Source organism: Gopherus evgoodei, chromosome 9 (genome assembly GCF_007399415.2).
Source record: "Gopherus evgoodei ecotype Sinaloan lineage chromosome 9, rGopEvg1_v1.p, whole genome shotgun sequence".
NCBI classification, from domain to species: domain Eukaryota; kingdom Metazoa; phylum Chordata; order Testudines; family Testudinidae; genus Gopherus; species Gopherus evgoodei.
In genome coordinates, this window is record NC_044330.1 from 35,453,688 (window position 1) to 35,558,323 (window position 104,636).

Genomic DNA, 104,636 nt, shown 5'->3' on the forward strand with positions numbered 1-104,636 from the left:
GCTTTCAAGTATGTAAAAGGTTGTTACAAAGAGAACGATGAAAAATTGTTCTTGTTAATCTGAGGATAGAACAAGAAGTAATATGCTTACATTGCAGCAAGAGAGATTTACATTGGACATTAGGAAAAACTTCCTGTCCAGGTGGTTAAAAAGGGGAACAAAATTGCCTAGGGAGGCTGTGGAATCTGTCTAATAAAACTGAATACAGATAAACTCTCACCCTCACAGATGTTTCACTAAGTGTCTTCCACAGGCCGAATGCCTTCCTAGTCTGGGCACAATCCTTTCCCTGGTACAGCCCTTGTTTCAGCTCAGGTGGTAGCTAGGGGATCTCTCATGATGGCTCCTCCTTTGTTCTGTTCCATCCACTTATATATCTTTTGCACAAGGTGGGAATCCTTTGTCCTCCTTTGGGTTCCCACCCCCTCCTTCTCAATGGAAAAGCACTAGGTTAAAAATGGATTCCAGTTCAGGTGACATGATCACATCACTGTAAGAATTCATTACCCACTTGCCAGCACACACGTATAAAGGAAGACTGACGAGTAAAAACAGAGCCATTTGCAGTCAAATTGTCCTGGTTGATGGGAGCCATCAAGGTTCCAAACCACCATTAATGGCTCACGCTTCACATAATTACAATAGGCCCTCAGAGTTATATTTCAGATTTCTAGTTTCAGATATAAGAGTGATACATTTATACAAATAGGATGACCACACTCAGTAGATTATAAGCTTTGTAATGATATCTTACACGAGACCTTTTGCACGAAGCATATTCCAGTTACATAATATTCAAACTCATTAGCATATTTTCATAAAATCATATAGAGTGCACTATCACATAGGTATTCCACCTCTCCAAGAGGTGGTAGCAAGGCTGACGGGAGAATTCTCTCATCGACTTAGTGCTGTCTATACCAAGGATTAACTGAGTCACTCAGGGAGTGTGGATTTTTCACACCCCTGAGTGATGTTGTTTTATTAACCTAATTTCCTAGTGTAGACCAGGCCTGAGACTCCTCAAGTCAGAGCTGAGACACTTGCAGGGCAGTGAGTGTCAACATAAACTTCACAGTCTGTGCTGTACCTCTTCTGCAGATGAATGAAGAACAACATTCTCAAGGGCTGTCAGGCCAGGACTGCTCAGAAACACTTACTTCACACACATACTAAAGTCAGGTCCCTTTCAATTCATGAATTAATCATTAACAAATGTAAAAATCTGAAAGCTTTAAATTGAGTGAAATTCAACTTGTGGACTGTGATAAATGAAGTGGGGGGCAGGGCGGTAGCTCCCTTTGATGGGCACCCAGTTCACTGTAATATCCCTCTTGGCAGCTGTTCTCTGCTCACTTTAAATGCAAAGGGTTAAAAGTCCCTCAGGTAAAGAAAAGATGTAGGCACCTGACCAAAAGCCAATGGGAAGGTAGAACTTTTTAAAATTGGGAAAGAAACTTTCCCTTTGTCTGTTGTTCTCTCTGGGCTGAAGAGATGGGCAGCAGGAATGCTGTGTAAAGTTTGAACCAGATAAGAAGACCATCAGATCATATCTAAAATAGAAATAGAAATATGTGGAGATATACCTATCTCATAGAACTAGAAGGGACCCTGAAAGGTCATTGAGTCCAGCCCCCTGCCTTCATTAGCAGGACCAAGTTCTGATTTTGCCCCAGGTCCTTAAGCGGCCCCCTCAAGGATTGAACTCACAATGCTGGGTTTAGCAGGCCAATACTCAAATCACTGAACTATCCATCCCCCCGCTACTTTTAACAATCCAAATATGTAAGTAAATTAGGAATGTTTAGGAAAATGCAATTAGGTTTATTTCTGTTTATTTTTTAAGGCTTGTGGACTCCTCTGCGCTAACTCCAGATGCTTTTGTTTGCTTGTAACCTTTAAGCTGAACCCCCAATAAAGCTATTTTGGGTGCTTAATTTTTTGAAATGCTTTTAAAATCTAGCAAAAGCCTAAGTTCAGATGTATTTTCTTCCTTTTTGTTTTTAATAAAATTTACCTTTTTAATAACAGGATTGGATTTTTGGTATCCTAAGATGTTTGTACATGTTGTTTGATTGGCTGGTAGCCACAGCTAATTTCTTTTGTTTCCTTTTTCAGTTCTTCCACGGGGGAGAGGGGAGTGAAAGGGCTTGAGGGTACCCCACAGGGAGGAATTCCCAAGTGCTCCTTCCTGGGTCCAAAGGGAGTTTTTTGAATTTGGGTGGTAGCAGTGTCCGTCAACCCAAGGTCAGAGAGAAGTTATAACCTTGGGAGTTTAATACAAGCCCGGAGTGGCCAGTATTAATTTTTAAAATCCTTGCAGGCCCCCATCTTCTGCACTCAAAGTGACAGAGTGGGGATTCAGCCTTGACATGGGCACACTGTTGTGGAAAAAAAAGGCTCTACCTGTTGTCAATTCATCCAAGGTTCACTAAGATTCCATGGACAACTTTAAAACAACTTTTTGTTATTGTTTAATATAACCCTTGGTAAAAATTCAAAAGGTTAGGAGTCTAAGGGCCTGTCTACATGGGAAAAAAAGCCCAGATTAGCCAGAGCACACAAAGGCTTTCAATGCAGAGTGTGTCCACATGGGGAGCTAGTGCAGAGTGGCTAGCGCACTTTAAATTCACAACCTGGCTTACTCCACACTAATGCCTCCTCGTAAACAAGCCCTAAATCCCATTTTCAACAGTTAAGCTACACTACGGGTGCTACAGTGGCACAGCTGTAGCTATCCTGCTTTAGTGTAAACATATCCTACAGCAAAGGAAGGGATTTTTTCCATCAATGTACTTAAGCCACCTCTGTGAGAGGTGGTAGCTTAGTCAATGAAAGAATTCTTCCATCAACCCAGCTGCGTCCAACACTGGGGGCAGGTCAACCTAACGACATTTCTTGGGGTATGAATTTTTTCACCACTCTGAGCAACATAGCGAGGTTGATCTAATTTGTAAGTGTAGACGAGGCCTTAGACCAGGGGTGGGCAAACTTTTTTGGGAATAGAAATTGTATGGCAGGCCATGAATGCTCACAAAATTTGGGTTGGGATGCAGGAGAGGGTGCAGGCTCTGGCTGGGTGTGTGGGCTTTGGGGTGGGGCTGGGGATGTGGAGTTTGGGGTGCAAGAGAGTACTCTGGGCTGGGATTGAGGAGTTCATAGGTTGAGAGAGGGATCGGGGATAGGGCAGCGGGTTGGGGGAAGGGGGATGTGGCTGGGGATGAGAGGTTTGGGGTGCAGGAGGGTGCTTGGGGTTTGGAGGGTGGGAAGGGGATCAGGGCTGGACCAGGGGGTTGAGATGAAGGGAGAGGCTCAGGAGTGCAGGCTCCAGGCAGCATTTACCTCAAGCAGCTCCCAGAAGCAGCGGCATATCCTTTCCCTGGCTCCTATGCAGAGGCATAACCAGGTGGCTCTGCATGCTGCCCCGTCTGCAGGCACCACCCCTGTTCCCATTGGCTGCAGTTCCCAGGCAATGGGAGCTGTAGGGTCAGCGCTTGGGGCAGTGTGCAGAGTGGAGACCCCTGGCTACCCCTATGCATAGGAGCCAGAGGGGTGCCATGCCGCTACTTCTGGGAGCCGCGTGGAGCAACCCCCAACCCTGCTCCCCATCTGGAGGTCAGAGCAGGGCAAGCCCCAGCCCCCACTCCACAGCAGGAGCTCAAGGGCTGGATTAAAACAGCTGGTGAGCCGGATTCATCACGTGGGCCATAGTTTGCCCATCTCTGACTTAGACCCTGGAGCATATATGAGCCTATAGCCCACCTTCATAATTGCGTAGGCGCTTTTTTGGAAATTTTACCCCATGATTTGAACCTGTCACCTTTTCACATAACATGGTGGGAAGCACTTTTTTTTTTTAATTTTATTTAGAATTCAAATACCTTGTGTCATCAAGAAACTATCCATCATGAACATTGTTTTTTGTGATTCCCCTCACTAATCAGACTACTCCCAGAGCTGCTCTAGCAACAGTGGTTGTGGTGCATAAACAAAGAACAGAAAGGGAGAATTTCCTGCACAGTTGTAATTAAGGAGATAGAAAGCAGTGTTCACAAATAAGATTATTTTCTCTGTCAATTTTGTCCATTGGTACGCAGCAAGTTTCAATGAAAAAATAGAATGCAAAATTAAAAACAAACAAAACTAAAAATAGAGGGTGAAATCCTCAGTACAACATAGACAAAACAGGGCGATACATGATTGGAGAATGAATGTTTCATGGATCAAGTTAATTCTTGTTTTTAGCCTGAATTATTGAGGAAAAACATGCAAAGGAGTATCAGGATTTATCCTCAGGATACACTGGTGTGGATTTTTCACTATGTTGAGACTAACATGATTTACTTACCCTTTACGTAACAGAACCAAATAAATATCTGGTCATTTTCATGAAAAATTTCACTTGTTTCCATTTTGTAAGGTTTGAAACAGACAACGTTTGTTAAGTTTGTTTGAGACTTTTTAAAATAAAAAAACCTACGAAAGTATCTGTGGAAAGCGTTATCGAAACTACCACTGAAATGGTTGTCGATATTTTTGATTCTCAAAAATCTGAAAAACTAATAAAAATAAAATCAGATTTTCATTACGTATTTATCATTTTAAAGGTAATTTTTCAATGAAAAAACCTGTTTGACAAATTTTCACCAGCTCTGCTACTGAAGGAGCATATTTATAATTTCCAAAATGCAGAAAAGCAAGTTATATAGTGCCGATTGTTTAGAATAGGAGTCTTACATTTACTTCAATCTGTTCAACCTTGCATTTAGCTATGATGCTCTGAGTACATTCCATAGACCTGAAGAAGCACTCTGTGTAAGCTTGAAAGCTTGCTTGTCTCACCAACAGAAGTTGGTCCAATAAAATATATTGCCTCACCCACCTTGTCTCTCAGGTACACATGTTGTCATTTTCAGGTATCTTTTACGGGTAGATTCAGGCCTGATAGTTCTCTCTGAAGAACATATAGCTAAAAGAATCAGAAATGTTCTTAGATGTAACAAACAAAAGAAGGAAAAAGAACAGGAAGGAGAGAATGTTAATTTCTCATGGCCTTAGGAAGGCCACAGTATACCTGGTACTTTGAACCATGAGAGAGATTCAAAAGCCAGCAATGCAGTTTAACCGAATAGAACTCTTACAGAAAACATAATTTTTGTAACCAACTTGATTGTCACAAATGGGCAAATGACGGTTAAGGGAAGAAGTTAAGGGTGACCTGCAAATAAATTTTTTTCCAATTGAGTTTGAACCAAATTTTGCTTTCTTGTGATGGACAAAGGTGGCTTGAACGGATGTTTCCTCATTTTAAGAACTTGTTTAAAAATCATTTTGCCCTCTTAAGACTGTCCAAGTCTGTTCTTCTCTCATTTACCTGGAGGGCCCAGAGTGGAGGGAGAGAGGGATCCTCAGGCATGATCCCTGTGAGCTTTCACACTCTACTGAATGGTTGATAATAAATATATATTTCTAAAGTGTCTGCTAGGCCATGGAATCAATAGTTGTTAAAGCAAATAAAAACAGAGCTTTAAACTGTTTGACTAAATATCACACCCCTCCCCATCCTTCAGCTTTCAGTCTCTTGCCTCATCATGTCCATATTTCACTCTTTCAGCAGTTACTAGTCTCTCCCAGGATCAACAAGACTTAATTTCTAATGCAAAAGCAAATCACAATTAAAATCTATAAAATAAAAATCTTCACAGGCCTTCTGTCTACATTACAAGAGGAGTTCTGGGAGCATGGGGGGGAATTAAAAAAAAGCCCCAATTTTTTCCTTTGCCGGTCACTTTCAAAGAAAGGAACCAGAAGTCAGGGCTCCTAGATTTTACTTCAGCAGGGGCAAAGACTGATTTCCTCAGTGTCACTGAGTCAGTCTCTGTGGTTCCATTTACCTATCCTTCAAACCGTACCAGTACTTTAACACTCTGGGAGTGACTCAAGAGCATGAGTACCAAGCTCAGAGCAGACTGTTAGGAACCACAGCACAAACCCCAAATTGGCTGAAAGTTCTATACTTAGATTTCATCAAGCAATCAAGTATAAACTCCTCCGAAACTATGAACAGACAGCCTGAACATACAAAAGCAGCAAAGAATCCTGTGGCACCTTATAGGCTAACAGAAGTTTTGGAGCATGAGCTTTCGTGGGTAAATACCCACTTCGTCAGATGCATGCCTGAACATAGAATCACAGACACTTCCCCCTGGGTTCTCCAATTTATCTCGCCACCCAGGTGAGAATACCTTTGCACTAGATGGTCCCTTACCCTAAGAATCACAGCAATATTCAGGTTATTTCCAGTCCCAAAGGACCAGTTCCTTATACAAGGTCAAATCGCATCTTAGAGCTGACACCAAAGACAACACTTGTAGCCAACCCTATAATAAACTACATAAAGATTTATTAAAATAGGAAAAGGAAACCAGAGAGTTATTTACGAGGCTAAAGCAGGTAAATATAGATACACAAATGAGTTACAATCTTAAGTTTCAAAAGGTAATAAAAGCTTCTATAATAAGCAAGCTCTATGGATATGTCTACACAACGAAGAGAAACCTGTGACTGGCCCATGCCAGCCAGCTTGGCATTGTGTGGCTCAGGCTGTGGGGTTTTTCATTGCTGTGCAGACTTCCAGGCTTGGCCTGGAGCCAGGGGTGGCTCCAGGCACCAGCGCTCCAAGCACATGCCTGGGGCGGCAAGCCGTGGGGGGGCAGCCTGCCGGTCCCTGTGAGGGTGGCAGTCAGGCTGCCTTCGGCAGCATGCCTGCGGGAGATCTGCCCATCTCAGTGTTTCAGCAGCGGGTACATTGAAGGCGTGAGACTGGCGGACCTCCCACAGGTGTGCTGCCAAAAGCTGCCTGACTGCCGTGCCTAGGGCGGCAAAATACATAGAGCCACCCCTGCCTGGACTCTAGGACTCTGCAGAGTGGGAGGGATCTCATAAATGAGACCATCAGAGCATTCTCAATCTCTACCTATCAGGACCAGATAAAAACCTGACCATCAATTAGGTATGTGGTTTAACTTCAGTTATCTAGAAAAATAAATCAAGTGCACTTCAAGATTTGTAACAAAAAAATTAGGAGACAGAAAAATAAATAATTTTCAGGTATTTGTTATATAGAGAAACATTCCTAAGATTTCTCCGGAAAAGAACACTTTTTCGGGAGGAAGGGAGTGTGGAGGGGAACAGGCAGGGTGAGAAATGATGCAATGAAATTGTACAGCATGTAAAAAAGTGTCAAAGTAGCAAAACAGGGATCCAGTCTTGCTCCTATTTCGCCAATGGAAAGTTTTGTCATCATTTCAATAGAAACTACAAGAATGGGGATCCTTATTTGTGACCCCCTCAGAAAGGTGTGCAAGTCGCTCTATATGATCTTCACTAACTGTCCTCTCCTATAGTACCAGATCAGCACCATATAGACTGAAAGGACTGCTCTAAATTTAAAAAATAATTTGGGAGGCAAAACTCAGATTAAAACTTATTTTCACCTAAATGCAAACACAAATTCCCAGCTGCAGTTCTCAAATGCAATGAACTTGATGATATTGCTAAAGTCTTTGAAACCACTTTGATCTGTGTACAGGGAAAACACAATGGCAACAAGTGCTGTGGAATCAGGTCACTAATTCCTATCTCAAGAATGTCAAAAGAAATCCAGACAGGGTAAGACTAGGGATGATTACACTTACGTTTACCATGAGATGAATTACACTCGTACATCTTCATTCTAAAAATGGTCTGAAAAGAGAGCAAAGCTAGACTGGCTCTTCTGCTAGTTAACAGAAGTTATTTGCTGTGTGAGGTGATTTTTCTCCTTACAGATAAGCCAGTAAAGGGCCAAGGCCAAATTCACTGAAAATTCCAGGCAAAGCCAATGTAAATTTGCCCAGCACAGCCCCTCCATTGGACACTGATTCTGTTTTGGAGTCTGGTGGGGATAAGGGGGAAAATGTCTCCTTTGCTGCAGATTCAAAGCTTTGTAAATATTCATATTCAATAGACGGACTAAGTTTAAAAAGTATGAGGCTGATACTGCTTTCACTTACACCAGTTTATATGGGTGTACATCTACCGAACTTAAGTGCAGTTACTCAAGCACGTACGTGAAAGCAGAATCAGCCCCTATAACTCTGCCCTGCATATTCAGAGCAATTTATTTCACACTTCTAGCCAAAGATGCTCAGTGACAAGTGCAGGTTTATTGCATATGGAAAAAACACTTGGTTGCTTATGCAAATTGTATGTAAATACCCTAGTTGTCAGGCCTTGAATTTGATCTTCATTTAAAATCAGAAGAAAAAAATCCAGCTGAAATCCAAGAACTCTGAGTTCATAGTGGAGGATGTTTTCAGGCCTCATCTTCACCTGACTCAGACCACAATCCTACAAACCTTAGTATCACTGAATACTTACAAATCCTACTGATGTCAGAGCTGAATGTGTTTAACAACTTTGAAAAAGACAAGTTTCGGAGTGGTAGCCGTGTTAGTCTGTATCTGCAATAAGAACGAGGAGTACTTGTGGCACCTTAGAGATTAACAAATTTATTTGAGTATAAGCTTTCATAGGCTAAAACCTGATGAAGTGGGTTTTAGCCCACGAAAGGTTATGCTCAAATAAATTTGTTAGTCTCTAATGTGCCACAAGTACTCCTTGCTCTTTTTTTTTAAAAAAAAAAGAAGAGGCCACATTGAATTTGAGGAGCCTAATTTTACATACCAGCTGTGAAAACTTTGGGATAAAGTCTCTACATTTCATTTGCCCCATTCACCTCTTTTTGGAAATCTCTGAATAAAGTACACCACCTGGTTCCAATGAAATATGAATACTTAAGGCTATTTTCCAGCAGAACCATGGTATAAGGAAGTCAAGTTATTTGCCCAAAGAGAGAGAGAGAGAGAGAGAGAGAGTCTGCCAGCAGCTCAACCTATAACTCAAATTAGAGCAGCTATAGAATGGGGAAAACTATTTGAATCAACTATTGAATTATTAGAGTTCATCAAGCATTTACGAGCCAGCAGCACCAGCATTGCCACTCTTAGGGTTAGATTTCTGAGGTCAGTGTTGCAGGCACAGAAGGTGCCCGAGGCAAGCAACAGTGGTTCGTGCCTAGAGTGCTTAGCGCCAATGAACACACACCAGGGTGGAGAAGCAAACAAAGTTTATTTGAGATCTCAAAGCAGTGCTGGGAGACTTGACATGCCTCAGATCCAGCACCCCAACACAAGCGGCTTTTCCCTTTTTATAAGTTTTTTTTCTCTTTCTTCTTTCTCCCCACCCCTCCTTCTTCCTCCCCCTGTAGCAATTACGTAAGCGCAGGTGCATTAAGTAATCTTGGCCACGGCAGCTCGTTAGTAAGTTGTCCTTCTGCAAGTTATCTTGTCCTTCTACTAAAGGTGCACAGGCCTCATTATTTCTGCTTTAGACCAGTTAGAACGGTTGCAACTTATAACGGCTGTTACACCTGGCCTTTTAGGTCGATTAAAGTTCAAACATGGAGGGACTCTTGTCTGCTGAGGCCTAAAACCAGGAAGGCTCCATACCCTTGTGGCCTTCCACCTTCCCGAGTTACTTAGGGTTATGCTTAGTGACACCAACATCAGGGTGTATATAACTGCCTGCCTACAGTTGCACAGGCCTCACTTGTGTGTGTTAAAACCTCACATTACATGTACATCTAACACATAGCATACAGCTAGTTAGGCATACCTTAGATCGCAACCTCAACAGAACAATTACCTTGGAGAATTTTGTCCTGAGCCTTTAGACAATACAACAATCTCAAACCATAATTTGAGGACCCTAGCTTAAAACTATTGCCCTCAAACCCAGTTTGTAGATCAGATTCAAGGAAGACTCTATTCAGAACACTTAGGCATGGACACTTAGGCCTGATTAGGGGGCTGAAGCACATGACTTATGAGGAGAGGCTGAAGGAACTGGGATTGTTTAATCTGCAGAAACAGGGCTACCCAAAGGGGGGGGCAAGTGGGGCAATTTGCCCCGGGCCCCGCAGGGGTCCCCATGAGAGTTTTTCAGGGCCCCTGGAGTGGGGTCCTTCACTCGCTCCGGGGGCCCCAGAAAACTCTTGCAGGGCCCGGGCCCCCGGAGCTGCTTCTGCTCCGGGTCTTCAGCGGCGGGGAGTCCCCCCGTTGCCAAATTGAGTGGTTCAAATAAAAGACAACATACATATTATTTCAATGCAGAGTGGGAAGAACCCTATTTTTATTATTTATTTTCAAGAAAATAATAAGGAGATATACCTATCTCCTAGAACTGGAAAGGACCTTGAAAGGTCATTGAGTCCAGCCCCCTGCCTTCAGTAGCAGGACCAAGTTCTGATTTTTGCCCCAGATCCTTAAGTAGCCCCCTCAAGGATTGAACTCACAACGTTGAGATTAGCAGGCCAATGCTCAAAGCACTGAGCTATCTCTCCCCCCGTTAATCTGCTTATTGTGTAGTGGTACTGTTGCAGTGCCAAAAAAACAATGTTGAATGCCATTTCCAAACTAATCACGTCTCTTTTGACATTTAAGTGGATGGCTAAACTGAGTTGAGAAAAAAGAAAATTAATCAACTCAAATCAAACCTATCTGCCCAGCAATCTGTTTTCACTAGACAAGTGGTAAAATCTAAAAGTGCTACTATTGCTTCCTTTAAGATTGTTCATCTGCTCGCAAAGAAAAAAAAAACCTTTCAAGATGGTGAATTGTTGAAGGAAGCATTTCTGACTGGTGCCGATTGCCTGTTTCAAGGATTTCCTAACAAAGGCGAGATTTTGTCGGCAATACAAGACTTGCAGTTACACTGGTCTACAATTTTTGAGAAGTCGTCTGCTTCAGAGATAAAGTGTGATATTTATTATGTATTTTGATGTGCTGAATTCAAATATGACAATTAAAACAACTGATTGGCTACTGTTTCTAAGATATTTAAGTTTTTACATTTTATGTCTATGTATATTGTGTAGATAGTAGAGTTTTAATCATAAATTATAAACCTAGGTCTTCTCATGCGTTTATGGTTGCTTTACATGATATTTCACCTGTCCTGTTTATGGAACACTTTGAAAATCAGCAAAAGGGTTATATAAATAAAATTTATTATGAAACAAAAGGCAAAAAACTATTATGTACATAGTTTAGTCCTATTCAGTGTCTACTCGGCGCTTCTTGGCTTGTCTCTTGTATTCATTAAATGGAGCATCTCTTGTCACTGTTCAGCAATAGTCTGCAAGCATTGATGGGCTCCATTTGCCCTGATAGCCTGCCAGGAGATTCCACTGCTGTAGTCTGGAGCCCAACAGCTCTGCCTTACTTTTGGGTAGTTCCAAATCCCTGAGAAGGTCATTCAGTTCACCTTGTGTTATGAGGTGTGGTTCAGAGGAGGAGGATGGGAGAAAATGTGGGTCCTGTGACATTGATGGTTCACAACCAGAAGTTTCATCCTCTTTCCAAGAGAATGATTCTGGTGCATCAGGAACTAGCAGTCCTTCTCCGTGGGGTACTGGGTGTATTGCTGATGGAATGTTTGGATAATGCACAGTCCACTTTTTCTTCTTTGACAACCTTTCCCAACTGGAGGCACCATGCAGAAGTAACAATTGCTGGTATGATCCGTTGGCTCTCTCCAAATCATTGGCACTGCAAAAGGCATAGATTTCCTTTTCTTGTTCAACCACTGGCGAAGATTTGTTGCACAAGTGTTGCAGCATATGTGTGGGGCCCACCTCTTATCCTGATCTCCAATTTTGCAGCCAAAATAAAGGTGATAGGCTTTCTTAACCATAAGGGTTATACTGCGCTTTTGTGATGCAAAAGTCACTTCACCACAAACATAGCAGAAGTTATCTGCACTGTTCACACAAGTACGAGGCATCCCTGCTCACTTTGGCTAAACAGAAATGTGTCCCTTTGCAAAATCAAACACTGACAAATAAGAGAGCGCCACACTGTATGATTTCTAGAGCTGATATAGGGCAATTTGTTCAGCAGAGTGATGTAAGCTTCATTATGATTGCATCATCCATGACTTCTAGGAATAACATGATGCAATTCATATCATGTAGGACGCAATACCAGCTTCCGATTGCATCATTCATTGTTTTGCCTAAAAAGCAAGTACTGTCCAAACCCAGTCATAGATTTATTCATAGATCCAGTCAAAGATGTATTTTAGTCATTTCTGGTTTAAATTGAGATCCCTTCCCTTTATAACTCACTTATCCTCCGCCATTCCCAAGTCAAGGGTCGTATATAATGACCCAATAGCATATCTTGAAAACTAGAGCCAATCAACAATTTTAAGCATCATTTTCGTTCTCAGTGACCCAGAATTAGTAAAGTTGGACTACATTTATTTCAGAAGCATTTTGGCTGTAGAGCAGTGTTATCAGACAACAGTTACGAGGAGGATACATGCAATTTCAAGCAACATGCAAACTCAGCTAAAGGATGACTTGGAAATATGTGACTGGTTTTCACTGCAGTTCGATGAGTCGACAGATATAGTGCAGTTGGTAGTTATGGTGAGAATGGTATTTAGTGACTTCGCCGTAAAAGAGTTACTAAAAGTATTGCCCATGAAAAGGTGAACAGAGGGTGAGGACTTCTATAATTTATTCAAATCATAAACATCAATTAGTATGCCACTACACAAGCTGTCTGCGATCTGATGGGGCACCAGCAATGATGGACAATGCCAATGGATTCATAGCACTCCGCAAGAATGAATCCTTTCCAAACTCTCTCTCTCTCATTGCATTATCCACCAAGAAGCTTTGTGCGTCAAAGTTCTCTCTTTTCAACACGTCATGAATGTCGTTATTAAAATAATTAACTCTATTCGAGCAAAACCTTTGCAACACTGACTTAAGGCCCTGTTGGAAGATGTTGATGATAATCTGATCTGATCTCGCACACAGAAGTATGATGGTTGAGCAAAGGTAAAGTTCTTGTACGTTTTTTAAGCCTAATTGAAGAGATCAAAGAATTTCTGAAGTCCACAAATGAGAACTTGGAGCAACTAGAAGACTCCAGCAGGTTAATGGACTTGCCTTTTCTTGCCGAAATCACTGACAAATTGAACATTTTAAATCTTGAGCTCCAGGGAAAGATACATGTGGCTCAAATGTTAGGTTCTGTAAAATCATTCAAAGCAAAACTGATCTTGTGGATGTCACATATGAAGACCAAGTCTCTCGTACATTTCCCAAATATGAAGAAAATGGTATGTGACAGTGATTTTAACCCATCACCATTTGTTATCCACATTCAAACACTTCTGGAACAATTTGAAAGAGATTTCAACAGTTCACCATCATTGAGCCTGTAGTTGCCTTTCTTGTGAATCTTTTTACTTGCCAAATAAAGATAACAGAAATGTCTACATCAATTGCAAGTCTCGTTCAAGTAAGAACAGAAGACGTGGAACTGGAGATTTTGGACCTTCAAAATGATATTGTTCTAAAATCCTGCGCAACAGATGAAAACTTTTGGAATCTGGTTGACCGAAAAAAGTTTCCTGCCTTAAAAAAATGTAGCATACAAAATAAAATCTTATTTTGGTTTCACTCATCTATGCGAAGTTCTGTTTTCAACAATGAACATCATAAAATCAAAATACAGATCTCAGCTTACAGATGCCCATCTTGACGATTGCTTACGAATGGGAATATCATCCTACTCTCCCAACTACGAAAAATTGGCAGTGCCAAAAGAAGAAATGCAGTGCCAAAAATCACACTGACTTTATTAGAAAAACCATGTGAATTAATTATATCTATTTTCCATTAAGTGCTGATGAGCACGTATGATTAACTTGTGTTTAACTTTTTAACTCTAAATTAGTAGGCCAGCTGAAATGGATGTTAACTTGAAAAACAGGCTCATTTCAGATAAGACTACATGCCCCCTGTTGTCCTCTCATCAGTTTGTGTGCATTCACTCTCTTTTCTCTCTCTTTTTTTTTTTGGGTGGGGGGGAGAGGAGGAGGAGTGAAATAAAAGTTTCTCTCTCCTTTTGCCGTGTAAAAGACAACCCTTCTCCCTCCTTGCATCCCAAAAAGGAAACTTAACTGGCCAACGTTAAAACAGGCTATCCACAGAGTGCTACCAAATGCAGAAAATAAAGGCATGAAAGCAAGCTATAAAGACAACTGAGATTTATCGCTAGCATTAGAAGATAAATCCTGGAGTGTTTCATATAAGAAATATTTTTTCAAAAATTCAGCATAAAGCGATCTCACATTTGTGAAGCAGTTCTTATCCCAGAGTGGTTTACAAACAAATCAATTGAGATAAGGCAGAATAGCAATGCTTCATCCTTTCAGCAAAATGAAGCAACTATGCAACAAGGTAGAACAAGTAGTACAGAAACCTTCAGGAACCTTAACAAGCAGTCAGCTTAGTTTTAGGTTTCATCAACAAGATAATCTTTACAAAAGAACCACACAGTTGTTTGTATTTTATAAAGGATGTTCATGAGGGCAAAAAATGGCACCTCTCGAACCTACATACCTAGTTAGACCAATGTTTTCAAGATGCCAGCTACAGTTCACACACTGACAAACAATGGAAAAGATCTAAATGAACAAGGGTTCTCCATATGAGTGCCTACATTCATGAGGTGTTTCTATAACAGAGGACTCTCCACGGAGAATTTTCTTAATATAGAGTAAAAAACATCGTCTCTCATTTTCAACCTTTACAATGTTTGCAGAAGAATATAAAGGGTACTCTCAGTTACATCTCAGAGCAATTCACAAAGCCATCCTGAAAGGGGGGGGCAACAAAAATCTCACTTTTGCTGGCCGAGCAAGCTCTAAGAATCTCAGTTCTGACAAGACGATAAAGACAGTCTCTTACTTTTAACATTTACTTGTGTGTGCTTGCTCCAGAATTTTTGAATGTGTGCACAGGAGATGCTCACAATTTGAGAAGCTGAAAAACAAAAAGTTATTTTGGGTTCCTCTGGCTACACAAAAGTTTCTTTTCATTAGGGGTCTAGACCAAAGAGCTGTGCGTCCAGGGAATGTGATGACCAAAGGGGTGAGGATGAGATAGGGCAAGAAAGGCTCCTGGATGAAGGGATTCCGTTGGGGAGAAGGATCTGGAAAGACTTGGTATTTACCTACCTCCCATGTTGTCTTATGAGACACCAGGCCGAGCCCTGCTCCCTTTGAGAGTCTTTTTTGAGGAGTTTAGAGAGGACTTGTGAACTACCATGCTGGTCCCAGAGATACTGAAAGGGCAGCTGAAAGTTGCCAGGTTCAAAGCCACTTCCACCCCTGCTCAAACCTGGCTATGGCAGCTCCACCATGCAAGGCCACATACTGTGCATGCACTGGTGGGGCAGGGGAGTAGCCTTGACAATTTTCCAGCCCTGCCTAGGAAAACCCTCACTGATTGGCTAGCTTTCCCATCTTCTGTGGAAGTGCAGACAAGCAGGGCTATTACAGGAGGCAGGCAAAGCTCTCCATTCCCCACCCCTCCGGAGCAGAGAGATGTTTGATAGGAGACAAGGGGCTTACAGTCAACACCATTCTCACAGAAAGCAGGAGGGGGGCTGGGGGGAGGGATGGAAAGAACCCGGAAGCTCTGATGCCTCCTTCTATTGTGAAAAATGGAGGAGAATGCTCTTTGCTCCTTCCCAGGGAGAGAAGAATCCCTGGAACTCCATGCTCTCCCTCCCCTCACTCCCCAAAGGCCTAGGAGAAAGGGGTGTACAGTTTTACTACTTTTTTCCAGTTTACAGCAGTTATTTTGCATTCAGAGCTGGTATTTTCCTAACAAGAAACATTTATATGATTATCTCCACCAAATGCAGAAAGGAAAGACGGAGCCTCTCGAAGTGCTCCTGAGCATTAAGGAACAATGATCACAAGAACAAACAGGTTACAACCAGCAATGCAACATTCCTGTAGCTTAAATACCTTGATACTGCTTTTTAGAGGCACTTCACTGAATTAGGTCAATACTGCAATGTGTGACTAGTTATTCATGCTCTGGGGTTTTACCATGAGATTTTCATAATGCATACAGATATAAGCCTGATTTTCAAATAGGTCTAACCCCTCACTCACCCTCTTCAATTGCAGCTCTGAGAAACAAACATGCAAGGGCATAATCCTGCCCCCAATACTTATTCTTAGTTCTCACTGGAGTTCTGCATACAGCCCAGCACAGGACTTACAATTCACCACAGTCTAAGCATGTGTTTTAGTCTCACTGCAGTCAATGGGACTTACTGTATTCATAATTTTATACTGCCATCACTTGAGTGCTTCCAGAAGTCCAGTAAGCAACACTACTAGCATTTGCCCTGTGTGGTTCTTCTCTCTTTTCCTCCTGGGGAAAGTGAGGGAGTGTGGGCTTAAAAAGCATGTGTACTTGTGTCTTGCCAAATTAGGGCCAATAGCAAGAACAGCAGAATCTTAGTTACGAACACCTCAGGAATGGAGGCTGTTTGTAACACTGAAATGTTTGCAACTCAGAACAAAAAAAGTTATAAACTTTTGAAAGAAAAAACATAAGTGAACAGTGACTTAGGAATGATTCAAAGCTGTATTATGCAGAAGAAAAATGCTGCTTTGAACTATTTTAATTTAAATGAAACAAGCACAGAAACAGTTTCCTTACCTTGTTTCAAATTTTTCTAAAAAACTTTCCCTTTATTTTTTTAAATAGTTTAACACAGTACTATTCTTGCATTGTGGGGGTGAGGGGGCAGGGGGGAGAAGGGAGATGGTGTTTCTTTGCTGCTGCCTGATTGCATACCTCTGGTTCCAAATAAGGTGCGTGGTTGACCAGTCAGTTCGGAACTCACTCAGGATGCGGAAGCCCTGGTTTTCAAAATCTCTCCTCCACCTGATTTGGTAGGCCTATCTCCAAGAGAGGGTTCAGGGCTGAGAGCCCCAAGTGGAGACAGGCACCTAAGATGCAGATCAATGTAAGTTAGCCACTTAAGTCCCTTTGTGGATCTGGACCCAAAGCTCTGCTTCTTTCTTCTGCATTTAACTTAGGCAGCTCCCCACTCAGGTTGGGGGCTTCTGAGAATCCCTGTCTTAGGTACCTGACTCTCCCCATGCATTGTATAGGGAACTGGGTACCTAACCCAGGGCTGCCTAGGAGTTCCTACATCCTCTTTGTGAATCTGTGCCTATGTGCCAAAATAATGGTTCTAAAAACATTTATTTTTAAAAAGTTACTCCATGTTTCCACTATCCACCTTCACAATTCAGTACATTGGAGCCTTCCACATTTGAAGAAATTTTAGTATTGGTTAGTGATGCATAATTAGAAATACAAAGAGGGTGGCAGTCTAACACCTAGTGAACACCTGTACATAACGGCTTTACATAAGTTTGATCTGAATGGTATTGGAAGGAGATAAATGAGGGGTGGGCAAACTTTTTGGCCTAAGACCCACATCTGGATGGGGAAATTGTATGCAGGGCCATGAATGTAGGGCTGGGGCAGGGGGCTCGGGGTGCAGGAGGGATTGAGGGTGCAGGCTCCAGCCTGACACCACTTACCTCAAGCAGCTCCAGGATGGCAGCAGCGTGCAGCAGGACTAAGGCAGGTTCCCTGCCTGCCCTGGCTGGATGTGGCCAGCACGTCCAGCAGTGGCTGCTGGAGGTGGGGTGAGGCAGGCAGCTCTGCTACACGCTGCCCTTGCCTGCGGGTACCACCTCTGAAGCTTCCCTTAGCTGTGCTTCTCCGCCAATGGGAGCTGCTGGTGGGGGGCGGTGCCTGCAGGCGAGGGCAGCACATGGAGTCCTCTGCCCTCCCTCCTCCTGGGGCCACAGGGATATGGTGCCGGCTGCTTCTGGGAGCAGTGCGGGGCAGGGCAGGGAGGGAGCCTGCCTTAGCCCCACTGTGCCACAGGGCTGGCAATCCCGCAGGCCAGACTAAAAACCCTGACGAGCCGGATTCGGCCCACCGGCCATTGTTTGCCCTCCCCTGAAATAAATGAACTAACATCAGTGTCACAGGTCAGAATTAAGTTGACTTTATGAATCATGTGAAAGTTGTGTCCTCAAATTTACCTGTAAAACCTGCAGACTCACTTTGTTTACCTTGTTTTATTTAAGTGTTCATGAATAGACTAATATGCAAGTACATACACTGCTTACATTTCAACCCATTATTTGTCACTGCACAGCAGCAAGAATACACGCAGTCTGTTTTTTTCCCCCCTAATATTTATTTTTTTTCACCTGCAAACTGTAGCAAAACATGATCAGCTTTATTAGGCAGACAGGTATCCCTCTACATTATAGAGAATGTAGGCATGTATAAATAGGAGAGCTCTTCTGGAATGGAAAACATTTTGGAGAATGAACAAAACCTCCAATTTGACTTCATGACTTCCAATAGCAATGGTTAAAATGATGGTAGGTAATTAATTCCAAGAGATACAACAGCACCTCAAAGTGGCTGATCTATTTCCCCAGTAACATTTTTCACATAACAATGTGTTAAAGTTACAAATACCGATATGCACAAATAGCTATTTTCTAAGAAAAAATATGTACAGTACTGCAGCATAACGAATGTGGTATCTGCAATTACTTATTAGCCAATTTTAATATACATGATACCGCTACTTTTCGCCTGCCAATTCACAGGTTAAGGATGTTACCACAGCCCTCCGTTTTGCACATATTATCTGGTGGTTTTAATACACAACACAGGTTTGTTTGTTTGTTTTTTTATTAAAGACTTCTCGTGTTTAAAGCTAAGATCAGTGAAACAAGACAACAGTGCAAGAGGCGCAGAGATGTTATGTGACCAAATAAGAGTTCTTTTGGGTAAAGTGTCTATAAGGCTATAAGAAAGGATTGGTTGATGAGCTTCCTGTTGGAAACTGTCCTGTTGGTGCAGCACCCTGAAAAACAGAGAAAGGCAATAAATAAATCAAACGTACGAACTGTTTTTGCACATGGCAAACTCTAAAACAAGTACTGTATCTGGACTGGATAAAAAACAAAAGCCTGTTACCACCTTGGTAAGGAAGATTTCCTTTTTATGTTATAGCTTAATACTAGGGATGTCAAGAGATTAAAAAAATTAATTGTGATTAATCACACTGTTAAACAATAGAATACCGTTATTTAAAATTTGTGGATGTTCTCTACATTTTCAAATATATTGATTACAGTTTGTATTCTCTGTAGTAATTGAACAGTGCTCACTTTATTACAAATATTTGCACCGTAAAAAATAGTATTTTTCAGTTCACCTAATACAAGTACTGTAGTGCAATCTCTTTATAATGAAAGTTGAACTTACAAATGTAGAATTATGTACAAAGATAACTGCACTCAAAAACAATACAATATAAAACTTTAGAACCTACAAGTCCACTCAGTCCTACTTCAGCCAATTGCTCAGACAAACAAGTTTGGTTACAATTTGCAGGAAGTAATGTTGCCCACGCCTTGTTTACAATGTTACCTGAAAATGAGAACAGGTATTCACATGGCACTGTTGTAGCTGGCATCGCAAGATATTCACGTGTCAGATGTACTGAAGAGTCATATGTCCCTTCATGCTTCAACCACCATTCCAGAATACATGCTTCTATATTGATGAGGAGTTCTGCTCATTAACTATCCAAAGCAGAGCAGACCAACACATGTTCATTTTCATCATCTGAGTCAGATGCCACCAGCAGAAGGCTGATTTTCTTCTTTGCTGGTTTGGGTTCTGTAGTTTCCGCATTGGACTGTTGCTCTTTTAAGGACTTCTGAAAACATTCTCCACATCTCGTCAATCTCAGATTTTGGAAGGGACTTCAGATTCTTAAACCTCAGGTTGAGTGCTGTAGCTATTTTTAGAAATCTCACACTGGTTTCTTCTTTGTGTTTAGTCAAACCTGCTGTGAAAGCGTTCTTAAAACGAACATGTGCTGGTCATCATCTGAGACTACTATAACATGAAATATATGGCAAAATGTGGGTAAAACAGAACAGGAGACATACAATTCTCCCCCAAGGAGTTCAGTCACAAATTTAATTAACAAGCTTCAGCAGCATGTCCTCTGGAATGGTGGCCAAAGCATGAAGGGGCATATGAATGTTTAGCGTATCTGGCACGTAAATACCTTCCAATGCTGGCTAGAAAACTGCCATGTGAATGTCTGTTCTCACTTTCAGGTAACACTGTAAACAAGACGCAAATCAGCTTTATCTCCTGTAAATGTCAACAAACTTGTTTGTCTTAGCAATTGGCTGAACAAGAAGTAGGACTCAGTAGACTTGCAGGCTCTAAAGTTTTAGATTGTTTTGTTTTGTTTTGGAGTGCAACTATGTAACCAAAAAAAAATTCTACATTTGTACGTTACACTTTCATGATAAAGAGATGAGGTGAATTGAAAAATACTGTTTCTTTTATCATTTTTACAGTGCAAGTATTGGTAATAAAAAATAATATGAAGTGAGCACTGTACACTTTGTATTCTGTGTTGTAATAGAAATAAATATATTTGAAAATATAGAAAAACATCCAAAAATATTTAATAAATTTCAACTGGTATTGTATTGTTTAACAGTGCAATTCATTGCGATTTATTTTTTTTAATTGTAGTTAATTTCTTTTTGAGTTACTCACATGAGTTAACTGCAATTAATCGACTGCTCTACTTAATACTTTATGTATTGTTGTGCTTTTTGGTGGTTTATTCTAAAATATAGTAACTCCTCACTTAACGTCCTCCCAGTTAACATTGTCTCATAGTTACGTTGCTGATCAATTAGAGAACATGCTCATTTAAAGTTGTGCAATGCTCCCTTTGCCATGCTTTGACTCCTCCCTCCATTCCTGCTGCCTTCGCAGAGTAGGAGGCTATATTAACAACGCGTTAACCCTTGAGGGCTCAGCTGAGTGCTAGTTCATCATTTAGCAGTAAGGCACTCCCTGAGAAATAGCCCACCCTCTTCCACCCTCTGACTCCACCACCTCAACCAAGCTTCACAGTCACTGCTGTTTCATTTAAAGTAGCATTTTTCAGGAACATAGCTACAACATTAAGCGAGGTGTTACTGTATATCCCAATAAGATCATTGTACATAAATACCTCAGTCTGATTTTGAACAGCCTTATCACTGTCATGTCATCTGAACATTGAATTGCATCTAGGAGATCACATGCTGCCTTCCCTAAGTTAAAACAAAATCAAGCTGCTTGCGTCTTTTTGGACCTGTAAGATTTACTATTACTGTGTAATAATTCTCACTTACCATAAAAGGATTACTAGATACTCCAACAGCAGCAACTTGTCCAAAGGGGGTTACTACAGGCTTTGCCTGTCCAAATGCAGCAAAACCTGCACCGTGTCAAGATAAAAGATGTTAGAAGTAGCTTCATATTGGTGTCCAAGCCTTTAAAGGCAGAAGACTATTCCCTATAAGCCTACTCCCACCACAATGATGCAGGTTAAACCTTTTAGTGCATTGGTAATTTGTTCATCAAGGCAGCAGGACTGGGAGAAATCTGGTCCATAATTTAGCCTCTCTAAATATACATTTATGCAAAACTTGAAAGAAAATTCATACATTTTTAAAATTTGTTTTGAATTCCTATGGAAACATGTTTTTAGAAGAATTCCCATGACTGTTTCTAAGCCAAAATGCTCCAATGTTGTTTTAGTCCATGACACTCTAGTAAGTTTCTAATCAATTTAATGTAATCAGAGTGAATATGGAAATAAAACAATTTATCATCATCATCGGTAAGTAAAATGCCATACACACTAACAATACAAGTTCAAATTAAATTTTTCAGCTGTAAAAATTACTTAGAGCTATTGAGATTCAAAAAATTAAAGATTTGTAAACCCTGAAAACACAAAACACAACAAAATATGCTTAAAAGAAATCATAGCTGTTTTCACAACTCGTGTTAGTCCACTTGTAACAAACCTAATTCAAAAAAGTCTTAAAATCACCGGATTTTAACTCAAATTCTCAAGCAGCAATTTTCTTATTTTGCCTATCTGTAAATTTCTAATGCTGATTGAAATCTCTGTTCAGTTCGTGTACACACAGTGAAATCAATGTTTATCAACATTTACCAATAAAACCCTAATCCTTCCAAGCCTAGCTATAAGCCAAGCCTATTAATGGTTTTCCAGGAAGAAATCAGGCCAAATCATTGTGATTTTCTACTACATATTTTGTACAAGCTAACAGTACAGTAGCACAGTAAATTACAGCATCTTTTTAAGTGTTCAGAATCCAAATTCTCTGCCTCCCTAAAGCTAATACCAACAAATATTATTGAACCAATAGTACCAGAGATACAACTTTATAATATTAGTTACAGTTACAAGTGCATTAATCAGTGTTAATATAAAATTTTAAAGAATAGGAAAAACAAAGTGGCTACTTTTGTGTTACTGAAAAAAGGAAGCAAGAGTTGGGCGGTTTTTTCTAAAGGTTCCAAAGTCATTCCTTCCTGACTATATTCCAGTGCACAGTTTTCTTTTTGGACCTTTTCCTGCATGTAAAAATTCATAAAAAAATAATGTAGGCTATTTTCTTTGATTCTCTCTACCCTGCTCCCCTTTTTAAAGGTTTGAGCAAATTGTTATAATAGGTTCCAGACACATACATGAGTGAGAAACAGTCTTCTTCCCTGCACAAAAGTTTCAGTAAAAAATCCAACTAAAAAAAGTCTCACTATCATTTTGTTTCAAAGATAGTGATCATAGTTATAGCAATAAAATTGGAGACATTTAACAAAGATTATACCATGCCATAAAAGACCATGCAGAAACCAAGTTCTTTAATCATGCCATTATAGACAGTTGCAAGATCATCCCAAAAGATCCAAGATAAGGAAAATGTACATTAGAAGTTAAGTATCATATTGGATTGCTAAAAGGTAGTTAGGAGTATTTCATAGTGAGTTTTTTGCTAGTAGCAACGTACCACAACTGACAACAAATAAGATATACTCCTGTCATGCCTGCCCCTCACATGCAAGAAATTTCCTTTACATAGTCCCACTTGGTTAACCAAGATTTTTGGTATGTATGAACTTACCATTTGGTTGCTGAGCAAAAGCAGTCTGTTGTGGGAAAGCTCCCTGGGTTGGGAAGGCAGGCTGCTGGAAATTGCCACTGAAGCTAGTAGGAAGACTGTAGGATGCAGGAGTTCCAAAACCTGCAGGCATGCTCATGGATGCTGTGCCAAATGTCGCCGCTGGCAAGGGAAGTAACATTCAATTACTTCTAATTTACAAGTATTTTCTTACACAAAATTTACTACAATGCCACTCTAAGAAGAATCTTACTAGCTTCCTAATACTCACCCAACTACCAGTGGGTAGGTTAGTCGCAGCTTCCACTAACACTAAATTAATTTGCTCACTAGTAATAAAATAAAATACATGCGAGATAAAAAAATTAAAACTAAATTGCAAGAAGAACACTGTCAAGTTCTTCTTGCAATTTCTGATTACATTAATATCTGAAAAGTCCATGGAATTCTTTTCCATGTTTTACTTCTACTCAAGTGCTTCCAAAAGTTATTTCTGGTAGAGTTAATGTGGAGGCCAGTACCTACAGGCAACACCAAAAACACAGTATGTATGTTTAACGGAAGAAAAGTTTAGGTCTGAAAAAATTTCAGTTTATAAATTTCCAAGGTGAAACTATAAACAATGAAAAACCTGTAAAATCAATCTTCAGTGTTCTTTTAAAATAACTTCCTACCATGCACAAACTTGTATACAAAATTCCTTAGTTTAAGATTGAGGTAATGCTTTAAAAAAACAACAACAACAACAACAACAACAACACCACCACCACCACCACCACCACACTGATCTTCCTCACTGTTACTGAACATTCCAGGTAGAACAAACCTGCGGTATTTATGCACCCCAGGCATGTCTTCAGAGAAATGTTGATTAACAGCAGCACAGTATGACTAGCAACAAAACCATTATTAAATCCTTTGGGGTTTACTGTGATTAATATTAAACAGCACACAAAGCTTTTTGGTATGAACATAAATGTTAGGCATTTCTGCAGCATTTTTGCTCAATTTCACCATTAAGTGTAACCATTCTTTTAAAGTGTTACAAATTTTAATTTGACTTTCTTTGGTATAAAATTTGCATAAATGTAATTCCAAATCAACACATCTGATTAACTGAAAGGTAAACTATTGTCAGGAAAGGAATGGTGAGAGTGTATATATTTAAATAAACTATTAAAACGGAATGAGAAGTTTGGGATATAAAGTAAACAGATAATCAATACAGTACATACAAAAAATGCATTGACATTATTTTCACAATGTACCATCAACAGAAGAGGCTATTTAATAATGAACAACTTGACAAAACAGCAAACCCAAACACACTGTGACAAATTGTGCAATGCTTTGGGATATCCAAAAGGTGTCAAAAACTTACTACAAGCAAGCATCAAAGAATTTACTCAAATAAGTTGTAAGCGTCCACTAATGTGACCATGGAGGTAAGCAATAATTACTTAATTGTCCGAAGCAAATAATAAATTATACTAAGACAAAAGACCATTTTTTTCCCCAGTGCCACACATCCATGCTCACTCCATTTTAAAATATGGAAAAACAGCCTATTCAAAATTTACATGCAGAGAACCAGGAAGCTGGCAATAAGCTTTCACACAAGCAAGTAAACAACTAGCCACACGGAACTCAGACATCAAATGTGGCCACCTACCAAAATGAGCCTGAGGAAATATGTGAGAGTGCATTGCTCCCGAGAGGCCTTATGGAAAGCCACAAAAAGACCAACGTCAAATGATTTATATATTTCTGAACAGTCATTTTTATACAGCTATTTTACATGACAAAAAGTGCAGTGATTAAAAGAGCTTTTTCTAAAACCTGTACAAATTTTCTAACAACTAAACTTTGGATTTATCAAGTGTACTGCAGACCAATTGGTAAATTATAGGTGTTACCTGAAATAATTTTGCTAAAGTCAAAGGCTTTTTTCCTAAAATACACTATAAAGTTTATAGCAAACCCATTTATACTGCACGTAAGATGCAAATATAGCATAAAGCTAAATTATAAGCTATCTTATTACATTTATCAAGTTTGCAGAAAGAAACTTATGAGACAAGAAATATTAATTACAATACTCTATCAAATATTTAAACTGAAATACAGTAAAACTTGTTGATGCCCAAACACTTTTTCAAAGGACAGCATGTTTTCAGAAGTAAGGGAACACAGAAGTGGTTGAATAGAATTTGTTTTAAAGGGATAATCTAAAAAACCCAACCTTCACACTTGGGGCTTGTCTACACGGCCCTGCAGTTCAGCCTAAGGGGGGAGCAAATAGTGCACAAAGCGCTGAACTGTAACTCAATGTGTGGATGTGAACTGAAAAGTTACTACTTCACATAACAATCCTCTTCAAACAGGATTATATTAAATGTAAACTAGGAGCCTTCCAGTTCACATCTGCAGCATCCATACAGGGGATGCGCAACTCACATCCACATAGTTCAAGCTGTAGGCAGTGTAGCCATATCCTAGTCACTATCTGGCTGAGATCTTCTGAAGGTAATGCCAACAGCCTCTTTAAAGCTATAATTTTTTAAGGATACAAAAGAATGGACAGAAGTTTTTAAAGATAGTCCAAAGTGGTACAGAAGGTAATACTGGGATGGCATTAACGAAAGGAGCGAATTTTGGTTGCATACCGAAGGTTTTAATCAAACAGCAGAGAGTCTATTAAATGGCAGAATAGCCACCGTTGCCACATGGGGCTAATACTAAAATTCAGCACTGCAGATAAAGAATTAAGTACTGAATAAAATATTATACCGGCAATAGAGTCTAAACCAGGAGCATTGTATTGTAAGAAAGAACACTAAGCTGATTTTTCAATTTATAAATTAAACTATTTTACATATGGAGTCATGGCCCCATAGATTCTGCAGAATTCACTTCCGGTTTCAGAATTGTGCTCCATTAATTCAAGCTATCATTTAAAAGGATTTCTCACCCTAATGGTAGGGAAGGAAAAACCTGAAAATGTGAATGGATGTGGGGTTTGTCTTTGAGGGTGCAAAGAATGACAAAAGCTAGAATTGCTCCATTTATTTAAATGGGCTATAAATTCTGACAACGACAGTGCAAATGTCACAATAAATTCTTTCAAATATTTAAATATCCAACAAGTGTTCGTATCTCAATCCCACTCTGCCTTCCACAGTGGATAGTTTAGTATAAAAACTAACATCATAGGGCCTACTGTACTGATGGCATTGTTAATTTTTAATATTTTTATTCTAAAGGAAACTGCTGCAGAATTTCCAAGTGCAACAGATTTTATATTCTGTAGCTAAGCCGGAGCTAAGGGGCCCTACAGATACCGCCTTTCATTGCTGAGTACCCGAAAGTGCTTTTCAAGCTCTATAAATTGTTACAGCGAACACTAACACAATCACACCTAGCAAGTAACAGCAACAAGTAGTACATAGCAGATTAAAAACAATACAACAGGTCAATGCTGTAGTCAATTAAAATTGGAGAGAGAATTTAGAGACAGAATATAATTACTAGAGCTGATTGGAAAAATTTCGAATGGAACACTCTTACACCCGAAAATGGCAAATCACTGAAACTGAAATGATCCATGAGACCATGACAAGAGAGATGGAAGCTAGGCATTTTTAAAAAAACCTACATAGCCTGGGGTCCTGCCAGTCACCTACCAGGCTCTTTTGCAGTCCTGGTTCCTGGCTCCTTAGCAGCCTGTCTGATGGGGAGCCAGGAGCCAAGTTCACAGCTCTTGGAAGCTCTGGTTTCAATGGCTTCCAGAGTCTGTGGCCCTGGGACAGCCCCCCAGGTATCTGCCCCACAGCTGGGACTCCCAGAACTTCCAGGCTCCTCACTAGGCAGGCTGCCTGGAGACTTGGGGAATGTTTTGAAAAGGTAAAAATGAAATGCCATCTCAACTTAAACAACTGTCACAATTTGGCTATATGTCTTATTTAAATATTGTGCTCTTTTACTTAAAAACAGAATGCAGAATTTTACATTAACTTGTGCATGACCTATTTTCAGTCACTTGCTAAAAAATAAAGTTATGGAACTACAAATACACCTCTACCTCAATATAACGCAACCCGATATAACACAAATTCAGATATAACATGGTAAAGCAGCGCTCCGGGGAGGCAGGGCTCTGCACTCCAGCGGATCAAAGCAAGTTCGATATAATGTGGTTTCACCTGCAACACAGTAAGATTTTTTTAGCTCCCAAGGACAGCGCTATATCAGGGTAGGAATGTATAATGAAGTTTTGAAACTAAAAATGTACGCTCTTGCATAGCACATAGAACTGTACAGTGCAATTTTATTTTTCTAACCTGTTACTCCTCTGCTATTGGTCTGGAACGGGTTTGTTGAAGGTGCCACTGGAGCGACAGGGGCAGCCACAAATGGATTTGTGGAAGGTGTTGCTGAAAGATTAAGAACAATTAATTTAAAAAAATATATATCTTTATGCAGTGCTGATTTACATTTGTTCTACACATCCTTCAAAGTCAAATACAGTCAAATAACTTTACATAAGAGGTTTTTCCATACATTTTCTGTGTTGGATACTACAGGAGATATATATAAAAAAATACAAACACCACTGATATTTTAGACTACTTACATCATATTGCCTGCACTGGAAACAGTGTAGGTCATCATTTCTAATGACAGTGAAGTCATTAGTACTACTATACAATGGGACACTGAACTAAAATTTAGTAAAATGTTTGCTTACAGTCTGCATAAACATTAGGACTATTTTAATATACCTCCAAATGAAGCAGGCACACTCGAAGACGCAGGCTGTGTCTGTGCAGTAGCAGCCACTGGTACTGTTCCAAAAGCATTGCTGTAAATAATTCACATTCAGTGAAGTCAGTGTTGCTCTTTTAACAATTAGCATCTATGGTTAATTTTGGCAGATAAAAGCAAAGTAGAAAAGGGATATTTATGCACAGATCTGAAAATGCTATATAATCCATTAGTGCCAGGAATTGAATTCTTGATACCAAGGTCAAAGGCTAAATACATTAGCGCTGAGCAATGGCAAATCCTGTCCGCCAGTGGCAAAGTGTAAAAGTATGGACAATGAGGAGAAAAACAAAGAAATAGGCATAGGTTGCCAAGCAAAAGCTTTAGGGAAATTTGCATTTCCAAGCAAAAAGTTATTACAGGTGCTTGTGTTTAATTACTTTAAAAAAATAAAAAAAAAGATATATACATTGCAAATGTCTCACTTTTCAAAACCAATCACGAGGCTATAGGCTTAAATATGCATGTAATCCATATGGAGGATTGTTATCCTCCAATAGAATTGTGTGTGTGTTGTCTACGAAGATGTAAAAGTGTTTCACTGATAAACACTTGCTTCAGTTTCATTTTACAACCTCTAGCGGGCAGTACAACCACAACTACTGTTAAGAAAAGATGCAGTTTTCATAAGGACACTGAAGTCAACACCCAACTAACTCCTTTCCAGAATTATTTCCCTACAAATTTTTAAATTGTGACCTAAACAAACAAAGAAGAACAGTTGAATACAAGCAGGTTTTTTTAAAACTTTATCAACACTCCCATAGGGCTATTTTTCTGCCTATAAATACAGTTGCTTTAGGGCTAATTACTTTAACTTCTAACAAGAAAAAGTACCTGCTAACATTACTGGTGGAAGTATATGCATTACTAGAGGTTGCTGTGGAGCTGAACACACTGTCTAATTCTGCTAGAGCTGCATACTTGTCTGAAGATGCACTTGGCTGACTTGGGGCTGACACAGCAGGACCTGATGGTGCTGTAACTACAGTGCCGAAGCCACTTCCTTGCTCACTACCACCTAGAAAAGAAGATACCATATTGAAATTTAAAATGACACTTCTAAAACTATGTTTTCCCTATAATCTTCTCCATACTAACAGAAATGTTAATTAACTGTTCTCCCATCATTTAAGACTAAAATTAAACAATAAGACTTAATGCTGCCCTAATACAGGACTAATAAACTATGGCTCCCAATCTCTATCTTCATAAGCACACAGTACCATGCTTCAATGAGTCTATAGCTCCAAAACCAGCTTCCTAGTTTCCACAGATCGCATTATTAAGTGAAGTATACTGCTCTCTTGCTCCAGTTAGAAAGATGGATTTGTTTTAAACCTTGTTGTGCGTGACTCATCCTTAGAGTACAGCTTTGAAATTTAGATGGAGACTGAAATTTTTGTACATTTAGAAAGCAACGAGGCATAAGAAATCTAACAATTAAGTTACAGAATGATGGACTCTTAACTATTACCTCAAAGTATAATCCTGTAGAAACTCACACTTCCAGGTTCTTGTGACTCCTCACCATATGCTGGGGAGTATTCCCAAACCTCATGTACAGTACTTCCCACTAGAGACTGAATTCATGAGTCATGCAGTGTCAGAAAATCCATATCATATCTTCCAAATGGTGGCTAATTTTCATTTATGCCCTAAGAGGGTAACTATACTCCAAATCCTGAAAAGATGCTAAATAAATAATACAGACCCAGTGTATCAAATTCAGGAGAACAAAATTATAGGTAACAGTATAGAATTGTCTTGTTTCCAAGGATACCTGCTCTCAGCAGATTTCCACTGAGAGAAAAACTCCAGAGATTATTTTACAAGCACCAGTGTATGGCATTTTGTAATAAAAAAGTCTAAACATTCCACAAAAACTGGAAGTGTGCAACAGTGTAGAGGTGCACTGAGTAACACCACCTACTTTTTGGAATATGGAAAAGTATGAACAAAAAAAAAGTTGACAAAGGAGAGTAATTTAAGGATTTTTTGTAGGTAAAATGTAAGAACAAGAGTCGTATGCCACCTCATGATACCCGTAAGTAAGTTTCACTGAGCTAACGTAGTCTGTCTAGGAAATATGCACCAAAGCATGCAGGAGCAATCAAAAAAAATTGGACAACTTGTGATTAAAATTATGGTATTTTTGAACATCTGGGTATCTTATCCCTCCATAAACATTGCCAGATCAATGGAGATACAAACACCACTGACGACTCTTGATTGTGCACCTCATAGTCCTGTTGTATATTTGTGCTGCACACACATATAACAGCAATGTTTGTTAGAATAGGTGCAAGCTTCAGCTTTAAACAAAACTTCACTGCAGACAGTTATGGAGTAGCCAGTGTCTATTCCACAATTACAATAATGGCTCATCCTCAGAGTCAGTCACCCACTGCCCTCCTCAACACCATACAACTTTAAGGAAAAGAATATTAAAGCCATATACTGTATCAGTTTTGCTTAGGAGCTGATATACACGACGTATTTACCATTGTACTATGCTGGACTGAATCCAACATGAATTTCATTGGAGTTTAAGTTACCATCCTTATTCAATATATGGTTAACTTAGTGTGCATACAAACCCAACCCGTTAAATGCTAGCAGTTTTAATCTCCTTTAAGAGAGCAAGACTAACCAAGCTTTACGTTAGATGAATATCTAAAGAAGCTATCATGGTGGCTTTTGATTGTAAAGTTAAAAATTATCTTAGACCACAACTGGTGTGGTTGAATGAATAAAGTCGCCCACTCCAGAATATACAGAAACCTGAATTACGTACTACTAGAATACCCATCACTAACAAACCATTTTGTTGCCAAAAGGAAAAAAACTTTTGAGTGATCAGCTCATACAAAAAGCATGATTTTTTGATAAGTGCTATTTTGCAAATGATTGCATAGATTAAAGCATTTGCTTTGTTACAAGCAGCAGCACAGCAACGTAGGAGTTTAAAATGTGCAAGTGTGAAGTTAATTAGAATTTTTCGAAGAGACAATTTAAAGCATGCTTAACATGGTTGGTTACCATTTTGACAGGCACAGCCATCCTCAAAGAATAAAAATGAAGGTCAAAGAAAAAAACTTAATACCTTGCCCCGTGCTGAAGATATTATCTAAATTAGCAAGAGCTGCATATTTGTCTGCTGACTGGAGATTCGGTTTATTCACTGCAACTTTACTGGCAGCAGTTGCTGTTGTGTTGCTCTGAGAAGCATTGAAGGCTCCAAAATCAGCACTGGAGGATTTGGGGAAGTTATCAAAGTGAGCAAAGTTAGCATTCATTGATCCAGCACTTCCACCTGTAACAAAGTAAGTTAAACATGGATACTTTAAAAGGTATAGGAAAGTCTCTCCAAATGCTCTTAGTGGCAATATCATCCCACCTATTGGCAGTTACACCATGCAGTGACATCTCTTTTGTTTCTTATCCCACCGGCTAGCTAAAGCCCCTCTAACACTTAAAATTAATCTTGAAACATCAGAATGAGCACATTTATATCTGTAAACTTCTACATCTGAAGAAAACTCTGAAAGTTTAATAGCTTGCACACATCGTAATTAGCTCTCGCAAAACTATGTTTCAGTGCAACATCATTAAGTCAACTCAAACACCACATATATTTAGCTAGAAAAAATTTGAGTTAAATTAGCTTTAATTTTATAAATCCAAAATACAGCTTTTCCTGCTACAAGAATTCAGCGACGTAAGTTGCAGTTGCTTTATTTTCCTCAATGGTACAATATGCTTGACTACTTCAGACATCAGTAACCAGTGCAGGCAAAAAAGATTAGCCTGAAAGTCCAGAGGTAGCACAATGGGATACCAGGCCAAGGTTCAGAGACACTCACTCAGTCCTTTACTCCCAGATGTCATGGCTGCACCCAGATAGACACCACAGACTTTGGGAGGGGAGATAAAGAAAGGGATTTGAGAGCCCTCCTTTCAAGGAAAAAAAAAATTTCTTTCTAGGATACAGACTAAGTATACTAAAGTAAATGAATCAATCTATTAGGATTTATATAAACACTGCTGATCTGAAATATAGGAAACAGTTTGAAAGCTCCAGCTTTTTAATGTGTGTAACAAATTTTATGTTTAAATCTCTAAAAAGGTATTTGAGTTTCCAGGTCGTCACTGTAGACAGAGGATTCTGTTAATATGTGCAAGTCAGATTTACATTTTAGTTGAACAGAAAAAGGGGTGTGCGAGCAAGCACGTGTACACGCATGTACACGTGGTTGAGTACTCAGCCCATATTAACTATTAATAAACCATTAGCAATTTGATAATTTTAAATGCAGCACATACATAAGCAAAGACTGGTGAAAATATATGTAAGGGTGGAACTAAAACAAAACACAATGGCATATAAAACAAAATAAACTAAGTTTTCTACTCAATGAAACTTACTGTGTACAGCCTGGAGAGGGAAAGCTGAAGTAAATTCACCAAAACTGCAGCTAGATGAAAGCGTTCTGAACGCTGGATAGCCAGAAATTGTGTGAGGGGGATTAAAGTTAACAAAAGAAGGAAGAAAAACATGTAAAAAAAGAAAGTTTAAATGACACCACATCCAAAAGGAAAAAAGGAAAAGAAGTCAGCCAAAGATTAAACAAACAGCAACTGCCAGCCCAAGCAAAAGTTTTAAAGTATGATCAAATTAACAAGAAAAGCAAAATAAGAATTTAGCAATAGACCTTACACATGAAATCTTCTGATAACTGAGTGCCTAACATGCATCTGTGTGGTAAATACATTCAATAATTGTACTACTCTGGTCTGCATTTATCCATCTTCACTGAATCGTCTCTTGGAAGATGGAAATCACAGATGTAATCTCCTTTAGATAAATGTGATCTGATATTCAGAAGTACCAATATAGTTACATTCAGTAAGCTTACAAATATTTCATGTGTAGGGCTCATTATAAACAACAATGTCAAATCAGGAGACTTCCCAAAAGTGCCAGAAAACAGTAAAACAAAACAAAAAACCCACACCAAAAAACCAAACAGAAAAAGGCATTCATTTCAGGTTTCCCCAGAGCTTCAGATTATGATTATGTTGATGCAGGAAGTAAACTGAAGTACTTTCTCACTTGTATGTCTGGACTATTTTGTATTAAAAATTAATCAGAAATGCTAGTAGTCTACCTGTATTTTGGGGCTGAAAAGGAGACTGACTTGCTGTGGGGAAACCTCCAAAATTACTCGAACCACTAGACTGTCCAAATGCATCAAAGTTTGCAAAACCTGCATTTGCAGAGTTCTGTGCTGTAAATTGTAAAGGAACAAAACATGTTAACGGACATGAAAAACAAAAACATATGTATTAACTGAAGAAAGTTATGGTTATGTTGGTCTGAGTGTGATGTCCTACCTCAAGCACGATTTTTCTTTTTTATAAATGAAGCATCACATTCTTATCTAAAGTATAATACATGTCCTACGAGTTAAATTAACCTTCAAAACTTTTAAGCCTTTCATATTTGCCTTCATAGGTCTGTATCGAATTCCCCACTCGCTTTTCCATAGTTCATTTCTGTTAAAGCATGAGTGGTATGCCATTACCCATAGTAACTGCAAGACCTCAATAAAAGGTAAATCTGCACTGTAATCAAAACTGTAATTGCAGCAAACGGTGACATACCCAGGTTAACTTTAATCTAGCTACCATGGCAACAGCACAAGCTTCAGCATGGGCTAGGAATACTCGTAAGGTTTGAGATGAAGCCAATACTATGCTGCTTCACTGCTATTTTTAAATACTCTAGAATAGCTAGATTACAGCTAGCATGGACATGCCTACTCAAATGGCAATCATGCTTTTGACTGCCTTCTAGACATACACAGTGAGAGATTCATTTTAAACCTACAGTACTAGCACAGAAAGCTCTGAAGACAGAACACCAAATCTGTAACTGGTAAAAGAGTCAAAACAAGATTTTCATCTTTCCAAACACTGTTTTCCAGTGAAATGCCAATCTGTCTGGTAGGCTATTCGACTCCTACAAGCCTGATTTGGAAATGTGAAATACGTTCTACTTCTAAGATGTATTTTTACAGCATTTCAAAATGTCAAGCGTTTATGTATGAAGTACAAGATTGTTAGAGGGAATTTCATTTGTCACTACTTAGTTTGTTTTGGATACATACTATGCAGAAGTCATTCAACCTGTCAAAGCATTCAAAGCACTATGTAATTAAAATGCAATTAAAAAAAATCACATAACAGAACACAAAGCCAAACCAGTAAATACTAACGATGCCTTCTTTTGCAGAACAGCATTTTTATTGATTTGGCCTTTTAAAAAGGTTTTTTTGCCCCTAGATCCAGATATTGAGAATGCTGGACTATTAAAAATTGCACAATCAAATCAACATTAGGAATGAAAAGAACCTGCAAAGGAAGGAAATTTAGAATAGATACTCACTCTGCCCTCAACCCTCCCTTTGTGTCATGATATTGCAGGTAACTGAGAGAAGATAGTGGCTGAGGAAGTCTGGCTCAATTACCAATGAAAGTCAATATAAACTGAGTGTCCAACTCACTGGCCCCTTTGAAAATTCTAGCCACTATTTACATGCTACACTATGCAAGCAATAATGAATAGAGGGGAATCTTTCTATCTATTTTAAAATGACCTACTTTTTTTTATTATTATTATTATTGTAAGTCGATCTAAAACCCATCAATATGATGTGATTTTCCATTGGCATAACAGAATTGGGAATGGATTCTTTGGAGGTACAGTAGTATTATCGGGCCAGTTCTTTCAATGTGCCTGGAGCAAGTTTTTACAACCAAGTTATAAACCCCAGGAAACAATAAGCTATAATAGAAATGCTGATGTCTAAAGTACAATTGTTGTGACAATTCTGGCTATGAAAAAAAGAGTTATCTTACAAAGTATAAGAATTATATAACAAACATCTACCCTGCATATTTAAAAACTGAAGAGAAATTGTATGTAAATACAAAACTGCAGTTATCAAACATTCATGACATTTTTTGCAGCATGGACTTCTTCTGTAAAGAATGTCTGTCACCCCTCATGACAAGAATCTTGTTATGCATTCCCACATCTTCCTTGAAAGAAAAATACTGTTACTAAGCTTGTTTAGTAACTCTTTTTCTTTGATATGCGTTGTTCATGTCCATTCCACTCTTGGTGTCCGTGCACGGCCGTTGGAAACTTTTTCCCTCAGCAGTATCCGTTGAGTGGCTTGAGCACCTGTTGCTGCCACACCCCACTGCATGAAGGTATAAAAGGGAAGAACCATTGCTAGCCCCACTCAGTTCCTTCTGGCTGGAACTCCAATATAGTGGGGAAGAAGGGCGGATCATGGAATGGACATGTGCAATGTATCTCTAAGAACAACAGTTACAGAAAAAGGTTAGCAACAGTTTTCTCTTCCTTGAATGACTGCACATGAGCATTCCACTCGTTTTTGCGGCCTGAGAGTCACCAAGAGGTGGAATCGGAATCTATTTAAATAAAGATTGGAGAATTCCTCATCCAGCTTTAGCCTTGTCTCTGGAGTTTTGAGCAACAGCATAAATGGGAGGCAAATATGTGGACTGAGGAGGAAGTTGCCACTCTACAAACAACTACAACCAGAAACTGTGGCAGAAACACCATTGAAGCACACTGATTTTGTCAAATAAGCTGTGACTGATCGGTGGGGTGACATTAGCCAGGTCACAGCACATGCGTATAGAAGAGTCAATCCAAGAAAAGATTCTTTGAACAGAGACTGTTATTTTATTCTGTTTCACACCACTACAAATAGTTGGTAGGACTTATGGAAATACTTGGTCCTATGCAAACAGAATACAAGAGCTTTTCTGATGTCCAAGATATGTAAACGCTCCTCTTTCCCTGTTTGAATGTGGCTTCTAGAAGAAAGCAGGAAAACAAATGGACTGGTTGATATGGAAAAACACACCACTTTTGGAATGAACTTGGGCTGGGAATGCAAATAAACCATGTCCTTAAAGATTATTTTATAGGGAGGCCCAGAGGTTAAGGCACATAGTTCTCCTATCCTTTTGGCCAAAGTGATGGCCACTGAATATAATAATAATATAATTATTGGAGCTATACCTATATCCTAGAACTGGAAGGGACATCGAAAGGTCATCAAGTCCAGCCCCCTGCCTTCACTAGCAGGACCAAGTATTGATTTTTGCCCCAGATCCCTAGAATGGCCTCCTCAAGGATTGAACTCAACCCTGGGTTTAGCAGGCCAATGCTCAAACCACTGAGCTATTCATCTTCACTGGCAGAGGCAGCAGAGAGCAAGTAGCCAAAGGTTCAAATGCCAGACCCATAAGACTGGACAAACACCAAGTTTAGCTCCCATGGGGAAATACCATCTTGTACCTGAGGACACAACTTGTTAGGCCCTTCAAAAACCTTGTACACGTCATTAGAGAAAATAGTGATTATCTTCTTTAGGGTGGAATGCTAAAATAGCTGCCAGATGTACTCTGATTGAACTAACAGCCAAACCTTGGTGTTTCCTGTGCAATAATTAGTCCAGAATACATTGAACAAAAGAACAGGACAGCGATACACCACACTGGCAAGAACAAATGGAAAAATGCCTTCACTTAAGAGAGCTAAGTAGCTCTTGTAGAAAACTTTCTACTAAGGACCTCCTGAACCTCTTTCAAGCGAGATCATTCTCTAATATCTAGCAACTTAGAATCCATGCAGTTGGAGTAGGCACCCATGACCTTGAGAGATTAGGTCTCAGTTTAGTGGACGCCAGACTGGAGGTTTCACTGACACCACTAAGAGAGTGGAGAACCAGTGTTCGTGGGCTCAAGCTGGGTATGACTCTGGCTTGGTCACATCTTATCTTTAGTAATACCCTATGAATGAGTGGGACTGTGCGAAAAGTGTAAAGGGGCCTGCCTGACCACAGCAGCAAAAATGGTGTCTGTCAGGGAACCTGGGTTGCAATCTAGTAGGGAGCTGACCTGCTGACACTTTGTTGATCCTTGTCACAAATAGGTCTACTTGGAGAAACCCCATCAATGGATCTGGATGAAGAGATCACTCAGTCTCATAAGCAAACTGATCAGGTGGTCTGCTAGATCATTTTGGACTCCCCAAAATAAGCAGCTTTAGATCTATCAAGCTAGCAATGCAAAGCTCCCAGAGCAGAGCTGCCTCTTGATGGAGTGGAAAACAGTTGGCTCCTCCCTGCTTGAGACAGAACATTACCGCTGTGTTGTCTGTAAGGACTAACAGACTCTTTCCCTTGATATGTGAGAAACATCTGGCACTACAGTCCGATAATTTTATGCATCAGTGGCAGAGCTGAAAGCTAATTCTTTTGAGGACCAGAGATCCTGAGTCTGCAGAGAACCTAGATGGATTCCCCATCCCAGGTAGACATATCCATCACTAGCATTAGCATCAGCTGAAGGCAGGCAAATGGAACACCTACACATACATTGGCTCAACCTGTCCACCAGCCGAGGGAGGCAAGAACATAAGACATTCTCATCACCAAGTCTAGCTGATGGAAGCTCAGTGAGTAGATGGATGCCAACTTACTTTGAGGAACTCTGGAGTGCAGTCTGGCATACTGAACTACATACAGGCAGGAGGCCATATGCCCCAGGAGCCTCAAAGAGTTTTGTGCTGTTGTGACTGGGTGATGTTTCTTACCTATTGATTGAATTGTCTGGAACAAAGTCCAGCATGACTCCTATAAACTATCCTCTAGACCAGGGAGAGGATAGACTTCTCTGCATTGACTAGCATTCTCACAGCATTGAACATTGACAGGATCAGGCACACACTGCACTGTACCTGAAGTTGAGACACACCCTAGACAAGCCTGTCATCCAGATTTACTCCTACTTCCAACTCCCAATCTTCTAATGAATGCAGCTACTACTGACATAACTGTTGTAAAGATCCTGAGAGCTGCTAATAGGCCAAATGGTAGTACAGTGAACCGATAATTGTGACACTGGTAAATGAGGTGCTAGCTCTTATCAAATCTGCTCAGCTGACTCCTACACTGAAAAATTCATAGCTGGAAAACAGACCGGCTCACGTGTGTTAGTATTGCTCAAGATAGGTGCTAAACTTGTAAGACCGTGTTTAGACTCTAAAATGCTGGTAAGTTGCTGCACACATTATTCTTACTTGTAATGTCTGTATCCCATGCTATCAAGTAATATGAAAGTTTTGCTTTATAATTGTAAAAATGCCTGCTCTCAAGTTGTGGACCTAGGCAGGAAAAGGACTATCAAGTCTAACTGGGCCACTGTAGGAACAAAAAACTTAGTAAACTTTCACTCATGAAGAAATTAACTACAGGATTCAGAGTAGCAGCCGTGTTAGTCTGCATCCACAAAAAGAATGGGAGTACTTGTGGCACCTTAGAGACTAACAAATTTATTTCAGCATGAGCTTTCGTGAGCTACAGTTCACTTCTTCGGATGCATAGAATGGAACACATAGACAGGAGATATTTATACATACAGAGAACATGAAAAGGTGGAAGTATGCATACCAACAGGAAGAGTCTAATCAATTGAGATGAGCTATCATCAGCAGGAGAAAAAAAAACTTTTGAAGTGATACTCATAGAAGGTATGAGGAGAACTTAACAAAGGGAAATAAATTCAATTAGTGTAATGACCCAACTACTGTTTAGGCCTGAGTTAATTGTATCTAATTTGCATATTAAGTCAAGTTCAGCAGTCTCTCTTTGGAGTCTGTTTTTGACGGCTTTTTTGTTGCAAAATTGCCACCTTCAAGTCTGTCACTGAGTGGTTAGAGAGGCTGAAGTGTTCTCCCACTGGTTTTTGAATGTTATGATTCCTGATGTCAGATTTGTGTCCATTTATTCTTTTGCATAGAGATTGTCCGGTTTGGCCAATGTACATGGCAGAGGGGCATTGCTGGCACATGATGGCATATATCACGCTGATAGATATGCAGGTGAACGAGCCCCTGATGGCGTGGCTAATGTGATTAGGTCCTATGATGGTGTCACTTGAATACATATATGGACAGAGCTGGCACTGGGCTTTGTTGTAAAGATAGGTTCCTGGGTTAGTGTTTATGTTGTATGGTGTGCGGTTGCTGGTGAGTATTTGCTTCAGGTTGGGAGGCTGTCTATTAGCGAGGAGTGGCCTGTCTCCCAAGATCTGTGAGAGTAAGGGATCATCTCTCAGGATCTTGTAGTTGTTTATCTCTGTCGGAGGGATTGGAGCAAATACGATTGTATCTTAGAGCTTGGCTGTAGACAATGGATCGTGTGGCGTATCCTAGATGGAAGCAGGAGGCATGTAGGTAAGTATAGCAGTCAGTGGGTTTCTGGTAGAGGGTGGTGTTTATGTGACCGTCGCTTGTTAACACAGTAGTGTGTAGGAAATGGACCGCTTGTGTGGATTGGTCTAGGCTGAGGTTGATGGTGGGATGGAAATTGTTAAAATCACGGTGGAATTCCTCGAGGGCTTCTTTTCCATGAGTCCAGATTATGAAGATCGTAACATTCAAAAACCAGTGGGAAAACACTTCAACTTCTCTAACCACTCAGTGACTGACTTGAAGGTGGCAATTTTGCAACAAAAAAACTTCAAAAAACAGAGTCCAAAGAGACTGCTGAACTCGAATTAATATGCAAATTAGATACAATTAACTCAGGCCTAAACAGAGACAGGGAATGGTTGGGTCATTACACTAATTGAATCTATTTCCCTATGTTAAGTTCTCCTCATACCTTCTACGGGTCATCTTAATTATCACTTCAAAAGTTTTTTTTCTTCTGCTGATGATAGCTCATCTCAATTGATTACTCTTCCTGTTGGTATGTATACTTCCACCTTTTCACGTTCTCTGTATGTATAAATATCTCCTGTCTGTGTGTTCCATTCTATGCATCCGAAGAAGTGAGCTGTAGCTCACGAAAGCTCATGCTGAAATAAATTTGTTAGTCTCTAAGGTGCCACAAGTACTCCTGTTCTTTTAACTACAGGACTGGCTACCAGAGTGCTCTCTATTGAGATCTCTGGTACTTTTTGACAGTTTGACCTGAGGCCGGCACTCATGGACATGAACCACTCCAGACAGCATGACGATAATATTTTTGGTTTACCAGAAATCAGAGATACTTCCTGGGAGCTTGATTGATGGCCACATGGAAGAAGGCATCTTGTAAGTCAAAGGCAGCATACCAATCCCTAGGATCCAGCAAAAGGTTAAACAGAAGCTATATGTTTTTTTTTGTTTTTTTTTTGTTTTTTTTTAGAATTTATTGAGTTGACACAGGTCTACAATTGATCTTAAACCTGCCCCCTTCACCTTTGGGATTGGAAAACTGTGGAACTAAAACTCCTTCTCTTTGAGAGGATGTGGAATCTCTTCTATTGCCCCCAACCGAGAGAGATTGTATCCTCCTGGAGGGGGAGCTCCTCTTGAGAGGAGTCTCTGAAGAGGCATGAGAAGGGAGGGGTAGAAACAAACCTTGAGTATATCCCACCTTCATAGTACTAGACACACCCTGGTCCAAAGCAATTCAGGACCAAGCACTGAGGAAGAGATACAAAAGATTTACAAAGGGGATGGAATTTGGGTCTGGAGAGATGGAGAAATGACTGGCACTTCCTACACCCTTTGAGATACCTGGAACTGGAGCCAAAGCAGCAGCAGGAGGAAGCCTGTACCTATAATCCCATGAATTCTTTTTTAACAGATACTATCAAAGAGCTGGAACAGAAAAATGGTGCATCTGCTGAGGCTGATCGTTCTCTCTCACTGGGACAGGTGAATACAAATCTTAGGAGCTTAAGGTGGCTTGAGTACATAAGTCCATGAAGCTTGCAATCTGTCTTGTCTGAGAACAGAGAAAGACTCTCAAATGGCAAGTCCTGAATAGTATTCACAGAAATACTTCTCTCGTTAGGGGTGAGAGAAATCAGTGCTGAAACTCCGGTAATACAGCTGGCGCACTTCTCACTGAAGCTGCAGCATTCAGCACAGTCAGACCAAGACAGCTCTGATAGTGGCCTGAGTGCCGCCTCCCTCAGCAGGAATTTCAGCCTAGCCGCTTTATCCTTCTCGAATTCCAGACAAGTCTTTAATGTGTGCTTTCCTCAGGCACTTCAGACAACTATTGTGCGGGTCACTCACTGGCAGGCCCTGAGCAAGAAGTACACGGCTTGAGGCCCGGAGACCAGAGCATGCCTCAGTGGCAGCATCAGAACACCGAAACAGGGAAAAAAACAACCATAATAAAAAATATATATTTTTAACACCATTAAAAGACATGACAATCAGCATGTAAATTTTCAGATAAAAAAAAAACCAACTAACTATAGTAACTACATTAACTACTAAACTAAGCTCAGGGAAAATAATTTCCTACTGCCAGGCCCTGGGTACATAGATACCAGGAGTGGAATGGATAAGTGCAATCACTTGAAGAAAAAACTGTAGTACTCTGAACTTTCACATTCAGTTAAATTTGTACTGAAATAGTTTTCCTTCCCCAAATCACATGTCCAATAGGTTGAACTAGTTTCCTTTTCCCCCACTCTTCTTCATAATCCCTCTGCCCAAGTTCCCATGTACTACTTGGCACATTAGGAACTCCACAAGATGGAGTATATCAGAAGCTGCCTTCTTGTGCAGTTACCAAGCATTACAACAGTACAGCAACAGGCACTCAACCCTCCCACAAAGTGTTCTCACTGTCTCCGCTTTCTACCCAACCAACACAGAAGTACTTTATTACAACAGTTTTTTCCTGATGGCTAATAAATTCACCCACTCCCTTGTGGCTGCAACAGTTTATAAGAGAGGCTGTTAATCTTACTGCCCCTCAGAAGTAGTTTCTATAGGGGGACAGACTATACATTCCAAAGAAAAAAATATTCAGTCTCTTGTAGGAGAAGTTGTAAAGGAGGCAGAATCACTACCAAATCACCAAAATAGGCATCATGGACCAGCACCAGTACACAGCCAAAGCAAGAACAACTGACCCATATACATCAAAGCCGACTATCTTTTACTGCAACAATCTTTGTAGCCAATCACCTGCCCATGTACCTTTTACTATAAGATGTCCGTGTCCATCTTAAATTTTGTGTGCAATGATTCCCAATTATATTTTATAAACCTTTTAAGAGTTTGCTGTTGCATGCATACGTGAGTTCAGCTCCTCCTTCCTTTGGACCACAAAGATGAGTCTGTAACTTCAGAACCAGCTTCACAGGGTGTTACTGCAGCCAAAGTGTAGAACCCTGGTCTATCAGAATACAAGTTCATGAGGGGGGAAAAAAAGGCACTAGAACGTCGATAGGAGTAGAACAGAAGGGCTTCAGCCATGTGACTTATGAGCTGGATCACTGAAAACAGCTTAATGCATATGAAAGGTCCTTATTAATGTACGGTGCTTGCACGATTGGTGCTCACAATTTAATGTTTCTCTAAGAGGTAAAAAGTATCAGCCATGTGACTTATGAGCTGGATCACTGAAAACAGCTTAATGCATATGAAAGGTCCTTATTAATGTATGGTAAAAAGTATCAGCCCTGATAAAGTCCGAAGTTCTAAATTCTGTGGGACTGTTTTCCTCAATTCACTATGTCAGGGGAGTGAGAGTATCTTACTGCAGAAAAGGACACCAGTGATATGTATTCAGGTACTCATCCCATTCACACCTTAGAGCAATCATTTCAATCTAAATATAGCTGGCTTCATTAAAAAATTTTAGTCTTTCTTCTTGAAAGATGTATATTCCTTTGTACCTGTTCAATCCTATATAAAGTAGTAGGACAGTCCTGAAAAGAGATAACTGACCATGGTTTATGCTATATTAGATTTATCAAACATACAAGGAAAAAATGAACAGCTTGCCTAAAAAGAGGCTTACAGTTCCTGAGGTCCATTTAAAAAAAAAAAGAATTCAAGTACAGAGTAATCTGATACAAATGTGGTTTGATTAGGCTGGATCTTTGGATACTTAAGTCTTTCATACAGACGCCTTTGGAGTGAAACTTTGTTTTATGTAATGCTGGCCAATAAGCATGTACATTTTTGGATTAAAATTTGCAATTGGTCAATCAACATCATTCCAATTTAAATACATTCAATTCCAAGAAACTGATTTACATGAAAGCCTTTGTTTTATGCATACTTTATAAAATATGCTACAACTATTCATGTTTAATTCTACTGAAATCAATTGTCACTCACATTATCTTTCAAATATAATGCCTGAAAACAGTTAAAAACATTTATAAATTTTTTTAATTTAAACTGGTGATGAATACCTTATTCAACACACCAGAACTGTGCACCCATGATTTTTCAACTTTGTAATTTAATGCCAATGGTGATGACAACACTCCAGATGAACACAGATTTTTCACAAGCAGCATCTCTCCTCAGTATTAGCAATATTATAGTAGAACCCAGAGATGCCAACCAGATAGGGGCTCCATTGCCTTAGGTACTACAAATTTTAGTAAACATTACCTAATCTGAAGAGTTCATAATCTAAAGTAGACAAGGTCAAAGGATAGGTATTTGTCAGAGCCGGCTCCAGGCACCAGACCAGCAAGCAGCTGCCTGGGGCTGCCAACGATGAGGGGCGGCACGTCTGGGTCTTTGGCGGCAATTTGGTGGCAGGTACCTCACTCCCTCTCGGAGTGAAGGACCAGTCACTGAATTGCCACCGAAGGATGAAGCTGCAGCAGCAGAACTGCAGATCATGATTGCGGCTCTCCCCACCCCCTTTTTCTTTTTGCTGCTTGGGGTGGCAAAACCCTGGAGCCAGCCCTGGTACTTGCTCACGGTCACACAGAAAGTTAGTGGAAACACACTACTCAATATCTATAAGCTGCTGACTTACAATTATTGGTGTTCTTCAGAATCACCTTAGTGACCATTATTCTTTAGGATAAAGTTATATGGATTGAGGTCTTTTTTTTCCCCTCTGTAATATTCAGGCCTGTTTACCAACAGCCATTCTAAATATTTAAAAGTCTGTCCTACCACACCCAGCCCTGATCTTTGCTCAAAAACAAACAAACAAACATTTTCCTTTTGCTCCTGCTCCCACACTACTCCCAGCCACATGGACTTCTTCCACTACAAGTTTGTTCTCTCTTCCTTCAATTCTGTCACACTCAGTGAGACAGCATTGCTTCTTCCCCTTCACTGACGCCCACACAGTTGTCTGTTTACTATTTTTCACTCCTTCTCCATAAAGGATCTTGCCAACTTTTTCAGAAGGAAGAAATGACATCCTGCATAACCTCTGCCCATCCCCACTACTTTACTCTCCTTCTCTCTTGCCACCAACACTGCCTTCTAGCCAAATATTTGCTTTATAAACAAGCAACTCAAGGAAAACAAAATTAAAGCACAGTGACAAAAAGAGACCAAATATAATTTGTGTCAGGTACAGATCAATATTTATGTGATCCATGTCGAATAGTACTATTATGCTATATTTTATAGCTATTCTCTTCTGTTTCCCATACTGTTTTTGCAAAGGAAATGCAGAGTGTAAGTTTTAAAACTTTAAAATACTTGCTTTATTAAACTTGATTTCCAACTTGTCATAAGCTAAATCTTAACAACTGATACAACAATGTTCAAAGCACAGAAATATAAATTCTCCTTTTATTAATTCAGAAGATAATTCATATTTATAAGCCATAAAGAATAGATACCTGAGGAGTTTTCTGTACATTTAATTAGGAGGCAGTGTCTATACAGAACTCTTACCTGCATGACTGTTGAAATGTGCAAAGTTAGCAAAATTTGCTGTAGCAGTTGACTGAGGAGCAGGAGCAGCAAAGATATCTGAGCCAAGGTCACTGAGGAGGTCAAATTGTTTCTTTTCCTGCTGCTGTTGTCCTTGAGACCTAACGATAACAGGGGACTAAAAACAACATTTTAATTAGCTAAACAAACAGGAAAGCCAATATTTAACCAAGCTTTACAAAAAGCTAAAGGACACAGACCGAAAAAGCTATTTATGGTACTAGTTTTGAACTCTTTTTTTGCCCCTAAGTATTGTTAGCAAGCCATATCAAGTTTCATAACTTTAGAATTCAGACCACAATTATGTAAAACAAACATGCAATGAACTTGTTAAAATTTGATAATTTAATCTAGAGCTTTTAGTTTAAGTTGTGGTACAAAGGAGAATCTTTCCTCAATCTCCTCTTCCTACCCTCCCTAAGGTGTGCAAGAGCATATTCCCCACCAAGCTCCATGGCCTTAGTGTGAGTCTTCAGGTTGCCCTGCTTAAGTGCACTATAGGAGTTAAACAGCAGACTTCCAGAGACTAAGATCGGGGCGGCTCTAGGCATTTTGCCGCCCCACGCATGGCAGACAGGCTGCCTTTGGCGGCTGGCCTGCGGAAGGTCCCTGGTCCCAGGAATTCAGTGGCAGCCTGCGGGAGGTCTGCTGAAGCCGCGGGACCAACGGACCCTCCGCAGGCATGCCACCGAAGGCAGCCTGCTTGCCACTCTCGTGGCGACCGGCAGAGCACCCCCTGCGGCTTGCCGCCCCAAGCACGCGCTTGGCGTGCTTGTGCATGGAGCCGTCCCTGACTACGATGCATGTAAAACAGGAAAATTAGAGGTATCTAAACAAATGGCTCCAGATTATGGAACCTGTATGTAGTATTTGCAATTATTTTCAAAGACCAGCAGAGCTTCAGAGCCATGTAGATTGAAGCTCCTCCTTCTCACTGAATCCCCATTTTTATTTTATTTTTTTCTGGAAGAAAAATAAAGTTACATTTCTTGCAGAATTCCTCAACAGAACATGAAGGCTGTATGATTAAAAACTCCAGAGTCAGAAAATTCTAAACATTTAAACTTAGCTTTACCCTCTTGTGTGTTAGCATTATACAGACTAATTATATCATATATTTGAAAAATAATATATATTTTTTCCCTCCAGCCTATCATATACCATTATGGATGAGCTAGACAGAGAGCCAAAAGTCATTTGACAAGAATGCAACAAAACACACTTGTAACATACAGCACAGTATTCACGACCACATAGAGAGAAACATATGTTAATTAAGATAGCTTCACTGTCCCCTGAACTGCTTCTAAGGAAGGGATGTTGAAGTTATAGTACACTGGACTGACCAAAATACTTGCTCCTACCACAGGGAAGACGATTTATATAAAAATCTAGTTTACAGTTAACTTAATTTTGTCACAATGGCCCAAATTTGGGGGTGGAGTGAAGAGATGCAGCAAATCTCAAGTTGTTGAAAAACCATGGTTTTACTTCTAAAAGCAGTAACACTGACTGGCTAAGAAAGAAGTCCTGTCCATGTCTCCCTTCAATAAAAAGATGGCAGTTGTAACAGAGGGCTTCAAAGGAGGCAGTGATGTGTTTTTTTAAATTCCAACAAGGATGCAAGAAAGGAGGATGACCCAACCCAACTACAGCAAAAGCTGTTTTATCCAGTGTATTGCGGGAATGGGGAGGGTGCCAGTAAGTAAAAAATGCCTGTTAAGGACAGGAGGGAGTTCCGGATGCAGAGCTTGGGGTGCGGGAGGAGGTGCAGTGCGCAAGCTCTGGGAGGGAGTTTGGGTGCGGGAGGAGGCTCGGGAATCGGGTGCGAGTGCCGGATCCGCAGATCACTCACCTCGGGCAGCTCCCCGCAAGCGATGATGTGTCCTGGCTGCTCTTAGGCAGAAGTAAAGCAGGAAGCGCTGGCTGGGAACAGCGGCCAACAGGAGCCGCGGGGGCAACACCTGTGGGTGGAGGTGCACCGAGCTGCCTGTGGCATCTCCGCCTATGAGCGGCCAGGACACGTCACCACTTGTGAGGAGCCAACTGAGGTGAGCGGTCTACGGATCAAGTCCTCTCCCAGGTCCCAACCCCTCGGTGGTCCTGCGCCAACTGGACTATAAACTGGAATTTCAATGAAGATCAGAAATGCTGTTTATAAAGCATTCTGGTTGGTGAAGTGCCAGATAAAGAAAGCTTTTACTGTATGTTGTGGTTACACTAGATGTTTAACCAAAAGCCTGTTACAAAACCAAACCATCTTAGTTTTATTAAATAGCACCAAAAAATACCAGTCTATTAATTATTACTACACAGGGCAGAGGCTAGCATTTTTAGTCTGAAGCATTCAAAGTCAATCCATCACAGAACTCAGTTTCTAGATTTTACCGTTAGTCCTCTATTCGCATTCCATAAAACCAGCAGAGCATGTAAGCTATTAAGTACAGTTTTATTGTAACAGCAGTAACCCACTAATGCCACAATTTTCAGTATTTTGTAAAATCTTGTTCAATTCACAAAATGCCCATTCTCCTTTTAAATACTGCAACATAATCCCATACCACTGAACTCTTAGCCATTACTCACTCACTTGGCTAGGTGTGCCTTTATTTAAGTGCAGTGCTGGTGCAGATTCTCCCAAGAGAGATTTAAGCGGTTTCACCTCAGGTGTGCTGCTTGTACTACTAGCAGAGGACCCTGATATAGATGCATGGACTGATGCCACAACCTTAGCTTGTTCTGGAGGAACATACCTAAGTTGAATAAGAGTAAAATTATTTAATATTTAACATAAGTTTTGTTCCAACATCCATTATAATGGTAGCACAGCGATCAAAAGTTTTTGCTCTGAGGTCTGAGATTTGCTATTTTAAGCTCTGAACCTATGTCAAATAGTACTACTGGTCTGATGGTCCAGTCACCATTTTAGTGTCCCATCTCTCAATGACTGGGGTTACAAAAGCTTGAGACTCCAGTTTTCCAATGTTTAATAGCAGTCATTTTCAACCTGTGGCACGCAGAGACTGTGTCTAAGGGGTCCGCAAAAGATGACTATAAAAATAAAGTTTCAGATCCTAGAAAAGGCATACCTTTGATCTATCAAAAGTAGCTGAATGCCCCCGACCTACAGGACAAAACCCAGAAGTGTTGTTACCACCACAAAAGCTCACAGGTTAGCACCCTCTCTCACGCTTTGTTAAATGCTATGCCGAACACATGGAACATTTATAGCTGAGTTCTGTTCAGTCAGTTTTCAGTCTAAGATTCCTATGGTAGGGGCCTGAGGACCACAGGTTGAATTTCCAAATGGTCTGCACCTCCATTTGAAATTTTTTAGGGGTCCACAAATGAAAAAAAAGTTTTAAAAAAAAAGCACGTTAAAAAAAAAATCACATCTACTTCAACTCAAAAGTGATGTTAACAGTCCCTAATCTCAATCAACTGTCAGGGTTTGAACCATTGTTGTATACTCTATTGAAGTCTGACATCCTAGCTTTTAAGTCACGTGAGCTGGAATGGAAGGAGGTGAAGCAAGATGTTGATAACACTTCTTTAAAACTCAGACTGAGTTATAAATCGTTATTAAATATTCGTTTTACAGAGCTTCAATATTTTTACAAAACCCAAGTAAATATTTTTACTGTCACTGTAGTTCCATCCCAGGGATTGTTTATAGTGACATCAGTAGCAGTATAGGACTTAAACTATTACAGTTTCCTTGTTCGAGATGAATTATATGATTGCCCTGTTAAGTGGAAAACATATAAAACTTTTAAAGAAAATAGTCTGATAACTTCTCCACTTAAATGAGCTGTAATAGTTCTTACACTCTATTCAGCAACCAACCATCTATGTAATAAAGCCAATATATTCAGACAAGTCTGCCACATATACAAGAGGAAAAACAAACAGCCCTCCTGACAAGCAAACGTAGTAGAGCTGTTAGCGAATGAGCAGAACACAAAAGCTTCTATACTGCCCTATCTTAAAGCCACTCTGCGGGGAACAGCAGAAGCTGCCCTTGTGAGCAGAAAATGACTTCCACACCTGCAGAGTGCAACAGTCTTGTGAAGCCTCAGCAGCTGCTGAGGCAGTTTGGATCCGAGTTCAGACCTCTAGGAAGCCGGCCACGAAAAAATAACTGACACTCTGTATCCCATGTTCACTGCTTTTATATGGTTATATATTTTGTACAAAGTACGCCTTATGAGATGTTATTTGTAAACTCAACCTGCTGATTATTGTCCTGTTGAAATGTGTGTTACACTGCATGTGAAATTATGAGATTTTGCTGTATGATTGTTACTGGAATGTGTTGCAATTCTGGATAATACCCATAAGCCAATTCCTCAGACTCAGACATACTAGCATGCCAGAAAAGTGCTAAAGAACCATTACCTGCTGGTGGGTTGTAAACAGGAAATTTACAACTCATCTGAAAAGACAGTTTGAAGCTCATGTACATCATGGAGCTGCCTGCCCACACGACCCAGCAAGGATTTTTCCAACACACAAGGGTTGGGGTATAAGACTAGCGGGGCGCAAAATGGCTCTAGCCACCTCCCTGCTCATAACATCAGTGAATACCTAAAGAACACTTAACTAATGAGAGTGGTCCCAGGTTGAAAGGAAACCTAGCCTGTGAACTAACGATTGCCTGCAGCAGCTGGTATGGTAAGAATGACGTTTGCTTCAAACCTTATTTAGCTTGGTAAAGTTTAGGAATTACCTTGCAATTTTCTCTTTTTATTTCTTTTGTAAACAATTCTAATGTCTATGCCATACTAATTATAAAAACTTAAAATCTACCTGTCTGCAGTTAATAAAACCTTCTTTTATTACTTTATCTAAGCCAGTGTGTTTGATTCAAGTGTCTGGGGAATCTCTACTGTAAAAGTTAACAGCTTACAAGCAGCCAGTAGGGGGAAGCAGAAGCCTCACGTATACAGTAACCTGAACTTTTGAACTCTTTTCTTCTGCCTCAAAGCAGAGAAAACTTGCTTCAAGCCAGTTTTTATGGAACAGAACCGCGAGGTTTGACACTTACCAATCAAGTGTTAACACGCAAGGATCTTTGTCTAAAAGTATATAAAAGGCTTGTGAAATTTGTATGGAATTGGGTTTTTGTACTAAAGTACAAGGCTCTCCTTTTTTCTGCAGAATAAAGCATCTTTTCCTTATCCCTGTCAGGCGGTTATTGGTTCTCAGCTAGGCAGACCTGATATTTCGGTAACAGTTTCTGGCAACCCCAGACGGGACTCTCCTAGCTCAGACATCGGACTCTGGATGGCTGCGGTGAACTAGGAGTGGCGCCACTGGGGTGTTTAGCCCCTCTTCCTCGCTTCACCGCAGCCCCCGGGGTTCATGCTCCGATAAGTTGAGCCCATATAGGATAAAGAAACGCTATCTGGTTCTGTTCTGTTTAACCAGTTACTGTTGTTTTTCTGCTCTGTATACATTTGGGCATTAGGTGTGTGGGCGGAACTGAACCTCTTGTTCGTAATTCCTCAGGGTGGAAGCCATTGCGTGCGATGAAGCTCTGAGGTCGAATTGAGATCCTTCTGTCCCGTTCCCTGTAGCGGTCAGTGTAATAGAAGTGGAAAATCCTGGTTTAGACCATAATTCCCTCTGCTCTCTGTGTAATTCTTTGTTTGAGTGTCAGAAGACAGATGGGTAGGTCTCTGGGTGAACCCTCTAAAGATAGCCCTTTATCTGGTGTTCAGAAAGGAATGTCAAAGAGGAACCGTTTATTCTTGTCTTCTGGACTCTGGAGCTGCTCTCTCCACTGTTGTTATCAAGCCGAAGAAGGGCAGACCTCTGTTTTTTGTCTTTCAGATAATCAGAGAAAACTGATGCCAGCTGAACAGCACTCAACATACCATGCATTTACTGGCACAATAGGAATTATGTTTTGTGTTCTATGTTCTGTCTTGTGGTGTTTGTCTCGTGGCCAGAATTGTGGTGTTCAGTGTTTTCATGGGATGGTCTGGTTTGGAATCAGGCAGAGGGGTTGGCTTGGAATGCAGATGCTTGTTTTGTTCAACTTGGAATACAAGTGTTTGGATAAAATCAGGAAAATGTGATATACTAAAGTTTACCACATTTGCTTAAGCAAGAAAAAGAAACTTCATTGGCCAAATCTTTTAATTGAAAAAAATTGTTATTAAAATTTGCATACCAATAGTCTTTGGAAGCAAGGACAAGAAAAGTTAACCCACTCCCCATATTGTACATGGGATCCTTCTGACTACCTCAGATTTCTAGCCAGAGGGCTAGGGATGGTGGGAAGCTATTGGACTAGAGGTTTATTAAGTGAACTCCTCAAAGTGGGTGTGCTTGTCCTGGCTTGTTGCTTCAAAGCTCTGTAATAAAGTTATTTTAGTGGAAGGGTATATGTGGCTTACATTAAATAATAAGACAAATGTACTGTGTAATGGCGATGTTTATGTGTTCTCTGTTGAGAAAAAAAAGTGTATCAGTAAAGAGTGGAAGTTTCCTTTGTAGGTTAAAAGAAGCCAAGAAGGGAAGAAGGAAAAAGAACAGAATGAATTAACTGGAAAAAAAAAATCTTTAGCCTGAGCATACTAGCTAAGGACACTGCTCACAGCTAAGACTTGGCTGACAGTCAAGAAAAGGAGGGGGCTTGAATGTGCCCAAATAGCTATGAGATCTGCAAAACTGCCAGGCACTAATGAAATGTGTTAGGTTTCTTTTCTCACAGGTAAAGAAGCGCTACCCAAAGACCTAGCAACCTTGCCACTCCTTGGAACCAGGAGACTGGATCTATGTAAAGGTCCACCAACGAAAGATTGCTTTGGCTCCATGCTGAAAAGGCCCTTATTATGTCCTGCTGACTACCAACACCGCTGTGAAATGCCAAAGACTGACTGCCTGGACCCATGATTCTCACTGAAAAAAAGACCTCTCCACCTCGGGAGGATTCTCCTACTGATGATTAGCCTATTTTTCCTTCTGTGCCTTCTGGAAAGCAGGGAAAAAGGACAAGGTGAAGTGCTAGTAACCTCTCCCTTGTCCATTAATAGACCTACGGTGCCTCTGAATTTTTCTAGAAGAATCAAAACGATTACAGGGTGATGTGCTGGTAACCTCTCCCCTGTAGGATGCTGAACCACAACTGTTTCAGGGAAGGAGGAACACTCACTCCACTGAAATTGCCAAAGTCCAAGAATTCCTGACTAGAAAGGATATTAAGAACTGATCCTGGTGAAGAAACAAAGAATTATATGCTGGCAGGAAGAAATTTGTGGGACCCATGCTTGGGAATGTGGTATTGATTGGATTTTGGGGTTTGTTCTACAGGCTGCGCCCTGTGTTCTGGATAAATCCTTCAGCATGTATTACTCTCCCTAATTGGATTTTAAATGACAGGTACCAAAGGCACCTTGTTGCCCCTGCCATCTCCCCCATTACTCTGTAATACACCCCCTCCTAGGCTATTACTGTTAATGCCTTTTGAAAATATCGAGGATAGTTAAATAACAGATGTAATACAGTACACCATCAAGGAAAGATGGCATTGAATATCACTAAGGCTGGGAAGGCATTGCAGTGGGATTAGTATGTTTAGAAATTCAGGATTTTCTGAATGACCGGCTGATGGCCATTTCTGAGTGATCTTGAGCACCAGACTTAGCCCTCTGCCCTTACAGACACATCAGGAGTACCATCTGATCTGTGGTCATGGAGACCTATTTAGACACTTTCTGAGTGGAAGTGTGGACATTCACAGTGCTCCTTACAAGCATTTGGACCAGTTAGGGGGGTGTGAGCTCCCACATACCAAATCCTGACGGGTCCGTGGGGAGGAGGATTGTGGGACTGGATTATTCACCGTGACATCTGGGAAATCAGAACACCTGGTATACCTAACTAATTTATAGTCAGTGCCCCTAGAATAATACCTGACATTTTGGATAGGAATAGGGAGTCAATGAACATTTTGGCTGTTAGAACCCCTACAGCTTCAGTGTATCCATAAACTAAAGCCAGGGGAAGTTGTCACTGTTCATGATAACGTTTGCTGGGAGGGTAGAGGACAAGGAACTATCCTGACAGGACACTTACTTTTTCAAGCTAATAATAACTGTGTGTATGTTAAAACCACCATATTGCAAGATATACATTTTAATCTCATTACCACTGCAGGCAATCATATTGTTTATTGGCCTGCAGATAGAATTTTGCAAGTAACCCTAAGTTTCCAGATACCCTTTAACTGGACCAACTTTGTATCTGATTGATTCAAAATTTGCTTTTGTCGTTACCAGAGGTTCAAAAAATCTCTGAAATACAAGGCCAAATTCACATGCTTCAAAACATGTATCAAGTTGAAAAGTATGCCTTTCATATAGCTTATAGAGAGAGTCTATTTTATGTACTAAGTATGTATTTTGCTTTATAACTAAAACTGTACAACAACCTCACCATATTATTGCTATGGAAATGTTACTGCTTGTATTATTGTTAGTTAGCGTAGGATTATGTTGTTGTTGTAAAAGACATAATAATAGTAATATCTTTCATGTCCATGCTAATCATGCATTATCATTACATCCAATCAAAACCCCTAAGGTTGAAACATCTAACGTAGAATCTGAAATCCATGGCTTAATGCAAACAGAGGTTTGAAAATATCTGTTGTACTAGAAGTACAAAAGGGGGGGAGTGTAGAAGTAGAGAAAGAACTGACAGGGATTTGTATGGGATCTCAATGTATGACAGTTTTTGTTAGCCAACGTTAAGCTAGCTGTAACCCTAATAACGGGAGATTTGTAGAAGCAAGGACTGTGTGAGGCGAGTGAAAAACAACTGTGTGAGAAATTGTTTTGACCTTGTGTAGATAATGTGTAGATACACTAGCATCTCTTAAGTGAGAAAAACAAGATATCAGGATGACCTATGTATAAACAAAATGCTGCTGTTTTCCATGCTGTGTCTCTTGATCACACCTTTAGTTTTCAGGACCTTTTCCCAGACCTTGGGTCATGGTTTACTGGCCTCTTCCGTACAATTGTTAAATGGATTATTTTCAGTCTGTTTTTCCTATGTATTGTTTGGGCAGTAATGTGCAAAATGTCTGTGTAATACTGTAACCAAAGGCTCTGCTGTCTGTAAGAAAACCCAGTACCTGTCTCTTCAGCTTGATCGTAAATTACGTAACGGGCCTGACAATCTGGCCCAGATTGTCATGTCCAAAAGGGGTAGGGGGAGCTGTAAAAGTTACTGGTAGCCCCCCTTAATAGCTTACAAGCAGGCAATAGGGGGAAGCAGAAGCCTCACGTATACAGTAACCTGAACTTTTGAAGTCTTTTTTTCCTTCTGCCTCAAAGCAGAGAAAACTTGCTTCAAACAAGTTTTTACTGAACAGATAACAGAACCCTGAGGTTTGACACTACCAATCAACTGTTAACATGCAAGGGTCTTTGTCTAAAAGTGTATAAAAGGCTTGTGAAATTTGTATGGAATAGGGTCTTTGTACCAAAGAATAAAGCATCTTTTCCTTATCCCTGTCAGGCTGTTATTGGCTTTCAGCTAGGCAGACCCAATATTTCAGTAACACTACTCAGGTCAACAGGACTGGTGCCTATTTATTACCCACAGTTGGAATGAAAGACTAATTATGAGCTTGTACTGTCCAGTGGGGCTACTGAACAGTACAAGAGAAGGCTGGGCCTGAGGGATATGTGGGTGTTGCCTTATATGTGTTTTGTGGAGGCTGGGCATAGATTCATGTACTCAGTTGGGAGTGATTCTGTATGCTGGTGGTGTGAATGAGCAGACCCTGGAAGGGTTTGCTGTTCACTAGCAAAGGCTGGAGAGCTAAGGGGACATAGCAGTCCCTGGGGAATGTCACACTAACTTATGTGGTGCATCTACTAACAAAAGTCCATGTCTTCATAAAATTTTAAATGAATGTCTAGGTTTGGCAATGTTCAGACTATGCAGATGTAATGTTTAGTGCTTTACAATGCCCAGGTCTGCCCTACAGACTTATATCAGTACAACTCTGTTGCTGGGCAAAGTAGGTACGACAACCTCACCGCCGGTGTAGACAGTGCTATGTCATCGGGAGAGCTTCTCCCATTGACATAGCTCCCGTCTCTTGTGAAGGTGGATTAACTATGCCAACAGGAGAAGCTATCCTGTTGGCACAGCAGCAGCATCACTAAAGTGTGGCAGCTGTGCCGCCACAGTGCTGTACGTGAAGACAAGTCCAAAAAGTCTTCCATAAGGTATAGTGCCTTCTTTAAAAATTGAGTTCTTTTCAGCCACAAAGTAACACTCATTTTTAAATCACAATGAAAGACTGACTTTAGTCAGAAATTTACAGTAAACCCAAAAGGGATTTCTGGTTACAGAAAAACACAACAAAATTAGTTTTCTATCAAAACTAACAGAAAGTGTTAGCTTAGCTTACCATCTTTTCTTTTCATATTTTTCCTGTAGAAACTCCTTAACTTTCTGTGGATCTCTGAAGTCTGGAATTGCTGATGATCGATCATCAAATAATCCTAGCCAAATCTGTTTACATACCTTATTTGAAGGGAATAATGGAGGAGGGAAAGGGAAAGAGAGAGAAATCAGTATTAAAATAACTTTCAAGTTCAAATTTATATTTTCATTCTAAATTTACAACCATAGATAGAATGCATAAATTTTTTGAATATCCATTCTTACCATGTTTATTTGCAAAGGATTTGTCTGACACTATTTGATATTTCAGCCAAGTGTGAGTGTATAATGCACTGTTTAGGTGTTGCAAGGCTATTGATCTCAGCAAGGCAAACAGAAATCCTAGTCTCTTATTTAACAGGCACAAACAGAAAGTACTTGATTTTGAAAGTACTCCCAATGATGTAACACATCTAAATGCCATTTTTCTCTTTAGCAAATACTCCTCCCTGAAGTCTACACATTCAAACCACAGACAAAATTCTGTCCTGCTTCTCTGTTCAGTTTATAGTGACTTGTAAAGTTTGGAAGACCCCCAACTCATTAATTATATTTGTGTGCATTTGTTTTTAAAAGTCTTTGAGCTTTTAACATTTACCAATATACAGTGCTTTGTATTTAGCTGAACAAAACAAATTCCTGTCTAATATATGAGGAGCTTATGGAACAGCAAGGTTTCCTAGAAAAAATTAACATACGGTGTTTAAAAATACCAAAGATTTCACACGTAAACAGAAGTGTCTCAAACTGGTCTTGTTCCTTCAATGGTACAAATTAATAAAGTCAAGGAGAGAATGAAGACTCCCTCAGCCTTTATTGCCAGTAGTTTTTATAACTCAGCAAAAAACAGAATTAGCAGCTGAATACTTTGCATTAATTACTTTGTACTCAGCAAAAGAGGAACGAATAGAAAAGTAACCCAGCAAGGGTGAGGGCAGAGAGACAAGTTATCTTGCTTGATTAAAGGTTTTTGGTTTGGGTTTTTTTAAAACCCCACAGTTCCTCAAATAGGGTTAGAGCATATCCTTCTGCCAACAATTTAGAGTCCCCCAGTGACAGAGAGCAAGTTCATTCCCCATCTCAAAGTTTCTAAAGTATATTTTTAAAAAGTCAAATCTTAAAAAAATATACACAAATAAGTTAGTGGGAATATACATTTCTACTGCCACGTATTACATATTTTCAACAAAAGCCTCACATTATCAGATAAACTCTGAGTACAATGATGCAATGACAGATTATTCCTGGGACCACATTCTATTTTAATCATAAGGTTAAAAAAGGATTGTCAAACTTAGTGCTTTACCTCTAAGCACTCATTCTAAACTACACGAACACACATACATATAGTAATTTGCACCCCAAAAAAACCTCAAAGGTCTTTATAAATTTGAGTTATATAACCTAAAAAAGTTCATAAAGGTCACTTCATCCATTACTGAAATAAAGCCAATGAAGTGAAAGGTGGCAACTCTTTGATAATAGTACAAGAAATGGATAACTTATTTAATTAAAGCTGCCCAGGAAATACAGGTGGGAAGAAAGTGATTACTAAAGCTGGAATTTAGCCAAGACAAAGGAGTAAATATTCCTACAAAAAGTGCAACTGGAATCTTTAATGGCCACAAATCTCTTCTGGAACACACTGACAGCACAGTGCACTGGCATAATAGATTAACAGGGTCATGTTCCACTTTCTGAATCATAAGCACTGCTTCCTATATCATAGCTGAGTGCCAGTTTAATACATTCTGTCGGACTTTCAGTTTGGCTTTAAGTACATTTATCCACGGTAAAAGGACTGATTCAGGTCAGCGGTGTCCAACCTTTTCAGTCTGAGTTTGGAAGATATTTCAGGAAGGTCGAGGGGGCACTAGAAGTACTTTTGGGAAGATTCTGTACTCTTTGCATCACTCAGGTTGTTTAAAGAAAACAAAAGCCATCCCAGAAATCCCTTGCTAGGGATTCCCTTCACGTGGAGTTCCCAGAAGGCAAAGCAAGCACATGCCAGGGGTCTACACTAGCATTACTACTTTGTCGCTATAGCTATGCCAGTATACCCTAGCAGCAAAGTACTACTCATGTGAACTGCGCTGGTATCAGCAAAACTATTGTTTTGCCTGTACAGCTTATTCCATTCACTAACTACATAAATACACGCTGGCTTTAAATGCAAAACATGTTTTGCTAAATTTTCTTCTGCATCTAGCACATTTTATGGTAGTTTTATTGCGCTAATAAACAAGTTTAAAATGCTGGTTTTGTGCATTAATTGATTTCCAATTTTTATTCAAATACGGCTTCAGACAAACATCAGTTGGTATGTCTAACTATAATCTTAAATGAATCTAGATTAGATCAATTTACAGTCTCTGCAGTAATTACTGCTGATGTGCACACAACCATCCTTCTGTCAGTGGTGGGCGTCCTCACCAGGAACACTTCCACCAACTGAAGAGGGGCAGCATAGGGGCTGGGAGCCAGGGCTCTCTGCTCTGCACAGCTCCCCACTGGAAGCGGGGATGGTGGGAAAGCTGCCTGCTGCTTCTCAATTCCCTGCTGCCAGCCTATGGTGACCAGACAGCAAGTATGAAAAATCGGAACAGGGGGAGGGGGTAATAGGAACCTATATAAGAAAAAGACCCAAAAATCGGGACTGTCCCTATAAAATCAGGACATCTGATCACCCTATGCCAGTCACTAAGGGCTTCTCGCCTCCAGCAGGGAGATCCACGACTAGAGTCCAGTCAGCTGCTGTGGTCCCCAGCAGGAAGCTGAGGGGGCAGCCGAATGCCCAGCTGGGAGCCTAGGGGGCAGCCCAGCTTGGAGCAGGCTTTCCTGTCACTTTCACAGCTCTAGGAGCCATGAAATTGACAAGACAGCCAACAGAGGATATAAGCAAGGCAGTGTCTACACTGACATCACCCTACCCACACCAAAATCACTCCACCTCTGTGAGTGATGTTGGGCTTATGTCATGTCAGTGTAGTAGGGCACTTACATCAGCAGGAGCAAGGCTGTACACTGTGTACACTGACAAAGTTAGGTCAACATAAGCTGCCTTATGTTGACCTAACTGTGTACTGTAGAGCAGGGCAGAGTTTCACAAGTATTTTTTAACCTTCAAGAATTAAACTTGCAGTAGATTTCTTGGAAGTAGACTAATTTATTTTTATTGTTCAAATACACCTAAACACAAAAGCAGTAACTTGACTAAAGTTTCTATGATTTACTCTATCCCTTTTTAAATTAAACGCATGTTATAAGGGCTAGCTTTGACAGAATCCATGCCTCACTTCCAGGCATCACTCATACGTTTTACCTCTTCACTGCTTCCAGCAACACACAAACTGTGAGTATTAAGCACAATTTGGGGAGGGACGGAGGACACACATAGCTCCACTGTTATGCACATAATCAATTTGTTTCCCTTTTGTTAGGGTAAATACAGGCATTGTTTGGGTTAAGCATTGCAGCTTTATTTCACTATTCCCAAACTTCAGGGAGGCAAATTAAGTTTATCACTAAGGTTACATTAACAAAAAGAATGGATACAGCAGAGATGATACTCACATGACGACATTTGTATCAACTATTAATGAAAGGATTACATATTACAGCTAAAAGTCAAACTGGGCCGTCGGCTACACTGGCGCTTTACAGCGCTGCAACTTTCTCACTCAGGGGTGTGAAAAAACACCCCCCTGAACGCAGCAAGTTACAGCGCTGTAAAGCGCCAGTGTAAACAGTGTCCCAGCGCTCTGAGCATGGCGCCCAGTGTTGTAAGCTAATCCCTCAGGGAGGTGGAGTACCAGCAGCGCTGGGAGAGCTCTCCCAGCGCTGGCGCCGCAACCACTCACTTTGGAGTTTCGAGTGTAGCCAAGCCCTATAACAAAAGCCCTTTGAAGAGTTGTGTGTTAAAGCTTATGCAAGGCAAACCTTAAAGGGCATAGACTATGTCTGCATTAAGTATCATAGACTCAGACTCTAGGACTGGAAGGGACCTCGAGAGGTCATCGAGTCCAGTCCCCTGCCCTCATGGCAGGACCAAATACTGTCTAGACCATCCCTGATAGACATTTATCTAACCTACTCTTAAATATCTCCAGAAATGGAGATTCCACAACTTCCCCAGGCAATCTATTCCAGTGTTTAACTACCCTGACAGTTAGGAACTTTTTCCTAATGTCCAACCTAAATCTCCCTTGCTGCAGTTTAAGCCCATTGCTTCTTGTTCTATCATTGGAGGCTAAGATGAACAAGTTTTCTCCCTCCTCCTGATGACACCCTTTTAGATACCTGAAAACTGCTATCATGTCCCCTCTCAGTCTTCTCTTTTCCAAACTAAACAAACCCAGTTCCTTCAGCCTTCCTTCATAGGTCATGTTCTCAAGACCTTTAATCATTCTTCTTGCTCTTCTCTGGACCCTCTCCAATTTCTCCACATCTTTCTTGAAATGCGGTGCCCAGAACTGGACACAATACTCCAGTTGAGGCCTAACCAGCGCAGAGTAAAGCGGAAGAATGACTTCTCGTGTCTTGTTTACAACACACCTGTTAATGCATCCTACGGTCTCAGATGTTTCTTATTCTAAAAAGTGATGCATGTGCCAAATTTAACTCAATTACATTCAAATTGCATGTTGCATGTATCTGATACGCTGTAGAGCGGTGGTGATCATTTAGTATTTGTGTCATGATAGCACCGAGATGCTCCATTGAAGAACATACTGTTGAGGCTGTTCACTGACATGGACCCAGTCCTGAAAATTTCAGAATCTAAAAAAAAGTTTGCTTCAAACCTTCGATTGTAATCTACAGTACAACCATGAAATTCTTCCTTGTCATAAACAAATACTTAAGGGTTAATGTCTCTTTTACCTGTAAAAGGTTACAAGCAGTGAACCTGGACCACCTGACCAGAGGACCAATCAGAAGAAAAGATACTTTCAAATCTCGGTGGAGGGAAGTCTTTGTTTTCTGTTGTTTGTCTGTCTGTTGTTCTCTCTGAGTTCTGAGAGGGTAACCAGACGTACCTACAGCCTCTCTAATTTTCTATTCAAATAGTAAGTACCAGTAAAAGGCGGTTTAGTCTTTTTGATTGTTTTCTTTATTTGCACGTGTGTTTTGCTGGAATGATTTTAATGTGTATTTGTGCTGGGGGGAAGGCTCCTCTCTAGAGTCTATAAGCTGAAAGACCCTGTAACATTTTCCATCTAAATTACAGAGACAACTTACTTTTTTTTCTCTCTTTATAAAAGTTTTTTCTTTTTAAGACCCAATTGATTTTTTCCCCTTGTTGAGGCTCAAGGGAATTGAGTCTGTACTCACCAGGGAATTGGTGGGAGACAGGGAGAGAGAAGGGAGGGTGGGGGAAGGTGGAATCCCTCTATTTTAGATTCACGGACCTTGAATCTGTGTTACCTCTTGGGGAGGGGAAAAGAGGAGGGGGAAAGGTGCATTCCTCTCTGTTTTAAGATTCAAGGAGTTTGAATCACAGTGATCTTCCAGGGTAACCCAAGGAGGGAAAGCCTGGGATAGGCAACGGTGGGGGAAAAGGGTTTACTTTCCTTGTGTAAGATCCAGGGGGTCTGGGTCTTGGGGTCCTCTGAGAATGTTTTGGGAGGACCAGAGTATACCAGGCATTGCAAGTCCTGGTTGGTGGCAGCACTACAAGATCTAAGCTGGTAATTAAGCTTAGGGGGATTCATGCTGGTACCCCATCTTTTGGACACTAAGGTTCAGAGTGGGGGTTATACCCTGACATTCCTGTAGTCCTTTTAGAATAGCAATGATAGACACACATCTGGTGCATTTTTAAAAACTGAAAAGTTATGTAATGTAAGAGCAGGCACAGCACATAAGGGATTAATTACATGGAGAAAAAAAAAACAGTGCCACAATGAAAATAGAAAAAAAAGTTTTAAAATAGCAGAGACTAGGAAATGCTGGTAAATCAGAAATCACAAAAACATTTAAAAACAGATATAGTACTTGTTTTTAGTGTTCTAGTTTAAGAGTCAAAATATCCAAATAATGAAAACACTGATTTGAAATTTTAACATAATTTACTCAAACTGTAACCTAGCTGGAACATATAAACTTTAGACTTGCTAAACATTTTGGTGACTAAACCTTTTAACTGCTGCCTCGCTGGTAAGTGGGCCATGAGATAATGCACCCAAAGAGACACTTACAGGATCTGAAAGCTATTAGGAAAAATTCTTAAGTGAACAATCAGATACAATAGTGTATGCCGGGGATTCTCAAACCTTCTTTGCTGAGAGAGACTTTCTTTGACAGTACCTAGGGCCACGATGTCCCCACATCGCCCCCACCCGCTTCCAATCATTCATACTATGCCACCCTTACTTCTGTACTGCTTTGCTGGCGGTGCAGCCTTCAGAGCCGGGCATGCAGGCTGCAGCCACCACTCTCTGACCACCTCGCTTTGGTGGCAGCATAGAAATAAGCATGACAATACTGTGACGACCCAAAAGGGGGTTGCAAGCCTATTGTAGGGGGAAGACCCCCAGTTTGACAAATGCTTGTGTATGCTAAAGGGAACATGGTCAGCAGAGATCACTTGCATTGGGAATCAACCACACAAATTCCAGGCCTAAAATGGTACGTAAGTCTCATCAGGACCAGCCTTAACTGACTTGCAAACATGAAAGACTACACTGTAGTTCAAGCTTTGACCTCACTGATAATTCCCAGTCATTCACCAGGATAAATGAAAAAGTTTCCTTTAATTAGCCATTGTCCCTTCAGCTATGATATTAAGTGTACCAAAAGATAGAAAAATGCTAGAGATTCTATTTTGAATATTAGGTCTGGTCCATAGTTGTGTTATCTGATCGTTCCCTACTGCACATATACCAATGCTTTGAGCTGGATTTAGCATCGTATTATGGAAATTATTCCACAATTTAAAAAGAATTGGTAGGCTGACTCAATTAAAGCTCCCAATTCTAATATATTTCTCAAACTCCCATGGAAGAGACAATTCTTCATTCCTTCACCTTTATATCCTTCTAACACATAGAAATAACCCATCTCATCATGTAGTCAAACTACACAAACATCTCTTTTAATCTACCCTCATAAAACCTATTCAACCCCCTAATTACTGCTGTAGCTCTCTGGAATCCTTCCAGTTTATCACTGTCTTCTTGACCACAAGAGAAAAATATGTATACAGGTAGAGAGAGAAATGAAGACCATTATCTGCTCCTCAGCTGCCAAACTGTAAAAGGGGGATACTACTACTTTCTCTCTCACACTCCATCTTGTTTAGTTAGATTGCAAGATCTTCAGGGCAGAGACTATCTCATGCTTCGGGAAACACTCCTACAGCAGGGCACAGCAGACAAATGGACTTAACTACCTGTAGTTTCAGCTTTTATTTTGAAAGGAGTGTGTCTCCTGCTGTTTTGGCTTTGGAGAAAGCCTTGAAAATGCTACTAGAGTGGAACTGATGCAGTAGCATCTGCCCAATTTCAGAGAGCCCAAAATGATAGTTTTTAGGTGTCAAGTAACCCATTAATTTCATCTGAATTAGGCAGCACAGACATCAAGGATGATACTTTAAATGCAAATGCTTAACTTTTTCACTCAAAATCATGCATGAAAGGAGAGCATGTATGTTATAAACATCTATTCCAGCATTTTCCAAAATGGGGGCACAAAGCAGTGGGGGAAATATATAAAGTAAGGCTAGGCCTACACACAAACTTTCACAATTATGTCTGCCAGGAGTACGTAGGGGTGTGATCCCAACATAGCTGTGCTGGGCAAGAGCCCCTGTAGAGATGCCATTATTTTGTTTATGTACATAAACAATTTGCAAAGCAAAAAACTAGAGATGACAACACAACAAAACTATGTTTCAAACCAGAATACTCATGGCAGGAAAAATTTGGAAATAGTTTCCTTGCATAAGTAAGTTATAACTGTTTAATAACTAATTTTGACATCAGAAGTGCTGAATTACTAATCGCAGTAGAGTAAAAAGAATTGTATGCTTCCAGTAATAATGACATCTGAAAGTACGTTTTCTATAAAGTCAGGTTGAGTCAATAGTTAAACCTGTAACTTGCTTTCTACTGCAGTGTTATGAAAACTCGATCTCTCAAAATCCTTTCCCCCTGAAGTAGTTTCTCGAACATGGAGGGGAGTTAAGGGAGGTGAGAAGACTTCTGTTTAATTGGACAAGTAACTTGAGATTTGCAATTTAAAGATTGTCTACACCCAGTTTTTTCCAACAATTTAAAATCAGCAGAATAAACTCAACTGTCTAATCAGGGCCAACCCTTAGTGTGGACAGTTATACTGGCATCAGAGTGTTTAATCAGCATAACTTGTTTTGACTGTTAGTTAAATCAATGCAAAAACCAAAAGCTACTCCCACACATTTTTTGCACCAATGTAAGCATATTGGTTTAAAATTGGTAACTATTGGTCCCAAAAAACTGTGCAGACAAATTCTGAATGTAGACCAGTCCCTGGGGCAGAGGGGGTTTGATTATTTAAAGATTTGACTTCTAAAACATCAAAGATAGTTCAGTGTAGCAGCCCAGGTTTTATTTATCATTCCTGGACAAATGCTCTTCAAGGGTTCCAGTATTTAGGAACTTCACCACAACTCTTCAGCCTTTCCTGAAGAGACCTAAACTTTCATTTAATAATAAATAATAATAATAATAATAAGCAGCAGCCCTTCTCTTTTTGAAAAGGTTTTCAAAATGCAAACCAACGCAGCGGGTTTGTGTCATGGAAATTTCTTTAAACAAAGAACAAAAACAATAGAAGAGTCTCTCAACCAGAGACAGTTACACTTCTGCCTGTCAAACCACTTGCATCCTCAGTTGTTAGCCATACATATTAGGAAAAGGGTTCTCAAACTGGGGGTTGCGAGGTTATGTGGGGGTTGCAAATGCATACACAAAACAGAGCAACTGCTATCAAATATCATTTAAAATCTAACATTTCAGAAAATAACCCGCTTTTCCGTCACAATGTAGTGTATTTACTTCAAATAGTATTGTAAACATAAATGCAGCAATCGTTCGTAAAATTTTTTTTTTATATATATATATTTTACCACCACTTTAAGGAAATTGGACTCTGGGGATTATAGTTGTGTGTCATCTTGAGACTAAAAAGATAGGATTGAGACAACATCAGAGAGCTTAATTGTTCAGCAGCTGAAGAGTTGCATTAAACCGCAGACCAATCAAAACACTGAGATCAGCAAAAAGGGATTTATAATTTAACAGATACACAGCAGGGACAAACTGAGGGAGGGCTTGTGGGTGCTATAGCCACCCTAAAATTTACCATAGGTCCTCTCACTCCATAACCACTCCTGCAAAGTTCAAATGTTACACAGAATAAGGATGCCATGGTATGGCACTGCCATCCTTACTTCTGTAATTTGCAGTGCTGCTGGCAGCAGCACTGTCTTCAGAGCTGGGCGCCAAGCTAGCAGCCACTGCTCTCCAGCTGCCCAGCTCTAAAGGCAGCACCACTGCCAGCAGCAGCACAGAAGAGTGGCATTGGGGCACGAAGTCTGCTGTGGGAGAAAAAAGCGATATTGACAATTTTTATTCAGCCGTCCCCTCCCAGTATTAAACAGTAATTATTTTATTTAAAAAAAAAAAAAAAAAAAAAAAAAACTTTTCTGCTTATAGCAATTTGATAAAAAATGTATTTTAGTCTTAATTTAAATGCAGTGAGAAAAAGGTAAATTCATTTTCAGAGTTATAAATGTAGCATTTAAAATAATGTTCAATATAAAATGTTTTTAACTGGGGGGGGGGGGGAATCACACTCAGAAGCTTGCTGTCTGAAAGGGATCACAATACAAAAAAATTTGAGAGCCACTATACTAGGGGAAGGTGGCAAAGAAACATCAGCAGAAAACAACAACATATATTAGATGGTTAATAAGTAATTGATATCAATATTTTCCAGAGCAATTTTTCTTCCTCTCTTCCCTCTCCCTCAAAAAAGTTTAAGTATCAAAATAATTCAACCGGACAAAAGAAAGTTTGATTTGGAAATGCTGCCACAGTGCCTCATGGGAGTTGTAATTAGGATGCCTTACGTACCCCATTCTCTTCTACAGGCAGGGCCCTGGTCAGACTATATTTCCTAAGGTGCGCCAAGGGCCTCCTCCGTTCAAGACAGGAAACAGTATATCATGGTAGATTTAATTCAGCCAGGGAAACTGACCTATAAAGAATGAGGCACGGTGGCAACATAAACCTCCAAAGTCATCCCCTCCCCTCCTGGCCCCGAAAGCAGACACTTTCCACAAAAAAAAAAAAAAAAAAAAAAAAAAAAAAAAACCTCATTTAGTCAAGAAGCCAGTTTTCCATCAAAAGTAATTTCAACATAAAAATTTTGACCTGCCCCAATAACTATAGTATCCCAATGATTTGAATTGGTAGCTACTTATTTACAACTAAACCCACAAAAGATTTATGACTTTGTTTTAATTTTAGTTAAACGTGGAAGTTACAAGCTCTTCCACCTATATCAGGTATACCTATACCTTTTAACTTCAGCAATTGCAAAAAGAATAGAATGACATCAAGGTCATTCAGAGGCTACCTTCACAGAAGGCATAACTTCCACCACCTATGCCAGTGACTGAGTGACTCATGACTTTCATAAGGCCTCTAGCAAAACTGGCAGAGTTATCTTAATAATGGCTGTTTCAAACATTGTAGTCAGCTCTTGAAAAGCAGTCTTCATATGTTTCACAGAGACCCTTAAAACCAGATAAGGCTTGAAATTAGTGCTACAGACTCAGAACAAACTATAGTAACACAGAGGTCAAATTCATAATATAAGAGCAAAAGGCATCCAATAAATTAGAGAAAAAAGCATTTCCCCCCACAACATGTGCATAATTTATGGATTGTACGGGAAAGAGGAAGAAGTGAAAAATATTATTAGTTCATGTGGAATGTGACTAACACATGACACGTTCCCCAAATTTAGTTGAACCTTAGTAACTTCTGCCCAAACCAGTGATCCACCTAGTCCAGTATTCTATTCTACAGTAGCTAGTGATGAGAACTTTCAGAGGAAGATGCAGAACCCTTTCCCTCTCCATAGAATAGATTATTGTATAACAACCTGTCAACTGGGAAATATTCTTCCAAATCATAAGGTACGGGATGCCCAATTCCTTTGACATCATGAAGCACCTGTGCTTGCTATTGTAATTATGAAAAGTCAGGAGTCAAAATGAATGACCTTTGAGCTCTAGAAGAATTTCTGTAGTCCTAGTCATTTGATAAAGTTTGAACATCAGAGCATGACTATTCTAGTAATTTATAAACTATATGAAAGAATGCTTGATAGGTCTCAATAGCACTCTGTAGGAATTTTTTTTAGTGTGAAATGGAGAAAAGCAAGTGTGTACTTTGATAGTCTTTGGACTTCCTGTGTCATGCCACCAAATGTGGGATTAAGTTTTTTAAAGTACATACTAAATTTGTTAATAATAAAGATGGAGAACGAAAGCCACCAGAAGCATAAATGGAGGATGTTACATACATATTTCTATATGCGGATGGTTACATGCTTGTTGCATGCACTCAGAGATTCTCTAGTTCACTAATAAGTTGTGGGTTTTTTTGTTTTGTTTTTGGGGGGTGGGAGGGAGGACAAAACCAAAACAAAACCACCACCATACTCCAAGGTGGTAATAGAGAGCACACACTAGTCCCTAAGTGTTAAGATCACTTTGTCTAAAAAGTATGAGCATGTTGACACCGATTCCTTTCGTGCCATACTTCCCATCAATTAACAGAACAAAAGAGGGTGCTTGGAATGAGTGAAGAAAAGGTGGTATATAAAAAGAGGTCTTATAAAAATTCTAATACACTGTGCTTCTTAACGTATTTGTTTCAGTCAGTGATAGCGAATCTTGGTTATGCAGCAATAAGTAGTCTATTCAATATAATGCCCTACGAAAGCTGAAAGTTTAAATTGTAAGAATATACTCAGTTCTCCCATTGGGTACTTAATCTAGTCCTTTACAGTGCATAAATAATTATTTCTTAGGCTGTCTCTACACTGGCAGAGCATTTTTGCCAAGAGTTTGGTTGCTGATAATAAAAGCACAAAGAAAATCTCTGGTGTGTGTTCACATTGTCTTCCACTGGCAGCATAGTATGTTCACACCTGCGGTACTCGCATCAGCAATGATGGCAGTGTACTGGGAGTAGTTATCCCACATTGCAGCTCTCCCCCTTTTGCCGCTAGGTCTTGTGGGAAGGTGGAGGGGCATCATGGGTCAGGGCTCAATGCGCCATGATGCACTGCTTTCTGTCCCAGCATTCCATGTGCTTCCATCTTCAGTTCATGGCATTTTTCCAAAGTCCCTTGTTTCCTGCTTGCCCCACCACACGAATGGATCCCACACACTTCACAAATAGCAGTGGAGTTATTCTTGACATTACCAAGGCAATGGCAGTCACACTTGCTGGACACTGTATCTGACATGGAAAGCAGCAACTTTAGATTGCTTTTGGCATTCACCGAGGAGCTGAACACAGTGGAATATCACTTTTGGGCTTGGGAAACTAACACAGAGTGGTTGGATCATATCATTATGCAGGTCTGGGATGACGAACAGCAGCTGCAGAACTTTCAGATGTGGAACTTTCCTTGAACTGTGTGCTGAACTTGCCCCAGCCCTGTGGTGCAAGGACACCCAAATGAGAGCTGCCCTCTTGGTGAAGAAGTGTGTGGAAATTGCAGTGTGGAAACTGGCAATTCCAGACTGCTACCAGTCAGTTGCGAACCAGTATGGAGTAGGGAGGTTGACTATTGGGGCTATGTTAATGCAAGCATGCAAGGCCATTAAATCGTATCCTACAGCGAAAGATCGTGACTCTTGACAAAATGCATGAAATTGTGGATGGCTTTGCAGCAATGGGATTCCCTAACTGTGGAGGGGCAATGGAATATGCCTGCCAACAACTACCAGGCACATCTTGAGTGACTTAAATTTTTATAATGTGCCAGTGAAAATGCACCCAATTGTTTCACATCTAAGTCACAAGTTAAGATGGATTACTCGTGGATTTGGCCTTTTCAAAGAGCTGAACAAGGCTATCATAAATCACTAGACATTGTTACAGGTCAGGCATTTCTTTTAAAAACAATATATTTTTGGTTGACAAAATTGAGAAGAATCATTGTTCAGCCACAAAGGACAATAAGAGAAAGTGCCAAAAAGACAGATTTAAGTATCTACTTGCCCTGATTTCCAGTAAACAGGCAGAACTGGCAAAGTTTTTTGGAATGGAGTGTTTAAAATTAGATGTCTAAAACCTTTGACATCCAATGTCTAATCAACTTTGTTAAAAAAAGAGTCCTGTATAGCAACAGCACTGACAAGAAACTGTTCAATTTCTCCTACAACATGAAATTATTTCTTCTTTCAAGATGTACATAAACTGTGCTACTTTGTGCAGCAAATTAGGCCAATAATTAAGCTTTTCAATGGGGTACTCCAATTTGCTCAGACAGATTCTGGACTACTTTATATCTCAAGAGGACAACAGAAAACAAAATGCTTATTTAACAAATTAAGTATATTTTAATTGTACAATTTTTTTTGTTTTTTTTATAAAAAACACTAAAGCACTATCCAAGAGATGCTCTGTAATCAACATTTATACTTCAGCTAAGTTTACTTAACTTTGACTAAAAAAAGACATCTACTCTTGTTGATCCTTCACTGCTAAGGACAAGCTACTGTGTCTCTAAGGCAACCTGAAACTAATTTACCCAGTGAGGCCCTCTGGTTTCTGGAGGAGCTTTAACTTAAAGGACGCATTTTGAACAGGGAACAATAAAATCAGTACAGTGATCACTGTATTTGTTTTGATATTAAATTCAAACTGCTTATGTTGTCTCATTCAATTTTCAATGTACTGAAGATTTTTGTATTGATAACAATACAAATGCAATACAAAAGCAATTAAATCAGGGAGTGGAGTTTGATGGTTTTGGCACCTTAAAAGGGAGTTTAGTATTATGGGAGAAACATATTAGCTGTATATTTCCGATATAGTTATCCTTATGTAGTAAAAGAGCACCTATTTGCACCTCTTAGCCACTGTTGCAAACTTTGGAAAAAACACTCAAAGTGTGAGCAGAATATAGACCAATGAAAAGTTTTCTTGGCAATCTTAGTATTTTAAATGAAACTCAGATTCTAGAACATAATGCTGTGAACAAGAGGGTGGTATCTGTAGCAAACTCCATGATCACGGTTTTACATTGTGATCAGAACATTCAGGGCCCCAGCTACATCCCCTGCACCAACACAAAGCTACAATATTTTATAACATATTCAAGCCGTGACCTGAAGATTTGTGAAACTGCAAGACTATTCTGATTTAATATTTGATTTTAAGCAGTTAAGAGCCAAACAATTTCATAGACTAATAACGTCAGAGTTTGTTCAAGTCTGTCTAGAAATGATTGCCAGTCAAACTCTTCAGCAAGTGCTCTGTATCACTACTAAAAAAGCTTTTTAAAAGCTTTTCCTACTTCCATTCTTAAAGCTGAACCTGATTGTCATTAAAGAACAACCTATTTCATGCTTATATTTTGTTATAAAGGATGATCATTTTTAGGGCTGTCAATCAGTTAACTCATGCAATTAACTCAAAAAATTAATCATAATCACAGGTTTAATTGCACTGTTAACCAATAATAGAATACCAACTGAAATTTATTATAAATATGTTTGGATGTTTTTCTACATCAAATATATTGATTTCAATTACAACTCAGAATACAAAGTGTATAGTGCTCACTTTATATTATTTATTACAAACATTTGCACTGTAAAGTGAAACTGAATAGTATTTTTCAGTTCGTCTCATACCGTAGTACAATCTCTTCATCAAAGTGCAACTTACAAATGTAATTTTTTTTTAAAACATAACTGCACTCAAAACAAAGTAAAACTTTAGAGCCTACAAGCTTCATGCATACCTACATGCTTCCATGCTGATGACTTGTTAAAAAAATGTGTTAATTAAATTTGTGACTGAACTCCTTGAGGGAGAACTGTACGCCCCCTGCTCTGTTCTACCCGCATTCTGCCATATATTTCATATTACAGCAGTCACAGATGATGACCCAGCACATGTTGTTCATTTTAAAGACACCTTCTGCAGATTTAACAAAACGCATGGGAGGTACCAATGTGAGATTTCTAAATACAGCTACAGCACATCAAGGTTTAAGAATCTGAAGTACCTTCCAAAATCTGAGAGGGATAAGAGGTGGAACATGCTGTCAGAAGTCTTAAAAGAGAAAGATTACAGTGCAGAAACTATAGAACCTGAACCACCAAAAATGAAAGTCAACCTTCTGCTGGTGGCATCTGACTCATGATGATGAAAATGAACATGTGTCAGTCCACACTGCATTGGATCATTATTAAGCAGAACCAGTCATCAGCATGGAAGCATGTCTTCTGGAATGGTGGCCAAAGCATAAAGGGACACATGAATGTTTAGCATATCTGGAACATAAATACCTTGCAACACTGGCTACAAAAGTGTCAGGTGACATTGTAAATAAGAAGCAGACAGCATTATCTCCAGGAAATATAAATAAACTTGTTTATTTTTGAGTGCAGTTATGCAACCAAAAACCCCTACATTTGTAAACTGCACTTTCACATTAGAGATTACAGTACTTGTGAGGTGAACTGAAAAATACTATTTTTTATCCTTTTTATAGTGCATATGTTTGTAATAAATGTAAAGTGAGCACTACACACTTTGCATTCTGTGCTGTAATTGAAATCAATATATTCGAAAATGCAGAAAAAACATCCAAAAATATAACAGAAAATCATTTGACATTTAACAGTGAGATTAATCAGTTTTTTTAATCTTGCGATTAATCAATTAATTTTGTTTGACAGCCCTAATCATTTTAAGTGACTTGCCTTGTCAACATTCTCTTGAAGCATAAGTAAGTAGCCTCTAATCCAGTAGCCTCCAACCTTTTTTTAAAAACAAATGCACGCACGAGATTGCTGCAGGTGTAGCAGGGGGTTGGGGTTTGGGAGGGGGTGCTGGCTCTGGACTTGAGTCAAGGGGTTCAAAGTGAGGAAGGGGGATTGCTCCGGCCTGAGCCTGGGGCAGAAGAGTGGGCTGCAGAAGGGGGCTCTGGGCTGAGCTTGGGGCAGGGGGATGGGGTGCTGGCTCTGGGAGGAGGGGGTCAGGACTGGTGCAAGGGGTCAGGGTGCAGAAGGGGGCTGAGAAGGGCTCAGGGTGCAGGCTTCTGCCAGGTGGCTCCCGGTTGGCGGCGCAGGAAGGCTAAGGCAGGCTTCCTGCCTGCCCCTGCCCCTGCCCCACGCCACTCCTGGAAGGGAGCCAATGCACCCCTGTGCCCTGCCTCCCTGGGGGTGGGTGGCTCCATATGCTGTCCCTATGCAGGCACCGCCCCCGGAGTTCCCACTGGCCACAGTATGCCGTTCCTGGCCAATAGAAGCTGCAGCAGCGCCTGCAGGAAGGAGCAGCATACAGCAACCACTGACTCTCCCCTGGGTCCACAGGTTGCTTCCAGGAGTGGCATGGGGCCGGAGCAGGCAGGGAGCCTGCCTTAGCAACAGTCCTGCTGTACCACCAGCTGGAGACTGCGATCAATTGAGAGAGTCTTCAGGATCGACCAGACAATTGCGTTCAACCAGTTCGTGACCTCTGCTCTAATCCATAATGCTGTAATACACCTTTACCCCAATATAAACACAAATTTGAATACAACGCAGGAAAGCAATGGTCCGGGGGCGGGGGGGGCTGTGCATTCCGGGGATCAAAGCAAGTTTGATGTAACGCGGTTTCACCTATAACGTGGTAAGATTTTTTGGCTCCTGAGGACAGCGTTATATCGGGATAGAGGTATACTTCCACTGTGGCTTCCGATAAGTTCTCTGCCCCCTTTCCTTCTGCTACCCTTCCTCCCCTCAAAGGCTTCAGGAACTAATTTTACTGACCTGTTTTCATTGATTTTTTGTAATGTGAACTAGAGATATAACAGCATGCAACAGATTTATTCTGTTTAAGATTCTTTGTCTTCAGACACTCGTGATGCCTTCAGTCTCCATGGATGGAACTTACTGGGCATGAAAATAAGAGTGCATACTGAATCTCAGAAACACACAGCAGAAGGTATCAGGAGTTGCAGTGTAACAGACTGACATACTTCAAGTACCTGACTAGACTTTCTCCAAGCCAAGGGAGGGAAATGGACACCTAAAAAGAAGGGTAAAAGGTGCTAGCTGTATGAACTCAGGTCTCTCCTGGTTAGTGACTAGTGCATTAAATTGATCAAAATCACACTGTTTTCCCATGGTAACTGAAAGAAGTTCTCTTTTTAAAAAATGTCCATTCAGAAGATTGAATTCTTCAGTCTGCAGCACTCATATGTTCTCTATAGAAATTCTTAAAATCAAGTATTGGAACACATTAAGTCATTCACCAAACATGAGGTATTCTACAATAAATAAGCACTTACTTCATTTCCATGTTTCTGCAGAAATTCTATTTCCTGTTGCGTGAATGTGGTCATGGAGATAGATTTAACCCTGTGGGGTGGATTTAAACCTCGCCTAAAGAAGTAAAACAAATGTTTGTCAGTATTCTGAAAAATCAAAATGTAATACCACTTCTATATTTCCAATAAGCTACAAAAAAAAATAAATTAAAATATGGTTTTAAGAGCTGGCCTTGGGAAGATATGCAGTGAAACTACAACCAACCAATCTAATGAACCATGAATGGTACCGTGTATTAAATATTAAACTGATAAGAGCAGATATAACTTAAATATTTTTACCTCAAAAGGTCCAACAGACACAGACAAGGTTTTCATTTGGAGGCCAAAAGACCAAAAAACATCAAGACACTTGATCATGGCCTTGGATAGCCCAAGCGACTTACACTTGATCTTACTACACACAAACTACACTAAAGGAATGTTGAGCCTGCAAAGTTAATACCCAAAAGTTTGCTTGTACAGCCTTAACTTTGCCTCTTTGTTGATTATGATAGGGTTTTTTTACACAACTTTTTTCTTACAGTCCAAGTCTCCCTCCTTCAGCGCTTCACCCAATCTCAGTGAGTTGTCCCCATCCTCTTTCCCCTCCAACCTGGCTTCTTCTCGCAGTCCTTGCCCAGTCTCAGTTCTCCCCCCTCCTTGACAGAACTTGCTCTTTTGTCAGATCTTTGACCTTTCCCCAACCCTACCACTAGTCCTCAGTCCCAGTCATTTTGCCTAGTTAATTTCAGTTTCTATCCCCATTTGACAGTCTCCCCGCCCACCCGGCCTTTGCTCCGATTTAGTCCACCCTCCATCCCTATGTCTGGTTATATCCCCTCTGCATTCAAATCCAGGCAGCTTCTTCCTTCACACTGCCTATGCACCAGTGGGGGAAATATGAGATCACAAGAGAGGCACCCTACTTTCAAATCCGGTGCTCAGATGAAGATCCAGCACAGCTACAATGGAAAGCCTCATTGACCCCCAAACTAAAACATACTCAGTGCCAACAGAATCTTCTGAGAATTTAGCTGCTAAAATTAATCTACATTGAGCACATGTAAACCACAATTTTTCAAAGGCTTACAATCTGGCCAAATTTGAGCAGATTTTCAATAAAACAGCGAATGGCACATTCCTGACAAAGGCTACACCCCTCTCCTACCAATTTTCAAATCCCTGCACGAGGCATGGGTGCACTAGAGCTGCTGAAAGATACCATCACCAGAAATTTTTAACATAAAGTTACACTTTCCCCCTAACTTTGTTCTCCAAAATGGCTGAAATTTCAGAAAGAGAACAGCCTTAGACAGTCACCAGACATGGAAAATTTCAGCCCAAACAGTTAAACACCGCCATAGTTACAAAAAATTGAAAACAGGATCTTATAATGGGAAGCGTCAGGCAACCTTAGTAACAGACGTGCTACAAACCCTGCCAGTAATATTACAGAGATCATGTTTTAAAAGTGTTATGGTTTTACAAATAGGGAATAATCATTTCAACTGGAGCCTTCTAATTTAATGCATACACTGGATATGCAAGTGTTAAAATGCCTTTTGCTTTAGCTACGCTGCACTCTTGCATACTATGCAATAATTTACGTTAATACAGAGACCGATCTAGAAATGATGCTGCACAACAGTTCAGTGTGAAGCTCTGAATAAGGTTTTGGTTTCTACGGTAGCTGATCACCTGAAACAAGGTTTTGTCAGCATTAGTCTAGTGTTTTTTCTGTTGGAGTTCTGGCTGCAAAAGGACACCAGCCCCACTGAGGAAGTGATTCAGAGGTAAGGAGCGTAATACTAGCTTCTAAGTACACTTTGAGTAGCTACTCTTAGGAGCTTCTGGCCCCTTTTGTTCAACTTTATTAACTATGCAACAGTCTTGAAGGACCTGACCTAAGATATGAGATGTCAATCCAGCTTGAGGGATAAATTGTGTTTTGCCTGAAGGAGTCATTAGATTTATTTGGGGAGGGGGTGCAGTTGGAGAGGTTTTGGGTGGAATGGAAGTTACTCAGGGGTTTTGGTTTTTTATATTATATATTTGTGCTTGTAGTCATTCCCAGTTTGGGGATAGATGGAAAAAAATAAATAGAACATTTAACATATTAGCCAAGATGTAGATATGTCAGTATTATTAGTTTGGTATAAAGAGAGAGATGCCTGCAAAAAATCCTAAGAATTTACCAATGTGGGGCAATTTCTACTAATACAGGTTAGCTAATAAGAGTGTTATTATTTGTTTTTGGTATTTAAAACTGGTGTTCACAAACCCTGGCACAGGCTCCTTTTATGTTTAAAAAAAAAAAAAAATCAAGTAACCCCAGCTAAGTATTAGACGGTCAACTCAATAATAGTTCCCCTTATAAAGAAAAATCTTATTTCCTTTTGACCACACTGGAAAAAAGATGATTGATAAAAAGCAAACAATTCAGTGGATGAAAACAAACAATCAAATATTCCAAAAGAATTCTTTTCCCGTTAGACCTCTCTCCTGTAAGGACGTGATTTCACTTGAGCAATTTGGGGTTGAGATGCCTAATTTATTAAGAAGCTTAACTACAGATTTGGGAGGCATCCACATTTCAAAATGCCTGCTGGTTCTATTTTGCTGTAAAACATCAATGTGAATCTTACCAAGAGAATAAACAATTTACAGTTTAATTCCATAGCCAATTACATCAAACTCAAAATATATCTACAGTGTTAAGGGAGTTTCTCCACTCTGAGAACTAATCCTAATTGTGTTGAAGTGAAATATTCACAGCTCCCTGGAATAATCATTGCATCCTACATTTTGGCTGCACAGGCCCCAAATTAAGTTCAGATGATATTAGGGATTAGAGGATCAATTTTCAACTAGCAATTAAAATGTGTGTTGTCATAAAGTGAATAGCTTCCCCAATATAGTAAACCAGTGGTTCTCAAGCTGTGAGTTGTGGCTCAGGTTACAGCCCCCCTGCGTGGGGCTGAAGCTCTTGGGCTTTGGTTTTCTCACACACACACACCTCTCTCTCTCCTGGGGCAGTGGGGCTTGGGTGGGCTCAGGCTTGGGTCCTTCCTCCTGGGGTTGCGTAGTAATTTTTTTTGTCAGAAGGGGTCACGGTGCAATGAAGTTTGTTTTAGTACGGGGTTCTCATTCTCCTCATGTGCTTCATCAAGTTTCAGAAGTATCATACACTCAGTTTTTTCAAGAAAGTGATCTGGCAGTCTTTACAAAACAGTTGAAGTTATCAGAAAACAAGTTAAGTTTTTTTTTTAAAAGAGGTGAAGGTGGAGGGGGGTCAAGTATAATTCCCAATCTGGACCTTAGCGTCCAAAATATGGGTACTAGCATGAATTCCCCTAAGCTTAATTACCAGCTTAGATCTGATAGGCTGCCACCAATCAGGACTTAGAGTAGAGGGCCTGATAGACTCTGGTCTCCCCCAAAAACCTTCCCTGGGGGTCCCAAGACCCAAATTCCTTGAGTCTCACAATAAAGGGAAATAAACCATTCCCTTCCCCCTCCCTTCTTCCTCCCAGCTCCTTCCCGCCCTGGGAACAGTAGGAGATTGCCTGATTCAACTTCTTGAATCACCACACCGAGAGGAGTGTTACCTTCCCCCTCACCCAGAGGGCACACAGATTCAAGCTGCGTGAATTTAACACAAAGAGAAAATTTATCCTTCCCTTCTCCCCACCAATTCCCTTGAACCTTAACTAGGAGAAAAAAATTACACAGGTCTTAAAAGCAAAACTTTTAATAAAAAAAGAAAAAAAAAGTAAAAGGTTTATCTCTGCACTTTAGATGGTAAAAAGTTACAGGGTCTTTCAACTATAAACAACAGAAAGAAATTTTCTCCAGCAGAAACACAATTTAAGCTACTTCCAGCAAGTACACATATGCAAATGGAAAAAAAAACAAATTAAAAGACTATGACTGCCTTTTCTTACTTACAGTTCTGAATAGATAAGAGACTGTAGCAAGGAGATTGGCAGAAACCTGGTTGCACCTCTAGTCCCGTCCAGGACCCAGACAGAACAAAGCCAAACCCAAAACCCACAAACAAAGGCTTCCCTCCCATGAGATTTGAAAATATCTTGTCTTCTGATTGGTCCTCTGGTCAGGTGTTTGGGGTCCCTGTTTGTTAATCCTTTACAGGTAAGAGAGACATTAACCCTTAACTATCTGTTTATGACAGAGGGATGCAGGACATTTTATACCTTACAGTAGCCCCCAGTTACAGATCTCTAGTTTCACAAAACACGCCTACACATACCCCACTCACTTTACTTTCTAGCTGGAAATAATTCAAGTTGGTATCTGGGAAAGCAGAGGGGATAAATATTGCTCTATCTTTTTACACTATTTGCTGAGACGACCTATCTGAGGGAATGCAATTGTACACTCAAGCCATTCAAAAGATGTTTGAGGTCCAGCTGACATGGGCAAGAACAAATCATGGGCTTGCATGTCTGGGCACACATAACAGGAAAAAGCGGAAAATGTGTTCAAGTGTACACATTTAGCTATAGACCTGCAGAGCGCTTGAGTCACTTCAGCTCTATTCATGTGCAAATACCATATTAACACAGCAAACTCATCTACTTCTGTGATTACTCTAGCATTTCTGCCCTTTGTTTTGGTTATCATTGCTACAAGAATCCCCTACAGTCCACAAAAAGCAAGACTGGTCCAAAGATAACTGGTCAATAATTAGTCAAAATATCGTCAAAAACAGAAATATTTTAAGCACTAATTGGAATAGTAACAAAAAGAGTAAGTTGGTGGTCTCCAATAGGCCAAGCCTTAGACACTTCTGCTTAATTACAAAAACAAATTACTGAACTGTGTCATTTTAACTAGAATAATGAAATGAAGTTTAGAAAATTAAATAATTATTTTTACAGGTTAGCATTTAAATGTGAATGGACTTCAAGACTGAACAGTTACAAAAGAAATTAAACAGAGCAACTATGCAAGAAAACAATCGTTTTTAAATGCACTTATGCTATGTAGGAGGCCAACTCTACAAGCATCTTGCTTTTCACTTTTCTTCTTTCCCAGCTTCAATTGCTTCATCTACATCTGTGTTGTCATCAGATTCATCAGTATTCCCTTCTTCCTCCTCATCTGGTAATTACTGAGTCATCTTTTCAGATGCCATTTTTTCCTGTAATCTTAAATTGTGATTCACAGTCACCAGCTTCCCAGCAGTAAAGGTCGTCAGTCTATTTCTGGTTTTTGAATGGACAGTTCCCCAAACTGACCCAATTTCATTCTACACATGCAGCAGCACACGAACGTGTTAAAAAATTTCTGAAATCATAGCCAGAATGCAAGGAGGACATCCCTTTCCATCACAATGAAGGAGCAAGGTGTTTTGATTTAATTGTTGGGACTGTACTCCACACTACTTTGCAACTGAACGGGCCACTTCTTGCTTTATAAATTTGCTACCTCCATCAGAACTGTTTGTTCATTCATTTGGATATCCTTTAAAACATTTCAAACAGCTATTAAGAGGTCACAAGCTGAATTACATTAGTCTTCAGAAAGGGCTTGCCCTAGAAGCATGGATCAAGAGGGTAGGCAGCATTATGTGCAGGAATGATCACTTGATTTTTCAATGATACTACTTTGTCTATAATCTTTTTCCTCTTAGATTTTGTATATGGACTGTTCTTTTCACAGTGCACTACACCAATATGTTTCTTAATATTCAGGAACCTGTTCTTGGCTTCAGACAATGTAGAACTATCATTTTCCATGTTATGAAAAGACTGAACTACAGTTCAGGCAATGAGATGAAGGGTGATATGACCCCACTACTTCTTCAACAGAGGGCTGATTGAAGAGAGTCTTCTTGCATAACTGAAGTTCTTTAAAACATTTAAGAAGATACCAATCAAGCACAACGAGGCTTACTCAAGATGGGTAAAACTGAATGCATTATACTAAACTTAAACAAGTACCATTTTTCAGTGTTTCTGAAAAAGTTCACAATGCTTTTCACTTTTGTCATGTCATAGAGAGCTGTCAGATCTTTAACATCACCAATGAAAAGCCACATTGTAAGGACAGTACATCCATAATACAGGTTTGGATACTCATTTATCAACAAAGTCCAAGCAGCTTTCATATTAGCCACATTGTAGTCAACTGAAATAACCTGGGAACCAATTCATTGATTATAGTTTTCAACTGGTCACCAATTCATTGGGCTATGTGCTAATCCTCAGTTGTGCATCAGGATAACTCCACAACTAGTGTTTTACTTATCATGAAGTTGATGGTACCCTCATTATGAATACTGCTACATCCATCAGACACAAGAGACAGCTTGTGCAATATGAACATCAATCCTCTCTTTCACATGATCTGCTTTGGCATTCGGAAGAGTTCCTGTAAGCCATTTCCCTACTGGGTACTTTATAAACTGGATGCAATTTATAAAAATTTCTAGCTCAAAAGATTTTTAACTGTATGAAATGCTGGCATAAATACCTCTAGCACATGTAAGGTCAAGTTGGTTCTTCTGGTCAAAGGATAGTCTTTCTGGAAAAAAAAAAAACCTTAATTCCAACTTGATGACGATCAGAAGACTTCCCAGGAGGAAGAGTTTTCAATGCTGAAACTTATTAGAAGATGAAGAAATAGAACTAGCGTCACTTTTTGCTGTCACCCATATTACTCTCTTCAGCAAAAGACTCCATGCTTTGTGATGATGCTGCCAAAGATGAAGCAGAAAGAGAATGCAGAGAAGGAAAAATTTTGCTGCAAAACAGTTCTCTCTTTCTTACTGTTTGACTGCAATAAATCTTTGCCAGTAGTTGAATACATCACAAGAATTCATGTTTCTCCATTCTAGCTACATGTAACATACACAGAACAAAACCTGCACTCAGCTTTAACAGTTTTTCCATGTTCATGTCTAGTAAAAAAGTTTGCAAAAAGATCATTTATATGGCTTTCCCCAAATCTACATAATTTATTATATCTCTGATTAACGTTTCGCTACTTCTGGAATGCTCTCTCGATCTCTGAATTTCAATCAATCAGTCAGTAGCAATTCAGTTCTATTTCTAGTTGCTGCTGTTCCAGAAGATTCCATCCATCAAAATATTTTTTGATACGCTGCCTGTCTGCCTGCCCCAGGACCAAAAACAGTCAACAGACTGGCTTGCCAACCCTCCTTGGTCATATTTCCTCACCAATACCCAGTCTTAGCCCTTGTCACACAAAAAGTAAGAACCTACTTACTTGCATGCCAAATAAAAGTAAGCATTGAGGCACATGCCACAGCACCTTATTTTCCAAATTTCCCACTTTTTACATCACTCCCTTGTTTTTCACAAGGGTCTTCTCCTACAACCCTGCTGTCCTTTAACTGTGATCACATCTGTTTCTGCACAGAAGCACCAGCATAGTCCTAATTAAAGAAGGAAGATTATTCAATGGGAGTTTAGTTAATGCTAATTTCATTCGCCATAGTTCTATTCACTATAGCAGTGTTGGTCATGTGTAAAAAGTAATCTACACCATCAGAAGCAGCATATATTACAAATTATACATAAGGTCAGAACTCAGAGTAAACAGTTCCATTTTTATATAATGGTAGCTAAAGATTCCATGGTACTTTAAAGAGCACTATTGTACCTAGTACTCCCTTCAGTAAGGCTATGCCTATACTACAGCACTTCTGGGGAAGAATCTTTAAACCAACAGTAGAGAGCTCTCCCATCATCTTAACTCCTGCCTCTGCAAGAGGTGGTAGCTATGTCAGCAAGAGAAGCTCTCCCTGACATAGCGCAGTATAATTCACGTCACTCAGGGGTGTGGATTATTCACACCTCTGAGAAAAACAAGTTATACAAAGTAACATGTAGTGTAGACATAGCCTAAGATAGTTTTTGGAAACTACTGATTGAGTGTATATTTAAGTCATATCCTGAGATTCCTCACCAATGTATATAACTCCGTTTGGAAAAGACTGATAGACATCTCATATAAAAAGTGCTAAATAAAAGCATATTCTATATTAAACATGGAATTATACAAAATGTGTTACATGGATGATTTAAACAAATATAAAACAAGTTTTAAACTGAGAATGCATCTTAGAATTAAAGTTAATAAAAAAAGCATCTTAAATGCAAAGCAGCATTTAAACACTCAGTACTGGCATTACCCTCATTGATAAATGCATCCAGTTACCAGATTTCAATGCTGTTTCCACCTGATCATAATATTTTTGCATATCCTTAGGGCCTCTATCCTCCATCTGAGCTAGTGATTTTTAAAGGAGCACTCCCAATCACAGCACCCTTGAAAGGAAATTTTATACACAGAACTGCAACTAAACAAAACTGTTGCAAATGCTGATGACAGTAGTCCATAATTTACTGCTGAGGGAATTCTGCACACAATATTTAAAATTCTGCAAATTTTATTTATCATCAATAAATAAATGTGTAGGCTCTGGTCTGGCAGTGGGGAACACAGGCCACTGGCTGCATGGAGGTGGGAGTTCATCCTGCAGTACCCTGCCCCCAGGACCGGGACTTGGCAGTGAGGCCACCCAACCTTGACACAGCCCAAAGGCCAGTCCTACCCCTAGATTCCAGGTGCACTAGGTGTGAGCAGGCAGGCTCAACCCAGGAGAATATAAGTGTCGAGGGGCTTGAGGGGGGTGGGGGGAGGGAAATCCAGGCATGGGGTAAGAGGGTTCCGTGTGTGGTAATCTTGGTATGAGTGGCTCAGTGGGGGATGTGGATACATAGGGTCTCACTGGAGGGTTCTGGGTGCAGGAACAATGGGACCCTGCAGAGAGGTCTAGGTAAAGGTGGTTGGGTCTCAATGGGGAGGGGAGGGGATCTGGGCATGAGGAGTTAAGCGGGGGGGGGGCAGTAAAAGGTCCCAGGTGTAGCTGGCTGGGATTCATTGGGGTGGGCGTTTGGATACAGGAGGCATGGGGGGGGGGGTGAGTGGGCCTGCTTAATGGGGGAGCCCCAGCTGCAGCAGAGGGGAAACTAAACATGCCAGGCTTCCACCCCCTTCCACCCAGATTTCCTTGTCCCCTTCTCTTCTGCACCCCCTCCCCCTTTCTCTCTCAATTGTTCCCTGTCCCATCTCTCCCCCCCCCCAACTCCAACATCCCTCCTCCTCCCTTCCCCAAATGCCTCTTCCCCTCCCCACCATGGGCACTCACTGTTGTACATACAGAGAGGTAACCCAACTGGCACTAGGACCCAGGAAGCAGCATCTTGCTGCAGAGCCCAGCTGCAAGCTCCAACAGCTGGGCAGCTCTGTGCTCTCAGGAAAGGGGGGGCCTCAGTGCCATGTGATCCTCTGTGTCTCCTCCAATCTCTCCTCTGTTTGGGGGGCACTGCTCCCCCCCACTACTCTCTGGGTTTCCCCAGACTTCCCTTCCTCTCCCCCTACCCTGCATGCAGCTTCCCTTTGCTTCCATTTCACTTTCTGCAGGAAGCAAAGAAATCTCCGGGGGGAGGGGAAATGTTTTCTGGGTGCACTCAAAATTCCCCCAGGAGTAATAATTAGAAACCCTTACCACAAGATAAATGGGTTATAATATGTACTGTTGTATAACAAATGTTTGTACTTTTTTTTTTTAAAGGTCATCTTACATTTTTCAAGTCAACTCCTATTATTCAGAATATGTATTTCAGAAAATATGTGTTTAACATGCTTGCAAGAGATACAGAATGGAGGAATAAATTTTCACTGTTCACATCCAATGTAGACTCACAGGATGACATATGTTTGTGTTTTAAACATATCTGTACTTTGAGATTCTGTAGTGCAATCACTACTCCTTGTTTTCACCTCTACCAAGAAGCAGGGATGGAAGGGACTAGCTAGAACAGCATATTTTAAACTATATGAATAATCTGACCCCAGCATCTCCTGTGTGCAATCTGTATTCTCACATTTGCGGCAGATATTTTCCAGATCCCTATAAGCCATGGCCTGCCATTAACTGTCATTTAAAAGCTATTTTATCCCATGCTGCTTTCAACAAGGAATCACTGATATATGTCTTACATGAAGAACCTCTACATGCATTGCAGACATGATTATTTTTGGCTTTTTGCAATGATTGTAGTGTAGACTGTATATCCCTTTTATACCAAGAAAACGATCATTCATGTTTTCTTCTAGTGGGAAGTCACTTTCATGAATGCAGCAAGTGGTGTAATTTGACAAAATGCTATACCACCGTTTCCCAAATGGTTGGTTCCAATCCACCAGTGGGACACGAGTAGGGTTGAAGTGGGTCACACATGCCTCAGAAGTACTCCCCTCCCCCATATTCTCACTTCCTCAGGACAGCAAGGAATGGCATGTGGAGCAGTATCTGGGCAGCAGTGTGGAGGAAGAACCTCCGGGATACAAGCAGGATGGGGCAAGCTGCTGACTGTCCACTCACTGGCTCCAGACACGTACTCCACACTGTTGCTGCCACCCCAGATCCTGCTCATTTTACCAGCAGCCTGGTAGTGATCACAGCCACCCAGGGCTGCAGGAGAGGGCAGGGCTGAGAAGAGTCAAGCAGGAGGCCTGTGCTGAGAAGGGGAGGGCAAGGGTAATGGGGTCCCCAAAGACAAAATGGTAGCCTTAGTAAAAAACTTTTGAGAACCACTATACTATAGCCTTGCATTTAATTTAAGAGCACTGAATAGACATATATTACCCGAATTATGAAAACTTCATAATATAAAATTTACAGTCCTGATGTAACTAGCATATTATTGAAGTTCTTTACAGCAGTTACAGTAAGACATTCAGTTAGGCTGTCAGATTAAATATTGAAAATACAGATCTCTAGAGCCAGCTTTTGTGCATCTTTTTGTAGTTGCCTTTGTAAGCACATTTTGTTCCAAGATCAGAATGCTTAATCTAAAAAGAGCCCAATAGCCCAAGCTCAAAGAAAACCATGGTCTTCCTTCTTTGCAAACAGCACATCTGATGTGGCATAAAAGGAATAGGCCCATATCCTTACTCCCAGTGAAGCAAAACAATCAGACATCCTGCCTTAGGGTCATATACCCATCCATAAAGGGAAGGTATCCACATAGCTTCAGGAACCCTCTTGCACTACCAAAGGCTAAGTACACTGTCTCAGCAACCCTCCCAGCACCTTCTCCCCTGTAAGACAAGGAAATTTTGACCATAACCTCTAACCCCTAGCATGACACAGCACTGTGCCACCACAAGCAGGATGCTCTATTGCATCACAGTTACTATTAATAGCATTTTTTTTAAGTCTCATTCTTATGAATATGGATATGAGATATTTGATTGTCAAATATAATGCGTTATTAGTCTAACAGCCTTATTAGTTGTAGATATTTATTGTAGTAGTTTGATATTTTTAAAGGGGGTTGCTTGGTAAAGGTGTTAATGGAACATAGGCATCCCTAGGAGATGGATTTAAGGATGTGGTAAAGTGATTGTGGTCTGTGCCTGCAAGTGGAGAAGTAGAAGGAAATGTACCATTAGGAGATCACTTTATTTTGTGGTTGTAAGTCAAAAATGTTTTGAGCTTAACAACCTAAATGCAAAACATGGCTGTGAAAAAAAAATTCTAAGGTGTTTGTTTAGTATTTATGCATTAATGTCACACCCTGTACTGAGGCAGTGGGACTTTCCTCCACCCCAGAGAGGGACAAGCCCATCCGGAGACTGGAGTGGGTGGAGCTAGGGAGCCTGCCCCTCAGATGGTCAGGCGGTGACCGGCAAGCATAAAGGCTTACCCTCAGAGCTCACTAGGGAGCCAGCCAGCCAGCCACTGCACAGGCCAGATGTCTCCAGCCTAGCCCATGACTGGGAAACCCCCGCAGCCCAAGGTGCACACTAGGACGGGCCTGACTTGCCCTGCGCTCACTGCCTGGAGGAGGTGCCGGACCTGCCGCTTGCCCACTACCCCGAGGAACCCATGGTGCTGGACCCCTCAGAGGACACCACCCTGACCCAGATACTATTCAAGGGAAAGTCTGAAAGTAGCCCGGGGCAGCTGACCCTAGTCTGGCTGCAGCACTAACAGAGCCCATGTCAGTGTGCTGTGGCCAGGATCCCCACTGACTCAGCAGCAGGTCTTCTGCTGTTGCTAGGGCCCCAGGCTGGGAAGCAGTGGAGTGGGAGGGCCCGCATCCCCTCTGCCACCCATGAGTTGGGTGACAGTCTCCCCCCCTCCCAGGTCTTGGACCTACTGTTGTTGCTCAGCTCTGCCTGAGGGCCTGAGCCCCTGACTCACTGCTGCCCTGCCCTGCCCTGACCCAGGGCCTGGGCTTAGTGCTACTGTTTCTACTGCCAGTGCTCAGCTCCTGCCGGAGGGCCGGAGCACCTGACTCACTGTTGCTCCGCCCTGACCCAGGGCCTGGGTTTATTTCTCTTGTACTGTGGTTGCTTAGCCCTGCCTGAGGGCATGAGCACCTGATGCATCGTTGCTCCGCCCTGACCCAGGGCCCTGGGCTTATGGTGCTTACTCCAGTTACCGCAAGGACCACCAGGAAAGACTCCCATGGTCGGACCAATTCCCCAAATCTTAGCAGTGTGCAGTGAGCCGGTGTGGCTCCCTTCCGCCCCAGAGAAGGTTGAGTCCCGGCCAGCACTTCTACACTCCCACATACAGATTCATAGAATCCTCCTCTCTCCCAGATTCTACCAAGAATTCAAATATATCAATAGTAAGAGAGTGATTGTCAGAGACAAATTTTAGCTAGAAATCGATTTCAGACCCTTCCTATTAAAAATGCATGAAAAGAAAAAAATATAAAAGAAATTCAAAGGGCATAAAAGCTATTATGTGAACACTGCCACTGAAAGGCCACTTAGAGAACAAAGTAAGAATATTTACCTCATTCTGAGCACACTTCAGACAACTATGGACTTTGAAATTAAAAGCGCCACAACACAGCGCCAAGACAGTCTAAAGCATGTGTGCAAGCATCCTCACGTAGCTATAAAATCTGGGTGTATGGGTAGAGCTATGCCAATACTACACTTTAAGCAACTCAAAGGGTTAAATATGATAATTTTGTCTTTTAAGAAGGCCAAACACAAAGGAGGACAGAATTACTAATGATTTAACTGAGCAAATCATGTTAAAATCTTTCATATCCTTGGTAATCTGTATGTGTCATTTCTTGCACTGTACAGTAACAGCTAAAGCAGATGTGCCCTAACCACTGGACATAGCCCAGGTTGTGGATTTGAGACCCTGATCCGCTAGTCTTCCTGTGTGACATGGACAAGTCATTTAGGGTACTGTCTTCACTATCCGCTGGATCGGCGGGCAGTGATCGATCCAGAGGGGATCGATTTATCACATCTAGTGTAGATGCCATAAATCAACCCCCGAGCGCTCTCCCATCGACTCCTGTACTCTAGCTTGGCGAGAGGCACAGGCAGAGTCGACAGGGGAGCAGCAGCAGTCAACTCACCGCGGTGAAGACACCACAGTAAGTCGATCTAAGTACGTCGACTTCAGCTACGTTATTCGCGCAGCTGAAGTTGCTTAACTTAGATTGATCTCCCCCCCTCCTCCCCCCACCAGCGTAGACCAGGCCTTAGGAGACTGAGGCCTTGTCTACACCACAAAGTTGCAGCGCTGGTGAGGGAGTTATAGCGCTGCAACTTAGGAGGTGTACACATCTGCAGGGCATCACCAGCGCTGCAACTCCCCGTTTGCAGCGCTGGCCGTACACCCGTTGAAACTCGGGTGTAGAGGATCCAGCGCTGGTCATCAGGTGCAAACACTCACCAGAGTATTTCTTGACCTCCGTGGAATAAACAGGTATCCCAGCATACCAGAGGAAGCCTCTCTGGTAATCAAGCAGGTCTCCTTCCCCACGGTTTGCAGGGGGGTTCGGGGAACGCGACAGCACACCGCGGGGAAGGAGATCTGCTTGCACGGGGGTTCAAAAAACACCAGAGCAAACCGCTGGGAAGGAGACTTGCTTGCAGGGGGGGTTCAAAAAACACCGGAGCAAACCGCTGGGAAGGAGACCTGCTTGCACGGGGGTTCGGGGAACGCGAGAACAAACCACGGGGAAGGAGACCTGCTTGGGGGGGGAGGGGTGTTCGGGGAACACTGGAGCAAACCGCGGGGAAGGAGACCTGCTTCCCCGCAGTTTGCTCTCGCGTTCCCCTAACCCCCCTTGAAGCCGCCCAACAGCGCTGCAGTGTGGCCACATCTAACACCACTTGCAGCGCTGGTTGCTGTAAGTGTGACCACTCTGCAGCGCTGGCCCTATACAGCTGTAACAACCAGTGCTGCAAAATTGTAGATGTAGACATACCCTGAGACATAGGGAGGCTAATGGTACTTCCTTGCCTCTCAGGTGAGGTAGGTGAGTCATTCAGGTACTATGGTAAAGGGGGCTATACAGATACCTAAAGTAGACAGAGACAGATGCTACCCTGAGCAATGGTGTAATTTTTTCAACTATAACAAGATAGAATATTTAAATCAAAAGTACAATAAAAGCTTTTTTAACTGCCATGTTGGTAGAAGGGGGGTGCCAGTATATTAAAGCGCCGGTTAACTCAGAGGTAGGAGTTTGGAGTGGGGGGAGGGGCGAGGTTGCAGGGCACATTCTGGGAGGGGGCTCTGGGTGTTGGATGCAGGGCCCCCCCACCTCCAGCATCTCCCCGCAAGCAGCAACCTGTTCCTGCTGCTCCTAGTGGAGGCATGGTCAGGTGGCTCGGCTCTGCAAGCAGACACGCTGCCTCCGTCTGCAGGTACCGCCCCCGACAGCTCCCACTGCTGCAGTTCTCAAGGACAGCATTCCTGCAGAGCCGCCTGGCCACACCTCTGATAGCAACAGCAGGGACAGGGAGCTGCCTTTGGGGTGCTTAGAATCATAGAATATCAAGGTTGGAAGGGACCTCAGGAGATCATCTAGTCCAACCTCCTGCTCAAAGCAGGACCAATCCCCAGACGGATTTCTACCCCAGTTCCCCAAATGGCCCCCTCAAGGACTGACCTCACAACCCTGGGTTTAGCAGGCCAATGCTCAAATCACTGAGCTATCCCTCCCAGATGGTGATTCAGAGCTGGCAAGAAACAACAGAGAGCAAATCTGACACACAGGATTTCTTCCCAAACCTCACAACCACTGGAGGTGTCAGAATCATGCCCACATAGACTACTACTTACAACCGAGGATGCTGGCCAAATCTAGCTCCATGCTCCATCCATGAGGGTGATATGGCCCTACCAACCAAATGTACTCATGGACATCACTTTTGGAGGTGAGCACCCCCACCCACATCTGGCACCCCAGGTCCCTCAGACACCCCAACCACCTGCCCCAAGCTTCCTCCCAGAGCATGCCCCGCAGTCCCTCCCATGCCCCAGCCCTCTGCCAGCCCCGCACCAACTGCACTATAAACCGGACTTTCAGTGCAGATCAGAAATCCCAGTTTATAGAGCTTGATGGTTGGTGAAGTGCCACATAAGAGCTTTTACTGTAAGATACTACAAATGACCAGTGAGAGTCAGTGAGTAGAAAGGGTTTATTAATGTGTTACTGTCATCCAAAAGTGACAAGTGAGCCTGTTCAGATGTAACACATTGCAGTTCCATTGCTGTGTTTCTAACAATAAGAGGACCAAAAACAGAGCTAGGGTTAACTGTACTATTTCAAGTTCTACTAGCCTATGGAATCCACTAGTTTCCACATATTAAGACAAACAAATCTAACAAGTGTTTAAGTTTAGGAGGAATCTATTACAGACCACCAAATCAGACCACAGAACCACACAACTGTTATATCTATAACATACAGAATGTAAAGTCTCATTGTCAATACTAAAACATCTTTCTGAGTTTCTGACAATTATAGACCACTTTATAATACAAGTAGTATATCTGAGGTAGGAGAATTCTATTTAGATCTCATCTGAGAGAGAAATTCGTCTCATAAATGAATGCAAAACTAGGGGTTTCCTTGGTTCAATTGAGCATGAATCCCAATTAGAATTTTAAAAATGTAGGACTAGAAAGGAACTCAATAGGTCATTAGCACTGAGGCTAGTCTAGGTAATACTTAAACGTCTGTCAGCAAAGGACTGTCTAACATGTCTAAACCTGCAATAGTGGAGATTTCATAATCTCCCTAGGTCAGGGGTTCTCAAACTTGTTTTCGCCACGGGCCACTTGAAAATTGCTGAGAGTCTCAGTGGACCAATTAATGATCTTTCCAAAAGTTGTTTGTACCGTTAGCTAACTATTGTATAGCGCTTTTATCCAAAGCACTTTATATATTAAAAACAAAAACAAAAACAAAAACTTTAACACATTTTTTTGTTCTACAAAAAAAGCACACAACTCATTAAAATATCAGTAGTCTTACCCACTCTCCCCCGCTGCAGCAGTCCCTGAGCTGGGGCTGGGAAGGAGCAGGGGTGGTCTCTCCCTTGCCACAGCAGTGACAGAGTTGAGGCTGGGAAGGAGGGGCTGTCTCTCTCCGGCGGCAGGAAAAGTCACCTCTTTCTCTGGCCACCGCAGCCAAATTCTTCCCACCCACCCCGCGTTTCTCACCCAACAGCCCCCTTCTACCTATTCCCTCCCCTCAAGGCCACCATCTCACCTTGCATGTGTGTCTTCTCCAGAGTCCAGGCACCTATTTAGTGGACTCATCCTAGTGCTGCTCCACTAATTAGGTGGGTGGCCCTTCCTTCTCTTGTATGTGACCGCTCAGGCGCACATTTTAGAGGGAACTATCTGCAGACTACAGTCTGAGCATCTCTGGATTAGGCATTACGGAAAAACTGTAAGGATATTTAAACACTGAAACAAATTACCTAGGGCAGTGGTTCTCAAACTGTGGTCCACGGACCACCAGAGGTCCACAAGCTCCATTCAGGTGATCCATGGATAGTTCCCTCTAAGGTGTGCGCAGCCATGACTCCACTAAAGATGACTTTCCCCAGCTCCAGGGCTGCAGCTACTGGAGAGAGACCCTTGCTCCTTCCCAGCCCCAGCTCGAGGGCTGCTGCATCGGGGGAGAGAGCACATCCATCGCATTAGAAAAGTAAGACTACCGATATTAAAACAAGAGTCATTGCTTTTATTTGTACAACAAAAAATGTTAACTTTTTTTTTAATATAGCACTTTTATCCAAAGCACTTTACAATAATTAGCTAACGGTACAAACAACATTTGGAAGGATCATTAAGTGGTCCACTGAGATCCTGAGCAATTTTCAAGTGGTCCACAGAACAAAAAAAAGAATCCCTGCCCTGTACCATTCATACATAGTTTTAATTCCTGATTTAAGTACAAAATTCAGCTTTAACTATCAAGTCAAGACTAATGTTTTCAGAACAAAAGCATACTTGGGACCATGGTGAAGAAACATCTTCTGTGACACTGAGCAAGCTAATAAGACTATTTTGGAGAGAGTTGGAAGTGCACAGCAATTAAGATCAGCCATTTGGATTAAACCTAGTTTACACTGCAAGTTTATTTTCTCCTACACCTTAATTACCAAAGATGACAGGAGGCTGTTAAATATATAGCACTGCTCTTCTCTATCAGTCTTCGAGAAAATAAAATATGATCTATACAGTTACACTTCAAACTTCGGGATAATCTTCTGAAGGTAACTGAATATCAGCTTTAAAAGTTTAATGCTGACAATAATATCTGAAACAACCCTAAGCATATATTTTCCCACTATTTACATAATACATAATTTCCCATACGTAATTTCCCTCTTCCAAAGTAATATCTGAACCAAAATTTATGGCCACTTCACTCTGTAGAATAAGAACCTGATGTTCCATCATTGCACAATGCACTTTAGATTTGAAATAACTGTCTCACTACACTACAAAGGAAGTACCCTTTGAAGCAGTAGTAAAAAACAAAAATTAAAATTGGAACATAGGAAGAACTGTATCTGTTCCTGTAGAGTATGAAACAGATTATGTGAAAAATTGCATGAATAAAGCTCTACAGTAAATAATTCCAAATCACAACCACTGCAGTAGGTGTTAAAACGATTTGAACTCCAGAAGTTTTAGGGTAATTTTGAATGAGGTCATATGCAGAAGCTAACACAGAAGTGGGCAAAGTACAGCCCATGGGCACATCCGGACTGCAAGATCCTCCTGCCCGGCCCTCGAGCTCCTGGCTCGGGAGGCTAGCCCCAGACCCTCCCCCACAGCCTCAATGCACTTGCTGCGCTGCCATGCTCTGGGCGGTGGGTTGTGAGCTCCTGGGGGCCGGTCTCTCAGGTGAATGGTGGTGGCAGCATGGCCACATCTGGGGGGGGGGAACTGCATGCAGGGGGTTGGGGTGCAGTGTGCAGGAAGGGGCTTCAGAGCAAAGGATTGAGGCAGAGGAGGGGTGTGGGGTATACGAGGGGGCTCAGAGAAGGGAGTTGGGGTACAGGAGGGGTGTGAGGTGCAGGCAGAGGGCTTAGGGCAGAGAGTTGGGGGGTAAGGGGGTTTAAGCTCTGGCCCAGCACCACTTACCTAAAGCAGCTCCAGGGTTGCAGCAGCTCTCTGCATGCCTGCCCTGGCCCTGGCCAGGAGGCACTGTGGCCCCGGGGGCGGGGAGGGGGGGGGCATGGCAGAGGGCTCTGCATGCGAATGGCATTGCCGCGCCTCCAGGTACCTCCCCCAAAGCTCCCATTGGCCACAGTTCCCCATTCCCGGCCAATAGGTACTGCGGGGGGCTATGCCTGGAGGCAAAGGCAACACACATGGAGCCCTCTGCCCCCCCCCCCACCCAAGGGCTGCTTCTGAGAGCGGCACAAGCCCATGGCACCATGGGGGGCAATCCTGCGGGCCGGATCCAAAGCCCTGAGGGGTGTAGTTTGCCCACCCCTGCCTTAGGGCAACACCAGCAACAGTCCTAGCTATTAGACAAGTGTTACTTGTATCAGCATTAAGTATATTAACTCACTCTGGAAAGAAAGCATAATTGGATATAGACAGGTTCTTGCATGATAACTATTATGGCTTTTTCTTCATCCAGAATACATGATATATGAAGAAATTATAAACCAAAATGAAATAGTTCAAGGCTAAGTTCTTTGACAGGATAACGAGTCTTGTGGATAAGGGAGAAGCAGTGGATGTGGTATACCTAGACTTTAATAAGAATATCATGCGAGACCGTATCAAATGCCTTATCAATAAACTAGGTAAATACAACTTAGATGGGGCTACTATAAGGTGGGTGGCTGGATAACTGTACTCAAGAGAGTAGTTGTTAATGGTTTCCAATCCTGCTGGAAAGGTATAACAAGTGGGATTCTGCAAGGGTCTGTTTTAGGACCGGCTCTGTTCAATATCTTCATCACCGACTTAGATATTGGCATAGAAAGTATGCTTATTAAGTCTGCAGACAATACCAAACTGGGAGGATTACAACTGCTTTGGAGGATAGGGTCATAATTCAAAAAGATCTGGACAATCTGAAAAAATGGTCTGAGGTAAACTGGATGAAGACGAATGCAAAGTGGTCCACTTAGGAAGGAACAATCAATTCACGCACACAGAATGGGAAGAGACTGTCTAGGAAGGAGTACAGCAGAAAGGGATCTAGGGGTTATAGTGGACCACAAGCTAAATATGAGTCAACAGTGTGATGCTGTTGCAAAAATGCAAACATGATTCTGGGATGCATTAACAGGTGTGTTGTGAGCAAGACACGAGAAGTCATTCTTCCGCTCTACTCTGCGCTGGTTTGGCCTCAACTGGAGTACGGTGTCCAGTTCTGGGCACCGCATTTCAAGAAAGATGTGGAGAAAGTGGAGAGGGTCCAGAGAAGAGCAGCAAAGAATGATTAAAGGTCTTGAGAACATGACCTATAAAGGAAGGCTGAAAGAACTGAGTTTGTTTAGTCTGGAAAAGAGAAGACTGAGAGGGGACATGATAGCAGTTTTCAGGCATCTAAAAGGGTGTCATCAGGAGGAGGGAGAAAACTCATTCACTTTAGCCTCTAACGATAGAATAAGAAGCAATGGGCTTCAACTGCAGCAAGGGAGGTTTAGGCTGGACATTAGGAAAAAGTTCCTAACTGTCAGAGTGGTTAAACACTGGAATAAACTGCCTAGGGAGGTTGTGGAATCTCCATCTCTGCAGATATTTAAGAGTAGGTTAGATACATGTCTATACGGGATGGTCTAGACAGTACCTGGTCCTGCTATGACAGGGGACGGACTTGATGACCTCTCGAAGTCCCTTCCAGCCCTACAATCTATGAATAAGTTTGTTTCAAACAAAACATTACAATTTTTAAAGTCCTTTTAATTGCTATTTACTCTATTTGTAAAAATAGTTGCCACTTCCTCCGGATTTTAAACACACATTGTATATTTAGAAACACTGGGCAATGACTTAATCTTCTAATAAAGTAAAAATTAACATATATCAAGACTAAGAAGCTCTCCTTCAAAGGATATCTCTCTCTCTTCAGACATTTGTATGTATGCGTAGTGTCTACCAGTGTGGCTAGACAACTAGCAGCCCATATCCTGCAGTTTGACTTGGTGTGAGTGAATCCTTCATCTTATATTAGACTGGTGATCTAGAAGGGATCCCAACTTGCATCCCAACTGAAGTCATTTTTATATATCACATGTGCTCATGTTTATTTAAAATAGCCAGCATGCCAATTAAAAGCAGTATTGTTATGAGTAATTTAAGTGTGCTGTCAGTTTAAGCAGAAGGAACGTATGCAGTCATTAAGCTTATGTACAGTATCTTAAAACAGTTTTGAATATAAGCACAGATAATTTATTACTTTGAGTTGGGCTGCTTTAGGGACCAAGTGTATATCCAACTCTAAAGCCTGTTCACAGTTCCACAATCTGAGCTCACTTTTCAATTTTGAATGGCCTTCACACAAGTATACACATGTGAAGAGACATCTGTGCAAAACACAATGAAGAGAATAGGAAAAGTAAGATTAATTAGGAGCCTAGTGGTTTAAAAGGCAGCTTATTCAAAAGAAATGCAATATGGAACTGATTTGTTCACTTTGTTTAAAGAAAGCGAAGCTACCAAGACACTTAGTTTACAATAGCTCTCTCTCCACCCGTGCATACATCCCTCCTCCGATACCCATTTCTTCATTACCATTAAATATAAAGGGGTAGGCATTGGTTATTTGGATTTCTGAATTCAATATACAAACTCAAGTCATCGAATGAAATATTTACTGCCTAAACATTGTCAAACTGCTTCCTTCCTTTTAGACTCAAACCTGTAAACATCTGCACATGCAAAGCTTTATCTGGGCAGTTTCACTGAAGCCAATATGATTAAAGTTACACAGATGAGTTTACAAAATATCCTTTAAAACCGACTGCTCTTCAATGCTTCTGATTTCATCCACATGCCTTTGGGGTGGGGGCAGAGGGAGTGGGGCAAAGGAAGATCTAGAGTGCTGTTGGGTCCATTATTTGTACAACACAGGTGTAAGCAGAGCAATTCATAAATAATGCTGTATTTTGGTGCAGCAACTGGAAGACATTCTTGAAATTTCAACAGAGTTTCATTTCCAGTAACTTTGGACTCACCAGCAACCGCACACCATACAACATAAACCACTAACCCAGGAACCTATCCTTGCAACAAAGGCCGATGCCAGCTCTGTTCACATATCTTTTCAAGTGACACCATCATAGGACCTAATCACACCATCAGGGGTTCGTTTACATGCACATCTACCAACGTGATATGCCATCGTGTGCCAGCAATGCCCCCTGCCATGTACATTGGCCAAACCCGACGGTCTCTAAGAAAAAGAATAAACGGCCACAAATCTGACATCAGGAATCATAACATTCAAAAACCAGTGGGAGAACACTTCAATCTCTCTAACCACTCAGTGACAAACTTGAAGGTGGCAATTTTGCAACAAAAAAACTTCAAAAAAAAGATTCCAAAGAGAGACTGCTGAACTCGAATTAATATGCAAATTAGATACAATTAACTCAGGCCTAAACAGAGACTGGGAATGGTTGGGTCATTACACTAATTGAATCTATTTCCCTATGTTAAGTTCTCCTCATACCTTCTATGGGTCATCTTAATTATCACTTCAAAGGTTTTTCTTCTCCTGCTGATGATAGCTCATTTCAATTGATTGGACTCTTCCTGTTGGTATTCATACTTCCACCTTTTCATGTTCTCTGTATATATAAATATCTCCTGTCTGTGTGTTCCAGTCTATGCATCCGAAGAAGTGAGCTGTAGCTCATGAAAGCTCATGCTGAAATAAATTTGTTAGTCTCTAAGGTGCCACAAATACTCCTGTTCTCCTTAAAGATAAAGTTACCATCATCATATGAAAATTCTACCAAATTATCTCCTGTACTTTCTACAGTTTAAACTTTAATCCAGGAGAAGAAAATCAACTCATTTAAATAAGCAAAGGTATTTGACAACTTGACATTCCGCAAATTCTGTCCTTCCTCATCATGACAATTTTATGAACTAAAATATGTATTAAAGCAAAAACAATAATTGACTTTACTATTAACAGGTACTTTGCCAGTATTTATTCTAGAGTTAATCTTTCCATTATTTTGAGAAAAATAGTCATGAAAATGAGTAAGGTTTACTTCCCTTCCTCCCAAAACATCCATCTAATTTTTTTTAAATATGATTTTGTTGGGTCTAAACTTTTGGTGAACTTTGGAGCCAAAAAACACCCAGACTGGCCGTCTCTGCATAATCCTTTCTGAACCTTTTTTGAACAAAGCACTGACCTGCAAACTACTCATGACACCCCCTTCCTCAAGTAGCCATTAGCCTTTATCTCTATGCATTTACTTGTTAAACTTGCTCTTCCTGTAAAATCTTGATTGATTATGCATGACCATTATCTTTTGTTAATCACTTTGTTTACTTCTGTGTATAAATATTGATGCCCACCCCTAATAAAGGGGCCACACTTATTCTAAAGCTTTTGGGGTAGTGTGTGCCCGTTGATCAACGCATTTGTGTCTGGTCTCTGACAGAATTGTGGGCCCATATTCCAACTCCGCAGCAACCTCGGGTGTTGGAGAGGTGAGTGAGGACTTGCTTTATTACCTAACAATTTGGGGGCTCGTCCGGGATTCCTTCTGGTGCGGTACCTCTGTCCAGTGGTCAGACCACTCATATATGAATTGGCAAGGCGCCACAGGAGATTTCTCCTAGCCAATTCAATATTGAGAGGTCGTGTATTGGACAGCAGGGTAAACGCCAGTTGGAGGGCTCCTGTCAGACACCATGGGTCAAGGGACTAGCGTGCCTCTTGAGAGTCCGTTGGGGATTGTAAATAAGTTATGGAATGAAGGGAAACTCCCAGTACAGACAGGAATGTCTAGGAAGAAGTTGTACACACTATGTGTAAGGAATTGGACTGGGTATACCGCGGTATTGGCCGACTCGGAGATGAGGTGGCCTTCGTATGGCTCTTTCGAGCAGGCTGCCTTAAGAGGAGTAAAGAGCCAGATCGAAAAAGACCATCCGGGACAGTTATGTTACTGGTTTTGTTGGGACACAGCAGCAGAGCTGTGGAAATCTTTAAAAATTATGGCAGTCAGGTACTCTCCCGAGAGTGAACCCCCTCCAGGTTATTTCGATGAAGGGTGTAGACCACGGCGTGTTTTGACTCGTCAGCTGGTCCCCTCTGCACCTGCCCCTATTCCTCCTCCGCAGGGGAACTCTCTCCTTGTAGCAGAGGGGAATCTGCAGGATCCCAGATTGGAATTTGTGCAGAAGGATGAGGAGGAATTGGAGGGGCCAACCTCGGGAGGAGTAGTTACTAGGCTTAGGTCCAAGCAGGTACAGCAGGGTGCATGCCCCCCCCCTGAGGATAGCCTAGAGGATGTCTCTGTCAAATCTCTTGCGAATAATAAAAGTATGGTTATAGAGATGCCTTTACAGGTGCACGATCAACCTTATATGAGCAATGATGGACAATTGCAACATGCTAGTATTGTGGAATATAAAGGATGGCTAGAATGGGATTTGAAAGAGTGGGGACAGTTGTCAGGGTCTTTTGGGGAAAATCCCCGAAAGATCATAGAACTTCTAGAAAGATTGTTTTTAAGTTATAATCCTACTTATACGGATGTGGATCAGTTGTTAAGTAGAGTTTTGACTGGAGAAGAACGTAGTAGATTGTGGATGGCAGAAAGGACATGGGGAGATAGCAATGCAGCTAATGTTACTTGGATGGATAGGCGGGATCTGGCCGCTGGCTGGAATCCCCTAGACTGGACTCAGCTAAGGCTGACTCAGCTGCGAACAGATAGAGAGCGATTGTTAGAGAGACTCAAGGAAATGGCTCGCCGCTCGCCTAATCAGGCTAAGTTCATGCAGATTCGGCAGGAATCTGATGAGCCGCCCAGAAAGTTCTGGTCGAGGCTATTGGAGGGGGCCCGAATGTTCACTCAGATGGATCCTGAGAGAGAAGCAGACCACCCTACTCTTATTTCATTTTTTGTGAATCAGTCGGTGCCCCCTGTAAGGGATTACTTCTTAAAGTTTCGCCCTGGTTGGGGAGGTGAGTCAGTCACTTCAGTGTTGGAAGTAGCTGATTTTGCCTGGGAGAAAGAAAGGGAAAGTAGTAAAAAGAAAGAGAAAAAGGAAGAATATAAGCTGATGGCTTTAGCTTTTCACGGTGGTGTTCGAGGCAAAGGCCGTGGCCGTGGCAGGGGATTCCAGGGTGCCCGGGGAAGAGGGTCCTGGCGACCCCAGCCATCAGGAAATTGTTTTCAGTGCGGACAGCCTGGTCACTTTAAACGTGAATGCCCCTGGGGACGCCCAGAAGGTCTGGCTGCATCCGCAGATGCTTACACAAGTGAGGAATACACCCCTGCACCACCAGCTCAGCCCATCCCCCAGGCCTGGATCAACTATGGAAAACAGCAGCAGCCGCAGCAAACTCAGCCTCCTCAATGACGGTACCCCGGGGGCGAAGGCAAACAATGTGATGGTCTTATTTCCTTAATGTCTTTAGCCGGCTCCTTTCTCACTTTCTCTCCTCCCAGCGAAGAGCCTCGTTTAACCCTTTCAGTCCAGGGACTGCCTGTCTCTTTCCTCATTGATACTGGGGCTACTTTCTCTCTTTTAAATCATGCCCCCTCTCCCTGGCTATCCTCTGAGGTTAAAACTGCGACTGGGGTGGAGGGCAACCCACAGTCTCTGGGACTCACTTTGCCTTTGAATGTTATTTATGCTGATAAATGTTTTTCTCACCGTTTTCTTTTTTCCCCAGCTTGTCCGATCCCTTTGATGGGCCGGGATTTACTCTGTAAGCTTGAGGCTACTTTAACCTGCACTCCTGAAGGGGTAGGATTATTGATGACAGTGTTAGGAGATTCGGCCCCTACTCAGGGTAATTGGGAAACACCCCCCTCTCTCTCCCCTGACCTCACTGACTTGCCTTCAACCCTCTGGGGAATTTCTGACACTGATGTTGGCCTGCTCCTTTCGGCAGAGCCCGTAAGGATTCAGGTAAAGCCTTCCTTAACCCCCCCGTCAGTCCCTCAATACCCCCTGTCGCTGGAAGCCCGGGAGGGCATCCGCCCCATTATTGAGGGATTCATTGCACAAAAGCTAGTCCGCCCTCAGCGCACTCCCTGTAACACCCCTATACTGCCTGTCAAAAAGCCTCCTAAAAAGGACGGAGACCCTGTTCGTTGGCGCTTTGTACAGGATCTACGAGTTGTTAATCAGTATGTGGTCCCTCTTCATGCAGTAGTTCCTGACCCAGCTACTATCATCAGCCAAATCCCCTGGGATGCTGAGTGGTTCACTGTTATTGACTTAAAATCAGCTTTTTTCAGCATTCCTGTGCACCCAGACTCTCAGTATCTCTTTGGTTTCACCTGGGAGGGACAAAGTTATGTCTGGCAACGACTTCCTCAAGGCTACAGAGACAGCCCCACGATTTTCAGCCAGTGCCTCCGCCACGACTTGGAAGGTTTCACCAGTCCGCAGGGATCCACATTGGTCCTATACGTAGATGACATCCTATTAGGTAATCGCGAAGAAGCTGCCCTCCGCATCGATGGTAAGGCACTTTTATTATACCTACACACCAGAGGCCACAAGGTAGACCCTAAAAAGATTCAGTGGGTCTCACAGAAGGTCCGATATCTGGGCTTCCTGTTAACCCCAGAAGGAAGACAGATGGACCCAGCCCGCATAAAGACTATTCAAAACTGCCCTCTACCGAACACCAAGAAACAACTTCGAGGTTTCTTAGGATTAATTGGCTTCTGTCGCCCCTGGTTGCCGTCCTGCGGGGAGTTAAGCAAACCGCTCCACCGACTCACTGCTAACCTTGCTCCTGACCCTTTGCAGTGGTCCCCGGACACTATTCAAGCCTTTCAGTTACTCAAGGACAGTGTGGCCTCCTCCATGTCTCTCCGCCCCCCCAATTACAGCAAACCCTTTCACCTTTTTGTCCACGAGAGAGGCGGAATTGCTAGTGGTGTCCTTACCCAGCTGAGCGGGCCCCACCATTTCCCGCTTGCTTTTTACTCTCAGCAAATCGACCCTGTCGCTCAGGGAACCCCATCCTGCACCCGGACTCTGGCAGCAGCTGCCCTGCTGATCACAAAGGCAAAGAGCCTAACCCTGGGTCATTTTACCACGGTTTGGACCTCTCATGCCTTGTCAGCCCTTCTGCGTAGGGGCACAACCCAAGTCTTTTCGGCCCATCGTCAGCAACAGCTAGAGGCCGAACTCTTAGAAGACACTAACCTAATTTTTGAAAGGTGTGGACCCCTTAATCCAGCTACCTTGCTTCCTGACCTGCCAGTCCCCCAGGACCAGCACGACTGTGTGGAAGTAGTTTCCAGCATCTTACAGATAAGAGACAACCTGTTTGACGTGCCACTGGACAACCCCGATTGCATCCTCTTCTCGGACGGAAGCTCCTTCTATGTTGATGGCAAGCGTTTCACTGGTTATGCTGTCACCTCTGAATGGGACATTCAAGAGGCCGCCTCACTGCCAGGCAACTGGGGAGCCCAAGCCGCTGAACTCTATGCCCTGGCCCGAGCTTGCCAGTTGGCCGCTGGTAAGACCGTTACCATTTTTACTGATAGCAAATATGCTTTTGGAGTTGTGCATTGTCATATCCACCTCTGGAAGTTTCGAGGTTTCCAGACAGCTGCCGGTAAACCCATTCAGCACCTCCCCCTCATCCACAAGCTTTTGGACGCCCTCCAAAAACCCTCCGTCCTGGCTGTAGTTCACTGCCGGGCCCATACTAAAGATAGCAGCCCCGTTACCCGTGGGAATGCCCTGGCTGACGCCTCCGCCAAGAAGGCTGCCACCTTACCTTTAGCCATGCCCACATTGGCTATTGCAACCTCCTCCTTTACTCCACCGCACCCCGTACCAGTACCCGCTGCTGAACTAAAATCATGGGAAAGCCTCGGGGCCACTCTGGTCAAAGGGACCTGGCTTATGCCAGATGGCCGAGCCTGCCTCCCTCGCTCCACATACCCTGTGGCAGTTCGCTGGCACCATGATAAAGGGGGTCACTACGGCACGCACGCCCTCGTGGACACTATCGCTCGCTTTTGGTATGCTCCAGGCATTCAACCCTATTGCCTATCAATAGTGAAAGCATGCAGCACATGTCAGCGTAATGGACCTGCTCCACCTCTTAACAAAATTAAGGGTGGAAGACCTCCGCCTGCTGCTCCATTTCAACATCTTCAAATTGATTTTGCAGATATGCCAAAGGCTTTTGGAAAAAAGCACCTCCTTGTTTTGGTTTGCCCTCTGACTTCCTGGGTCGAAGCTTTTCCTACTGCTAATTGTACTGCTGCCACAGTGGCGAAGATTCTCCTTAGAGATATTGTACCCCGTTTTGGCATCCCTCTTGTGCTCGACTCAGATCGCGGACCTCACTTTACTGGTCATGTCCTTGGCCATTTAGAACAAGGACTGGGCATTTCACACTCCTTTCATACACCCTACCACCCCCAGTCTAGCGGGAAAGTTGAGCGTATGAATAGGGAACTTAAGTTTACATTGGCTAAATACTGTCAGGAAACAGGATTAAAGTGGCCTCAGGTACTTCCCTTGGTCCTGTTTCACCTTCGTACTCGCCCAACCCGCGCATTGGGATTATCCCCCTTTGAACTGCTCTATGGACACCCCCCTTTCAAAGGCGGGGCGCTACCACGTGCTGATGTTTCACTATTGGGAGGGGATCATATGACTGCGTGTCAGTTTCTCTCCCTACAGGCTCGCCTCCGTACCCTTTGGAAAGCCTCGCAGTTTTCCCAGACCGTGCCGCTGGAGGAACAAATCCACCCGTTCCAACCAGGGGACTTCGTCTGGGCCAAAAAGTTCGTTCGTGACGACACCCTCCAGCCAAGGTTTACTGGACCCCACCAGGTTCTTTTGACAACCCAGACTGCAGTGTTCCTGGAAGGACGCAAATCTTGGATCCACCACTCCCACGTCAAGCCAGCCGTAGTGGACCACAGTGACGGACCAGCAGCTCTTGTCACCACTGAGGACACTGCCTTCGACCAGTGGACCAGCTTACCTCTCTCAGACATTAGACTTAAATTAACTCGAAAAAAATGAGAGGACCCTTTATTTTGACAACTGTATGTTTTTTATGCTTTTTCAGTTTATTTTCTGCTTATGAAGATAATGCTTTTATTAGATATTCCCATGAGGTTAAAACTCGTATTTTAGGAAATAGAAGTGATTGCTGGGTATGTACTCAATTTCCAGTAAATGCAGCACAGGGACTCCCCTTCACACCCATTCCCCTAACCACTGCTAATATGACTTGGATGCCACCGACTAGAATAAAAGATCCAGTCCAACCCAATCTTACATGGGACAAAACAGAAGTGCCAATTAACAAATATCTCAGGGTAACCAATCAAACAGGATCACTGTGTTTTGTTAAAGAAAAAGGGTCAACTTTTGTGGGAACAAGTAAATGCAACATATATTTTAATGGCACCGCCTTTAGTAAAAATCTTGGCTTCAAGCCTTGCGCATCCCACTTATCCCATATGTGGATCCCTCACCCCGATCCAACCTTTTCAACTTTTTCATGGAGGGGCAGGTTTTCAGAGTCAGTTTTTAAAAAGCCCTGCTCAGAGCTCGAGGGTGTCCAACTAATTGTTAAAGGATACACAATTGCCTTCTACAACTGCTCAAGCAGTACTACACTGCCCTTTGAGGACAACACTACCAAATTGTGCCTCTGCAGTTCACACAACGACCCCTCTGCGTTACCAGGGGAACAGTGGTACAACGGGCGGTGGGTTACCTCCTACTTTGAGAAATGGAATACCCAAAACGCATTATATGGAACATACTGGGTGTGCGGGCCCAAGGCTTATTATTTCCTCTCCCCTGATTGGGCAGGGTCATGTTATTTGGCATGGCTAGCACCGCCTTCTCGGATCTCCCTCACCCCCCCTCATTTTCCCCACGTTCGTAACATCCGTGAAACTGACAGAGATATTAATCTCCGTGATGGTTTGTCCTGGCAGCGGTGGGCTGGTCACACTAGCTTGAAGGGTGCTATCATCCGTCTACAGGGACTATTAGAATCTTTGACCAATGAAACTGCAACCCTATTTGAAAACCAGGCCGGGGAAATGTCCCAGCTGCGCCAGTTGGCTTTGCAAAACAGAATGGCTTTAGATATGATGTTAGCAGCCCAGGGAGGAACTTGCGCCCTCATAAATGAAGAATGCTGTGTTTTTGTAAATGACACCTACTCTGACACTTTTCAACGTACCAAACACCTAAGGGAAATGGCTAAAAACTACTCCTCTGGCCAGCCACCTTATGATTGGTGGGGAGCCTTATGGAATTGGCTGCCCGGATTTGGGTGGGTTAAAAACCTCTTGGTGGGTGTTGTTGGGGCCATGGTAGTCCTTATAATACTGTGTTGATGTATTCAGTGTGTCCCCTCCCTCATAAACTCATGTAAGTCAGTTTATTCTTTTCCCACTTCAGCTAAAAGCCTTACTCTCTTCGAATTGGCCCAGGCTGAAATTGCCAAGCGGCCCTTGAGATCTTGAAATAGGGTGTAGCTTTTTGATTAATAGTTATCTCAAAGCTACAAATGGAGGAATGTTGGGTCTAAACTTTTGGTGAACTTTGGAGCCAAAAAACACCCAGACTGGCCGTCTCTGCATAATCCTTTCTGAACCTTTTTTGAACAAAGCACTGACCTGCAAACTACTCATGACACCCCCTTCCTCAAGTAGCCATTAGCCTTTATCTCTATGCATTTACTTGTTAAACTTGCTCTTCCTGTAAAATCTTGATTGATTATGCATGACCATTATCTTTTGTTAATCACTTTGTTTACTTCTGTGTATAAATATTGATGCCCACCCCTAATAAAGGGGCCACACTTATTCTAAAGCTTTTGGGGTAGTGTGTGCCCGTTGATCAACGCATTTGTGTCTGGTCTCTGACAGAATTGTGGGCCCATATTCCAACTCCGCAGCAACCTCGGGTGTTGGAGAGGTGAGTGAGGACTTGCTTTATTACCTAACAATTTCTATATTTTTAGTTTTAAAAAATGTAAGTGATTTAGGACTCAATCTTGCAAGAGCTTTCACTAGTTCGGGTCATAAAGCTATTCATATGAACACATGCTTACAAGATCAGGACCTAACTCCCCTAATCCACATTATTAGTCTTGTATAATCATATTCCAAGTGCTAAAATAATGAACCACTAAGCGTGTTACACTACAGCATTAAGCAAAAGCCTAGTTAAAGGAGTTGCGGGGATATACCCAGAAAAGGAATTTAATGAACATACTAAAGCAGGAGGCTAACTAATTTCTCACGTTCTTTGCCACTAAAATATGGGGGGGGGGGGAAGAGGGTGAGCAGGGTAGTAAAATCCAGCCCAGAGAAGGGGAACCAGGCCGCTCTCCGGTTCAATCCTCCACAGCAAACTAAGCACCGTTGCTGGATACGTTCCAACAGCCCTGCGAGATCACCAACGGTTACCGGCTTCGCACAACAGCCCACCCGCCGCCACCCCCCGACAACGGAGGAGGAGGAGGAAGGGAAATTGCACTCGCAAGAGAATCACCCGCGCGAGGCAAACCCCCCACGCGAGAGCCAGCCGGGACCCTCCTGCCCCCCGGCCGCTCTGCCCAGCCCCCCCGGCCCGCACTCACAGGATGCCGGAGCAGGAGGTGCACACGAAGCTGCCCACCGTCATGTCGGTGTAGGTGGGGCCGCGCTGGTCGCAGTCGAAGCACTTGCGGTTGGGCGGGAGGCTGCTCATCTCCCGCAGCAGCTTCAGGTGCTTCTCCTCCTGCTTCCGCTTGGCGCTCGCGGCCATGGCCCCGCCGGGGGGCAGAAGCCGGCAGCGGCCGGGCCCCGCACACACCGGGCGGCGGCGGCTCGCAGGGGGCCGGGCTGGGCTGGGTGAAGGCGGCGGCGGGCCCCGCTCGGCCTAGGGGGGACGGGAGCGGCGGCACGGGGAGGGCTCGGGGCCAGGCCCGCGCGCACCGGCGAAGCGGCGCTGAGGGGGCCGGTGGCGAAACGGGGCCTGGGGCGGCTGAGTAACGAGCTTAGGCGGAACCTGCGCGACACCTTTGCCTTGTGGGAACGGACAAGGAGAGCGAGGCCTGGGGAGGCTGCTCCGAGTGCGCTGGCTGCCTGCAGCGCCCCCTGCCGCCTGGGGGGACTAGCAGCTCCCTGATCTCAATCCGACAAAGACTTGGCCATTGGTGGTGTTACATGGAGTGGCCGAGGCGGAGAGGAAAGGCCAGGGAGGGGAGAGGGCGAAAAGGAGGGGTTCAAATGGGTGTCTTAGAGGGAGGGTGTCGCCCACCTACTCGCTGGCACCACTAGA

General features: G+C 41.7%; 1 protein-coding gene across 6 annotated transcripts; it reads right to left on the reverse strand.

The window, feature by feature from the left end:
- Window positions 1–18,190: 18,190 nt before the first annotated feature.
- AGFG1 (ArfGAP with FG repeats 1) lies at window positions 18,191–104,172 on the reverse strand. 6 transcript variants are annotated; one of them, XM_030574902.1, is made up of 15 exons: window positions 103,954–104,171; window positions 72,752–72,845; window positions 55,143–55,258; window positions 47,295–47,457; window positions 44,666–44,822; window positions 33,048–33,167; window positions 32,305–32,376; window positions 30,983–31,192; window positions 28,714–28,897; window positions 27,834–27,913; window positions 27,393–27,485; window positions 24,725–24,772; window positions 23,056–23,214; window positions 21,250–21,335; window positions 18,191–18,896 (listed from the first exon to the last, which is right to left on the reverse strand). In XM_030574902.1, the coding sequence occupies exons 1-15, from the start codon at window positions 104,118–104,120 to the stop codon at window positions 18,837–18,839; spliced, it is 1,809 nt and encodes a 602-aa protein (XP_030430762.1). In that variant the 5' UTR covers window positions 104,121–104,171; the 3' UTR covers window positions 18,191–18,836. The 6 variants fall into 6 exon arrangements, with proteins under 6 accessions (XP_030430762.1, XP_030430764.1, XP_030430765.1 ...); XM_030574904.1 differs by lacking the exon at window positions 24,725–24,772 and having other exon boundaries at window positions 21,250–21,342; window positions 23,057–23,214; window positions 103,954–104,172; XM_030574905.1 differs by lacking the exon at window positions 24,725–24,772.
- Between the last annotated feature and the right edge of the window lie 464 nt (window positions 104,173–104,636).

Coding starts and splice junctions, on each gene's coding strand:
- AGFG1 (XM_030574902.1), bottom strand. CDS start 104,120: ATGGCCGCGAGCGCCAAGCGGAAGCAGGAGGAGAAGCACCTGAAGCTG. Junction 44,823..47,294: donor ATAAAGGCACACCTAGCCAA/GTGAGTGAGTAA, acceptor TGTTGTTTTTAG/TCCCCTGTTATCGTTAGGTC. Junction 31,193..32,304: donor CCCTCTCCAGGCTGTACACA/GTAAGTTTCATT, acceptor ACTTTGTTACAG/GTGGAAGTGCTGGATCAATG.